Here is a 120356-nt window from a genome sequence, read left to right on the forward strand (position 1 = left end):
GCTGTGGCTGTGGCGTAGGCCAGCAGCTACAGCTCTGATTCGACCCCTGGCCTGGGGAACCTCTATATGCCTAAAAATTTAAAAATAAAATAAAAATAAAGACAAGGCAGAGATTGGAGCAGCATGGCCACAAGCCCAGGGATTCCAGGGCAGCCACAAGAAGGTGGAAGAGGTAAGAAATACATTCTCCCCAACCACCCAATTTTAGGCTTCTAGGCTCTGGCCTGTAAGTGAATACATTTTTGATGTTTGAAGCCACCAGGTTTGTGGCAATTTGTTGCAGCAGCCTCAGGAAACTAATAAAACCCATCTCAAAACGTGAAAAGAAGCAGGGGAAAATAATTTTGATAGTGTCTTTTCTTTAACCCAACATCCGTAAAGTATTGTCAACATGCTATCAATATAAAAAGAGTTAATGAGCTATTTACATTCCTTTTTTCCTACTAAGTCTTGGAAATCTGAATTGTATCTTCCGCTGATGACACATCTCAATTCAGAGCAGCCACGTCAAAAGGGCTGATTAGCCATATGTGACTAATGGCTACTGTATAGGATGGGACATATCCCCTCCTTCGTAGGGCTCTAGGCGAGCACCAGCCTGGGATTTGGGCATTTATTTGCCCATGAGTCATCTCGCGCGTGGGCATTGTGCTCCTTGGGGGCGGGAACCTTGTCCCATTCATCTGGTATCCCAGTGCCTAAACATAGGGACCATCAATAAATGTACTGAATAAATGAATACATGCATAATAGATTCTCCATGAGAAAAAAAAAATCCTGTTGGAAACTACTTTTTGTTTGTTTGATTGATTGATTTTCCCTCTTCTTTAGTGAGAGGAGTTCAGGATCCATCAAAATATAGGCTGAGGGATTTCCCGTTATGGCTCAGTGTGTAGAGGACCCGACTAGTATCTGTGAGGATGTGGGTTCAATCCCTGGCCTCGTTCAGTGGGTTAAGCATCCAGCATTGCCGAAAGCTGTGGTATAGGTCACAGATGTGGCTCAGATGTGGTGTTGCTATGACTGTGGCATAGGCCGGCAACTGCAGTTCTGATAAGACCCCTAGCCCAGGAACTTCCATATGCCTCAAGTACGGCTCTAAAAAGACAAAAAGAACAACAACAAAAAAAATACACACACACACAAACACATGTGTATATATATGTTGGAGATGATTCCAACAGTCTACAGTCTATTCGCTCCTTTAGAAGCAGAGCGAATGATCCCTAACTTGTTCTGTGAGGCCAACATTACCTGAATTACCCAAATACCAAAACCAGACAAAGACATTACAAGACTACACATCAATATCTCTCATAAGCACAGATGCAAAAATCCTCAGCCAAATACTAGCAAGTTGAGTCCAACCATGTATCAAAATTATGCACTGCAACCAAGTGTGATGTACCCCAGGTGTGCAAGGCTGGTTCAATATTCAAAAATCAATTAATGGGAAGTCCCAGTCGTGGTTCAGTGGAAATGAATCTGACTAGCATCCATGAGGGTGCAGGTTAGATCCCCAGGCTCACTTAGTGGGTTAAGGATCCAACGTTGCCATGAGCTGTGGTGTGAGTCGAAAACGAGGCTTGGATCTGGTGTTGCTGTGGGTCTGGCACAGGCCAGCATTTACAGCGCCAATTTGACCCCTAGCCTGGGAATCTTCATAGGCTGCGGGTGCAGCCCTAAAAAGGCAAAAAAGACAAAAAAAAAAAAAAAAAATCAATTAATGCAGTTCCCTTGCAGTCCAGCAGGTTAAAGATCCAGCATTGATAGGGCAGTGGCTTGAGTCGCTGCTGTGGTGTGGGTTTAATCCCTGGCCCAGGAACTTCAGCATGCCCCAGGCACAGCCAAAAAAAAAAAAAGGCAATTAATATATTCCATCCCATCAACAGGCGAAAGAGGAAAAATCGCAGGATCATACCCCTTGGGAGACTGATCATATCAGGGGGAGGTGGGGGATCGTGGGGGGAGCAGAGGGCGATGGGAGATGAGGCAGAGGTGGGTAGGGGTGGATGGGCAGGGTCCATGAGGTGGCTGAGGCTGGCTTAAGAAGTGGCCAAGTACGAACCAAAAGAATCAAACTGCCAAAAAAGAGTGTAACCTCAGGCACAGTCATGAGGCTGGGGCTCCAGGGCCTGAAGAAATACTGCAAAAACTGTCCTTCGTGTCAGACCCCAGGAAGGCAGCCAGGGCCAAGGCCAGAACCACTCCAATCCTGGCCCAACACTTCACCCCCTGGCACCTGAGAATCTCAGCAACTAGCTGCCCATGAATAAGTGTACTTTGGTTGGCAGCTGCATCCACCCCAAGGGAAGGGTGCCAGTTTCTTTTCTTTCTTTTTTTTTTTTTCTTTTTTAGGGCTGCACCTGTGGCATGTGGAAGTTCCCACAGGCTAGGGGTCGAATCTGAGCTACAGCTACCAGCCTACACAGCCACAGCAACAAGGGATCCAAGCCGTATCTGGAACCTACACCACAGCTCATGGCAATGCTGGATCCTTAACCCACTGAGCGAAGCCAGGGATCAAACCTGCATCCTCTTGGATCCTAGTCGGATACGTTAACCACTGAGCCACAAAGGGAACTCCAGTGGGGCACCATTTTCTTCATTCAAAGACCCAACTGCTCAGCAAGCCATGGGCCACCTTGGCTGCAGGAACAGCCAGAGATCACCATTAGGAGGTGACCCCATCAGGAGGGAACACCTTTCATGACTCTGCATAGCTATGCTCCCTGGCCTCCCATGACCCTCGCTCATCATGCCTCCATGAAGCCACAGAATATCAAAAAAAAATTTTTTGGCCATCCTCGTGGAGTATGGAAGTTCCTGGGCCAGGGATCAAACCTGCACCACAACAGTAGCTCACTGTGGTGACAACGCCAGATCCTTAACCCAATGCATCACAAGGAACTCCAGGACATCAACAACTTTAAGGGCAGAAGCCCTTCCACTGGAGTTCCCATTGTGGCTTTGCAGGTTAAAAACCTGACTAGTATCCACGAGGATGCGGGTTCGATCCCTGGCCTCACTCAGTGAGTTATGGATCCAGAACTGCTGAAAGTTGCCCCTTGGATCCATTGTTACTGTGTTGGTGACATAGACTGCAGCTGCAGCTCTGATTCAATGCCTGGCTGGGGAACTTCCATATGCTGCAAGTGCAGCCTTAAGCAAGAAAGAAAAAAGAGGCGTTCCCGTCGTGGTGCAGTGGTTAACGAATCCAACTAGATACCATGAGGCTGCAGGAACCATGAGGCTGCGGATTCGATCCCTGGCCTTGCTCAGGGGGTGAAGGATCTGGTGTTGCCGTGAGCTGTGGTGTAGGTCTCAGACGAGGCTCAGATCCCGCGGTGCTGTGGCTCTGGTGTAGGCCGGCGGCTACAGCTCCGGTTAGACCCCTAGCCTGGGAACCTCTATATGCCTCGGGAGCGGACCTAGAAAAGGCAAAAAGACAAAAAAAAAAAAGGAGCCCTTTCACTGGGCTTAATGCTGGCACTGGGCAGCTCATGCACACCCGAGATTAACCACTGCGGAGATCATTGTGAGTCCCTGGGCTGGAGACTTTGCCGGTCCCTTTGCTTCAGGCCACCCTGCCCAGATGGGGCCCAGCTTGACCACCAGTGCCCCTGGATGTCCCCTCAAAACGCCCTGGGACCCTTGGCACAAAACAAGGAGGGAGTTGGAGCCCGGGAGACAGAATGCCTGGGCTTCTACTGTCGCTCCCACAAGGAACATCCTCCAGATGGTGCTAAGGGATAGTGCTTGAGAGAATGAATGAAGTTGAGCAAGGCTTTGGGCCCTTCTCAAAGCCCTCCAGCCCTCAGAGCCCACGCCCGCCTTCAGTGCAAAGCTCATCCCCAGGCGAAGAATGAAAGGCAAGGTCTGGAGTTCCCGCGGCGGCTCAGTGGAAGCAAACCCAACTAATATCCCTGAGGACACGGGTTCCATCCCTGACCTCACTCAGTGGGTTAAGGATCCGGCGTTGCCATGCGCTCTGGCTCAGCTTGGATTCCGCATTGCTGTGGCTGTGGTGTAGGCCAGCAGCTGCAGCTCTGATTCGACCCCTAGCCTGGGACTTTCCATGTGCTGCAAATGCAGCCCAAAAAGAAAAAAAAAAGAAAAGACCATGTCTGTGCCCAGTCTTAGTTCCAGTGGGCCCCTACCCTGTGCCTGCTGCAGTGTGACCCAGCCCAGAGAGCAGAGGAGGGGCCTGTGGGGAGGGTCTCCTGCTCACTGGCCTCCTGCCGCCCCAAGGCCAAGGCCTGGGCCTCATTGTCTGCTAGCCCTGCCAGCCCCAGGTCCCTCCCCTGGCTGGCACACTGGTGAAGGGAATGGCCCTAACAGGGCCTTGTCCAAGCAGGAGTCCCCCCCTCCCAGGCACCATGTGCTGGGAGGGTATGGGAAGCAGGAAGCTTGGGAGACCCCCACCCCACAATCTGGCCCCAGCGCCCACCAGGCCAGGCTCCCACCCAAGCGCTTCCCTTCCCCCGCCGGTGCCGCCCCACCTGAGCTCCTCCAGACACCCGGGTGGGGCCCGCGGTCAGGCCACGTGCAGGACCGCGTGGGGCGGAGGGAGGGCGGGGCCGCCCGGCTGCTCTTAAGGCGGGGCCAGGCCTTGCAACTCACCTGGGCGCTGACGCCCTGTCCCGGAGCCTGGAGTGCACACAGCCGTGCCGCCCTGGACACCAGGTAGGTGCCTTTCTTCCTGGAGAAGAGCGGGAGGCTCAGCACCTTCCCCCAGCCTTTGTCTCAGCCCCTCCACTTCTGCTGGGGCCCGAAGGGAAGGTGGAGAGAAATGGGGAGGGGGCTGAGCCCGAGAGGAAGATGTTCCCTCGGGACCCAGGGCAGCACTTGGGGAGAATGAAAGCTGTAGCCTCAGTTACAGATGAAAGAACCGAGGTCCAGAGAGGGGCAGAGGCTTGCTGGGGGGTCCCCAAGACGCAGCACCCAGCTTCCTGCCTCGCAGCCCAGAGTGCCCCCACAATGGGGTCTGGCCCTGAGCTCCCTGCGGGGCCCTTCAGAGGCCACTGGGAATCCAGGAGATGGGGACATGGCCTTCGCTGGTCCTGTGGGTCCCTGCCTGCGGTCCCCGGGTCTGCCTCACTGGATCTGGGAGGGGAACGAGGGGGTGGAGCTATTGAGGCAAGGTGCATGGGGGAGACTCGGGCCTCCCCCTCTGCCACCCTGTCTGTCTGCTGACCTGGGCTTGTAGGAAGGAAAGACTAAGTCCAGGAGAAGCTGGTAGTGAAACGGACAAGGGGGGTTGCCAAGGAATCAGGATGCCCCTGCCTCCAGAGAGCTTGGGAACAAAGGGAGAGATGGGAGTCCAGTGGGTGGGCAGGACTCTAAATAGGTCTGAGCTGCCTGAAGCCCTCCTTACCCACAGCCCGCCAGCATCCACACAGACTGAGCCCAGCGACCCTCCCCTCACCCTTAGAGCAGAAAGGAAAGAGCTAGAAAGTGCGCTGGTGGGGACAGGAGAGGAAGGTGTCAGGAAATAAAGGAGTGAGAACAGCCTTGCCTAGGGAGAGCCAGTGGTGCTTCAGGGAGTGTTCAAAGTGGGAAGGGTTTGGAGTTCCCTGGTGGCTAAGTGGGTTAAGATCCAGCATCGTCCCTGCTGTGACTGGGGTCACTGCTACGGTGTGGGTTCAATCCCTGGCCCAGGGAACTTCCGCATGCCGTGGGTGCGGCCAAAAAAAAAAAAGTGAGAAGACAGTGGGTTAAGGATCTGGCATTGCCGTGAGCTGCAGCAGAGGTCACAATTTCGGCTCGGATCCCACGTTGCTGTGGCTGTGGCGTAGGCTGACAGCTGCAGTTCCCATTCACCCCCTAGCTGGGGAAGTTGCATGTGCTGCAGGTCGGCCTGAAAACAGCAAAAAGAAAAAAAGTGAGAAGAGTTTAAAGAAAAGCTTGAGGGGCCGCCTGCCCTTTGCTTAATCCCAAGCCTGGTCCCCTGGGTTCCAGAATCCCAGAAGCAGAGAGAGGCTTAGATCTTAAATCTACAAAGTGGTGGCAGAGATTGTGGGTCTTGGAGCCAAGACCATGTGGGTTCAAGTCCAGGTCCACTGACAGGTTCTGTGGGTTGTATGACTTTAGATCAATCCCTTAGCCTCTCCAGCCCCACAGTAAGAGTACCTTCTTCAGAGAACCATTGAGAAATTAAAATGAGCATGTTTTATGTGTCTGTTATTATCATATTCCCATTATACAGATGGGACAACTGAGGCCCAGAGAGGAAAGGACACTCGCCCAGGGTGGTACAAAAGCCGTTTCCAAATCAGTAGACAGACATCCTCGATCCTGGTCCTGAGGGAGGACCCAGGCCCCAGGGTGCTCCTCAAAATCTGTATCCCAAGGCTGCTCTGCAGCGCCCAGCCGAAAACCCTCCAGGGTGCTCCACGATCCTGCCCCGACAAACCCAGGCCACTTGGAGCGTGTGGGGAAAAAGCCAAAGCTCCGTGTCCTCAGCTGCCCCCAGGAAGGCGCTCAGCATCTATTCCCTTCCACTGCCATTTATAGACACGCTTCCAGAGGGGGGCATGTCCAGGACCTGGCCAAGCACGAGGCTGACAGCAGGGCAGGCAGGAACTTCGGAGGAGGAGAGGGTTCTGGCTTTTCTCATTAACCTATTGTGTGACCTTGGGCAAGTCACACCCCCTCTCTGGACCTCATGTGTCCTTCCGCATTTGAACTCCCTGTGGTATAAGGAGATAAGAGTCTAAAGTCCAAGCCTGGGTTCGAATCCCTGCTCTAGCACTTTTCTGGACATGCGGCCAATGCAAATTGCTTAACCTCTCTGAATCTCAGTATCTTCCTCTGTCAAATGGGCTGCTAATGGGGGTGCAGTACTTCCCAGGGTTACTAGAAGGTTAAAAGGGTTACCATAGATAAAATCAGTGCCTGGCACATGGTGAGCGCTGAATAAAGGGGAGCGCTTCGTCTCGAGTATTATGAAGGTGTTATATTCTACTTAAGCTCTTATTTCTAAGTAGTGCTTAGATGCGTCCAACTGCTTCCACAAGCAGCACCTCACTGGTGTGACATCACTCTCTCTGAAGCTACAGGGCAGGGATTCTTCGTCCCATTTCACAGATGAGAAAACTGAGGGTCAGAGTTATGTTTGAGCTGGGATTTGAATCCTAATCCCCAGACTCTGAAGTTCCTAATCATTTCATTTGCCCCAGGCTGATCTCACTGCCTTTTCCAGCACCAGGGTCTGACTCTAAAGCAGGATGTGAGAGAGGCATCTTGGAAAAAGAGAGAAGCAGAGTTGGGCAGTGCTGGGGGGTGAGGGGTAGTGAGGCTCAGGGCAGGCAGTGGCAGCGCCACCGGCGTGTCCTTACAGTTTTCTTGGCAGCCTCTGTTCCAGAACCAGCTTACTTCCTACCCAACCCCCACTCCATAAGAAACCGCTAACATGTGACATTGAGGCCAGACAACAGGAAGAACTTTCCACAGGAAGGGAAATGACGACATTGGGGTATCTCTTTCCCGGACGAGCCCCCAGGGAGTGAATATCATCTGATGACGTCACTGCTTAGCTCAAAACTGTTCTGTGGCTCCCCGTTGCCCTCAGGGTTGAGTCAGGGCCACTGAGCCCAGCCTGCAAGGCTCTGCAGGGTCTGGCTCACCGGCTTCCTGCATTCTAATCCCCTCTATCCTTCCTAGGTTCTGTTTCCCAGATGCTCAATAACGTCTCGTGTCCTCCCCTGTCCATCAGGCCTCTGAAGACACCTGCCTCCTCACCCCTACCTGCCCAGCCAGCTCTTGCTTTTCCTGCTTTTTTTCTTTTCTTTTTTTCTTTTTTTTTCCAGGGCCGCACCCATGGCATATGGAAATTCCCAGGCTAGGGGTTGAATCAGAGCTGCAGCTGCTGGCCTCTACCACAACCACAGCAACTTGGGCTCTTTAACCCACTGAGTGGGGCCAGGGATCAAACCCACGTCTTCATGGATACTAGTCGGGTTCATTACCACTGAGCCATAATGGGAACTCCCTGCTTGTTTCCCTTTACATGTCACCTCCTCCAGGAAGTCCCCCCTGACCTACCCCACCAGTGCCTACAGTACCCTCGGTCTCCCTTCCTCCCTGATGACACTGCTTACGATTGCTCACCTGCGTCCTGTCTGTTTCACCACCTGGCCCACCTGGAGTAGAAGTGAAGTGCAGGGGCCCTGCTATCAGGCATCCTGGGGTCCAGTCATTGCTCTGACATTTGTTGGCATGATGACCCTCGGGCAAATTACTTACCTCTCCATGTCTCAGTTCTCCCATTATGAAATGGAATAATAATGGTATCTGCTTCATAGGGTTGTTACAAGAATTTTATTTATTTATTGTCTTTTTTTTTTTTTTTTTTTTGTCTTTTCTAGGGCTACACCCGTGGCATATGGAGGTTCCCAGGCTGGGGTCAAATCAGAGCTACAGGTGCCAGCCTATGCCAGAGCCACAGCCATGCCAGATCCAAGCAGCATCTGCAACCTACACCACAGCTCACAACAATGCCGGATCCTTAACCCACTGAGCAAGGCCAGGGATCGAACCCGCAACCTCATGGTTCCTAGTCAGATTCATTAACCACTGAGCCACGACGGGAACTCCCTACAAGAATTTTTAAAGGTTTTAAAGAGTCTAGGTGCACAATAACTATTCAGTAAGTATTAGCTAGTATTTAATAAATAAGACTAGGACATAGTAGGTATTCAACAAACTTCTATCGAAGTTATTTTATTTAACCATCACTTACATAATAATGCTTATGAAGTGCTAGGCATGTTCTGAGCATATTGCAAATATTAATTCCTTTTATCGATAAGGAAACTGAGACACAGAGATGTTAATTAACTCACCTAATGTTGCACAGCTTGTAGTAGTGGAGCCAAGGTACAAAGTCAGGTAGTCTGGCTCCAGCAGCCATGCTTTTTTTTTTTTTTTTTTAATTTTTTTATTACAGTTGATTTACAGTGTTCTGTCAATTTTTGCTGTACAGTAAAGTGACCCAGTTATACATATATATACATTCTTTTTCTCACATTATCCTCCATCACGTTCCATCACAAGTGATTAGATAGAGTTCCCTGTGCTATACAGTAGGATCTGATTGCTTATCCAGTCCAAATGCAATAGTTTGCATCAACTGACCCCAAACTCCCTGTCCAGCCCACTCGCTCCCCCTTGGCAACCGCAAGTCTGTTCTCCATGAGTTTGTTTCTTTTCTGTGGAAAGGTTTCATTTGTGCCATAATATTAGACTCCAGATATAAATGATATATGGTATTTGTCTTTCTCTTTCTGACTTACTTCACTTAGCGTGAGTGTCTCTAGTTCCATCCATGTTGCTGCAAATAGCATTATTTTGTTCTTTTTTATGGCTGAGTAGTATTCCATTGTGTATATGTACCACATCTTCCTCATCCATTCATCTGTCGATGGACATTTAGGTCGTTTCCATGTCTTGGCTGTTGTGACTAGGGCTGCAATGAACATAGGAAGGGGTGCATGTATCTTTTTCAATGAAAGTTTTGTCCAGATAGATGCCCAGGAGTGGGATTGCTGGGTCTTATGGTAGTTCTATCTTCAGTTTTCTGACAGCCATGCTATTAAATGCCTTCGTTTGTGGGGAGAGGAGGAAGGGGCTTCATCTACAGAAGTTACTCAGTTCCTACCCCCTGGCTTCTTTCAGGTCCCCAAGAGCTCCTGGTCAGCAAGGGACACCTGACCTAAGTGAGGCTGATTGGAAGCCAGAGTAAACTGCCAGGTGCCTGGACATGTCACAGGTGATGTCCAGCCCCTTGCTTGCAGGAGGCCCTGCAGTGGGCTTGGCTCCCTGTGAGGAACCCAGGAGGGCCCTGCGCCCAACACCCAGCCCTGGCCTGCCGCCCCAGTATCCTTACTACACCACAGAAGGCTGGGGAGCCCAGGTCCTGATGGCCCCCGCACCCTGCAAGGGGCCACCCAGCAGGCTCCAGCAGGCCCCGCAGGCTGGAGCCAAAGCCAGCTGCCTGCTGCCGTCCCCCGGGGAGCAGACCTCGGGGGCCCTGGAAGAGCTTGACTCCTACATTGACTTCTCACTGGAAAGCCTCAACCAGATGATTCTGGAACTGGACCCTACCTTCCAGCTGCTCCCTCCAGGGCCTGGCAGCCCCTGGGCTGAGCCCACCCAGAGCACTACATCAAGGAGAAAGAAAGAGGAACCTGAAGCCTTGGGTAAGGAACCGGGGCGCAGCACCAGGAGGAGGGCGTGGGGACCAGACCTCACGGGGAAGGACTTTTCTGTCAAGTCAGAGAACAGGGGACAATGTTCTATTGGGAAGTGCTGTTACTTAACCTCTCTGTTTTCTCTGCTCTATAAAAGGGATAAATCTAAGTATCCCTCACTATCCAGTCCTTTCTGGGGAGTTCCCATTGTGGCTCAGCAGTAACAAACCCAACTAGTATCCATGAGGACACGGGTTTGATCCCTGGCCTGGCTCAGGTGTAGCTCACAGATGTGGCTCAGATCTGGCATTGTTGAGGCTGTGGCATAGGCTGACAGCTGCAGCTCTGATTCGATCCTTAGCCTGAGAATCTCCATGTGCCGCAGGTGCAGCCCTAAAAAGCAAAAAAAAAAAAAAAAATTCTTTCTGGTTCCTAAGTTTGGAAAGTGGTGGATACCTATTTTATGTAAATTTTCAAAGAATTTAAACAAGCTACAGAGTTCCTGTAGTGGCTCGGTGGTTAACGAATCCAACTAGGAACCATGAGGTTGCAGGTTCGATCCCTGGCCTTGCTCAGTGGGTTAAGGATCTGGCGTTGCCATGAGCAGTGGTGTAGGTTGCAGACGAGGCTCACATCCTGAGTTGCGGTGGCTGTGGCTGTGGCTGTGGCTGGCAGCTGCAGCTCCAATTCAACCTCTAGCCTGGGAATCTCTGTGTGCCACAGGTTCGGCCCTAAAAAGACAAGAGACAAAAAAAAAGAATTTAAACAAGCTAATACTGATACAAATGTGATATGACATCATGCATATAAATAAGAGCTTGATAAATGGGGAGAGAACCTCACCGTTCTCTTTAGGTCCTAACCTGGCCCCCAGAAATTTTTATAGAAATAGGATTTCCATCTTACCAATAACTATAGGTGTAAATAACTTCAAGTATAGATAATGGTAAAATACAGTAAAATAATTGGGATATGATGCATTTTTGAGTGTTTATTAATTTTGTTTTTCATATGTTATTAATGCCAATGTTTTAGTAATGGCTAAACCATTACTGAAGATTAAATTATATAAACTTACAGTGTTTATATAATTTAGCAACCAGCTGGAAAAAATCTTGAAAATTTAACCATCAGTTTTCGTGAGCTGGCACATCCAAGAGCCTCCGGAAATCTCTGCCTCTGACTTAAATTCCCCAAAGAGTTTCCAGTCATACTTCAAGGCTGAGGATAAGGAGCAGCAGCCCCATCAGGCTGGAAAACTGAGACCTTCAGGGGTTTAAACAATCAGCTCGGGTTCGGAGTTCCCATCACGGCTCAGTGGTTAACAAATCTGACTAGTTCCTTAAGGGCAAGGGTTCAATCCCTAGCCTCGATCAGTGGGTTAAGAATCCAGCATTGCCATGAGCTGTGGTGTAGGTTGCAGACACAGCTCGGATCCTGCGTTGCTGTGGCTGTGGTGCAGGCCGGCAGCTACAGCTCTGATTCAACCCCTAGCCTGGGAACCTCCGTATGCTGTGGTTGCGGCCCTAAAACGAAAACGAAAAACAAAAAACCAACCAGCGTGGGTTTGGGGATGTGGTTATGAGTAAAGATAAGATCAGGAGAATTTCCACTTTTTTTTTTTTGGCCGCATCCATGGCATGTAGAAGTTCCCAGGAAGGGATTGAACCTGCACCACACCAGCAACCCAAACTGCTGCAGTGACAACACTAGATCTTTAACCAGCCTCGCCACAAGAGAACTCCAGAATTTCTACTTATTGAGCCTTTATCATTATATCCAGGCACTGCGCAGAGCACTTAATAATTGAATCTTTAGGAGTTCCCGTTGTGGCTCAGTGGGTTAAGGATCTGGCACTGCTTCAAGCTGTGGCGAGACTGGCAGATGTGGCTTGGATCTGGTGTTGCTGTGGCTGTGGTGTAAGCCGGCAGCTGTAGCTCCAATTCAACCCCTAGCCTGGGAACCTCCATATGCCTTGGGTGCAGCCAGAAAGAAAGAAAGAAAGAAAGAAAGAAAGAAAGAAAGAAGGAAAGAAGGAAAGAAGGAAAGAAGGAAAGAAAGGAAGAAAGGAAGGAAGGAAGGAAGGAAGGAAGGAAGAAAGAAAGAAAGAAAGAAAGAAAGAAAGAAAGAAAGAAAGAAAGAAAGAAGGAAAGAAAGAAAGAAAGAAAGAATTAAAAATAGCAATAATAATAAATGAGTCTTTAATCCTCCCTGTCCATCTCCATGAGATGAATCCTTTATCCCCATTTTACAAATGAAAAGACTGAAGTTGATGGACTGGAGTTAAGGAACTAGTAGCCTAATTAGTGGAGTTAGGCAAACCTTACACAAGCTGTTGACTTCACTTCTTTGTGTCTCAGAGTCTCCATCTATAAAATAGAGATGAGTTCTTACCTGAAGGGTGTTGTAGGGATTAAAGGGAATCATATGTGGTGGGTGTCTATCACAGATCCTGGCACGCTATTTCATCATAAACAGTGGTGGCTTATTAGTCAACATTGGGGTTGCATTTAGGACCAGCCCCAGGGCAGGTTCAGACTCTGGGGCGGAGGTGAGCTCCGCACCCAGGTCCTCTGGCACCCAGGATCCTAGCCTCCAGCCTGCCTTCTGCTCCTCCCACCGAGCATGGCCTGCCAGGCTTGTTAAAAGAACCACCCCCTTCCTTCAAGAGTCTTCCTGCTTCTTAAGGCCAGCCGTGGGCATGTCTCTGCACGGAGGGCGGCTTGGACTTAATTACCCCTGGCAGGAGCAAGCCCGGGATTTAATGTTCATGCCCCGAGGCAGGGGTTCCGCATACTCAAGGCCAGCTGGGGTGAGCCGGGCCTCTGTGGAGTATACACATGTATACAATTGAGCTCTTCCTCCCAGTGGCAGATGGACAGCAGTCTGAGGCTCTCAGATGCCCTGGGCACAAGCTGTCATTGTGATGATGTGGCCATAAGACTCTGGGCAGCAGGGGGCGCTAGAGGGCGGCAGTGGTCAGAGGGTCTCGATGAAACCCCTTCTGATGGAACTGTTTAAAAATCCTCTTCTCTAAGAGTTCCCCTTGTGGCTCCGTGGGTTAAGAACCTGACTAGTATCCATGAGGATGTGGGTTCGATTCCTAGCCTCACTCAGTGGGTTAAGGATCCGGCATTGCCGTGAGCTGCAGTGTAAGGTCGCAGATGCAGCTTGGATGCTGTGTTGCTGTGGCTGTGGTGGAGGCTAGCAGCTACAGCGCCCATTGGACCCCTAGCCTGGGAACTTCCATATGCTGCAGCTGCAGCCGTAAAAAAGAAAAAGAAAAAGAAAAAAATCCTCTCCTCTAACCTCTGCCTGAATACCTGTGGTGCCTGGGAGCTCGGCACCTCCTCAGACAGCCAGCAGGTCAGCTCCCTGTTAGAAAATTCTCTGCCATCACTAAGAAGAGCAAGCCCTGCATGTCACTGTGGGCTGCACCTTGCTCCCCAACTCCCCCCCTCAGTCCACCACTCCTGGTGACAAAGCTCTCACTGGCCTGTGGCACCATGGTGAGTTTTTTTTTTGGGGGGGGGGGTGTCTTTTCTTTATGGCTGCACCTGCAGCATATGGAAGTTCCCGGGCTAGAGGTCGAATCAGAGCTGCAGCTGCTGGCCCACACCAGAGCCACAGCAATGCCAGACCCAGCCGCACCTATAACCTACACCATAGCTTGCAGCAATGTCAGATCCTTAACTCACTGAGCAAGGTCAGGGATCGAACCTGCATCCTCATGGATACTAGTCAGAGTCTTTTTTTTTTTTTTTTGTCTTTTTGTCTTTTTGCCTTTTCTAGGGCCACACCTGCAGCATGTGGAGGTTCCCAGGCTAGGGGTTGAATCAGAACTGTAGCTGCCGGCCTACACCACAGCCACAGCAACGTGGGATCTGAGCTGTGTCTGCAACCTACACCACAGCTCACGGCAACACTGGATCCTTAACCCACTGAGCAAGGCCAGGGATTGAACCTGCAACCTCATGGTTCCTAGTCGGATTCGCTAACCACTGTGCCACGATAGCAACTCCAATACTAGTCAGATTCTTAACCCACTGAGCCACAAGGGGAACTCTCTGTGGTAAGTCTTCATCCATTCAAACGCAGCCAGTGTGGTAGGACCCCACCGTTTGCCCTCTCATCTGTCCTACTTTTGGGGTGTTGTGTGGAAGACGTTCTATAATTGTGACACTAGCAGCGATGTTCACTTTTTGTCTTTGTCCTAACTTGGCAAAATCAAAAATTAACCATTGGCAATCCTGGGTTGATTCCTCCTCTAAGTAGTTATATTTCTTTTTTTTTTTTTTTTTTTTTTTTGGCTTTTTACGGCCACACGCGTGGCATATGGAGGTTCCCAGGCTAGGGGTCAAATCAGAGCTATGCCACAGCCACAGCAACGCTAGATCTGAGCCTCATCTGCAACCTACACCACAGTTCATGGCAACGTTGGATCCTTAACCCACTAAGCAAGGCCAGGGATTGAACCTGCATTCTCATGGATACAGTCAGATTCATTTCCTCCGAGCCACAACGGGAACTCCAATAGATAGATCTCTGTAACAGAGGACCCCAGCATCTACCCTGTGAAGGGAATCGCAGAAACTCTGTTGACAGGTGTGAAGACAGGCTCAGGAAGGAGGAGCAATGGCCACGGTCCCACAGCTGGTGACTGGTAGGTCAGCTCAAAGCCTGGGCCTCTGGGCTCCAAAGTCCAGATTCCTATCTTTTTCTCTTCCTTGGAACTAGTCTCCTGCCCTTTGGGGCGTCACAGAATAAATTCATTTGGAGTTGTGAGGCTCCACCTTCCCCCCGCGTTCCGGCCTCTGCCCCTGGCTCACCTTCCTTTCTTCCGATTCACCCTCGGGGCAGGGGAGGGCACGACGCCTCCCACACAGAACGTGGCTTCTAGAAACACATACCGTATCCCTTTCTTGATCCTCTCCGCCCCCCTTCCCCGTCTTTGGGACAGGCCCCCACGTTTCATTTTCCAGAATTTCTGCCAGGCAAGGCCGCTTGCCAATCCCAAGTGGAGGGTGTTTAATAACCGTCCCCCTCTCCCCCGCCTTGACCCACCCGCCTGGTACCGGCGCCCTGCAACCACCCAGCACTGCTCGGACTTGCCCCACGGGCCTGTAAACAGCAACTGCACCCGGGTGATGGGGTGGGGCCTCCGCCTCCCCGGCCGCATCCACCTCCGGCAGTGGCAGGGGGAGACAGGGGGGACCTCACAGCTCCAGGATCCCTCCCTCTCTTCCTGCCTCCACTCGCTCAGCTCCCAAGCACTGCCTTTGAAGGGTGTTCGATGACCCTGTGAGCAGGGCCCAGAGCTTCCCCAGGCTGAGAGACCCTCCGGAAGCAGCCAAGCCCCTGCGCACCGCAAGGCCTTGGAAAGCGGTCCTGAGGAGCCCCTCCTCACGGAAGAGGCCGCCCACCCCACGCCCCACCCTCCGCAAAGCGCAGGAGCAGCGGTGCCTCTCAACCTCTCTGAGCTTTAGCTTCTCATCCGTTACGCTATGCGGCCTTAGAATGTTCCTAGGAGTTCCCGTTGTGGCACAGTAAAAACAAACCTGACAAGTATCCATGAGGCTTCAGGTTCAATCCCTTGCCTCTCTCAGTGGGTTAAGGATCCAGCATTACTGTGAGCAGTGGTGTAGGTCGCAGACCTGGCTTGGATCCCGCGTTGCTGTGGCTGTGGTGTAGGCCGGCAACTGTAGCTCCAATTCGACCCCTAGCCTGGGGACTTCCACATGCTGAAGGTGTGCCCTAAAAAGCAAAAAAAAAAAAAAAAAAAAAAAAAAAAAAAAAACTTTTCCTATTTCAGTCAAGTTGTCATAAGGGTTAAACAAGCTAATACGGGCAACTTATCTGTAGCAGGGCTGGCACACAGCCCTCAGTAAATACCATCCTTTATTAAAAATTGTGCAATAGGAGTTCTCATTATGGCTCAATGGGTTAAGTACCCAGCTAGTATCCATGAGGACGCAGGTTCAATCCCTGGCCTTGCTCAGTGGGTTAAGGATCCGGTGTTGCCATGAGCTGTGGTGTAGGTTGCAGACACAGTTCAGATCTGGCATTGCTGTAGTTGTGGGGTAGGCCGACGGCTACAGCTCTAATTAGACCCCTAGCCTGGGAACTTCCATATGCTGCAGGTGTGACCCTAACAAGAAAAAAAAGAAAATTGTGCAATATGAGTCCTCTTAAGGCACAGCAGGCTAAGGATCTAGCATTGTCACTGAAGCAGCTCAGGTCACTGCTGTGGTGCGGGTTCGATCCCTGGCCCAGGAACTTCCACATGCCTCAGGCACGGCCAAAAAAATTGTGCAATAAATGTTAGCTCCACCCCACATTTCTGCATGCCTCAGTTCCCTCCTCGATAAAAGCAGTGCCTGCTGGCCTTGGGCATAAGGGCTCTTGTGAGGCTTGAGAGGATCGTGGGTTTAAACGCTATAAAGTCCTATTAAAAAAAAAAGTTGGAGTTCCCGTCACGGCTCAGTGGTTAACGAATCTGACTAGGAACCATGAGGTTGCGGGTTCAATCCCTGGCCTTGCCCAGTGGGTTAAGGATCCAGCGTTGCCGTGAGCTGTGGTGTGGGTCGCAGACGTGGCTTGGATCTGGCGTTGCTGTGGCTCTGGCGGAGGCCGGTGGCTACAGCTCCAATTAGACCCCTAGCCTGGGAACCTCCATATGCTGCAAGTGCGGCCCCTCCTCAAAAAAAAAAAAGAGTTGTGCTTCCCAGCCTTGCAGATGAATCCACCCCATTCCAGGACGTCTTCTCTCTCAGAGCCCAGACAAATTGTGTGAAACCTCCTCCCCTGGCCCTCAGCAGAGCATATTAGCCATCCAGCCAACACTGCTCCCCAAAGGTAGGCAGGCAGGAGATGCTCCTTGTAACCCACCACGGACCAGGCTCCAGGCTCCAGGCTCTAGGCTCCATTCATTGGCGTGTTTCACCCTCATCGCAATCTTGGGGAATTGGTTTTAGACCCCCACTTTGCAGGTGAGGAAACTCAGAGCGGTTTGGAAAGTTACCTGATGCTTCTTGGCGGGAAAGTGGCAAAGCCAAGACTCACACCCAGGTTTGTCGACAAAGCCAGGCCTGTTCCTCCTTCCCCGGGAACAGCATCCTCGGGTCAGGCCGCCAGGCCCCCTCATCTGATGCAATCCTCCACCCCCACCCGGCCCAAGCAGGCTCAGACAGAGGCAGGAACCCTGAGTGGGGCCAAAAGGTCCTACCCCAGAGCGGGCTGGGGCAAGCAGGGACTCCACAGTCATGCTGGGTGGGGGGCTGGGGCTGGTGCCAGAGCCCAAGGCGGTGGGAGGCTGGCAGGCAGGAGCTGAGGGTGCAGTTTCCCGCCAACTCTACCCCAGTTTCCATGCTGGGAAGCCAGAGGCAGGACTTACAGCTCCAGAAGGGAGCTCCGCGATAACCCCCATCTGTCCCCTCTTTTGCTAGAACAGCACCGAGGACACCCCCTCCCCCAAATCAGGAGGTGAGGTGCGCCTCCTCCCACTGGGAGAACCAGAGGGTGCCCATCCAGGGAGGAATGACGCCTCAGAACAAGAGTCCTAGGAGCCCCCACTGCGGGAATGGAAAGAGCAGCAGAGTGAGCCAGCAGCCCAGTAACCATCACTGTGCACCGGCTAAGAGCACAGCCCCGGGAAGGCCCTCAGGGAGTTCTCCATCCAAAGTCAACTCTAAAGCACACTCCTCAGCCTCCCAAGTGCCTCCAAGTCCCCCGGAGAATCGCGCTAAAATGCAGATTCTGATTCTCAGCAGGCCTGGGGCGGAGCCAGAGATTCTGCGCAAGAGCCCAGCTCCCGGTGACGTGGCGCTGCTGGACCGGGGACCACAGTGGTGCAGCCCAATGCACTTGGGAATCACCTGGGGAGCTAAACTAACGCCCCCAACCCTGGGCCTGCCCTGGGGGCTTCTGGTCTCATTGACACGTGTGGAGCCTGGACGTTAGGGACGTTTAAAACCTCGGATGATTCTAGCGTGCACCCAGGCTTGCGAAGCCCTGCCTCCATTGCAGGCACATAAAAAGAGCCTTCCCACGCCTGAGTAACAGAGGCATCCAAAGATACGGCTGGGCCACTGCAGTAAATGGTCGCTGCAGCCTGGAGAGTGGAGCAAACAGGAAGGAGAGGATCTCTCAGTTTTTGTTTTTGTTCGATTGGTTGGGTGGTTGTCTTTTTAGGGCCAAACTCACGGCATATGGAGGGTCCCAGGCTAGGGGTCACATCGGAGCTGCAGCTGCTAGCCTATGCCACAGCCACTGGCCTATGCCACAGCCACAGCAATGCAGGATCCAAGCTGAGTCTGCAGCCTACACCACAGCTCACAGCAACAGCGGATCCTTAACCCACTGCCAAGCGAGGCCAGAGGTCAAACTCACATCATCCTGGATACTAGTCGAGTTCACTCCCCCTGAGCCACATGGGAACTCCAGGATCTCTCAATTGTAAAGGGCTTACGCAAGGCCGGGCACAGTGGGGTGCCACCTACGCTCGTCTCAGTCCGTCCTTACTGTAACGCCAAGAGGCTGGGTAGAGTCACCCCATTCTGCAGGTCTGGAAACTGAGGCTCTAGGTGGTGAAGTCATTTGGCCGGGCTCTCTGAGAGAGAAAGTGGCAGAGCCAGATCTGAAGCCCTGGTCAGTCTGATCCCGAGGCCTGTGTTCATTCCACGGCATCTCCCCACCCAAGGGAAGATGTCCCCAGGAGGGTGACTTTGGAACTGGGCCCTGAAGGTGGAGCTGGATGCTCCTCCCGATTCCAACAAGCTTCCCCTCTCTGAGCCTGCGTTTCCTCATCTGCACTTGGAAGGGGGGACCAGGCGGCCTTGAGGACCCTGCCAGCCTTCCTGTCCTGTGAGCCCAGGCTCCCGGGTTTCACCTGGTTTTCTATTATGCTTCTCTCCCCAAAGATATAAAGTACATCGAGGTGACCTCCGCCAGATCAAGGTGCCACGATGGCCCCCAGAGCTGCTCCAGCCCGTCTGTCACCCCGCCCTTCGGCTCCCCCCGCAGTGGCGGCCTCCTCCTTTCCCGGGACATCCCCTGGGAGACTCGAAGCAGCAGCGAGAGCCTTATCTTCTCCGGGAGCCAGGGCAGGGGCCACCAGCGCCCCTCTCCCCCCGCCGGGGCGCCCTCCTCTCTTCCTCCCTCGTCTCCCAGCATCTCCATCCCTTCTATGCGGCACAAGGCCTCAGGCCCCCCTGGCTTGGGCTCCCCACTGGTGGCTTCCCCAGGCCTGGAGAAGGGGGTTGGGGGCCCGGCCCCACAGCTGGGCGGCAGAGTCTCTGTGCTGTCATCCAGCCTGGCGTCGGATGTCAGCTGCGTGTTTGGAAGGTAGGTCACTCCCGCTACAGCTTCTGACATTGCCTCTACCACACACACACACACACACACACACATCCTGAATCAAAGAAAGGCACCCTGCTGTTTCTGAGCAAAATCTGGCATGTGCCAAAAATAAAAGCAAATGTTCTCTTTTATGCCATGGCAGCCATTTGGATCTCAAGCTTTCCTCAGTCATTTAGAGTATGATTCAATATACAAAAACCTTGACCTGTACCTGCCTCTTAGGAAAAGAACCACTGCCTCCATGAGGCTCACCTACGTCCTTTCTCGCCCTCACAGCCCATCACAAGGAAGGACTGGGTTTTTTGCTTGTTTTATTTTGTTTTGCTTTGTTCTTTTGCCTGAGCCTACAGCATGCAGAATTTCCCAGGCCAGGGATGGAACCCACACCACTGCAGCCACCCAGGCTACAGCAGTGTCAATGCCAGATCCTTAGCCCACTGAGCCACACAGGAACTCCAAGGAAGGGTGTTTTTTCTTTTTTTTTTAAACCTCAAAACGCAGGGCTGTAAATAGAATCGGGGGTCTGGGATGAATTACGTAGGAAAGAGAAGCCTCCTTGGTCTTTGCTGCTGGCCAGACCTAGCAGAAGGGAGGCCATCCTGCCTGGGTATTATTTTCAATCACCCCAGTCCAGTTCTCTGCAGGCCACAGAGCTGGGCTGCACACACACTCATCCTGCCCAGGAAGAGCAAACCCCAGGACCTCTGTCCCCCACACCAACTCCAAAGCCACTGTGCCAAGGCAGCCTCTGGCAAGGAGACTCAGATTCCACAGCCATGCCTGCTGGCATGAGCCTCTGAGCTCAGGGAGAGGTCTGGCTGGATGCAGAGCTGGCCTCTTTCTCTTCCTCCAGCTGGGGTATTCCCTCTGCATCAGCCGTGGACATGGTCCAGCCCAGGTCCTGCCTGTATGCGGGACTCTTGGGAGGAATGGGGGTGGGGGGGTGGGGACTGGTGTGACAACTCAGTCGTATCTGCCTGGCTGGGACGGCAGAGGGAATAGAGTCCAGCCTCAGCCCACATGACCTGCAGGGGGGCCAGCCTATTGGCTGCTTTAATTGACCACAGACCCTACAGTGCAGGTATATCCGGTATCTCTCAGCATCTCTTGGGGCTCAGGTGGGCATGCCTTCTGCTCAGCGCTATGGGAGGATGGGGGGTGGGGTGGAACCTGCAGTTCTCGGACCAAAGCCATGGGCACCTAGATCACTAAATTCTAGAGCCTAGCTCTGGCCTCTGAGTATTCGCCCCCTCCCTCTGACACTCTGCCTGTCTGCGGCTCTCTCCCTGCAGCAGCCAGTCCCTCCTCCACTCCAGCATCTCCAGCCACCAGTCATCTTCTAGATCCTTGGAAAGCCCAGCCAGCTCTTCTTCCAGCCTCCACAGCTTTGGCCCAGTGTCCTCGCATACGAGATCCAGTGACCTCCAGGTCCCCAGCAACCCCACCCCCAGCATGGGCCAGCCCAGAGCACCCCACTCCCCATCACTGGCCAAGGAACATGCCAGCAGCTGCCCCCCCTCCATCGCCAACTCCATGGTGGACATACCCATCGTGCTGATCAACGGCCAGCCAGAACCAGGATCTCCCCCATGCCAGAGGACCCGAGGACACCAGGACTTTGTCCGACCTGGGGTTGCTTCTTCCAGCAACCCCTGTCCAGCCACCAGGAGCCACAGCCAGACCCTGCCAGATGCCCCTCTCACCACATCCCCAGAGGGTAAGTTGTAAACCAGTCAATACTTCATGTGTTGTAAGGTTTGGCTGATGGGAAACAGACAGCACCAGTGAGTTTCTGCAACAGCAAGTCAACACATTGATGAACTACCTACTGTGTGCCAAGCACTGTGCCAGGTAGTAAGGACACAGTCTAGAAAGAGAGACAAAAACCAAAGCATCACAGAGTTCCCACTGTGGTGCAGTGGGTTAAGAACCCAACGGCAGCAGCTTGGGTCCCTGTAGAGGGGCGGGTTTGATTCCCAGCCACACGCAGTGAGTTAAAGGATCGGGCATTGCCGCAGCTGTGGCTCAGGTTCAGTCCTTGGCTCGGGAACTTCCATATGCAGCAGGTGTGGCCCTTTTAAAAAAAAACCCCAAAGAGTTCCCTAATGGCCCAGTGGAAACGAATCTGACTAGTATCCATGAACATGCGGGTTCGACGATCCCTGGCCTCGCTCAGTGGGTTAGGGATCCGGTGTTTCCACAAGCTGTGGTGCAGGTCACAGACGTGGCTCGGATCCCACATTGCTGTGGCTGTGGCGTAGGCCGGCAGCTGCAGCTCAATTCAGCCCCTAGGCTGGGAACTTCCATATGCCGCAGGTGCAACCCTCAAAAAAGCAAAACAAAAACAAAAACAAAAAACCTCCAAACCTAAAGCATTGCTATAGAGTAGGATCTACAGAGATCAAGAGATGTTCTAAATCTTAGGGAGCCACTGACGAACGAGTGAGCCTTTGCATCTGGAGAATTGGGAAGGCTCCTCAGAGGAAGGGACATTCCAGCCGGGTCTGGAAAATGGATCAAACGCCCACAGCACAAGCAGGCAAGGAAGGGCATTTCCAGCAAAGGGAACAGTCCGTTCCGCAGTCATGAAGGTGCAGAGGCACATGGCATGTTCACGAAATGACTGGGAGGTTGGGTGCCGGGTAAGGTCCTTGAGAGTAGTTTGGGGCCAGATTGCGAAAGGCCTTGAACGCCAAGCTAAAGAGGGGATCCTACCCTTTAGGCGACAGGGGACCATCAGAGACTCTCAAACAGAAGAGCAGTGGGGTCAGAGGTGCACTTTCAACAGTCCTCCGGCAGCCGCATGGCAGATGAATTGCAGGGCCTGGCCTGGCAGGGAGAAGAGTTTGTATTCGGTTCTATTTGGGTTGTCATCACGAAATGGTCCAGACAAGTTGTAACGGGGACCCAAACCAGGGTGGGAGAGAGGGTGGAGGAGAGAGGCCGGAGCCAGGAGACCCTCGGGACATGGAAGCAGCAGGCTCGATGACTAACCCAAGCGGAGAAGGAGAGTCAGCGTAGCTCTGACGTTGGTGAATGACGAACACAGACAAGGGAAGGGCCGGCAACAGGAGACAAAGCATTCCAGTTCCGACAGCTCAAAACCGCAAAAGAGCAAACACCCTCCATCCCGGGAGTCTCTGACTACAGGCGTCCAGAAAGAACAAAGCCAACCAGAACCCAAAGCAGTAAACACCGAGGCTGAGCCTTAGCACCCCCAGGGGGCCTCTCTCCCAGGAGCAGAGCGCCCCCCCCCACTGAGCCCAATGCAAGCCAAAGACAATGCGGTGACAAGGACGCCTTTGAAGCTGCTCTGATCATTTCCCTGGGACAAATCGTTTGCAGATTTCAGTACATTTTTTTAGGAGTTGCTCTCAACTGGCCACAGCACACCTTTTCAAGAGGCCAGAAACTGAGAAGCACTGCCCAGCTGCCTTAGGGACCCAGGAAACGGGCCTTTGAGCATTGCCAAGAGCACCTTTACCTAGTCTGGTGATCGCCCCATCCTGGGGATGCCCCAGATGACCACTCCCCATCCCCTGGGATCTTATCAAATTCTGCAAAATAGTCTCAATACAAAATCCATGTTCATTTCTGAGGCTATTAGAGCTATAAAGACCCTCAGGGGCTTTGTCGCGGCTGTTGTTCACTCTGGGCTTTGTCCCCCTCTGGGCTTCAGGAGCCAGACAGTTGTCCCAATTCAGAATCAAGAATCCTGTCTCCTGGAGCTCCCGCTCGAGTGCAGTGGGCAGTGTCTCTGGAGCCCTGGGACGCAGGTTCGATCCCAGGAGCCAGGCACAGTGGGTTAAGGATCCGGCATTGCCACAGCTGCGGTGCTGATCACAGCTGTGACTCGGATCTGATCCCTGGCCCAGGAGCGTCATATGCTGCAGGGCGGCCAAAAAAAAAAAAAAAAAAAGGAGAAAAGAATCCCATCTCCTGGGCTCTTCTGCCCAGATCTGCTGTTTTCCTTTCTTTCTCCCTTTCCTTCATTTTCTTTTGCAAACTGAATGTACATCCCCCACAAGGAACTCCTAGGATTATTGAAGGGGGGAGGAAGAGTGAAATCAAACAAACGGTGCGTCTCAGAATCCCCCATTTATTCCTCATTCCAGTCTCTACCGTGCAATATTCACTTTGAGAAACTGTTTCTCATTAAACCAAGATTGCATCTATTTATTTGTGATCCATTACCAAGGATACAAGGGGAGACTGTAAAATCCTAGATGCACCAAGCCCCGGGCTTCTTCCCGTGGATTTTTCCCCTTTAGGCAGTTGACAATACCGTGGCGTCGGGGGAGCGGAGGGTGGGTTGAATGGGACCGCTGGCCAGGGGAGGGGGAGGGTCTCTCGGGTCCCCTCTATCCAGCCAACAGGGGTCCCCCTCCCCTGTCTGCCTCCAGGACCCACCAGGGACATGCAGCCCACCATGAAGTTTGTGATGGACACATCTAAGTACTGGTTCAAGCCAAGCATCACCAGAGAGCAAGGTAAAAGGGCAGCACTGTGTTTCAGGGAAAGAACAAGGGACCTAGGAATCGGGCCTGCGTCTGGCACCCACATCAGGCAGATGGGGCCCTGGGGCCCTGCAGGGGAGGGAACAGCAAGTGGTAGGTCCAGGGCAGGGGGGATGTCCTGGGGACCCCATGACCTGAAGGAATAATGGCTGCAGCAGGACTGGTAGAGATTAGACAAGAGAAAGGACTTCCCGGGAACGAGAGGGGATTCTGTAAAGAGTGACTCTGCTCCATGAAGACCCAGGGGGGGCTGAGGCACGGAGGGTGTCTGGATGGGGTGGTGATACTCTCTGACCCAAGGATCATTCCAGCCATTGAGCTGCTGAGGAAGGAGGAACCAGGGGCTTTCATCGTGAGGGACAGCTCTTCATACCGAGGCTCCTTCGGCCTTGCTCTCAAGGTGCACGAGGCCCCCGTGCCTGCGCAGAACCGACCAGGTAGGCGCCTGTCTCTGTCCTCGCTCAAGGCTTCTCGGAGGCAACAGGGTGGGTGGGGGGGTTCCAGTCCCGGTTCTGGCCCCAGCTTGTAGGGCGACCTTGGGCCAGTCCCATAAAGATTCCTGGGAGGAGGGTCCATCTCGGTACCCTCCCAGCTGCCCCCGCCCCGGCCTCCCCCCAGGCCCTGAGGCTCCGTGAGAAGCCCCTGAGCTGCCTCTGCCTCCCTGAGACACCAGGTTCCCTGCCCTGACTCATGGTGGGAAGAGGAGGCAGGTCTCAGCCCCCCTCTCTTCGGGGGGTGCCCACCTCTGTCCAGACTGGCTTTATCATGAAGGAAGCTAATGCAGGAAGAATATGCGTGCTAGCTTAGCCCCTGTGGTCCTGCACACACAACAACCTGGTGGAGCCTCCGCTTTGCCCCAGGCACTGGGCAGACCTCCTGGGGAAAGAGAGGGAAAGAGATCACGAGATTTCAAGATACCTGGGTCACAGCCCCTCACGGCCCCAGGACTATAGCTGTCATACAACAAAGGGAGAAGGTAGCTCTGAGAGGGAGTTAATGACGCCCCCAGAGCAAGCAGGTGATAGAACAAGAGGATACAAACCCCAAGTCCACATTCTCTACACCACACCCCTCTGTTTAAACAAGAAAGTGACCTCTGGGCGGTGTAGGTGATCGAGGAAGCCTTGCCAAGGAAGCAGGAAGCTGTGCGCTGATGGAGAAGAGGCAGGGGGCGTGGTCCCCCGTCCCAGGGCCAGCCTGGCGCCAGCAGGGACCATCTGGTGGAGAATAATAGCACCTGGGAGTGGGTGGGGAGGGGGAGAAGGAACCAGGTCAAAGAGTTATGATTTGATCCAAAGAGCGTCGGGAAGCAGCCCTGACCGCTGTTGGAACCAAGAGAAAGGTCTCCCAGAGGAAGAATAATTAGGCAGAGGTGCCTTAGAGCCAAGGTGCTGGTACCTCCTTCATAGGAGGACTTGGTGGGATTCCTCCCTGCAGTCCCACCCGGAGGCAGGGGGATGGATGAGGTGACCTCTGGATGGGCCCAGAGGAGGCTGGGCAGGAAATGAGCAGCTGACGCTGGGCCTTGAACTCCGATCCACACGCGTTCCCCATCCAGGCGAGGACGGCAGCGACCTCATCCGCCACTTCCTCATTGAGTCTTCTGCCAAAGGGGTGCATCTCAAAGGAGCAGACGAAGAGCCCTACTTCGGTGAGTCTCCTCAGCCTGGGGCAGGTCCTGGGGGTCCCCCTACGCTTCCCTCCGGGCTGAGGGATGGCCTGGGGCAGGTGTCCTAACGCAGGGCTCCGGTTTCCGTGCAGGGAGCCTCTCTGCCTTCGTGTGCCAGCACTCCATCATGGCCCTGGCCCTGCCCTGCAAACTCGTCATCCCACAGAAAGGTAGGCCGGGGCCCCAGACGTATTTGTTCTCGGCAGAAAGGGTCCCAGTGGCCACGCCTCGCCTTTCCTTGGGGATTATTTGAGGGTCAGAGTTAAAATTTCATGCTCTGGGCGTGCCTGTTCATGGCTCAGCAGAAACAAATCTGACTAGCATCCATGAGGATGCAGGTTCGATCCCTGGCCTCGCTCAGTGGGTTAAGGATCTGGTGTTGCCGTGAGCTGTGGTATACGTCACAGACGCGGCTCAGATTTGGCATTGCTGTGGCTGTGGTGTAGACCAATGGCTACAGCTCCAATTTGACCTTTAGCCTGGGAACCTCCATGTGCCGCGGGTGCAGCCTTAAAAAGCCAAAAAGACAAAAAAAAAAAAAAAAGCTCATGCTCTGGGATCCATTAACATCGCCACTTCCTAGCCGTGAGAATTGGAGCAGGTCAATTTCGCCGAGCCTCCATTTCTTTCTTTCTTTTTTTCTTTTTCCTTTTTACAGCCGCACCTGCAGCATATGGAAGTTCCCAGGTTAGGGGTCAAACTGGAGATGCAGCTGCGGCCTGTGCCACAGCCACAGCAACACTGGATCCGAGCCATGTCTGTGACCTACACCGCAGCGTGCAGCAATGCCAGATCCTTAACCCACCGAGTGAGGCCAGGGATCGAACCCGCATCCTTACAGAAACTATGGGAGGTTTCTTAACCCACTGAGCCACCATGGGAACGCCGAGCTTCCATTTCCTCATCTATAAAACAGGCACAGCCATCATCCTACCTCCATGTAGGATTGTGTGTGGATTAAATGAGAGCGCTCAGGCGAGGCTCTTGGCACAACGCCTGACGCAGAGCAGATGTGTGATAAATAGTAGCCTTTCTTGAGAGGTTGGAAGAGGCATAAAGCTGCCAGAATGGTGAGGTTTATTTTTATTTTTATTATTTTTATTTTTTGTCTTTTTTAGGGCTGCCCCTGCGGCATATGGAGGTTCCCAGGCTAAGGGTCAAATCGGAGCTGTAGCTGCCCGCCTATGCCACAGCCACAGCAATGCCAGATCCGAGCCACGTCTGCAACCTATACCACAGCTCACAGCAACACCGGATCCTTAACCCACTGAGCAGGGCCAGGGATCGAACCTGCGTCCTCATGGATACTAGTCAGGTTCGTTTCCGCTGAGCCATGACAGAAAGTCTGCGGTAAGGTTTAGTTTTTACTTCCTGGTCCAACATTTACTGGGCATCCCATCACTCCTAAACACCTCGTGCCAACCCTGTGAAGCAGGCATTGCTGTTTCACAAAAAAGAAAAGGAAGGAGTTCCCTGGTGGCTCAGCAGGTTAAGGATCTGGTGTTGTCACTGCTGTGGCTCAGGTCGCTGCTGTGGCACAAGTTCAATCCCTGCCCCAGAACTTCTGCATGCCATGGGCACAGCCTGAAAAAGAAAAAAGAAAGAAAAGGAAGATTCAGGGCGTTAAGTAACTTGCCCAAGGGCGCAGAGTCAGACCTCCAACCCAGATCAGGAAGCCCCGTCCACAGCTTAGAACCCAGCCACACCCCTAGACGGAGTGTCTCATCTCGGGGTGTGCAGGAGAGCAGCAAAGGGGGTTCTGGGACAGGAGTCAAGGCCAGGGAGCCCCCTGTTGTGGGGATGGCTAGAGCTTCCCTGCTGTCTGCACAAAAAAGGCCTGGGTTTGGAGTGGGGCCCGAGGGAAACCAGGAGGTCAGGGGCCTCTGGGCACCAGGTCACTGCCACAGACCTGGGGCTGGAGGCGGGGGAGGGGCAGGGGGATCCAAAGGCTTGCCAGCCAGGCGGGGGGCCTCAGGGGGGCCCCCAAGGCGGCTCCGTTTGCCTAATTACAGGAATCACACCTGGTTTCTTAGCCGAGTCACTTCCTGAAGGTGGAGGGGCAGAGGCGGGAGATGTTCAAAGGGCTGAATGAGACCAGTTCCTAGCAGAGGGGTCCACTGACTGCACCCCACCCCTGGGGGCCTGTTCTTTGCTTTGGCTCAGAATTGGGAGGTGGAGACGGAGCCTCAGACCCCTCTGCGGACGGCCGGGCTTCCTGCCTGAAGAAATCTGCGGGTGAGTGGCGGGGTCGGGGGGGCCCTCCAGGCTTGGCTGTGCTCCCCGCCCCCCACCGAGGGCACCTCCCAGCCCTGGGCACACACGCACGCACGCGCAGGCCCACACGTGTTTCCCGTTGCAGCTTGATTTCTTCATCTTTAACAAGGTGTCACATTCCTCCCCCTCCCTGTACACCCGGGACCAGAGGCTGCGGGCGGCGAGCCAGGGGGAAGAGGGGCGGGGAGGAGGGGCGCGCCGAGGCTCATACCCCATCCTGCACACAACGGGCACCCACAGACCGGTGTGGCCCCAGGGGGTCTCTGGGGGCCTGAGAGACCTGCCCTGGGGGTGGGATCCTCTGTGGAGGGTCAGGCCCCAGTCCTGGGGGATGCTGGCTTGCTTGACACCCAGAAGCCCCGCACAGGTCAGCACTGTCAGAGTGACAGCTCCCACTCTGTGCCCGGAGCCCTGTGGACCCCTTGCCCATTCCTGCCTCTTCTCCCTACTCTCAGCAAAGAGCCAGGGCCCCCGGGATGGAGGCAGCACCAGTCACGGGACAGAAGGAAGATTGGCGCCCCCCCCGCCCCCGCCCCGCTGGAGGGCCAGGGCCCAGAGCCGTGCAAACGTCAGAGGATCCCAAAGTCCTCTGGGGTTGGCCCCAAATTTCAGTCGCCCGCACATTCCCTGCCCACCTGCCTGATGGCTCAAAGAGCAGCCCTGCTAGATCCCCACAAAGGGAAGGCACCCCTGCCCCTGGCTCTGGGCAGAGGGGGAACCAGGGCCTGGGTGACCTCCAGAGCACCCGGTGGACTCTGGCAGGGCCCCAGCGCAGTGTCTGCAACCCCCAGGCTGCCACGCCCTGTACCTGAGCTCGGTGAGCGTGGAGACCCTGAGCGGAGCCCTGGCCGTGCAGAAGGCCATCACGACCGCCTTGGAGACAGACGTCCTCCCCACACCCACCGTGGTCCACTTCAAAGTCACCGAGCAGGGCATCACCCTGACCGACGTCCAGCGGAAGTGAGGGACTTTCCTTGCCCTGGGGCTGCAGGGCTGGGCGGGGTACGCGGGAGGGCACGGCTGGGGATCTGTGATGGCGGTGGAATTCGGGCTCCTGGACCCAGCAGGGTCAGTGATATGCTGGAGTGACTGCGGGCAATTCTCTGCCTTCTCAGGGCCTCGGTCCAAGGACCTCCTGCCCAAGTCCTCCATCAGGACTGGTGGATTTGGAATTAACCAATATTCATCAGGCCCTGATTAAATCTGCACCCGCTGATGGAACATCTTCTGTAGGCCAGGCTCCGGCTGATCATGGGATGCTCCTTCCCAGGCTCAGGGATTCAATCCAGCAGGATCCAGGTCCTGGGCTGGAGGAATAAGAGACCACCAGATGCGAGTTCCCATGGTGACTCAGTGGGTGAAGAACCCAACCAGTATCCATGAGGATGCAGCTCGATCCTTGGCCTCACTCAGTGGGTTAAGGAGCCAGCGCTGCTGTGAGCTGTGGTGTAGATGGCAGACGTGGCTCTGGTCACAGCTCGGATCCCCCGTTGCTGTGACTGTGGCATAGGGCAGCACTGCAGCTCCGATTCAGCCCCGAGCCTGGGAACTTCCATATGCCGTGCGTGGGTGCGACCATAAAAAGAAAAATTAAAGAATCTACCAGACTTAATTCCTCTCCTCAAGTAGTTAAATGACCTAGTAGGTGGTGGGGGTGGGGGGCAGGGTGGTAGAAAACCTCAATACGGGACACAAGGCAGATGCATTTGATGAAAACAGAGAGGTGCAAACCTGGGCCACAGGCAGGCTGTCAGGGGTGGAGCTGGGAGCCTTCCAGGCGGACAGAAAGCTGGAGATGATGGAGGGAGGGCAGGACTCTGGGACAGGCTTTCACCAACTCCCTTTCTCCTCCCGCCCCCACCTCCTCCCAGGCTATTTTTCCGGCGCCACTATCCCCTCGCCACCCTCCGCTTCTGTGGCATGGACCCCGAGCATCGGAAGTAAGTTCAAGGCTGAGCCAAACTAAGAAGGCCATCCAGGGCCCAGCTGCCCACTGACTCTGGGACTGGGGTCCCAGACAGAGCCTCTGAGCCTCCAAGGGTCAAGGGCAACAGAACGAGGGGAGGGGGGCCCGGGGCGGGTGGGGAAGCAGCTGGCCCTTCTCCCCGATGCTCAGCCAGAGTCCGGTGGATATAGCGGAGAATCGGTTCTCATGACTTTCGTGTTCCTTTCCCACAGGTGGCAAAAGTACTGCAAGCCCTCCTGGTAAGACTTTCTCGTCCACTCCATCAGCTGCCATGAGAGCAGGGCCCAGACCCAACATGGGGAGGGAGTTAGGGCAGGAGGGAAGCCTTCGCCCTGACCTTAGGAGCCCATGGGTTTGACCGGGGACAGTACAGGCCCCGGCCCTCCCAGAGCCTCCCGTTTCATGGGGCAGACAGGAGCCTGGACACTCTCAGTCTTACGTAGGAGGCACAGGCTTCAGTCTGCAGGGTTGCCTCGGTCCAGTAGTCAAGACACATCTTTGCCCTCAGGAAGCCTCCACTCTGATGGGGAATACATGGGTCCTATCCTCAGGGGCTCCCTTTTTTTTTTTTTTGCTTGAGTCATATGGAGGTTCCCAGGCTAAGGGTCTAATTGGAACCACAGATGCTGGCCTGCACCACAGCCGCAGCAATGCCAGATCCGAGCTGCATCTTTGACCTACACCACAGCTCATGGCAACACTGGATCCCCAACCCACTGAGTGAGGCCAGGGATCGAACCCACAACCTCATGGTTCCTAGTCAGATTCATTTCCGCTGTGCCATGACGGGAACTCCAGGAAACTTTGATCTTAACCTCAGGGATCTCCCAGTCTGATGAGGGAGGCACATTCTCCCCCAGGGGAGCTTCCGTGATGATGGAGCACTCAGCTGGGGAGGGGGCTGGGGGAATGCTGGGTTCTCCTGCAGGCTGAGTTCCCTGTTCCCAGCCTGGTACCTGCCTGGGTCCCACCCCTCACTCACTCAGGCTCTCTTCTCCCACCAGGATCTTTGGCTTTGTGGCCAAGAGCCAGACGGAGTCACAGGAGAATGTGTGCCACCTCTTTGCAGAGTATGACCCGGTCCAGCCAGCCTCGCAGGTCATCAGCCTGGTGGGTGCTCTGCTGCAGGACCCAGAAAAGATGTAGGGGAGGGAGCATCGTCTGCACCTTCCCAGACATTCCAAGGGGCTCGCTCAGCATCCCCCCACCCGCCCCCCCGAACAAGGAGCCTGTCTCCATACAAATGGACCAATGCACTGCACTGCAGGAGAACTGTACCAAGTTGAAACCCTTGAACTCACTATGACCTTTGGCAGTGACCTTCATCCAAACCCCCCTGAGCCTCAGTTAACTCACCCTTAAAGAAGGCCAACAGATAGAAACAGTTGTTCTTAGATGTCAGTGGCCAGGTTAACAAGCTCCCTAGGACTCTGAAGCACATCCACGTCTGAGGACTCCCCCACGAAAACAACCTCTGAAGACCCTGCCTCCATCCACCTGGACGCTACACACACAGCAGCCTGAGCTGGAGACCTGTGACCCTCGTTTTATGGCAGATAGCAGGTGCTGGGTTGGGAGCCACAGGCCCTGGTCCCAGGCTGGCCTGAGAGCAGGTGGTTGGCAAGGATTGAGGACCAAAGGAGGAATGGACTCACTCTCTTTCCCTCCATCTCTGTTCGTTTCCCCATTTCTCTGATGGCTTCTTGAGCTGCTATGATCAGAACAAAGCTAGATCCGCCTGCCCTGGATTCTTCAGGCTGGGAAGCTTAGCAAGTGGGAACTTGCCCCCATGGTCAGAGATGACCCAGCTGCCTTCATGAGTTTGATATCTCATCTCCTCCATTGCAAATGAATATCAGCCACATCTCTTCTTTTTTTATTATTTTTTTAGCCCCATCTCTTCTTGCAATTTCTCATAAGCGTGTGTCCCTCCAAGAAACACACACACACACACACACACACACACACACACACACACACACACACACACACACACACACACCCCCATAGTGCTGTGGTGGCAACTGGCCTCATAGCCACACGAGGGCAGCAGAGAGTCAGGAATGCAAAAACAGGCAGCCACCCCAAGAGGCTTAGAGAGGTTGGGTGGTCTCACCAGCCCCACCCCGACCCCATCAAGACCCCCAAGAAGCTGGAATTGTTTGTCTAGCATGTCTGGGGTCCTGAGGAAACCGCACTAGGAGGGTAGAAGAGGAGACTCAGAGAAAGAGCCCATTTTCGCTCCGTGAGGGACAAGTGCTTGCCCCCGCCCAGCTGGGGCCCCTGCCAGAGAATCATTATCTTTGGCCAAAGCTGGGCCTGACGGGTTATTATTTCAACCCAGAAAACCAAACCGGACTGAAGCGGCCCTGGGCTGGCGGGACTGGCTGAGACAAGCCCACCCAGCCCGCGGTCAGGCACTGCCCCACCCCAGAGACCACAGAATGTCAGAGAAGGTTCTCAAGGTCGCAGTGCCCAAATGCTCAAGGTCACAGGCTGGGGCCTGGCAAGGAGCCTCCTCCCACCCCCGCCCCACCCCACCCCACCCCAATACACCCATGGGTGCCTCGCAGCTCCTGTCATGGAAAATAAAGTATCTGGCTTTTTTTTTTTTTTTTTGTCTTTTCTAGGGCCGCTCCTGCAGCATATGGAGGTTCCCAGGCTAGGGGTCCAACAGCAACACGGAATCCGAGCCGCATCTGTGACCTACACCACAGCTCATGGCAACACCAGATCCTGAACCCACCAAGCAAGGCCAGGGACCAAACCCACAACCTCATGGTTCCTAGTCGGATTCATTAACCACTGCACCACGACGGGAACTCCTAAAGTATCTGTCTTTGTACGAAAGCTGGTCCTGCGGCATTCAGGGCTGTTCCCTCAGAGATGGACAGCTGAACAGAAAAGGGACCTGGTTTGGCAGGTGGTGGCTGTGTCTTAGAGAAGACCACATGTGCCACACCCCCGGCCATGGCAGGACAGTCGCAGAAGCCGTCGCTTAAGCCCCTCTGTGTCCCCCACATGTCTGACACATCCGTTTTCCTGCCTCACGACCCCTTTCCCACCACTCTGCCAGGAAAAACAGGAGACCCCAGATTTCTGGTGCATGCCAGGGCCTGAGGTGAGCATGTGTGACAGCCCTGCTAGCTTCCAGGGTCTCACTCGGGCTCTCTGGGGGGTGAGGAGAGGCTCCAGATGAGCCCCGAGCTGCCAGCCCGGCCTGGAGACCTGGACCACAGCCCCGTCATCATCCTGGTCCTGCAAGACGGTGGTTCGTGCTCCCGCCTCCAGTCCCAGGGCAACGCCCCCCCCAGACCCCTCTGGACCCGCTACTGCTAGAGAGTCAGGGCCAACAGACCATGAAAACCTCGTCAAGTGATGCAAGAGGGGGCTGCCGAGATGTCCTCTTTCCTACAGAGCCTCAGGAAGAAGCGAGCTGCTGCTACATCTTGGGCTGAGCTCTGTGGCCCCGTGGCCGGGGCTGCCCTGGAACCACCATTGAGTAGCCCCTGCTGCACAGCTGCACTCACTTCCAGAAGGGGCCCCTCTCAGCCCCCACCCAGCCTCCTCCCTGGCCATGGACAGAGTCCACAGGAAGTAATGACCTCTGCTTCATTTGGTTTTGGTTTTGTTTTTTTTTTTGCTTTTTAGGGCCACACCCCCGGCATATGGAGGTTCCCAGGCTAGGGGTTGAATTGGAGCTACAGCTGCTGGCCTACACAAGAGCCACAGCAATGCAGGATCCGAGCCACGTCTGAGACCTACACTATAGCTCACGGCAATGCCAGATCCTTAACCCACTGAGCGAAGCCAAATCTCGAACCTGCAACCTCATGGTTCCTAGTCGGATTCATTTCCCCTGCACCACAATGGGAATTCCCACTGCTTCTTGTGCGCAGCTCATCTTTCCTCCAGGAAGACTTAACAGAGAACTTGACTTTGCTGATGGGCAGAGCTGCCAGCCCAGCAAGGGCAGAAGGGAGGAAGGACAGCCACCAAGGCAAAGCCAGGAAGCAAGGGTCTTCACACCCAGGCAGGGGCAATTCTCTCTGCAGGGGTTTCCAGGCCTGGCAGCCCTGGGTCTTAACTCTCCCTCCCCAGGACCTCCAAGGTCATGTCTCCTGACTTTCCACTCCCCTCAGCCCTCTCCCCATCATTCTACACAGGCATACACCCCCACCATCCTCCTCGCCCCCCCCACTGACTCTCCTTCTCACCTCTCTCCTCATCATACTTCCTCCAACCACCCACTCACTCCCAAACCCATCCCCTCTCTCTCTTTACACTTTTTTTTTTTTTGGTCTTTTTTTTGCCATTTTTTGGGCCGTTCCCACGGCATATGGAGGTTCCCAGGCTAGGGGTCCAATCGGAGCTGTAGCCGCCGGCCTACGCCAGAGCCACAGCAACACAGGATCCGAGCTGTGTCTGCAACCTACACAACAGCTCATGGCAACGCCGGATCGTTAACCCACTGAGCAAGGCCAGGGATCGAACTTGCAACCTCATGGTTCCTAGTTGGATTCGTTAACCACTGAGCCATGACGGGAACTCCTCTCTTTACACTTCTCTCTCACTCCTGTCCCATTTCATTCCCTCGCCCCTCTGTCCCAGGGGGCTGGACCCACAGCAAAGCCCAGCTGGAGTTGATGGGAAGAGAGGATGGCAGCCTCCTGCACCACTAACCACTTTTCAAAATGCAGATTCTTGGAGTTCCCATTGTGGCTCAGCAGTAACAAACCCAACTAGTATCAATGAGGATGCGGGTTTGATCCTTGGCCCCACTCAGTGGGTTAAGGATCCACTGCTGCTGTGAGCTGCACTGTAGGTCACAGACAAGGCTTGAATCTGTAGGCCAGCAACTACAGCTCCTATTTGACCCCTAGCCTGGGAACTTCCATATGCCATGGATGCAGCTTTAAGCAAACAAACAAACCAACCAACCCCCCCTCCCACAGATTCCCAGAGTTCCCACTGTGGCTCAATGGGTTAAGGATCAGATTCCATCCCTGGAACTTCTGTATGCCACGGGTGGGGCCATTTAACAAACCAAAAACCCCTCAGATTCCCATGTCCCCTAACCCTGCCTCCTGGCTGGCTACAGAGCAAACGCTCCAGCAGGCTGAAGCACCCTCACCCCCACCCCATCTGGCCAGCCACCTCCCCCACACTCCTCCTGCAGATGGCCAAGGCAGCTCACCTCTGCTCTTTCACCCTCAGCTGCCACCTCCCCACCCCCACCCCATCCTTAACTCTCATGCCACCCATGGGGCTGAGAGCTTGGAACCAGACCAGGGCTGGGGGGCTAAGGTCTCCCAACCCAGAAATCAGGACCTTGATTTATGCAAAAAATGTTCTCTGGCTGCATGCTTTGTTCATGTGAGCCAGGAAAATGGATAAATATAACAGTGTTATAACAGAGGTTTGTAAGTGTCATGTACTGGCAAGAAAGATATAAACAGGGAAGATAAACTTTCCCCTTTTGGGGAGAATGAGGGCAACGTTACCAAGCGGAGTGGAATCTTCAAGGATAAACAGGAATTTAACAGCAAAGAGGGCGGAAACCCAGCTTTTACCAGGGGCTCCTGTGTGCTAAGCGCAATGTGAGGCACGTTATGTTGAATCCCACTTTACAGATTGGAAAACTGAGGCTCAGAGGGTTAACCTGCCCACATTCACCTAGCTAGTGAAGGCAGAGAAACAGGGTTCCAAACTTGCCTGGTCCCCTGGCTCAGCACCCTCAGGCAAGCAGATGGATGAATTTGAAGCCCACAGGTAGGAAAAGATACCATGTTCAGTGTGGCTAAAGCCTATGGCACCCAAGGGAGTCAAAGAGGAGGCAAAGGAAAGAGATAGCAGCCAGATCAAGAACCTTGGGTCCAAGGAATGAAAATCTGTTGAATGAATGAATGAATGAATGAATGAGTGCATGGGGCTGGCCTCAGCACCACTGTGTACAGTTGTGCAAGTGATAAGGGAACCCAAGAGAACTGCTCTGCCACACGGCTCTCAGCTTCAGGTTTCATGGTTTTGTAATGAGGGTTTTGGGGGTTTGGGGGTGGGGACTTTTTTTTTTTGCCACGACCGCAGCATGTGGAAGTTCCCCAGGTCAGGTATCGAACCCATGCCATAGCAGCAACCCAAGCCATAGCAGTGACAATGCTGGATCCTTAACGCTCTGAGCCACCAGGGAATGCTGCCTCAGGTTTTATGGTAACAGGGTTCGTTTCCAGATCGTCTCTGGCCAATCATCTTGCTTGGCCCATATCTGGTCCCGCTCGAGGTCCTTCTTGGTGGCACTTGCACCTCTCAGCCAAGATGGATTCCAGCACCAAGGATTCTGGGAGGTTGGTCGTCTCCTCCCGCCTGTTGGCCCCTCCCAAACCCTCCTGTTAGTTTTCAGGGCAGCATCATGTTCCCAATCAGGGCCTCCTGTTTTGAGACAACTCATGCCAGCAGTTATTATTATTATTTTATTTTTTTAGGGTTAGAGCCATACCTGCGGCATGTGGAAGTTCCCAGGCTAGGGGTCGAATTGGAGCTGCAGCTACTGGCCTACACCACAGCCACAGCCACAGCCACGCAGGATCCAAGCCACATCTGGGACTTACGCCACAGCTAGCAGCAACACCAGATCCTTAACCCTGTGAGTGAGGCCAGGGATCAAACCCACTTCTTCACAGACACTGTGTCGGGTTCTGAACCCACAGAGCCACAACGGGAACTCCCAAGAGCCATTATTGTTGTGCCTGGTCAAGGTGGGCAATTTCAGTCAATGGTCCCCTAACAGTTGCACGGTGCACAGGTGTACATGGCAGCCTCTTTGGGCTTCATCCTGTAGGTAATGGGGTGACATCAAGGCTTTTCAACCACGGACTAAGTGACCGGATTTTGGGGTACAGGAGAAAAGACCTGAGGCCTGGGTGGAGAGGAGTGTGATGGGAAGAGGAAACAGGGAAGATTGGGAGCTCAAGCCAGGAAAAAGATGGGGTCTGTCAGGCCGAGACAGGCTGGGACAGGAGCCTACCTGACCTGGGCCTGGGACCCGGTTTCCCCTTGAACTTGAAAGGACCACATAGGAAAAATAAGACCCGGCAGGGGGGCCGCAGGTGAGGGGAGCCTTCCCCCTTGTATTAGTCTGCCATAACAAAAAACCATAGACCAGGCAGTTCCCCCAATAGACACATCTCCCCTGACAGTTCTGGAGCCTGGAGGTGTGCCATCTGGGGACCAGCACAGGGAGGGCTCTCTCCTTGGCTTGCCGTCGGCCACCTTCCAGCTGTATGCACATATGACCTTTCCTCAGTGCATTTTCCTCTTCTGGTAAGGCCACCAATCCTATCAGATTAGGATCCCTCCTTTATGGGCTCAGTTAACCTCCTGTATTACCTCCCAAGGGACCTGTCTCCAAATACAGTCACCTTGGGGTCAGGGCTTCAACATATGAACTTGGCCAGACACAGTTCAATCCATAGCACCCCTCCATACAGGGCCCTGGCCTAGCCATGTTCCCCTCCCCCGTCGTGGTGCAGTGGTTAATGAATCCGACTAGGAACCATGAGGTTGCGGGTTCAGTCCCTGCCCTTGCTCAGTGGGTTAACGATCCGGCGTTGCCGTGAGCTGTAGTGTAGTGTAGTGTAGTGTGGTGTAGTGTAGTGTAGGTTGCAGACCCGCGTTGCTGTGGCTCTGGCGTAGGCCGGTGGCTACAGCTCCGATTTGACCCCTAGCCTGGGAACCTCCATATGCCTCAGGAGCGGCCCAAGAAATAGCAAAAAATAAATAAAAATAAAAAAGAATTAGAAGCCTAGCGGTTAGGCAGATCTGGGTGGCAGCGCCCCACCCACCCCCCACCATTGACTCCCTGCATGATTTAGGGCGAGTCGCTTCTCTGGGCCTCTGCCTCACAAACAGAGTCGTGGAAAGCCTAGAGAGACAACGGACATGAAGGTACTTTGCAGCCTATGGCGGAGCAGTGCTCATCAGGAGAAGGCTAGCACTCCTAGCCGTCTTTATTGAGCACCTAATGCAAGCCAAGTACCAGGCTGCTGGGATGGGAGCTCCACGAACAAAGAGACTCGAGGGTTCACCATCGAATCCCTAGCACCTAAAACGGTGCCTGGTGTATTTCAGGCTGCGGTAAATATTTGTAAGGAGCTTTGCGACGTGTTATCTCATTTCATCTCGACGGCAACACTGTGTAGCTACCATAATTTGCTATCATTTGATGGACGTGGAGCTGAGGATGAAGCACGGTTCCCAGGGTCCAACCATAATAAATGGCAGAGTGTGATTTGAGCCACTGAGCTCGATGATGGTCATAACGCCATGGGGAGCTTATGGAATCAGAGGTCATTACGCCCAATCCCCTGCCTCCACCTACCCCAGGATAGGGTTGTCTGCCCCTCCTGGTGCCTCTGCCAAGGCTCTTTTCTCCCACCGTCATCCCTACCCCAGGTTACTCAGGTTGCAAAAAGTCACCTGTCCCTCTTTCTGCCTGAAAGGTGGCCTATGTCCCCTGTCCCCTTTGACCCAGAATCTTCAATCAGGTTCTCCTTCCTTCTTCCCAAATAATCTTTACTTAACTGTCCTTCCTGAAGCCGGAAGAGTCTCCCCGCCCCACTGGGTGGAGGTTCAAAGAGAACTCTGCCCCGGGTTCTAATCCGTCTGCCACCAGCTCATGCATGTATGCCTTCAGACAAGCAAGACACGGGGCATCTATGTCATGGGTGAACTGGCGAAGACTTGAAGGCTGCTCCCTGCCCAGGTCTTCTTGGAAAGAACCTTTCTCAGCCGTGGGGCTAGAGCCATGCCCTCTGCCCGCCACCCAGCCCCGCACCCCTCTACGGGCCTGTTCTCCCCAAGGCCTCCTGGGTGGTCTGTCCCAGCTCCCACCCTAAAAGGTTGGATTCTGCCTCTGGGCACCCTCTGCCCCCTCCTCCCCCCCACTCTGGGCCTGCCCTCTGCTTCAGATCCTGAGGACCCCCCTTCCTCTGCCAGAGCCCAGAGTCCCCCACAAGGCACAGAGCACAACTGGAGGCCAGCCCTTCCCCAGCCCGCAGGCCCCAGGCTCCCCTCATTCCAGCCCCAGAAAGTCCCCAAGCCCCCAAGCCGGGGTTTACAAGGTCTGTTTGCATTTTAAAGGCAACGTCCCCGTTCCACCCCACCCCCCAAAAGAACACTTTCCAGAACTTTTAAGGGCCGTTTACATTTTAATATAAACCCTGTGGCCTGGGATTCCAGACTCGCCAGCCCCTGAATTCAGAACCTCTTGGGGGGAAGGTTTTTTGTTTTTACCCAGCAAGGAGCTGGGCCTGCTCAGGACTTTGGGAAGTGGGGGTGGCCAGAGACCCTGGGAGCATGGCTTCAGGCTGGCCCGGCCTGACCCCTCACAAGGCCAGCGATCAGGCCAGGGTCACTGAGCAGTCACATGTCACTTTCAATGAGAAGCCTTGAACTGAGGCTGAGAAATGAAGTTGAGAAACAACTCAGCCAAAAGCAATTGGACTTTTTTTTTTTTCTGATGTTTTTTTGGGGAAAAAACCCTCTATTGTCCGACTAACCTTCCATGATGCTGGAAAATTGAATTTATTTCCTGAGCAGTCTGGTCCAATTTCCCTTGGGTGGGGACAAGGCTGGGCTCCCCTCCCAGCCGCTTCAACTTAGAAGCTTCTGGCTCTGCTCAGAGACCAGGACCCAGAAGGGAGGTAGGGTCCCCTCCCCACCCCCACCCCACAGGCGACGCTTCAGGAACCTACCTTCCAAGCCCTGCACATTGGGAAGTTTGTTTTTTTTTTTTAAATCTCCAAATTGCCTTGCCCTCACTACCTCAGCCACCGGGTCTGGCTGGCAGCCAGCTTGGCCTGTCCCCCACCCACCACAGCTCCGTGTCCCCCAGCTCCCTGCCTGGGTCTCTAGGCTCTCGGGGTGGGAGGTGGGGGGCAAACCGACAGGACAGCTGTAAAGCATTTGTGTGGCCGCCAGGCTGGCGGGGGAGCCATCTGCAGCCGGGTAGTGGCCAGGCCTGCAATGACATGGAACCCTGGTCTTCAGCCTGGCCCCAGCCCTTCCACCCCAGCCCCAGGGGCAGGAACCTCTCTGCCTACCAAGGCTAAGAAGGCCAAGGGTGAGGAGAATGAACCTGAGGCCAGTCCAGGGCTTGGGGAACAGGCCTAGTTAGCACCTCTTTGGCATCCTGCAGCCGAGCCGAGCTGCGGGGATGGGGACGGGGATGCTGCGCCCCCTTATGAGGGGGTGTTGCACCCCGTTATGAGGAGGTGTCATAAGTTCTAGGGCTGCCCCCCCACCCCAAGCCTTAGTGGGAGACTTGTCCTCACAGGAACTCACTAGATAGGAATCACCATCCCCATTTGACAGGTGGGAAAACTGAGGACAAGTCTCCCCACCACCATCCTCTGTGGGTTATAGAAAAGTCCCCACGCCACTAGCCTGGAGAGGAGAGGGAAGAAAAGGACCCTCTCTCCCCCAGCCCCAGTGCCAAGGACCCTCTCCACCTCCCCCTCCTCTTAGTCCGGGACCCCCTCCCTTCCTCCACACACCCCCACCCCCCTCCCCGCCAAGAAGGACAGTGAGTAAGTGGGCCGCTGAGACAGGCCCCCGGCCACAGCACACCCATCTGGTTCCAATCTGGAGAGCTGGTTCCCAGATGGAAGACAGCACACGGGGGAGGAGACCGCAGGCTCACTGCTCACCCCCGGTGCCCCCCCACACAGTGTGGGCCCCCCTTCACCTCCCAGACCGGCCTCACACACAGCCCCTGGGAGACCAGGTGAGGCAGGGACCCTGGCCTGCCTTTTCCTACCCCGTCGTCTGACCACACACCCCAGACCTCTGGCCACCGTTAGAGACCAGGCCTCAGAGGAGAGAAGGGAACCTACAGGGCAGATGAGGCCCAGGAGGGAGGAGACAGGGCTGCAGACACAGGGCAGGGGAGTCCCAGGAACCACCAGGGCCCCGCTGGATCTTATAAGTGGGGACCAGAGGTCCTGAGAAGGAAGTCTAATAGAACCACTTACTGAACTTGACCCCAAGCTCTATTCGTGCATTCTGCCCGTAGGTCCTCACGGGAACTCACTCGATCGGAGTCACCATCCCCATTTGACAGGTAGGGAAACGGAGGCTCACAGGACTGAAAGGGCTTGCCTGCCCATCATCACCCAGGTGGTTAAGTTACTCAGTCAGCCTAAGCCAGAGTGTGGGCACCAGGCTGCCCGCCACGAAGTCAAGTCTGCCTCAGGAATCCCATGTCTGCCTCCCCCGCTTGTTTCTAGACTCGGACCCTGTGGGAGTTCGGTTCTGGGAAAATCTACCCTCCCCATTCAGGTCCTCGTCTGGTTTCCCAACCCTCACCCACCCAGCTCCAACCTCTGTCTTCAGGCCCAAGGTGAAGGTTTTATCAGCCTCCCTGGTCGTGACTTGGGGCCAGCGTTCTCATCCTGGGTCTGGATGATGCTGGCACCTGGGCCTCAACTTCCCCATCCATAAAACAGACCGAGTTGTCTGCAACTGGGTTAAACAGTGATCGGTGATTCCCTAACCCTCCCTTGCTGTCGTTCTGAACAAACCCAGAGACTTCCCCTTGGCTTGGGTGGTCTTTAGAAGAAGGTTATAACCCCACTTTCAGAACCTACAGCCAGCGAGGGGGCCAAGAGGATGAGGGGACCCAGCCAGCCATGGAAGCCACGAATCTCCTTCTCTCCCTGAGGGGACTTCATTGCTGCCTGCACTGAAAGCAATTTGTCATGCCCTGAATTAAGCGATTCCAACAAGGGTTTAATTTCAGTTTAATGGCTCTGTTTTTATGTGTAATTAAATACCATTGCATGGCAAAAATATGTTGTTTGCACTTTAGAGACTGTGTAAGGGGCCAAGAAGCCAATCCCACTGGGGTTCCACTCCCAGGCTCCACCAGCCCCTCCCCAAGTCTGGATGGAATTGTCTGGGTCAAGGAGGAAGGGGGTGGGGACCTGGGGAAGGGAGGAGGGGACAGTGAGGGGAGAGGTGGTCCTGGTGGCGCCTGCTCACTCATTAGAGTATGTTTCTTTCTTTCTTTTTTTCTTTTTTTTTTTTTTTTCCCGGTCTTTTTGCCTTTTCTAGGGACACTCCAGCGGCATATGGAGATTTCCAGGCTAGGGGTCTAACTGGCCTACATCAGAGCCACCGCAACAAGGGATTCGAGAAGTTCTTAACCCACTGAGCAAGGCCAGGGATCGAACCTACAACCTCATGGTTCCTAGTCAGATTCGTTAACCACTGAGCCACGACGGGGACTCCAAGAATATGTTTCTAATTACCTACAGCATCCCCCCTGCTACTCCCTGACCCCATCCCTCCCCAAGCTCTGGGGCTGCAGACATAGAGGTGACAGGTTACTCTGACACTGAGGATTTAATTAGACCCCTGGCTGGCCGGCAGTGGGGGTTGTCTGCTCCCCGAGCAGCATGCGCAGGCTTGTGCCCCAAGGTCTGCTCTGTGGTCTCCCCTCCACTCAGTTCCCGTTAACTGCCTCCTCCCCTTTGACCCCCTCGCCTGCCTCACCAGGCACCCCTTTGGTCCCCTTTTCCCGATTCCCCAATATCCCAGCTGCCAGCCTCCTCCCAGCTCCCTCCCACACCATCGTGCCTTTCTTTTTCTAGGTCGGCGGTGACGCAGGGGTCTGGCATACAAGGGGAGCATCTCTGGCTGGGCATGTTTCAGGATCACTTACTGCACAGCCATATCCCACCCCCCAGAAGTGGGGCTGAGCAGGAGCCCCAAGTCTTGGGCGCCTCATGACATTCCTGGAGTAACTCTGTAGTGGAATCTGGTCCAGAGGGCAGAGGAGTTGGGAAAGGCAGCCTTTTCCTGGAAGGAGTTGAAGGAATGGCCATGGCTGGAATCTCAGAGCCCTGCTGGGAGAAGGGGCAGGAGCTTTGACCATCTCTCCGGAGATGCCCCAACCTGAACCCAATACTGGAGTCAATCTAAGTCTCCATTTCTTTCTCTCTACTCCCATCTTTTCTTTCTTTTCTTTTTTTTTTTTTTTTTTTTTTTTTGTCTTTTGAGGGCCGCACCCGCAGCATTTGGAAGTTCCCAGGCTAGGGGTCCAATCGGAGCTGTAGCTGCCGGGCTACACCACAGCCACAGCAATGCCAGATCCAAGCCGTGTCTGTGACCTACACCACAGCTCATGGCAACGCCGGATCCTTAACCCACTGAGCAAGGCCGGGGATCGAACCCGCAACCTCATGGTTCCTCGTCAGATTCGTTTCCGCTTGTGCCATGATGGGAACTCCCCATCTTGCCTTCTTGATAATGGAAAGCCCAGCCCCTAACCCTCAGCCGACAGACATCAGGTCTTGATCTCTGCTAATGAGCTGGGAAATGGAAACCAAATGCCTGATGGACTAGGGGATCCCCCAGATCCCTGCTCCAAACCGCAGAGGCGCAAATGACATTTCTTAGGGAGGCAGGACGACAGAGCACTCAACTCAAGCACTTGAGTTTTAAGTTATCCCAGGTACGGTGGCCCCACCAGGACACAAGAGGCTGGTCCCTGCTGTCTCCTCTCTTCCACCTCTGCCAGGATGCTGATGCCCTTGTGACAACTAGAGGAACTTTTCAAGGGTATTTGTTTTGTTTGTTCGTTTTGGCTGTGCCCTCGGCAGGCGAAGTTCCTGGGCCAGGAATGGAAGTCTCGCCATAGCAGTGACAATGCCAAATCCCTAACCCACTGCATCTCTCTCAATGCCACCAGGGAACTCCCCATTTAAGGGTATTTGGAGGCCACAGTGGTTGGACTTAGGTGCAAACTAGCCCAGCAACTCCTCTGCGGAGCCTGGTTCTCCCCACTGTGACACTGCCTGGGACAGTTCACTTCCTCTGGCCTGGCGGCGGTGGAGGGTGTATCCACATGGACACAGAACTGCTTTTATTCCCTTCTTTTTTGACAGCTAGGACCTGCCTCCCAGATCATGGGGGCACGCCCGGGGTGGGGAGGGGGGTTTCCGTGGGATGTAGGAGTCCCCCTCCCAAAGTGCACCTCCTCTGCTCTCTGGTGCTAGACAGCTCCCCACAAACCCTGCAGTGGGTCTCCTCCTGTGTGGGGGTCACGCATTCACAGCCGGGAGGGAAGTAGGTGCATACTCTGTGAATGCCACTCCCCCTCTCCTCGCAGCACACGCATGCACACTTGGGCTCATTCAGCCCACACAGACATGCCACACGCATGTGCGCACACCCAGATGGAGGACACGTGCTCTGTAAAAGCCCTCACTGTCATTCACAGTTCAGGTGTCACTTTGCTACATGCATGCATGCTCACACACGCACAGATACACACACGATAAATAAACATGTATCCCAAAGCCCACACACACACACACACACACACACACACACACACGATAAACATGTATCCCAAAGGCACTTCCCAGGCCACACAGGAACAACTTTCCAAGCATTTTCAGCTTTTCTTTTTTTTGAGGCCTATGAAAGGAAAAGGACCTCTTACCATCCATTCAGAGCTTGGGAAGAGGGGCTGGAAGAAAGGGGAATTTAAAGAGATGGCTTAGGGAGTTCCTGTCGTGGCGCAGTGGTGAATGAATCCAACTAAGAACCATGAGATTTCGGATTCGATCCCTGCCCTTGCTCAGTGGGTTAAGGATCCGAGTTGCCGTGAGCTGTGGTGTAGGTCGCAGACACAGCTCAGATCCCACATTGCTGTGGCTCTGACATAGGCCAGTGGCTACAGCTCCGATTAGACCCCTAGCCTGGGAATCTCCATATGCCGTGGGAGCGGCCCAGAGAAATAGCAAAAAGACAAAAAAAAAAAAAAAAAAAAAGAAAGAAAGAGAGAGATGCTCCAGCTACATTTGGCTTAGGGACCTAAAACTTAATTGTCTGCCTACCTACAGTCCCCTCCTCCCCCAACATGCCTTGGCCTCAGCGCCAGAAGTGGGGGGCCCTAGGCAGAGCAGCCAGGGGGTCCAGGGAGCAACCTGAGGTCACTCAGTTCTTTATCTCCTGCTGCTGGCAGGGGCCTGCAGTGCCTGAGGGAGACCAGATGGCCAGGGGATGCTGCCACCAAGACAGAGCTAGAGTGACAAGAACCACAGCTTCAGACTGAGATTCTGATGGCGCAGGTGCTAGTGCATCAGGGGCCAGTGAAATTGAGGCCGGGAATCCAGGAGACAGTGGGACGGGCAGTGGGGTGGGTGGGGAGATCCCCCAGCAGACTCTAGGCTGCCCACGACCTTCCAGAAAGGGGGCCCCCATCCAAGAGATCCAATACAAACACACACACACAAACATGGCACAGGCTAGGGCACTGGGAGTTGACCAGGAATCCAGTGCTACCATGTGGGCACACATGCTGGGACTGGCACTGAGAACCCAGGGCCCCGTGAGCCCAGGACAGCAAGATCAAAGCTGCCCCCCCAACCCCCACAACCCCTCAGAATCAAATCTCAGCACAACTCCCCAGTCAGCCATCTAGGCAGTCAGAGCTGTGGAATGTGCTGGAGAGCTTACCCCCTTTCCCCACCCCCATTACATTGATAAATCAAATCCAGACACAAACCCAATCCGCCTGATACCCTAGCAAAAGCGCCCCCCCCCCCCCCCCCCGCTTCACACCCCAGCTGATTCCAGAAATAGCTCTGGCCCAGCCAGGCTGGCCCTGCTCCCTCCCTCCCTTCAGAAGCCACTATTTGCCCACCAAGAGTCTGAACACACACAGCACAGGCTCTGGGGACAGAGACATCCCTTAGGGAGAGGCTGCAGGGAAGAGGAGGCTTGGGTGGTCGACCCTTTGCTGTAAGTAAGACAGGTCTCCCCACCCTTTGTCTCTGCATTATAAATAAATCAACCAAACACCATTGTCTAGGGTTTTTTTGGTTTTGTTCTGTTTTGTTAAAAAAAAAAAAAAAAAAAAAAAAAAAAAGACATCACGGCCAACTGGTAGGTTCCTGTCTCTCTCCTTCCAGTCAAGCCAGAAAATGCCCAGGGGGGAGGGAAATATGAGGGCAGAAGGTCCAGGGAAGGAGGTGTAGGGAGAGAGGCAGAGCCTGGCTGTGACCGATAAGGGGGGAGGAAGCAGGACCCCAGGTAAGTCCGTCACCTCCCAGCATGTGGTTCCTTTTCCCCAGGCACGTGCCTTCTTTCCTCCTACCCTGACCACTCAGAGATGGGCCCCACCTCCCCAGCCCTGCCTCTGACCTCTTCCCTCCCCCTGGGAAGGTCTTGGTTGCCAGGCAACCAAGCTGCTGGTACAACACTCAACCCCTAAGGTGGGCTTGTCTCTGCAGGTGCTTCCCCTTGCAGGGACCTGGAAAAGGAGTGAAGGGGAGTCTGGCAGGCTTTCGGCTTTGAGATCAGGTCTGGGTCTCCTAACCACTGAGTCATCGGCCACCCCCCACCTTCCCTACGGCCTCCACCCTCCGACTAGACCGGAGGGGGGGACAGTGTGTCAGGGTACATGTCTGCTTTCCTCCCCTGATTATGAGACTAGGACTTTTTTCTCCTACAGACTTGTGCTCCCCTTGCAGAGGTGGCCCCACAGTTCTAAATCAGAGTGAGTCAAAAGAAGAGCCCCCAGGGCTGAAAACTAAAGCTGGCATGCAGCATGGGGACAAGAAATATTTTTTGATGGCTGAATGAATGAATGAGCCAGGATCGACTTGGAAACACATCGGGGCTCCCTCTTGCTATTCACAGACCTCTGGGGCTATCTAAGCCCAAAGAGGACACCCCTAGGCTTCGGCTCACCCCAGGGGCATACCCGCGCTCATAAACACGCATGTCCATACACACACACAAACACACACCCCGAGGGAAACTTCCAGGCCAGAGGCAGAGCCATGATGCAGACTCAAGCTCCAGGTCAACACTCCAGCCTCCAGGGAAGGGGGCAGCAGGAGGCACCGAGCCCCCCCGCCTGCTGGCAGGGCTCACTCTCGGAAGCTGTCGGCCAGCTGGTGGCAATCCAGCTCCCCCTTCGGCTCCAGGCCCCCCGGAAGCTTCACTCCCGTCTTCCGGTCCACACACCAGCACTTGCCGCGCTGACCATCCAGGGCCGGGTGGCACTACCAAGACAGAGGCGTGAGAGGTCACTTCCCAGGCAGCCAGCCCCAGTCCCAGCCCATCCCCCACATCAGACAGTTGCTCCAAGACAGCCTCTGAGGGTGGTGGCCTTCTTGAGCATGGGTCCTCTGAACTCACTGGAGTAGAGTGATGTTGGCCAAGAATGACAGAGAGCTTTAGAAGGCGAGGCCCTGAGGAAGTTCTATAGCCTCCCTGGAGGGGAGACGGGATCCATGGAATTTAAAGGTGCAGTTGGGGAGTGTCCATCGTGGCTCAGTGGTAACGAACCCCAACTAGTGTCCATGAGGACGCAGGTTCGATCCCTGCTTCACTCAGGGGGTTAAGGATCCAGCACTGCTGTGAGCTGTGGTGTAGGCCAGCAGCTACAGCTCCGATTCCACCCCTAGCCTGGGAACTTCCATATGCTGTGGATACAGCCCTAAGAAGCAAAAAATAAAAATAAAGGTGCAGTTGGATTTGAAAGGTTGGAGAAGGTTTTTAGTTTGTGTTCTGACTGTGTTTTAGTTTGTGTTCTGTTGGTGTTATGACGTGAAGAAGAGGATTAGGCGTTCCCGTCATGGCGTAGTGGAAACGAATCTGACTAGGACCCATGAGGTTGCAGGTTCGATCCCCGGCCTTGCTCAGTGGGTTAAGGATCCGGCATTGCCGTGAGCTGTGATGTAGGTCACAGACGCGGCTCAGATCTAGTGTTGCTGCGGCTGTGGTGTAGGCTGGCAGGTGCAGCTCCAATTAGACCCCTAGCCTGGGAACCTCCATATGCCACAGGAGCAGCCCTCAAAAAGACAAAAAAAAAAAAAAAAAAAGAACAGGATTATGGGAGTTCCCACTGTAGCATGAGGGGTTAGGAATCTAATTGCAATGGGTAGTGTCGCTGCAGAGATGCAGGTTCAAACCCCAGCCCAGTGCAGTGGGTTAAAGGATCTAGCATTGCCACAGCATTTTCCATATGCCTCCAATGCGGCCATTAAAAAAAAAAAAAAAAAAAAGGAAGAAGAATAGGATTATGGTTAAAAGCAGACTCCATATTGAAGTTGGGGTAGAATCAGGATAAGAGCTGCAGTCGAATTGGAAATTATGACTAACATTTGAGTGGGGTAAGGCTTTTGAGCCCAGGTCAGAAATGGAATTGGGCCAGAGTAGGGGTCAAGGTCAGAACAACTAAAGCAGGTACACTCAGTGGATTAAGGATCTGATGTGGCTGTGGGCTGTGGTGTAGGTCGCAGACACGACTCAGACCCCGTGTTGCTGTGGCTGTGGTGTAGGCCGGCAGCTGCAGCTCTGATTTGACCCCTAGCCTGGGAACCTCCATATGCCCTGGGTGCAGCCCTAAACAAGCAAAAATTTAAAAAAAAAATTTTTTTAAATAAAGCAGGAGCACTAAAGTTTGGGTTGGGATTAGACAGGGGAAAAAGGAGGATAGAGGGGAAAGTTGTACTTCGGACTCAGGATTAGAGTCGGAGTGATGCTTGTCTCAAGGGTCAGAACTGGGCTTTGGATAAAGGGTCAACTGTCAGAATTTTCAGTGGAATGGGAAAGAGGTGTTCCCACTGTGGCTCAGGGGGCTAAAAACCCAACACGGTGTCTGTGAGGATATGGGTTCGATCCCTGGCCTCGCTCAGTGGGTTAAGGATCCAGCATTGCTGTGAGCTGTGGTGTAGGTCACAGGCATGGTTCGGATCCAGAGCTGCCATGGTGAGCTTCCATGTGCCACGGCTGGGGCCGTAAAAATAAACAGGGAGAAGGAAACACACAGTGCAAGACAAAGAGTGAACCCTAACATAAACTATGAGCTTCAGTTAATAACTAATAATCCAGTTTAGTTCCTCAATTGTAGCAAGTGTACCAAACGCATGCAAGATGCTAAGAGGACAGCCGGGGGGTGGAGAGTAGATGGGAGCTCTGTACGTCCTGCTCAATCTTCCTGTAAACCTAAAACTGCTCTAAAAAAATAAAGTCTATTAATTTTTTTTTGTCTTTTCTGCCTTTTTAGGACCACACAGGCTGCATATGGAGGTACCCAGGCTAGGGGTTGAATCGGAGCTACAGCTGCCAGCCTACAGCCACAGCAACATGGGATCCAAGCCACATCTTCGACCTACACCACAGCTCACGGCAATGCCAGATCCTTAACCCACTGAGGGAGGCCAGGGATCGAACCTGCAACCTCATGGCTCCTAGTCGGATTTGTTTCCACTGCACCATGACAGGAATGCCACAGTCTATTAATTTTTTTATTTGGGAGAAAAGTTTTTAAATTGGGACAAAGATGGAGTTTCCATCACGGCTCAGCAGTTAACAAACCCGACTCGCATCCCTGAGGACTTGGTGGGTTAAGGATCCCATGTCGCCATGAGCTGTGGTGTAGGTCGAAGACGTGGCTCGGATTCCGTGTTGCTGTGGCTGTGGTGTAGGCCGGCAGCTACAGCTGGGATTCAACCCCTAGCCTGGGAACCTCCATATGCTGTGGGTGTGGTCCTTAAAAAAAAAAAAAATGGGACAAGGACAAAAATGGGTATGGGGACAAAGGCTGGAGATGGGGGTGGCGCTGGTTTGAGGGGGACCCTTCTGGCCCTCCACCACTGCACACCCCCTCATAACCCCCTCCTGCCACCCTGGGGTGTGCAGACTTGGGGGCAGCCTTTTTCCTCCTAGGACTGGCCCAGCGGCGGTCCACCAGGCAGTCTTGTCTGTAGAGTACAGAGGAGGAGAATGGGTGCCTACGCCCACCCAAGCAGGAGGAGACCCAGGCCACACCCAGCACAAGGCACCCCAGTGCCCCAACCCGATAGCCACCCTTCCAGGTGAGCTCAACCCTGACAGGCCAGAGATGGGGCTGGGGCGGGCCGACCCTGCTGAACAGCCCGGCTTCCTGGGGGCTTGTCAGAGGAAGCCGTGATCCAAGGGGCTGAGGAGGAACGGAGGTTTCTGCATTCATGGCTTCTCTCCTTCCTCTGTTCCACCCAAAGCTTTAGCGGTCACATCTGGCTTCACCCCCAGCCTGGCTGAACCCCAGATGGTACAGCTCCTCAGCTTACAGGAAGGGGCAGGCTGAGTTTTCTCTTCAATTTCTCAAGACCTGGACCAACCCCCACCCCACCCCCCCAAGATTCCCGGATGACACCTCCAACACCTGGGGACAAAGGAGAAGCCTGAACAGGAACAGGAGAAGGTGAGTGACAGAGGGCCAGCAGGCAGAGGTTGGCAGGAGGGCTAGGCCTCAGTCGCAGATGGTGACTACAGAGGCAATGAAATCGCCCTGGATGGGGAGGCAGGAAAACTGGCCTGGTTTTAACCTTTTTTTTTTTTTTTTTTTTTTTGTCTTTTTGCCGTTTCTTGGGCTGCTCCCGCAGCATATGGAGGTTCCCAGGCTAGGGGTTGAATTGGAGCTGTAGCCGCCAGCCAACACCACAGCCACAGCAATGCAGGATCCAAGCCGTGTCTGCGACCTACACCACAGCTCACGGCAATGCCGGATCCTTAACCCACTGAGCAAGGCCAGGGATCGAACCCACAACCTCACAGTTCCTAGTCGGATTCGTTAACCACTGAGCCACGACGGGAACTCCTGCCTTTAACTTTTAACTTACTCTGCCCTTGGGCCCGGATGCTACCCCTGCCTCAGTCTCCTCATCTGCCGAATGGGTGAATGGGCAAAATGCGCTGAGGTCCTGAGGCTGGGGAGGGTGGAGGGAGAGTCTAGAGGGTTAGGCTGCATCGGGGAGCCTCTCCCTTCCTGAGACTTCCATTGTGGAGGTCCGGAGCGGGAGCTGAGGCCAGGGCCGAGGCAGTGGGGCTGGGGGAGGGGGTGGAGACCCACCTGCTTGGGGTGGAAGTTGCCGTTGCGGTCGCAGTTAGGGATGGGGATGATGTAGAGGTCCTCATGGGTGCGTCTCTGCGAGGCGGCCAGCCGCTCCAGGGCCCGGTGCAGCTCACTCTGGCAGGAGCCCTGGGGCTGGAGGACAGGGAGGAAGAAACAGCTCAGCAGAAGGGAAAGAGGCAGGCGGATCGGGGCTGGGGAGTCCCACCAGGACTGAAGGCTCTGAAGCGGGGCGTGAGGCCTGGAGGCTGAGCCAGGCTCAAGAAGGTAAGAGGAGGGGCTCAGGTTCAGGGGACACCAGTGGGCAGAACAGAGGGCCATCGAAGACAGGATCTTGAGCCAAAGAGCTTCTAAAAAGGAAGGGGTGTTCCCATCGTGGTTCAGCAGGAAAGAGCCCGACTAGTATCATGAGGGCGTGGGTTCCATCCCTGGCCTCACTCAGTGGGTTAAGGATCCAGCGTTGCCGTGAGCTGTGGTGTAGGTCACAGATGCAGCTCGGATCCTGTGTTGCTGTGGCTGTGCCATAAGCCAGCAGCTATAGCTCCGATTCGACCCCTAGCCTGGGAACTTCCATATGCCATGGGTGCGGCCCTAAAAAGCAAAAAATAAAATAAAATAAATAAAAATACAAAGGAGGAGGTATGGCAGTTCCCTTTGTGGTGCAGTGGGTTAAGTATCCAGCCTTGTCACTCCAGTGGTCCAGGACTGCTACTGTGGTGCAGGTTCGATCCCTGGCCTGGGAACTTCCACAGGCCATCAGCTCAGCCAAAGAAAAAACGGGGGGGAATGAAGGGAAGGGACCCTGTGGGGAAAAGGAATCTATGAAGAAGGACAGGAAGGGGATGATCTCTAAGCAGGAGGGATGGATGAAATCATGCAGTTAACAACTTGTAAGACCCAGGCACGGATCCATCAGAACCGCCCATCAGAAGGGACATTAGCCAGACCCTGGAGCAGGATCCCCAGGCTCCCTGCTAGAGCCAGCACGAACCCTTTCATGACTGAGACGCTCTGGGGTGGGGAATCCATGGGAAGAGCCAGAGAACATCAGGAAGCTTGGGGCGACCGCTATTTACCAGCCAAGACAGAAGTGTCTCAGTATTTCACAATGACCTCAGCTGTCCCCATGTCTAGAGCTGCTGAGCCGGAAAGGAATTTCAAGGACAGGAGTGAGGACTTTCTGGGTCCCGATGATGCATACTGGGGGCATCTGACACAGAGCAGCCATCCAGAGAGAGAACACGGTCCGGATCTGGCGGTGCGGGGGGAGGGCGGGGGGGTGAGGGTGGGGGTGGGGGGCGCGTGCACCTATGCACATGCGCTTTTGGTCAGGTCCTCACCACAGGCCGGGCTTCCTCCCGAGGCGCCCCGATGACCTTCATCTTGCCCCCACTGGTGCTCCGGTCTCGGATCTTGGCCAAGTGCTTCTGCAGGCACCTGCGGTCTTGGGGGCTGCAGGGGCTGAAGCTGTTGTTGGGGTGGTCACCCTCGTCCTTGTCTGCAGTCAGAACCGAGATGGGTTGAGGTCAGTCCCGGGAGGGGATGTGCGGCACCCCAGCCCAGCCTCCCACCTGCTCCCCACTTCCGGGGGATTCTCCAGCCCTGCCCTGGGGATGAGCAGGGTGAATGGAACTGGGAAGAAATGAGAGCAGCACCCCGGCTTCCTTCCCACTCCCCTGGATCCTCTTGAATATTCCTCTTGAAGTCCTCCATCTGTCCCTCACCCCACCCCGTCCGGCCCTCAGATGAGTCACTGGCTGCAGCTGCCCAGACAGCACGAGGGTCCCTTGGGCCCTGCAGGGAGGTCTAAGGCAGGCTGGAGGGGACCCCACACCTGATCTTGTCCCCCTTCCATTGGGCTCTTCCTACCATCCCCCTCTCTGTCTGCTCTCTCTTCCTGCCTCCTTTCCTGCTCTCTTCAGTGTCTGGTTGATTCAGCCAAGGGATCCCCAGGGCTGCTGGCTCTGCTGACCCTCTTCCAAACAGCCAGAATCAAAGTTTCCATGAGTGATGAGAAATCTGGTCCAAAAGCCCGCTCCATCAGTTGCACAGGACAGACGTGGGAGTGGGTGTGTATGCCTGCATGTGAAAGTGTGTGGGTGGGTGGGCGGGTGAGAGACACAGAGACAGAGACAGACAGAGACAGAGACTGCGTGGTTCCAGGACCAAGAAAATATCCTCATGCATCTCAGCACCGCCGCCCCAACGTCTCCCATCCTTAGACCTCAGACGCCATCCAAAGGGCACATCCACTGCCCAGAGCCAGGGCCTCGGGGATCTGGAGAGGGGGTGGTGAGGCTGGACAGCCACCCTCTCCCTGGGCTCTCCAAAGACTCCAGCCAAACCCAAGAAGAACCTCCTCCACGAGTCCCAGGATTGTAACCACTGCTCCTCCATCCAGGCAGCCAAAACCAGAACTCAGGGCTGAGCTGGAGAAAGAGGTCTCGAGGTCTCCCCGCAGATCCGAGCCACCTCTGAAATACTTGGGCTTGGCAGCTCGCTGCCGGCCTGAGTGCAAAGTCCCTGCCAGCATTCCAGATGTTGGCAGAAGGACAGAAGGTTACATCTGGTTTGCGTCGGGATTTTTTTTTTTTCCTGAGGAGTTAGCAGGTTCCTCCATGCGTGGCAGCGGTCCCAGAGCTGCCTCTGGGTCAAATGGTATTTTTCGGCCGAGCCAAAGTTAGTTGGGGGATTAGTTCTCTCTTTATTCTCCTAGTGCTGGGGATGTGGCAGAGGGTGGGGGTGGGGGGGGAAATATGTGGATAAAAGGAAACCAGACAAGGAAGAATGTAGACCCCCAGAAAGTCTTTGTCAAGATTCCGCATCAAAAGTTATTTATAAAATTGAGTCACCAAGGATGGGAAGAGGTTTTGTCACGGGTGCAGGGATGGCTTAGAAAAAAGCCTCGGAGGGAAAGAATATGGAGCAGACAGAGAACGTCCCTCCGTCTGCCTATTTGACATCCCAGGAAGGACCGTCTGGAGGGGACGTCTGTCCCCAAAGATGACATCAAGTTCTCAAAGGTCAACCAAGGAGACGCCACTACAGGAAGACCTCCCAGCTGGTGTTGGTAGCAAAAGAAAAGGCAGGAAAATTTCAGAAGACTAAGATTGTGCAAAGGGGGGCCTAAGAAGGTGGACCCTGAGGAGTCCCCGCTGTGGTGCAGCGGGATCAGCCGGGTCTCTGCAGCGCCAGGATACAGGCTCCATCCCTGGCCCAGCACAGTAGGTTAAAGGCTCCAGCATTGCCACAGCTGCGGTGCAGGTTGAACCTGTGGCTCGGATCTGATCCTTGGCCCAGGAATGCCAGGTATGCCATGAGGTGCCATGGGGTGACCAAAAACGAAAGAAAAGAAGAAGGAGGAGGAGTTCCCATCGCGGCGCACGGGAAATGAATCCGACTAGGAACCATGAGGTTGCAGGTTTGATCCCTGGCCTCGCTCAGTAGGTTAAGGAAACAGCATTGCCGTGAGCTGTGGTGTAGGTCGCAGACACGACTCGAATCCGGTGTTGCTGTGGCTGTGGTGTAGGCCGGTGGCTGCAGCTCTGATTAGACCCCTAGCCTGGGAACCTCCATATGCTGTGGGTATGGCCCTAAAAAGCAAAAAAAAAAAAAAAAAAAAAAAGAAGGACCCTGAGCCCGCAGCCAGGGACCAGAGGGAAGATCTGGGAGCTATAGGCTCTTCCCTGAAGACCTTCCCAAGGAACCTCTTTGGCCAAGAAGGCCCAGGAGGGCCAGGGCCTCAGCACTGCATCCACCTTGCATGGAGCCACAAGTAGGTTGGAACTGGGGATTAGAGATAAAGGACATAGAAGACCTAAAAGAATTAGAGCCAAATCTTGGTGCCACAGAGACTGAGCTGAACTAGGAAGAGAGGGGCCACCATTCTACCTGGACAGGCTGGAAGGACCACAGGGCCTCATTTGCCCTACCTTGAGGGCACTCTTGACCTGGAAAAATTTCGTTGTCTTTCCTTTGAGTTTGCTTTCTCGTCATGGCCATAAGGGAAAGCACAGCTGTACAGAGTGACACTTATTCCTCTCGGTAAGTGGGCAGATGTCCTCAGGTTCCAGGTGAGAGACTGAGGTTTTTTGGGTTTTTTTGGGGGGCACCCCACTCGGCATATGGAGTTCCCAGGCCGGGGATCCAATCTGAGCCACAAGTGGGACCTAAGCTGCAGTTGCAGCAACCCTGGATCCTTAACCCACCGTGGGGAGGCTGGGTATTGAACCTGCATCCCAAGACACTGCTGATCCCGTTTTGCCCCAGCGGGAACTCCGGTGTGTGTGTGTGTGGCAGGGGTTCTGACGCAGGGAGCTGCTTCAGGAGGGAGGGAGCTCCCTGCCCATCAGAGTGGCAGAGACCTCAAGAACCCAGAAGGATCTGCAGCAGCAGCAGCATATCGACTCCTTTCCACTGTTGTGTTTCTATGAGTCCAAGTTCCCAAAGGACAAACCCTCGGGAATTGTGAAAGGGAATGCTTATCCCTTAACTTAGGGGGGAGCATCAAGGCAGACGACTGGGTCCAATCAGTCACCGGAACCTGGGGCCGCAGGGGGCGGAGGTCGGGCCTGGAAGCACAGCTCGCATTCCTATGTTGGCAGGGCTCCCATCCCACGGCAGGGAGGTGATCTGGGGAAAGCTAAGCAGACAGCCTGCCCCGGCCTCCCTCTCCTTGGTTCTCCCACAGCCCAGCACTTATCCCCAGCTCGCGTCAAAGCTTTGAGTAGAACACACGGCACGGGAGGTGTGTCCCTAGCTGCCAGCTCAGACACAGGCTGGGACTCCAGAATCACAAACGTACACAGACCATCACGTGTCCAGACACACACTGGGCCACGCGTGCACACCCACTGTGCACCCCGGCTGTTGACTTTCCACTTAATCTGTAACTTTTCCTTGGCCAGCCTGTTTAATAGGCCCCACCCCGGGGCTCCACCCCCAGACACTAGGTTTGAGAGGGTGAGGGTCGTGGCCTTGAGTGGCCACAAAAAATTCCCCTTTCAGTAGTCCCCAGAACTGGCTAACTCCTTCCTACATCCCTGCTCAGGCAGGAGGTCCCGCCGCCTGGCGCTGCTGCCCACCCAAGGGGTGCCTTCTGGGAAAACCACAATCCAGGTGGGCATCCCCTCTAAATGGGAGGCGGAGTCAGACCTGCAGCCCCACCCCTCACAGGTTGGACCTCCTGACCTCTGAAAGGTTGGTTTGGGAGGCGGGGCTTCCAGGATAGGCCAGGTGACCTCTGGGCCCCCCCCACCCCCGGAACAAGGCCAAGGACATCCAGCCACAGAGGAACAAGGGCGGGCACCCGGAGTAAGAAGAGGCTTCCCAGCTTTGGCACTCATGGCTGCAAAGTTCATGGTCAAAACTAGAAGATTTCGTCTTTGTTGCTGCCCTATTTCATCCCCATGATTCCTCCTCAACTCCAGCCCCTACCTCTTCTCAAGTTACCCAGGGTGAGGCTAAGGTTGGCATGTCCAGTCATCCAGACTGAATGTGGAGGGCGGCCCACCTGCCCTGCAAGAAAGGCCATTTCCTTCATCCCTTGGACTCTGGCTGGAGAACCTAAGACCATCCATGCTGGGTGCCCATGCAGGCCCTTCCTTTGAGGTCTGGTTCAAGGAGTAGCCCCCTCATGCTTGTGCCATGCTGCTGGCCTCAGGCAAAAGAAGGGGAGTTCCCACTATGGCTCGGTGGGTTACAAACCCAACTGGTATCCGTGAGAATGTGGGTTCGATCCCTGGCCTCGCTCAGTGGGTTAAGGATCCGATGTTGCTGTGAGCTGCGCTGTAGGTCGAAGATGTGCTGGGATCTGCATGGCTGTGGCTGTGGTGTAGGCTGGCAGCTCCAGCTCTGATTCGAACCCTAGCCCGGGAACTTCCATATGCCACAGGTGTGGCCTTAAAAAGAAGAAAGAAAAAAAAAAGAGACAAAGGGTCAGGGAGGGACAGCTGGCCTGTCCTTTCCATGTTTATAGCAGCCAGAGTTACCAACATCCGCCTACCCCCCTCCACTCCTCTGCATGCCCCCCGCCCCCGCTTTGCTCACTTGCTCTACTGTTCCCCCAAAGTCCCAGCATCGGCGGAGAAATTAAGCTTCCACTTAACTCCGTTGAGTTTCCTCTTCATCGTCACCTCATCATTGCTCTAATACTAAGCACTTACTCCGTGTGACGCCCCAACCCTGCGAGGTGGATCCCTCTATCACCCCCTTTTTTACAGATGAGGAAATGAAGTGGTCTGGCTGGAGGGGAGGGGAAGGGACTTATCTCTAGAACTCTCATGTCTTTAAATGGAAAGATGCCTGACATCCGAGGCACCGATAATTCTGGCTTTGCCAAAACTAAAGAAAAAATGTTAAGCAGCCTGACTCCTCCTTCCCCCCATCCCCCAAGGCACAGAATTTCTGGGAAGGCCCTGTTCCCATGACATGACTGGATTCCCAGTACCAAAGGAGGGGGGACAATATTTGCTGTGTTGACTAAAAATTAACCCCGTCTGCATGTTCCCTAACCCCGTCCCAGAGGGACCCGAGCACAGATTGCGACCGCCCCAGTCCAAACGCTGCCCTCCTCGCTGTCCACTCCCCCAGATTCCATGAGTCGAGGGTCAGGACACGGATGCCAGATCGGAGACATCTGACACACGTGTCCCACCCCATCCCCACCTCTGGTGGCCTGAGGGGTATTAATCCACAACTTTTTCTGGCTCCAAAGGCTGGGGCAGGGGGTCATGGGGGAGGGGAAAGCCTGGAGGTAGATGGGGGAGTCCTGCTCCTAGAGCAAAGAGGAGGCAGCTGGACCACAGCAGGGCCAAGGGAGGGGACCTGCCAAGTGACAGGCCTTCCCCGTCACCTGCTGAAGCTCGGCCCCAAGAAGAAAAGGTGGGAAGAAGCGCCTGACTGATCCCTTTTTGCCAAACTACGCCCCAGGAAAGAAGGCTCAAGCCTTGCTGTGTAGGAGGGAGAGTGGCCTATTGACAGTGGAAGGTTCAAGAGGACGGTGGGGAGAGAGAGACCAAGCCCTGGCCACCTGGTCTCACCAGAGCCCCTGCAGGGCTGCTCCACAACGCTAGGGGGTGACTTTGACACGGTGCAGTGTGGCCCAGGCCATGGCAGACAGCAGACAGTACTTCTGGGGTGACTGGGAGACAAGAGGGCATGGCCACAGCCCTGGGGAATCTAGTTTCTCCAAGGTCCCCCAGACCCCCCTTCCCCTCTTCTGATATCTGCCTGCACTGCGAGGGTGGGGGCCCAGGCAAAGAGAGAAGGGGCCCCATAACCCAAAGGGGACCTAAAGCCACCTGTGAGGCTAGTGTGCACGATGTCCACAGGACAATCACAAACCATCCATGCCATGCCCCCTCCCCTCAAAACTCCTAGGGGGACAGAGCTTTTTTCCACCACAGGATAGGGTGTTCCCACCCAGTCAGGGAAGAAAGGTTTCCCGAGACCCTCTGAGAGCTCTTCTGCCCCATGTTCAAGTTAGTGAGAGAGGAGGAGCCCACACCGGCCATCCTGATCAGGTGCCAGATGCCCGTTGGCTGGTGGAGGATGGAGACACAAAGGGAAAGTGGACCCGTGGCACCCGGAGCCCAAGGGCTCAGTCAGCCCTCACTTCCAGGCTGGTCTGGTATCAGAAACCCCCCTCTCCCATTGGCCCTGGCACCTCTGCCCCAGGATCAGTGACTCCCCCCACACACACTCCCGGACAACCCCCCCCCCAATGCACCAGCTTCCCAGATGTGCTGGGTGCCAGGCTGGCACTTCTCCTAGAACGTTTTCTGCTGACCCATCTCTCACTGCCCAGGGGCAGGAAGGGCAGAGAGGCCCAAGGCCCAGACCCCTGGGGTCCACCTCCTTCCTGTTTTCCCTGCATCCTGCTCTCCTCTGGCTCACAAGCTGCAGAGGATTGAGGAAGTGGAGCCGTCGGGGACCCGGGGCAGGAAGCTTGGGGCCGGAGTCCCAGCATCCGGACTGCAACAATGGGGGCTTCAAGCACCAGGAAAACAGACAGACACAGACAGAGGCACAGGGAAAGCACGACAGAGTCAGCGAGGCAACAAGAAACAGAGGCAGAGGTAGAGAAGGGCAGACAGAGAGATTCCAAAAGGAACAGAGCAAAGACAGGAACAAAGAAAGAGAAACGGGGACAGAGCCAGGAGGGGAAAACGCAACAGAAAGAGACCGATTAGGGCCCCAAACGGAAAAGGACCAAGATAGGGAACGATACTGATAACACGCAGGAGATGCTGAGGAGAGGAGAATTCGAGAACGTTACCAGTGAAACTAGAGGTTGAGAGACCAGCGGGAAAGAACAAAAGAATTCGAGAAAGAAGGAAAGAGACTGAAAAGAATTATAAGGGGAAACTGAAAGTCTGAGAAAGGGAAAAAGAGAAAAGTCTGAGTTTAGGGCAAAGGACCTTCTAAATCTCTTCCCCCCACCCCCCCGCGCCCAGCTCCCTGTCCCCTTAGGTTTCTGCAGCTCCAGGCTGGGAGCCAAGACTGGCTTCTCTTCTGCCACCTCGGTGGCACCCACCAGGAGAAAGGCACCAAGGCAGGAGGAGGTGCCCAGGTCTGGCGGAGAAACCCCTGTGTCCCACTACTCCCCAAAGAGCTAGGTGAGCTGGCCTGGGGCTTTGGGGGCAGGGCCATTCTGATGTCCCCTCGCCACCAAAGCCCCTCTAATTTGCATGTCCCCCTCCACCCCACCTCAATGTCAAAAGTCCAAGGCCTGGATTCTTAGACACCCCCCCACCCCCCGGGTTTCACCTGTGTTCAGGGTGAGTGGAGGTCCCTGGATCAGGAACAGAAAGCCCCCACTGCCACCGTCCCCATCCTCCAGGTATCTGGCTCTAGACTGCTCGCTTGCAGGCTGTGGGCTGGACCTGGTCATTTAATTCTCCACTCTTGGCACCAGCAGCCAGGACTACCATTGAGATATCCCTCTTCCCAAAGAGGCACCCTTGACATGGAGGGATGGGACAGAGTCCCCGTTAACGGTGGCAACAGGCTGCTTGGGACTTGATAGCAGTTTCCTTGGCTGACCCTGTCCCATGCCAGTTGGGCCCTGCCACGTTCCTGCCTTCTGGTCAACTCATAGGGGACTGTCAAGAGCCGTCCAGGCCAGCCCGAATGGGGAAGGGGCTTCTGAGAGGGGAGGACCCCAGGGAGGGCGTGCAAGGGCAGGGGCAGCTTACCAGAGGGCTGCAGGCTTTCCTGGATGGCCTCGATCTCTGCCAGCTCCATGCACAGGCCTTGCCCGTGCATCAGCGTGTGCAGGGGCTTCTCCACGCCCCGGGGCGGGTAGCACCGCAGGCCAGAGCCACAGCGGGGTGTATACACCCCGCAGGGCATCCCTTTGCCCAGGGCGCAAGTGGCGCAACAGCCGCAGCCCGGCTCTCGCACCAGCTCCTCGCAGCCCACGGGGGGGCGGCAGCGCGCCAGCTTCTCTTCGGAGCAGGGCGGGCAGTGGATGGCTTCGTCGCCCAGGCTCGGCCGGGGCCCGGAGGCCAACAGCAGCAGCGCGGCCACGAGGCACAGGGGCAGCATGACCGGGCGAGGACGGGACGCCGGCTGGCAGCAGGGGTCGCACGGCGACAGAGCCCGGCGCGCCTGGAGGGACCCGACCCGGAGGGCGCGGGGACACGGGGCTGGCCCGGCTGGCGGACAAGGATGGAGCCGAGGAAGTTAGCAAGCGGGCCGGAAGGGAGCGAGCCTGGCCGCGGGGGCGCTGCGCCGCATCCTCGGCCCGGCCCAGGCGGCGGGCGGTGGGGGGTGCAGGGGGCTGAGCGGCTGCCTGGGACCAGCTCCCCCGGACTTTATACCAGCCCCTGGCCACACCCCCAGCGCCTTCCCAGAGGTGGGGGAGGGGGCGGGGGGGAGAGGCGGCTGTTAGGGGGAGGGGGCGCTGTCCTAAGTCGCCGCCGCCGTTGCCGCCGCTACAACATCTGAAAGTCCTTTGCTGCCGCGGGAGGCAGCGGCTCAGTTTGGAAGGCTCGGCAGGCGCCCAGGGCGCTTCTGAGCCGGAGCCTGGGAGCGCAGCGAAGGGCGAGGGGAAACGAAGGGGCTGCTCCGTGGCCCCCGCCGGCGACCTTGCAGGCGTCTCCCCCGCCCCGCCCAGGCGGCCCGCCCTCCGCCTACGGAGAGCGCAGCCTCCTAGCCCCGACTCCAGCGGCCTGGGGGATTCGCTCTCCCCGGCCGGAGCCCCTTCCACCCCACTCCAGTGCTTCCCGTCTCAGCCACTGGAGATCAGGTCCGGTGAGGAGGGGGAAGAGGGGTCCAGAGAAGCCTGGTGGCCCTAAGAGCTTAATAGGCTCTCTGCCTTCTTGCCCCTTCCAACCTCCCCCTGCCCGCCGCCGTCTCCCCAGGACTCGCGTGAGCCCCTGGCCGCTCGGCCTTACCCAGGATGGCATCAACAGGACTCTCGCCCGGAGAGGGAAGTGCCAAGACGCTTCCTTCTTCCTGGACGTTTGCTTCTCCTGCCCAGACCCCCTCCCAGAGGAAAAGTGGCTAAGGAGATCGCCACTCTCAAGTGCAAGTTGTGCATTGCACAACTCCAGGGGGCACCACTTCTGTAGTCCTTGTAGATTTGTGTAGCCCTTGTGACAGTTTTCCAGCAGATGGCACTCAAGCGTTTGAGGAAGGGGTACTAATTCACCCTGTGTTGCCCGTGTCAAGGTTGGCTAGGCCCCCTGGGAGATGTCATTGGCGCCTGTATCCCCCACCTTTGGCCCCAGTCCTGCTGGGATTGGGAGGGGTTCTTGAGCAGCGTTTGGAGCAGGGATTCACCTCCTAGATGTCTCCCCAGGATTTAACCGCCCTCCCCCACAAAGATTTCTGCCACCCTGGAGCTGGTTTCAGGATAAGGGCGCCTGTCCAGGCATAATTGGTGACCCACTGTGGATTCTTTGGGCTTGACCTGGAAAGCAGCAGGGCAGCCACGCTAAAGTGCAGATCGGAGGCCCTCTTCCTGCCTCCTCTCCCAGGGCAGGGGTCTTTCAGTCTCCCAGGAACGGGGCCTTCTCCTACTTTCTGCCCGCTCCAGGTGAGAGGAGGAAGAGGGGCTGGAGGCTGGACCTGCGAGGAAGGAACCAAAAGTTGCGAACTGACGCCACCTACTGGCAGCCGTCAAGACTGCAGAAGAGTGGGAGGCTTGGGGCTGGGGACGAGACTCTGGGATTCTCTCCCGGCCATCTCACAGGCCAACTGAGATCTCTTCTGCCCTGTCTGCCTTGCAGAAGGGCAAAGAGAGCCAGGTTCCTCTAGTCCCTGGGGGAAGCCCAGCCTGTCCCTGCAAACTGCCTCCAGCCCTCTTCCCTTCCTTTACCTACTGGACCCAGTGCTGCCACCAACTTGTTATGTGAAGCTGGTCACCACCCCCTGGAGCTCAAATGTCCCTACCTAAAATGAAGGTGGGTCATCTCCACCTAGCCTACCTCTGGAAGCTCTTATGAGAATAAAATCAGATCGGGATCCCATGCCAGACTTGTCTCCTAGAGAGCAAACCTGGGAGGGATAAAGTGTCCGAGACACGGAGGAGAAAGGGCAGAAGAGGCTGGACTGAAGCCAAGAGGGGTGCCAGGGCATGAAACGTGAGTGCAGGTGAGTGTGGGAATCTAGAACACTTTCCAGGTGAGACAGATGCCCATATCGCTACCCCAGCAAACCCTCCCCCCATTCATCCTCCAGTTCACCCCCATCACCTTGTGGGATCATTCCTGGCAGGGAGGAAAATGGACATGAACAGGCTTTCCAAGTACCTCCCTGCCAGGCACGCAACCCACCTTTCCTGAATACCTGTTGCGTGCAGGCTTTGTGCTACCTACAGGGGATCTTGTCACAGCCAAGACCACTCTCCACCCTCAAGGAGCTCACTGCCTAGTGAAGGCACAGGCATATGAATAAATTAAGTCCGTGGAGGAGTTCCCATTGTGGTGCAGCGGAAGCAAATCCGACTAGGAACCATGAGGTTGCCGGTTCGATCCCTGGCCTCGCTCAGTGGGTTAAGGATCCGGTGTTGCCATGAGCTGTGGTGTTGGTCGCAGATGCGGCTCGAGTGTGGTGTTGCTGTGGTTGTTGTGTTGGCTGGCAGCTACAGCTCTGATTCGACCCCTAGCCTGGGAACCTCCATATGCCAAAGGTGCGCCCCTAAGAAGACAAAAAGATAAAAATAAAAGATAAAATAAGTACAGGCACCCTGAGGGGTGTTTCGGTGGGGCACAGTGGGGCACAATGGGGACCCAGAGACACAGTAGTTAGTTCTACGTCCAGGACATGGAAAGACTCATGGAGGAAGTGACCCTTGGGCCTGCAGCCTTTCACACTAGAGTGAAAAACACAGGTATTGGCATCAGGTTGATTCTATCCCAGTTTTGCCACGAGACTCACAGGGGAACTTGAAACAAATTATTGTCTGAGCTTCACTGTCCTTACCTGGAAGATGGTAAGAAAGAAAGGATGGGAAGGGGAGAGCGAGAAAGAGGGGCCCGTGCAAAGTGCCCAGCACACAGTTGGCCCCAAGGCTGGCTCCCTCCTACCCCTCCCTGCTGCAAACTAACTTCTCTGAGTGGCTGGAGACCCCCTGGTAGCAGGATCTGTGTCACCCCTAAGGGACCAGAAGCTCCCAGAGGACTGGGTTTAATGTCCCCACCCCCCACCCCCGAGCCTGCTGGTGTCTGGGAGAGGCTGATATAAAGGGCTGGGGATTTGGAGTCACTGGTCCTGGGTTGGGGTTGCAGCACAGCCATTAAAGAGCTTTGTGACTTTGAACACATAATGTCTGGAGGGCTCATTTTCTTCCTCTGTAAGACAGAGAGAAAGACATGGATGGCTTTCCCCACAGGCTGGTTGCAAGAAAAAGTGAGATTGGAGTTCCCTGGTGCTGCAGCAGATTAAGGATCTGGTGTTGTCACTGCTGGGCTTTGAGTTCTATTCCCTGGCCCCGGAACTTCAGCCAGTGCAGCCAAAAAAAAAAGAAAAAAAAATGTGAAAAAAAAAAATGGAATTCCCATCATGGTTCAGCAGTAATGAACCCAACTAGTATCCATGAGGACGCGGGTTCAATCCCTGGCCTTGCTCAGTGGGTTAAGGATCCAATGTGGCCGCAAGCTGTGGTGTAGGTCGCAGACACAGCTCGGATCCCGCATTGCTGTGGCCGTGGCATAGGCCATGTGCTGCAGGTGTGGCCCTAAAAAGACAAAAGAAAAAAATGCCAAGAGTTTGCCTACGGGTACAGAGTGCAAACTGGGTTTAAGGAATCACAGCAGAGGTCCCATGACATGGGACTCTGGCTTCCTAGCCCCTCCCTGGCTGCCCTGGACTGTCCACTGTGCCCACCCTGAATAAGGAACTCAGTTTCCCTCTGGGTTGGCTGGTGTCCAGGCCCCAGATACAACATCCTCCGTAGTCACCCAGGTGTGGGCTGTCTCCTAGCCCCCCAGGGCCCCACACTTGGAGAGACCGGATCAGAAGAGCAAGATCTCCATAAAGATTCCACAGTACAGAGGGAGGTCTGGTCCCAAGGCCAGAGCCTGGGCCCTTTCCTTGGGACATGCAGCTCCAGAAGCCAACACCCAGGCAGGCGAGAGGGTGGGGAGAGGAGAGCCCCTGCGGTGGGGCTGGCCAGGATCCAGTTTCCTATCTCCAGACCAGCCAGCTCTGCTTCTTGGCAGCGCTGCGGCCACTTCCTCTTCCTTGGCTTCAGTTTTACCATCTGTAAAATGAGGGAAGGGGAGTTCCTGTTGTGGCTCAGCAGAAATAAATCCGACTAGTATCCCCTGAGGATGCGGGTTCGATCCCTGGCCTTGCTCAGTGGGTTAAAGATCCAGCATTTCCGTGAGCTGTGGTGTAGGTTGAAGACATGGCTCGGATTCCGAGTTGTGGCTGCGGTGTAGGCTGGCAGCTACAGCTCCGACTAGACCCCTAGCCTGGGAACTTCCATATGCTGCGGGTGCAGCTCTAAAAAGCAAAAACAAAACAAGACAAAACAAAAAAAACCCCACAAATAAATAAAATACAATTAATGAAATGGGGGAGGGGAACTCATTGTCTTGTGAAGCCTCTTGTCTTTTTAGGGCCGAACCCACGGCATATGGAGGTTCCCGGGCTAGGGGTCAAATCGGAGCTGCAGCTCCTAGCCTACGCCACAGCCACAGCAACACCTAATCCAAGCCACATCTATGACCTACACCACACCTCACAGCAATACCCAATCCCTAACTCACTGAGGGAGGCCAAGGATCTAACCCAAATCTTCATGGATACTAGTTAGGTTCCTAACTTGCTATTAACCCACTGGGAAACCACAATGGGAATTCTTTTTGTTTGTTTGTTTGGCTATGCCCAAGGCATGTGGAAGTTCCCAGACCAGGGATCAAACCTGCCCCACAGCAAGACCCCAGCTGCTACTGCTACAGTGACTATGCTGTATCCTTCACCCACTGTGCCACAAGAGAACTCCCCTCCGGAGTCCTTGTGCTTGGTCCTAGGCCCAAGGCTGGCATGGCTTCCAACCCTCCAGAGTTTGCACAGCTTCCAAGATGATTGGTGCCAGCAGAAATTCCTTCTCGTTGCCCAAAGCCAGGTGAAAGATGCCAGGCTCTATAGATCTCTGTCCCCATCCAGACTGGGGGCGAGGCTCACCCCAGGGCACACAGTTAGTAGTCCACCCAAGACTCAGGCCAAATACAGTTGCTGCCTGCTGCAGACTTAGCCCCCTGTGCCACATTGCCTCTGCTGCCAGAGCATCGCCATCAAGCCCCGGGCTCAGGACTCAGGAAGTTGAGGGTGGGGAAGGAAAAGAAGGGGCTACCTGGGCGTATCTATGCAGAGGACACTTGCAAAAGTAGAGACACAGAGGCGACTCTGGACAGAGAGAGTTGGATGTCACGGTGAGAGATCATTCTCCCCGCCTCCTCGGACACCAGTGACGTCAAAGAGCAAGGTGTCTGCTTGCCAGGTGTCTCTGGGCCTAACAGGTCAGAAGCCCAGAATCAGAGCAGACCCCATGCCCTTCCCTCATGCTCCCTGAGGGGCCTCTAGGTGCTGCCTCCTACTCCCCTGGCCCCAGAGAATGGAATGCAACCTACCCCTGAGAAAGCCCCAAAGAAGAGAAAACCAGGACTCGAAAAGATACACGTACCCAAAGTTCATTACAGCACAATATACAATCGCCAAGACACGGAAGAAACCTAAATGTCTATTGACAGACGAGGGGATAAAGAAGATGTGGTACATATACACAAAGGAATATTACTCAGCCATAAAAAAGAATGGAATAATGGCATTTGCAGCAACGTGGATAGACCTAGAAATTATCATACTAAGTGAAGTTAGACAGTGAGACACAAATGTCATATGCTGTCACTTACATGTAGAATCTTAAAAAAGGATACAATGAACTTCTTTGCAGAACAGAAACTGACTCACAGACTGAAAAACTTATGGTTACCAAAGGGGACAGGTTGCTGGGGGAGGGATGGGCTGGGGGTTTGGGATGGAAATATTGTAAAATTGGGTTGCAATGATGGCTGTACAACTATAAATATAATAAAATTCATTGAGTTAACAAAAAGAAAGAAAGAAAACCCCTAAAAGACTCTACCAGGGGATTGTCGAACCCAGAGAGAATCCCCCCGAAATGTCTCTAGAGGCCCCACAGAGGAGTCCTCAGATTCGGTAAAACCCCAGAGAGAGGCACTGGGTTCCAGAGACATCTCAGCACTCATCCTTCTGTCCCAGCTGCACGACGCCCCCTCTCCCTCCCAAAATTGTTCACAAACAGCTCCAGTCGTGCCTTCTGCTTAGTCCCAGACTCTCTTCCGGCCCCATCACCCCAGGTCCAGATCCAGGGTCTCCGGTCCCTTACATCAGGCTTTGTGTCGCATCCTTCCTCCCCTCCCCACCCCTGCCCACTTCGCCCCAGCCTTCCTCTTCTCCCCACCCAGGAGAACAGCCTGGCCTGAGGGCCTTCCCAAGCCCAGTAAACCAGCCATCCCAGGACCACTGGAGAAAAGTGGGGAAGGCTCCCCCCACCCAGGAAAAGTGAGCAGGTTGCAAGAGAGGAAACGGAGAGGGAGGCACAATGGCCTCCGTTTCTCATCTGCAATGTAGGGATGATAACCACGCCAGCCTCAGAGCAGCATTATGAGAAGCTGTACACAGAATTCCCACCGTGGCTCAGCACAAACAAGTTTGACTAGCATCCATGAGGACACAGGTTCGATCCCTGGCCTCGCTCAGTGGGTTAAGGATCTGGCGTTGCCTGGAGCTGCGGTGCAGGCCGGCAGCTACAGCTCTGATTGGACCCCTAGCCTGGGAACCTCCATATGCCACGAGTGCAGCCCTAAAACGACAAAAAAAAAAAAACAAAAACAAACCATAAGAAGCTATACAGAGTACTTGCTTCCTGTTATACCTCGTTTAATAAATACATAAGGAAAAACATAATGGGTACTATTATACAGCCACCAGATTTGGCAACAATTTGATTTTTTAATTTTGTTTGTTTTGTTTTGTTTGGCCGCCTTTGTGGTATGAGGAAGTTTCCAGGTCAGGGATGGAACCCACGGGCACGGCACTGATCTGAGCTACAGCAGTAACAATGCCGGACCCTTAACTCACTAGGCCACTAGGGAACTCCCAGATTTGGTTACAAATTTAAATATTGACAGTACCAGACCATGGAGTAAGGGGATTTTCCTGCAAGGCTGGTAAGAAAAGAAAATTGTGGAGTTCTCTGGTGGCACAGCCTGGTAAACCAGACATCCCAGCCACCACCGGGTTAAGGATCTGGTATTGTCACCCTCTCTGGCCTGGGAACTTCCACTTGCTGCAGGTGTGGCAAAAAAAAAAAAAAAAAAAAACACCAAAGAAATAAAATAAATTTGTACAACCATGTGGAAGCAACCAACAATTCCACCCTGAGAAACACCCAATATGTGTGGGAGATTTCCTGTCGTGGCTCAACGGAAACAAATCTAACAAGTATCCACCAGGACACAGGTTCGATCCCTGGCCTTGCTCGGTGGGTTAAGGCTCTCTCATTGCCGTGAGCTGCAGTATAGGTCACAGACACAGCTCAGATCTGGCATTGCTGTGACTGTGCTGTAGGCCAGTGGCTACAGCTCCGATTCTACCCCTAGCCTGGGAACCTCCATACACCGCAAGTGTGGCCCTAAAAAGACCAAAAAAAAAAAAAAGTGTGTGTGTGTGTGTATTCCAAAACAAATGTATAAGAGTATTCATAGCAGCATTTATTCAGCCAAACATTGGAATCAATAGTAGAATAGACAAGTCCATAGCTGAATAAACTAGAGCTACATCCAATAACAGATGAATCGCAGATTGAACAGATCTCTACTGTATGATTCTATTTATATAAAATTCAAAAACAGGCAAAACTAATCTCTGGTTTTAGAAATCAAGATAGAGGTTACTTTTGGGGAGAAGTGTGGGAACAGTCACTGGAGGGGGCCTTCAAGGGAACAAGTAAAGCTTGTTTTTTGTTTGTTTGTGTTGTGTTTTGGGGGCCAAACCCCCGGCACATGGAGGTTTCCAGGCTAGGGGTCTAATCGGAGCTGCAGCTGTCAGCTTATGCCACAGCCACAGCCACATGCCAGATCTGAGCTGTGTCTGCGACCTACACCACAGCTCACAGGCACACCAGATCCTTAACCCACGGAGCGAGGCCAGGGATCAAACCCGAGTCCTCATGGATCCTAGTTGGGTTTGTTACTGCTGAGCCATGACTGCATCTCCTGATAATGTTCATTTTTTAGTTACATAGTCTTTTAACTATGTGAGCATTCACTGAAGGAAACATGTCTTATTTCTACACTTTTCTGTATGCACGTTACACTTTCATTTTTTTTCTTTTTAAGACCACACATGCAGCATCTGGAAGTTCTCAGCCTAGGGGTCAAACTGGAGCTGCAACTGCTGGCCTACACCACAGGCACAGCAATGCAGGATCCAAGCTGCATCTGCAACCTATGACGCAGCTTTCAGCAACAGGGGACACCGTATCCTTAACCCACTGAGCAAAGCCAAGGATCGAACTGCATCCTCATGGACACTATGTTTGGTTCTTAACCTGCTGAGCCACATGGGAACTCTTGCTTTAATTTTTTTTTAAATCTTTTTGTCTTTTAGGGCCACGCCCATGGCTTATGGAGGTTCCCAGGCTAGGAGTCCAGTCAGAGCTGTAGCCGCCGGCCTACACCACAGCCACAGTAACACAGGATCCAAGCCGCGTCTATGATCTACACCACAGCTCACAGCAACAGGAGATCCTTAACCCACTGAGCGAGGCCAGGGATCAATCCCACATCCTCATGAATGCTAGTTGGGTTCCATAACCTCTGAGCCACGAGCAGAGCTCATCGCTTATGTTTTTTTAAGAAAACTTTTTATGGAGTTCCTGTCGTGGCGCAGTGGTTAACGAATCCGACTAGGAACCATGAGGTTGCGGGTTCGGTCCCTGCCCTTGCTCAGTGGGTTAATGATCCGGCGTTGCCGTGAGCTGTGGTGTAGATTGCAGACACGGCTCGGATCCCGTGTTGCTGTGTCTCTGGCGTAGGCCGGCGGCTACAGCTCCAATTCAACCCCTAGCCTGGGAACCTCCATATGATGCAGGAGTGGCCCAAGACAAAACAACAAAAAAAAGATAAACAGAAAAAGGTTTTTCTGTTTATCTTTTTTTTTTTTTTTGTCTTTTCTAGGGTTGCACCTGAGGCATATGGAGGTTCCCAGGCTAGGGGTCGAATTGGAGCTACAGCTGCCGGTCTACACCACAGCCACAGCAATGCCAGATCCAAGCCGTGTCTGCGACGTACACCACAGCTCCCGGCAACACTGGATCCCTAACCCACTGAGCGAGGCCAGGGATCGAATCCGCAATTTCATGGTTCCTAGTCAGATTCATTAACCACTGAGCCATGACAGGAACTCTTTTTATCTTTTTAAAGCACGCTGGCTCTCAAGTCAGCCTGCCTGGTTCCTGGCGGTAGACTGAGGATAAATCAGCGCACCTCTCTGTGCCTGTGTGTCCGCATCTGTCATATTAAGTGGCTATTATATAGGGCACGTATCATAATGAAATGCATAAATCTGCATAAAATGCTTACTGCTTATTAAGTGCCCAGTGAGTATTAGTTATTAGCCGTGACCAGCCAAGTGAGTGAGATGAAGAGCCTGAAGCCAAAATTCCTGCACTGAATTCTGGATTTGCCATTTACTAGTTCTGTGACTTTAGCCAAACGACACCCTCCCTCTTATCCTTAAATGCCCTCTGTTATTAAAAAAAAAAAAAAAAAAAAAAGGAAGAATATGCCTGCCCAGCTTGACAGAGCTGTGCGAGCACCTACAGAGACTTATCGTGTAAAGTTCTCAGAACAGCGCCTGCACAGATACACATTAGCCATCACGATTATTGATCACCATCGTAACCCTAGATACACGTTTTATTTTATTTTTTTCTTTTTCAGCCACATCCAAAGCATACGGAAGTCCCTGGCCAGGAATGGAATCTGAGCCGCAGCTGTGACCTATGCTAGAGCTGCAGAAATGCTGGACCCTCACAGCATGGGGCCAGGATTCAAACCCCTGCCTCCTCAGGGACAGTGCCTGATCCTTAACTCACCACACCACAATGGGAACTCCCTAGAAACCCATTTTATAGATGGGGCTCTAGGTAGTAAAAAGACTGGCTTAGGGTCACATGCAACTGAATGTGATTTTTAAACCCATTTGAGGGGAATTTCCATTGTGGTCAGGGTGTTAAGCACCCAACATAGTGTCCGTGAGGATGTGGGTTCAATCCCTGGCTGCTTTCATGGGGTTAAGAATCTGGGATTGCAGTGAGCGGTGGTATAGGTCGCAGATGCGACTCGGATCCCCCATTGCCGTGGCTGTGGTGTAGGCCGGCAGCTGTAGCTCCAATTCAGCCCCTAGCCTGGGAACTTCCATATGCCACAAGTGTGGCCATAAAAAGAAAAATAAACAAGTAAATAAATAAACCCATTTGGGGGATGACCGAGCTCCAGCAGGTAACGCCACCACATCCCAGAGGCAGCAAAACCTTGGAGAGTTTTGCCCCAAACTGAAGAGCACCTCCTTCTCCTACCAGACTGCCCTTGTCACAGTTCCATGCGCCCAGAGATAGTTGTGACCTCTCTCCCTGCCCAGCTCCAGCACTGGCACCAATCAGATAGTTCCGGTGCTGGGGGTGCAGCCTAGAGCCCAGCTCGGCTGCCAGAAGAGAGGGTCTCAGGAAGAAGCCACAGTGTCCACCAGGATTTCCATGCCAAGGGCTTCTTCTGCCTCCATCTCTGATTGTCCTTGTCCTGAGAGGTAGGGGTGTTCTAGAGATGGCTGGCGATGGGTGGAGGGAACTTGAGGACAAAGCAAGAGGGCTGAGTGGGCCCAGACACCAGGCCTATCCTGCCCGGAGCCCCTCATCTCATAACCCCCATCCTCTTCCCTCCCGACGCCTCTATTCCTCCCATTCTCACTCCCTCCGTGCTCCGTGTCCAGAGGCTCAGTATTTGGAGCCAGTAAGATCTGTGCAGACTGTTGCTCACCCCCACCCAGGCATGATGACCTGAAGAGCAGCAGAAGCTGGGCCCAATACCAGGAGAAAACCAGACAGCCCTTCACGGAGAAGAGCTTGGCCCTCAGGTTGGGGTGCCCCAGCTCTAGGGCAACAAACCCTTGTGATCAGAGCTAAGGGTTCAAATCCCAGCTCTGCCCTGATTAACCATGAACTGTGGGTGTGTCTCGTCCCTGGTCCTCAGTTTCCTCATCTGTAAAATGGGGGTGCCCATCCTTACTTCACTCTGCAGGGCAATAAGAAGGATCAATGAGGCTATCCTAGGCATATATATCCAGACAAAATTATAATTCAAAAAAGACATGCACCCATATGTTCATAGCAGCACTATTCACAATAGCCAAGACATGGAAACAACCTAAATGCCCATTAATACAGATGAATGGATGAAGATGTGGTACATATGCACAATGGAATACTACTCGGTCATAAAAAAGAATGAAATGATGCCATTTGCAACAAGAGGGATGGAACTAGAAATTATCATACGAAGTAGAGTCAGAAAGAGAAAGACAAATGCTATATAATATCACTTATATGTGGAATCTAAAACATGGCACAAATGAACCCATCTACAAAACAGAAACAGACTCTCAGATGTAGAGAACAGACTTGGGGGGAGGGGGAAAGAGAAGGATGTAAGGGAGTTTGGGGTTAGTAGATGCAAACTGTTGAATTTAGAGTGGATAAGAAATGAGGTCCTGCTGTACAGCACAGGGAACTGTATCCAGTCTGTTGGGATAGACCATGTTGGAAGATAACATGAGAAAGGGAATGGATATATATGTATGTCTGGGCCACTTTGCTGTGCAGCAGAAATTGGCACAACATTATAAATCAACTATAAGCTAATAAAATTTTTAATAAAAAAAATTGGCGGGAGTTCCTGTAGTGGCTCAGTGATTAACAAAGCCCACTAGGAACCATGAGGTTGTGGATTCGATCCCTGGCCTTGCTCAGTGGGTTAAGGATCTGGCGTTGCCGCGAGCTGTGGTATAGGTTGCAGTCGCAGCTTGGATCTCAAGTTGCTGTGGCTCTGGTGTAGGCTGGTGGCTACAGCTCCGATTCGACCCCTAGCCTGGGAACCTCTATATGCCTCGGGAGCAGCCCAAGAAAATGGCAAAAAGACAAAAAAAAATTAAAATTAAAAAAATAAAGAAATCATTGGCCATTGGTGATTGAACTCAATCTCTAGCCTTTCTCCCTTCCCTGGAGGTCGAGGATGGGACCAAAATTTCTGACCCTCTAGTAACTTTCTGCTCCCATCAGGGCTCCGGACTTGGCCACGTTGCCTTCCGCCACCCAAAATACACACACGTCCTTCTGTGGTTCACCTCTGCTGCTCCTGCCTCTCCTCTACGTATAGGTTGGAATTGGGCTCAGTGGCTCTCCTGGCTGCCAGTGGTTTCCAGAACCCCCAGGACCTCAGGGATACCCTGGTCATGAAGACTCCTAGGACTACCCTGGACACCTGGGGGCTGGGACAAATAGAATCCCAGGAACCCTGGGGACCCCAGGCCTTCCTGAGCCACAGGGTCCTCCAAGGCTGTCAAGTCAACATTGGCTCCCACGGTGCTCAGGAAGAAGCAGAGGCCCTATGGGTGAGAGTTTCCTCCAGACCAGCCAAGCCAGCCAAGTCCACCCACCTTGGCCCCCAGGCTCCTCTATTCCCCGCCCCCCTGCCACATCCTTCAACACCCTTTTTTTTTTTTTTTTTTTTTTGGCTTTTTAGGGCCGAACCTGCAGCATACGGAAGTTCCCAGCTAGGGACTGAATCAGAGCTGCAGCTGCAGCCCTGCATCACAGCCACAGCAATGCCACATCCCAGCCGCGTCTGCAACTTACACCATTGTTCATGGCAATGCCGGATCCTTTAACCCACTGAGCAAGGCCAGGGATCACACCTGCCTCCTCATAGTTACTAGTTGGGTTTGTAACTTGCTGAGTCACAGTGGGAACTCCCAACACCCTTTTTAACTTCCTTCAGGAGACTGCTCACTTTCACGGAGCTTCTTAGCCATCCTTTTTCTAGCAGTCCTATGGCCGTACCTAGACTGTGAGTTACTAGACATGGACAACTGTGCCTTTCTCTCCTCCTCTTCCGTTTCTCCACGCTCTCCCTCCTTTTTTTAGCGCCCCATCTCCATCCTACCCCACAATAAATGCTGTTCATAGGTCAGACCCTGTGTCCCCCACATCCCTGTGTGGTCTGGCACGTAACAGATGCTGAGAAATAGCTGTGTTAGTTCCCAGACCCTCTACCCCACCCCACCCCTGATACCTCTCTCTCTTTGGGCATCTTGCCCCACGGTTGGAAAGCTCATCCCATCCTGTGTCCTACCCCCTTCCCGGTACAGGGCCAAAAAGGAGAAGGAAGTTCCATAGGGGTCCCAGGTTTGTCCCATAGGCTTAGAGGGGCCTCCTGGAGCCCCAGGTCCACCTGGAAAGGTCGTCAATGCTCAGACGGATCTCCCTAGGAGGACAGGACAGAAGCGCCCCTTCTGCATGGCTGCCATCCCCTCTTTCTCTCAGAGCTCCTCTTCCTCCCTGAAGGAAAATCCTCAAGTCTGCCTTTCAACTCCCACCATCCACCATTAAAGATGAATTGAGGAGGCGGTGTCTGTCGTAGAACTTCAACAGTCCAGGAATTCTGTGATCTTGGACGTGTCGCTTTTTATTATGTCAGCGAAGCCTGTGAAAATATCTTTCTTTTCTCTGGATAAATGATTCCAGATGCCTTCCTCACCCTCCCTTCTCGCATCTGTTTGCTCAAAGTTTAAGTCGTTTGCAACACCCGGAGGTCCCCTCCTTCCTTCCTTCCTCTGCTCTCCTTCACTCCTCGTGCTCCGGCTGGAGGGGACGGCCACCCTCCTCCTCCTGCCTCCTGTACCACCATCATCACACCCACACATGCCCTCTGCCTCCCAGTATCCCTGACGGCGAGCTGCAGGAGGGGATCTACTGAGACCCCCTGTGGCTGCCCATCTCTGCTTCCAGAGGACAGGGTGAAGCTGATTCCCTCTCTGCTAAGCACCCCCACCTCACCCCATCCCTAGAAGGGATCCGGAAAGAACACAACATCTGAGACAAGGGTAGGAGGAAAGGGGCTTTTTTTTTTTTTTAACTTTCTTATTGTTGATTTACAATGTTCTGTCAATTTCTGCTGTACAGCAAAGTGACCCGGTTTTATATTTTTTTTCTCGTATTATATTCTATCATGTTCTATCACAAGTGACTGGATATAGTTCCCTGTGCTATACAGAAGGACCTCATTGCTTATCCACTCTATTTTAGTTTTACTTTTTAGGGCTGTACCCACGGCATATGGAGGTTCCCAGGCCAGGGGTCGAATCGGAGCTGCAGCTGCCAGCCTACACACAGCCACAGCAATGCCAGATCCGAGCTGCATCTGTGACCTACACCACAATTCATGGCAACACCGGATCCATGAGCGAGGAAAGGGGTCGAACCCACCTCTTCATGGATACTGTTTGGGTTCGTTTCAATGAGCGACAAAGGGAACTTGCTTATCCATTCTAAATGTAATAGTTTGCATCTACTAACCCCAAACTCTAGTCCATCCCACTCCCTCCCCCTCCCTGTTGGAAACCACAAGTCTGTTCTCCAGGTCTGTGAGTCTGTTTCTGTTCTCCAGGTCTGTGAGTCTGTTTCTGTTCTGTAGATAAGTTCATCTGTGCCATATTTAATTTTATTTATTTATTTATTTATTTTGCTTTTTAGGGCCGCACCCATGGCACATGGAGGCTCCCAGCCTCAGGGTCGAACCAGAGCTACAGCTGCTGGCCTACACCACGCAGGATCCAAGCAGCCTCTGCAAACCACGCCACAGCTCACATCAATCCCAGATGTGCAACACACGGAGCAAGGCCAGGGATCAAACCCATCACCACAAGGTTACTACTCAGATTCATTCCAACAGGAACTCTTGTGCCATATTTCAGATTCCATATATGTGATATCACACGGTATTTGTTTTTCTCTTTCTGACTTGCTTCACTTAGTATGAGAATCTCTAATTCTATCCATGTTGCTGCAAAGGGCATTATTTTGTTCTTTTTTATGGCCGAGTAGTATTCCATTGTGTGTATGTACCACATCTTCTGAATCCATTCATCTGTCAATGGACATTTATGTTGTTTCCATGTCTTGGCTATTGTGAATAGCGCTGCAATGAACATAGGGGTGCAAGGGGGCTTGTGAATGAGATCGATGGGGCTGATAACTTTCTATCGACCTTCCAGTTAGAAGCAGAATTCATTTGCCTTAGTGGAGAATTCTTCCTCCTCCCCTTTTCCCCTCAAGGGTATGTAGCCTTACTCAGGAGAAGCTTCTCCTGGGATTCTTACATCTGACGCCTTCTGCCCTTCTTCCTGCAACTCCCTCCCTGCATCTTTGAGTCTAAGGCACAGATGCTCCAGGACAGCCCAGAGTCCCTAAGGGCGGTTCAGCCAGTATCAGCAATGAGTACTGAGCTACTCTCTGAATCCCCAGAGAATGGAGCAAATTATTGGTATGATGGGTCCTAGCTTCCAGTCGGGGGCGCAAGCAGAGACATTAGTGTTTCTTCACCTTAGTGTTTGACTTTGCTCCTGCCTTGCCTCTAGAGTCCTGCACTCCTGCACCAGCCAGTTTTGCCGCTGGGTATGCTGCCCCCAGGTGGACAATGGTAGTACTGACCCTACCATTCTGAGAGAGCCTTTCCCAGGAATAAAGGACCTTGGACAAGATGTTGAGGATTCCAAAGCCACAGGCAATCCCTCTCTGCCTTCAAAAGGGCTTGTGATCTGAAGAGGGAGGCCTGCAGGTAAACACACCACACAGTCATGTGTTATAGAGAGAAATGCACTTGAATGTCAAGAAAACAGAGTGGAGCCAGAGTGGTAAGAAAGAGCTTCAGGAGGTGACACCGGATCTGAGTCTTTTTTTTTTTTTGGTTGTGTTAGGGCTGCACCCATGGCATATGGAGGTTCCCAGGCTAGGGGTCCAATCGAAGCTGTAGCTGCCATCCTACACCAAAGCCAGATACTTGACCCACTGGGCAAGGCCAGGGATCAAACCTCATGGAGACTACGTCATCAGGTCCTTAACCCACTGAGCCAAAATGGGAACTCCTTCTTTTCTAATAAAAACAGTATTGCAATAATTATGTGTATATATATATATCTTTGCACAATTGTAAGAGTATATCTACATTCCTAGAAGTTAAAATGCTGAGTCATAAAATGTGTATACTCTTAACATTGTGATAGATACTGGCCTGCCACACTGCTGAGGGGAACCCCGGAGTGGGCTTGTTGAGGCCTAATCTCTGGTTCTGAGCTGCTCCCCACTGGAACCTCCCTTGCTCTCTTCCCAGCTCTGTCTGGCCAGCCTCAATGTCCCTTTGCCTGAGGTTAACAGTCTAAGGAGCAGACCTGCTGTGCCACCAGCAGGGAGATGCTGAACTGTATGGGGCATTCGGGGCTTCCCTGGCTGCCTCCAACCCACGGCTGGTATCCCGGTGAAAAGATCTGATCAGACTCTGCCAAACATTAACCTCAAGGTAAACCGGACCTACTGGCCCAGCCCTCCCGACCCCAGTACCCTGGCCCTGGCCCACCGTCACTGAGGAATGCCTAGCGGGCTCCAGCCTAGCCAGCTCCATTCCCCAAACCCAGAGGCACATTTTCAGCCCAGCCAGCTTCCTCAGCCCACTGAAGGAAAGAAATCCTGTCCTTTCAAGGGGGGGTTCCCAGCTGGAGGATAGAGCCCCCTCCCCCACCACTGCATGGAAAGGAAGGAAACAACAGCCAGAGGAAATAAGAGAGGAACTCATCCGCATATGTAGATATACTCCAAACATCTCCAGGGAGACTCAGTTAAAAAAGAAAAAAAAAAAAAAAACAAAGCAAAAGCCTAGCCTGGGAACTTCCATATGCCACAGGTGCCAACCTAAAAAGCAAAAAAAAAGAAACCCCCCAAACAAGGAGTTCCCGTTGTGGCACAGTGGAAACAAATCTGGCTAGTATCCATGAGGATACAGGTTTGATCCCTGGCCTTGCTAAGTGGGTCAGATGAACCAGCATTGCTCTGAGCTGTGGTGTGGCATAGGCTGGCAGCTGTAGCTCCAAACAGACCCCTAGCCTGGGAACTTCCCTATACCGCAGGTGCAGCCCTAAAAAGCCCTAAACAAACAAACAAACAAATAGATGGTTTGGCACAAATGAAACAAATCCGACTAGGAACCATGAGGTTGTGGGTTCAATCCCTGTCCTTGCTCAGTGGATTAAGGATCTGGCCTTGCCATGAGCTGTGGTGGGGGTTACAGAGGAGGCTCAGACCCTGTGTTGCTGTGGCTGTGGTGTAGGCCGGCAGCTGTAGCTCCAATTGGACCCCTGGCCCGGGAACCTCCATATGCGGCAGGTGTGGCCCTAAAAAGCAAAAAGAAAAAAGAAAAAAAAAGGAAAACCAAAAGATGGTCTGAGTGGATTCCTTGGAGATTCCCAGGAAGAAAGCAATTTTGAACTGGTGTTAGAAGCATGGACTTGGAAACCTGACAGGGAGGAAGCTCTTGAAAAGGAGTAGAGGTTACGCCTGCCAGCATGGTTTGAGCCCTATTTGCCAAGCGAGGCACTAAGCGCTTCACGTGTGTCATCTCTCCCTGTGGGCAGATGCATACATTATCCCCATTTTATTTATTTATTTTTTTTTTGTCTTTTTGTCTTTGTTGTTGTTGTTGTTGCTATTTCTTGGGCCGCTCCTGCGACATATGGAGGCTCCCAGCCTAGGGGTCGAATCGGAGCTGTAGCCACCGGCCTACACCAGAGCCACAGCAACGCGGGATCCGAGCCGCATCTGCAACCTACACCACAGCTCACGGCAACGCCGGATCGTTAACCCACTGAGCAAGGGCAGGGACCGAACCCGCAACCTCATGGTTCCTAGTCGGATTTGTTAACCACTGCGCCACGACGGGAACTCCCATTATCCCCATTTTAGATGAAGAAATGGAGGCACAGTGAAACCAAGTGACTTGCCCAAGGTCATACATCCAGCAAATCAGGAGTCTGACTCAGGTACTCAACTTCACCCCCGCAGGTTGGGGTAGAGATGGGGCGGAGGTCCAGAGTATCCAGTGTGGGCCCCTGCAGACTTGGGAGAGACTGGGGGTAGGCAGAGTTCCCATGGTGGCTCAGTGGTAACAAACCCGGCTAGTATCCATGAGGACACAGGTTCCACCCCTGGCCTCATTCAGTGGGTTCGGGATCCGGCTTTGCCATGAGGTGTGGTGAAGGTCGCAGAACTAGGGGCTTGAATCTGGCGTTGCTATGACTCTGGTGTAGGCTGGTAGCTATAGCTCTGATTTGATCCCTAGCCTGGGAACCTCCACATGCCCCAGATTCAGCCCCTAAAAAAAAAAAAAAAAAAGAGAGAAAGAAAGAAAAAAAAGAAAGAGCAGTGGGGGTGGGGAGGAAAATGAGGATGATGGCCTCCCTCTCTCAGAACTGCTCCCACTCCCTTCTGGCCCCCCCAGGACTAGAAGCAGCTGGTACCTGGAACTCCTTCTTTGGGAACAATGCCTCCCAGGCCCACCCATTCCAGACTTGCTTCTTCCCCGCCTCAATTCCTATAGGATCCTCTGTGAGAGGCTCTGGAAAAGAGGAAGGGCTAAAAGAGAAACCGCGAGTGTCCAGAAGAGAAGGTCGCCCCCACGGCCCCACCCCATCACAAGGCCATCCTATGCCAGACGACAGGAGGTAGTCTTAGGTGCTTCCCTATCTCATGTAGCCCTCTGCTTTTGGTTTTGGTTTTGTTTTTAGGGCTGCCCCACGGCATCTGGAAGTTTCCAGGCTAGGGGTCAAAACGGAGCTATAGCTGCCAGCTTACACCACAGCCCCAGCACATCTGCAACCTATACCACAGCTTGTAGCAGCACCAGATCCAAGGATCAAACCTGCATCCTCATGGATACTAGTCAGGTTCTTAACCCACTGAGCCACAAGGGGAACTCCCAAAAGTCCTTTTGCCTCCACAGTTTTGCTTCAGGTCCAAAGACCCACAAGTCAGGGTTAGGCTAAAATGCAGGGGAGTTTTAAAGCTTGGGTACCAGAAAATAGGGCTAGAGCTATGTATTAAATTCCTATCGCCTCATCCCCAGATGGGTCTTGCAGGGAACTGCTGGGATGAGCTACAAGGTGGAGACCAAGAGAGGCAGGGGCTGGATTGCCATCCTTGAGGAAGGATGCCCACCCACCCCTGCTACCTGGGGCCTCTGTGTTCCAGGAGGTGGAGGCAGCATGGCTGGTCTCTGTCAGTGCCATCCTCTGTCTTATGGACGCTTCAGAGAATGACAGGCTGGCCCTGGAGCCCAGGGCCTGGTCAGCCTTCTGGATGGGCAGAAGCTAATGGACAGGCTTCCCTCCAACAGCTCTGAGACCCTGATGTTCCTGTGCCTGGAGGCACGGAGGTTGCCTTCCTGTCATCAAGACATGTGGTGAGTAGAATGGGATCAGAAACTACCAGAGGCCAGGAGACCAGGGCACAGGGACCAGAGCAATGCCAAGCTCCAGGGACCTTAGCCTGTGGGACACGTCCATCCTTGATTTTCTGCCACAACACACCCCCTCCTCACTGGCCCTCCCTGCGGCTTTGCCAGCACTGTGGGCATTGGCTATGCTGAGATGATTTAACAACTGGTGTTCCTGATTTATTTGGGGGAGGGATTAAATCCACAAATTGTCCCGCCCACCTAAGGAAAATCCCTGCTTCCTGATTTGGATACTGCTAGCTTACTAAACACTTTATGTCTTATAATCCTCTCCCACCACTCTGAGGTAACACTGTTATTTTCATTCCCTTTTCTGAGCAGAGGAAAAGAAAGCACCTGCGAAATTGCCTCCATCAAGACAAGACTGGCAAATGGCCAAGTCAAGACTTGAAACTCAGGGAATATTGATTGGAAGGAGGTGGTTCAGATGGAATTTATAGTCATTCAAATTGCACAGTTTTTTTTCTAGCATCTGATAAGGGCAACGACTTTTTTTTTTCTGTCATTTTAACATTGTGGATTGAGGAGTCCAGAAGAAACACACTCAGGAGTTCCCTTTGTGGCTCAGCAGTTAACAAACCCAACTAGGATCCATGAGGACGAGGGTTCAATCCCTAGCCTGGCTCAGTGGGTTAAGGATCCAGCATTGCCCTGAGCTGTGGTGTAGGTCGCAGATATGGCTTGGATCCTGCGTTGCTGTGGCTATGGTGTAGGCCAGTGGCTACAACTCCGATTCGCCCCCTAGCCTGGAAAGCTCCATATGCTGCGGGTGCGGCACTAAAAAGCAAAAAAAGAAAAGAAACACACTCAAACATTTAGACGTCAGAGTAATAAACGCTTTGGTCTTTGGCATTTCGTCAAATCTGGACTGCAGGGCTCAGGGGAACACGGAGGAAAGCAAATTAACAAGTAGGAGTGCATCCTGGCGGCCACCTGAGGAAACAGCTGCAGTTCTAGAAAGGCCCCTAAACCATCCTCAGCCCCTGAGCTCTGACTATGCTATTCTCTTCGACCAGTCACAGCCCCACGCCGATCTCAAGGGGCCTTGAACGCTGCTCTCTTTTGTGTGGTCTCTCTTATGCCCTTCGATTATACGAAAACCCAAACCACAACTGTACCACATTTGTTTCCGCAAAAATAAATGGGGCGGGTGTGGGGTGGGGGAGACGGTTTGAGGCAGATGCCAGAGACGACTTGCTAAACTGAACCAAATCGCCAGGCTCAGTTTCCTCAAGAAACAGAGCTGGGACTCCCGTTTCTCTCGTTTAAAAAAAGGAAAAAGAAAAACGCCTCAGGATAGAGGGCGGTCTTTAGATTCCAGGGATCTCAAAGAAGTATAAATATCCCCTCTTTCCTCCCACCCTGGAACTCAGAAAACCCCTTTCCCCTCAAGAGCTACACACCGAGAACAAACCAGCCCTACTTATTGGCCAAATTCCCTGTCTGTCTCTCCGCTTTGACTCCAAGTGGTGCCTTTTGAAAAAGATCTTCTAGTTCCGCCTCCCTTGCCTAATTGGTTCATTCGAACCGGCCCCCGGCCATCTCAGCCGTTCATTGGTAAATATAAAAGACTAGCTCTGATTGGTTTATCGGGAAGGAAGCCGTCAGAGAGCGTCAGGGATTGGCTCTTCTGGTTTGGGCGGGCTGGCTGAAGGTTCAAACGGAGGGGCAGCTCTCTCCTAACCGACGATCGTCTGTGGAGAAGCGGCTAGCTTCCCGACCATCTCGAGGGTCCTGCCGGTTTAGTCGCTCGCAGAGTTGTCGAGCCCCTTCACGACCGTCACCATGGAGGTGTCGCCACTTCAGGTACAGCTCGTGGAAGGGGGCGCGTCGCGGATCCTCAGCGCGGCCTGGCATCAATCCTGCTGCCTGTGAGAGGGGGAGGTGCCTCGGCTGCGGTCCCGACGCCGCGGGCTCGGCGCCGGCGTTCCGCATGGGCCCGGGTCCCCTGGGCTCGGCGCGATCGCGAAGAGGCTGAGACCCCTTTGTGGTGCTAATAGTGAAGTAACATCAGCTAAACGGGTGTGGCGTTGTGTTTTCACTGTTTCTAGAGAACGCGAGTCAATTGGTCCTGGAGTCGGTGGTGGGATAATGGGCCGCGTGGGGCTTTATGCAGCGCGGACAGATGCTTTCCTCATCTACCCTCGGGCTGAAAATGGGATTGGACCTCCCTGACCTGGGGAGGCGCTGGACAAGGCACGGGGTTCCCACTCCGGAGCCCGAGTGCTCAAAATATGCCCCTCCTGTGTTCAAGACGTTAATGTGCCTAAAGGGTGGACTCCATGGTTCGGTCCCGGGTTTCGGCACCAAAAAAAAAAAAAAAAAAAAAGGTGGACTCCATAGCGTCCCAAACTGCTGCTGAAGGAGAATCTCTTACGTGCCTGGGACCCAGTAGACCCTCAGTCAATAGGTGCAGAGTAGATGAAAGAAGGGGGTGTGTTCTATGGATGGCATCTAAGATGTGAACGCATTTCCGTGTCAGATAGTTACGCTGGGCTAGAGAACATGCCCATTTAAGCTGACACCCAGGAACCTGGCTGCAGATAACTTAAACCACCACGTTTGTACACAAACGATGTCAACACCACCCACACCTCCTCAAAACGTGTGATTTGTCATGGTGTGTGTAAGCAGATCATTGTGGTAGGTGTTTTGTGAACAGTTTCTGATAAACCTGTGATTCAAAATCGCTTTTCTTCAATCTTTTTTTTTTTAATTGCCAGCCTGTAAATGAAAATATGCAAGTCAACAAAACAAAGAAAAATGAAGAGGCTAAGAAAAGATTGTCTATAGAAAGAATCTATCAAAAGAAAACACAGTTGGAACACATTTTGCTCCGCCCAGACACCTACATTGGCTCTGTGGAATCAGTGACCCAGGTAAAACCAAGCGAATTAGATGTAGTTACTAAGTAGTTGAGATATGTCCTTGTCCAGATTAACTGCCTATACTTCATATACTTTGTTACTGGAACTGTCCTAAGAGATCATACGTATTGTAGTACATAGTCCAGAAGGCTTTACAGTAATCAGGATGATAGAATAAATATATGGTAAAGATAACCATATTTCTTTGCCTTATTTTTAGCAAATGTGGGTTTATGATGAAGACATTGGCATTAACTATAGGGAAGTCACTTTTGTTCCTGGTTTGTACAAAATCTTCGATGAGATTCTAGGTGAGTAAATTCCTTCATATAAATATTTACTGGTCAGATCTTTCCTAAGAAGTGATATTCCCAGCAAACCCTCCATAGCCAGGCCTCCTATCATTTCAAACAATAGTTGGCAAAGGTGAGGCAGTCTACTAAAGTCTAGGAAGTTGACTTCTTTCCTAGAAACTGTACTATGAATGAAAATTGCTAACTTAACACCTCATTAATCTTACTCTTGCGCAATCCGAGATTTTTTTCTTTCTATATCTTAATGTTTTTAAAAATACTTTAATTTTTTTTACCAAATGTGTGTTTTATTTCTTTTTAGTCAATGCTGCAGACAACAAGCAAAGAGACCCCAAAATGTCTTGTATTAGAGTCACAATTGACCCGTAAGTCTCTTGCTTATTTTTATAGCTCATTGTTCCTGCTAGTTGTATTTACTTTGATTTGTAGTAAAGTTGGCCCTTTTTTTAGATGAAAGTCTGCCCAAGTGCAGAAAGGTAGAATGCTAAAATGAATGCCTAACATCTAGATGCAACAGTTATCAATCTTTGTCATATTCGCCGCATTTATATTTTTTCTGAACCATTTCAAAATAAATTACAGACATTATGATACGTCATCCCTAAATACTTCAGTAAGCATCTCCAATAATTGTATTCTGGAGTCCATAGCTTTCACTTTTTCTCATGATGCTATTCAAATAATAAGCCAGCAGGTGGTGATAGAGAATAATCTGATCTGACACTTCTGCTTGGAAAAATGTCCCTTTGTGGGTGGTCAAGGTGTGGTTTCATCTTTTTTATTAGGCTGATCAGTTATAACATAAATGATACTTTAGGCTCTTTTGGGGAAATATAAGTGTTAGTGGTGTACTTCAGTGCTCCTGAGGACTAGCTGAGGACATACTCTAAAAAATGTTAAGTTCTCTTGCGGTACAGCCGGTTAAGGATCCAGCATTGTCACTGCAAGGGCTTTTGGTTGCTTTGGTGTGCTGTTGATCCCTGGCCAGGGAACTTCTGTGTGCTGCAGGAGCAGCCAAAAAGAAAAAAAAACCGTCAAGCTAATTTTAATTAGTCTTTTTTGTAGTTAATACTATTTGTAATAGGAACCATAGTGTGTCAGGTTATAACTAAAATATAGTCTTGTGAGAATTAACTAAGTGATAAGTAAGTCCAAATAAATGTGTAGCATTTTATTAGCAAGCAGAGAAGTTTACAATGGATAATGCCCTTTCATATTTGTTTTGCAATGTGCTTTGTTGGGTGGGAAAGCTAAGGGAGCTGGGACAGCACAGATGATCCTCTTAAAAGTAGTATAATAATATTATTTCCAAGTTTTGTCCTTTTCTTTCCATTGGACATAAATCACTTCCCTTTGTTTACCTTAACATTTTAAAATTTCATATTTTTTCAACATTATCAGTGTCTGCTCAGGTGTTGGAAAGGGATTCGTTTTTTTTTCCCCTCATGGCTCCTGTTTCAGGAGTGTTAGGAACTAAGCATTCTGAATTTCAGAAGGTGTACATGAAAAAGAGTCACAAAGAAACTGAAACTTGTGAATTCACGTATTTTAGAAATAATATTATTTAAATATAAAAATATTAAACACTAATTTAACATCTGTTTAAAAAAAATTTTTTTCTATCTTCTTTTCTTAGGGAAAACAATTTAATTAGTATATGGAATAATGGAAAAGGAATTCCTGTTGTTGAACACAAAGTTGAGAAGATGTATGTCCCAGCTCTCATCTTTGGACAGCTCCTAACTTCTAGTAACTATGATGATGAAGAAAAGAAAGTAACAGGTTAGAGTATTGAGGAAAATAAAGAACATATTTGTTGCTGAAGAAATACATCTTTTAAATGACTCTGTGGCATAGAGGTTAAAAGTGTGGGAATAAATCTCTATAATTGAATAGCATTGCCAATGATTATGACACAAAGCTGTTTAAGAGATAATAACAATTAAATAGTACTTCATATGTATTTGCCCAGGTGGTCGAAATGGCTATGGAGCCAAACTGTGTAACATATTCAGTACCAAATTTACTGTGGAAACAGCCAGTAGAGAATATAAGAAAATGTTCAAACAGGCAAGTAAATGGGTGTCTTGTGCCTTGATTATGAATTGTACTATAGCAGTTTATAGTGGCAAAAATGGCTTAATTTAACATAATGTATGTTATTAAATCATGAGAAATTATTCATAAACATATATTTGGTTGTGTTGGGGGTTTTTTTGTTTTGTTTTGTTTTTTAGGGCTTGTAAATTTGTGTTATTTGGTATTAGTTTATGAACTTAGTTGATTTTTCTTTTTCCTTTGGCTGCCCCCTATGGCATGCGGAAATTCCTGGACTGGGGATCGAACCTGAGCCACAGCAGTAACCCAAACCACTGCAGTAACAACGCCAGATCCTTAACCCACTTCGTCACAGGAGAACTCTGATATTACCGGAATTTTTAATCCCTATTCTTTATTTCCATAGACGTGGATGGATAACATGGGGAGAGCTGGTGAGATGGAACTGAAGCCCTTTAATGGAGAAGATTATACGTGTATTACCTTCCACCCTGATTTGTCTAAGTTTAAAATGCAAAGCCTAGACAAAGATATTGTTGCACTTATGGTTAGAAGAGCATATGATATTGCTGGATCCACTAAAGATGTCAAGGTCTTTCTGAATGGAAATAAGCTTCCAGTAAGTATGAGCAATGTTTGTGATCATTGTCAAAGGTAGTGTTTTTTTGTTTGTTTGTTTCCTCCTATTTTTTTTTTTGAGACTTCCTCAGATGTGTTCCTGTAAAGAAAACAGTATACCATGTTTTTTTAGTTAGCTCAGTTTAAACTCACTGAAATCTTTCTCAAAGAATCTCCTAAGAAATCCTCTTATGTCCATTATGACCATCCTCTTAATGCCCATCCGTGAACACCCTTTCATTGATTTTGAAAAATCTTTATAGTCTGCTTTTTAATTTACTTTAAAAAATTTTTTAAACCATTATTTTTAATTCTTGTTTAGGTAAAAGGATTCCGTAGCTATGTAGATTTGTATTTGAAGGATAAGGTTGATGAAACTGGCAATCCATTGAAAATTATCCATGAACAAGTAAACCACAGATGGGAAGTGTGTTTAACAATGAGTGAAAAGGGCTTTCAGCAAATTAGCTTTGTCAACAGCATTGCTACCTCCAAGGTAATTTTATTTTTGAATTATTAATTACAGTTTATCATTATGTATAAGCATTATCATTTTTAATATAGAAAAGGAACGAGAATGGCTACTTCAGCATAAAGTTTCATTGTTATTATTTTGAGGATAATGAATTTACAATTTGGTATTTTTCCTCTTTAGGGTGGCAGACATGTTGATTATGTAGCTGATCAGATTGTGGCTAAACTTGTTGATGTTGTAAAGAAGAAAAACAAGGGCGGTGTTGCAGTAAAAGCACATCAGGTACGATGTACCAGTGTTCTTTTGCTAAAGTCAAGGAAGAAGAGAAAGACTATAAATAAAGCATGAGTAAGTTTTTAGTGATTTACTATCAACTTTTACCACAGGTTAAGAATCACATGTGGATTTTTGTGAATGCCTTAATTGAAAACCCAACCTTTGACTCCCAGACAAAGGAGAATATGACTTTACAAGTCAAGAGCTTTGGATCAACATGCCAACTGAGTGAAAAATTCATCAAAGCTGTGAGTACCAAGAGGGAAATTAAAAATAGAAGCACCTTGCTTTATTTTCCATTGCCCTTCTCATCTCTGCAGAAAAAAAAAGATTCCTCCCACGTCTTATTCTGAAAAGGAAATAAAAAAACAACTCTTCCTTGGCCCTTAATTACCATCTATATGCCATCTATATTTCCCCATTGCATATCACCAGTTTAGATCACTTCTGAACTTAGCTCATCTAATTCCTTGCCAATCGATGAATGCCGAAAGTTGCTTTCACGGGACACATCCAAAACTGAATTAGTTCTCTCCATACTCACTGAGCTCTATACAAGGAACTCTTTCACCCCTAAAAAGCAAAACTATTTCCTGTTTAGTAAAAATCCTCAACAAACCACTAGATTTCATAAATCTAAATCCAAAGTTCTTCATTTGGCTTATAAAACCCTGCCATTTCCAACCTCATCTCTGTACCATTTTCCTATGTTATCTGAGCTCCATTCTTACGGATTTTTTTTTTTTTTTTTTTTTTTTTTTGTCTTTTAGGGCCACACCCATGGCATATGGAGGTTCCCAGGCTAGAGGTCCAATTGGACCTGTAGCTGCCATCCTACACCAGGGCCACAGCAACATAGGATCTGAGCCATATCTGCGACCTATACCACAGCTCACAGCAATGCCATATCCTTAACCCACTAAGCGAGGCCAGGGATCGAACCCATAACTTCATGGTTCCTAGTCAGATTCGTTTCTGCTGCACCACAATGGGAACTCCCTGTGTTTGTTTGTTTGTTTTTTCCTACAGGCTTTAAATTACTCAGGGGAGTTCCCATTGTAGTACAGTAGAAACGAATCTGACCAGTATCCATGAGGATGAGGGTTCAATTCCTGGCCTTGCTCAGTGGGTTAAGGATCCAGCATTGCTGTGAGCTGTGGTGTAGGTCCCAGACATGGCTCAGATCCCAAGTTGCTGTGGCTTTGGCGTAGGCCTGCAGCTGCAACTCCAGTTTAACCCCTAGCCTGGGAACTTCCATATGCCAAGGGTGCTGCTAAAAAGCCAAAAAAAAAAAAAACACTCAGAAACATGGTATTCTTCCCCCTCTTCAGGCTTTTTCATATGCTAGTTTTTTTGCCTGAAATGCTTTTCACCTGGCTAACTACTTTAAGTCTTAAATGTCATTTGCCTTCTATTTCTACTCCTTCCCCTAACTAAGTTTGTCCCAGTACAACACTGGACACACCTCACTAAATATAACATGCTTTTCACTTACCCATAATACTTATCATGCTTGTAACTTTTTATTTTCTCTGTCTTCCTCCTTGTATACTAAACACCTAGAGAACAAGAACCATGTTTAATTTGTTACAAGATCTCAAACATGTAGCTCAGTATCTGGCACAATATAAGTATGTAGTCAGTAAATATTTGCTGAGTGAATAAACGCAAAGGAACCCGTTCCATCAGTGGTGATAACCTAAGACAGGACGAAGTGCCACCCTCTAGCCATTATTTTTCTACTTCTTTTCATCTTTAAAGTATTTTTATTTTTATGGGGGCTCATTTGTAGTCTCAATTTCTGATAAAACTCTTCCCTAAGATGAATTTTCTCATTTTCAGGCAATTGGCTGTGGTATTGTAGAAAGCATCCTAAACTGGGTGAAATTTAAGGCCCAAGTCCAGTTAAACAAGAAATGTTCAGCTGTAAAACATAACAGAATCAAAGGAATTCCCAAACTTGATGATGCCAATGATGCAGGTATAAATTTAATAATGTTTCTAAACTTTAAATCTCTTAGTTCAGTTATTTGTTTTACTCATTAACAGTGTACTGTGGTATCTTCCCTTGACAATTAATATCCAGAAGAATATTTGTACTTTGTTAAAAAGCAACCAATCCCCTGTTAATGAACATTTAAGTCATGTTCACTCTTTAGCTGTTATAAATAATGTTGAGATGATTATTTTGGGGGTATAAAACAAGAATGTTAGGAGTTTCCACTGTAACACAACAGGATAGGCGGCATCTCTGTAGCGCCAGGATGAGGGTTCAGCTTCCTGTGGGCACAGTGGGCTAAAGGATCCGGCATTGCTGTAGCCACAGGTTTCAACTGTGGCTCGGATCTGATCCCTGGCCTGGGAACTCCATATGCCAGTGCGGGACAGCCAAAAAAGAAAAAAATAAAACAAGAATGTTTAGAATACAGTGATCTATTACTTAATGTAGAAGAGAAAAAAAGTCATCTCGACCATCTTAGGTTCCTGGTTGTCTCTGAAAATTAAACTGAAAAAAGCAAGTGAATTTATTAAGTATAGTTTCATGTGACACCAGAACATTTATAAAGAAATGAAGACCTAAAGAAATGGTTAAACCTAAGTGTTTTATGCTAGCTTCGACAAAGAATGGAAAGTTGTGGAAATATATGATAGGACAAAGATTATAAGCGAAATAGAATAAACTTAGGGAAAATTAGCAAGGCTAAGATTCAGATTCTTGACCCTCAATCTTGGATTAGAATGTCCCTTTCTTTGTGGTATAAGGAGGTTACCTCCTACATGAGGGTGGCATGTCCTAAACCCCATCATCAACAAAAATATTAAATGTAAGACTTCCCGTTGTGGCACAGTGGGAATGAACCCAACTGGTATCCATGAGGATGTGGGTTCAATCCCTGGCCCAGCTCAGTGGGTTAAGTATCCAGCGTTGCTGTGAGCTGTGGTGTAGGATGCAGATGTGGCTTAGATCCTGTGTGGCTGAGGCATAGGCTGGCAGCTGCAGCTCTGATTCAACCCCTAGCCTGAGAACTTCCATATGCAGCCCTAAAAAACAAAAATATAACACTAATAACGTAATATAATCAAACCAGTGTTTAGCAGCAAGATAATTGTCGTGAGAGATTTATCTAAGAAACTAAGGCTTTATTAAGAATTTTAGCTAAAATATGTATCTAATTACTTAGCTCCATTTTACCCCAAGCCAATTTGTTATGAATTATAAATTATTTTCGTTTTATCACGTATCTGAGTTAGTGTATTCGAGGTTGAACTAAATGTGTTAATATCAATTTGTTTATTTTAGGGGGCCGAAATTCCACTGAGTGTACGCTTATCCTGACAGAGGGAGACTCAGCCAAAACTTTGGCAGTTTCAGGCCTTGGTGTGGTTGGGAGAGACAAATACGGAGTTTTCCCTCTTAGGGGAAAAATACTCAATGTTCGAGAAGCTTCTCATAAACAGGTAGAATATAAAAAAACTATCTTTAGAATCTCAATCTAGTTCTGTAATGCAGGACTTCATGCTCATATTTCATTCTCTCATTGAGTGTTCTGAAATATATCTTAGTTGTTATTTTAGGAAATTAGGTACATTGTAGCATATCTTAACAGATCTTTCTGACTTACTGAAGTATAGGCTAATAACAAAATATTAGAGTTCAAGAAAACCCAAGCAACATATACTATTTTATTTCTCTCTTTTTTTAGAGTTTATAAACAAAATATTACCTTTTTTTTTTTTTTTTTTTTTTTTGCTGTATATCCATTTCAGATAATGGAAAATGCTGAAATTAACAACATAATCAAGATTGTGGGTCTTCAATACAAGAAAAACTATGAAGATGAAGATTCATTGAAGACTCTACGTTATGGGAAGATAATGATTATGACAGATCAGGTCAGATTTGTTTAAGATGATTAAATTAAACCTGTCTTATTATTGCATTACTTTCCTGCCCTGAAAGAAAATAATTAACCTGAAGCTGTATTCATTACCTTTAATTCATATCTAATCAGATATATTATGTTTATATTACGTGTATATTAAATGTACAGTTTAAGTGTGTCTGAATTTGATAGCCATTTTTTTAAATACCGATAGAAAAAATTTTGACAAATTATCTGTACATCCTTCGTAATTTTATTTATTTATTTATTTTAGTTTCTAAGCAATTCTTTTGTATTTTGGCTTTCCAAATATTTCAGGACCAAGACGGTTCCCATATCAAAGGCTTGCTGATTAACTTTATCCATCATAACTGGCCCTCTCTTCTGCGACATCGTTTCCTGGAGGAATTTATCACTCCCATTGTAAAGGTATACTAACTTCTAAGATTACATAATGGATATTTTAAGGCCCTGCTCCTCAACCCTAGATACACATATAACCCCAGTGGTATATGGTGGTATGCAGGGACCCCAGCAGTATAGAAACCCACAGCAATATGTTTTGTACCTTAGGTATCTAAAAACAAGCAAGAAATGGCTTTCTATAGCCTTCCTGAATTTGAAGAATGGAAGAGTTCTACACCAAATCATAAAAAATGGAAAGTCAAATACTACAAAGGTTTGTAATGAAACTCATAGAGCGTCTCGTTTTGTTATATACCATGGCGCAAGATTATATGGAATAGCTTGCTTTTCTTGCTTTTGTAGGTTTGGGTACCAGCACATCAAAAGAAGCTAAAGAATACTTTGCAGATATGAAAAGACATCGTATCCAATTCAAATATTCCGGTCCTGAAGATGATGCTGCAATCAGCCTGGTGAGTTTGAGTTATATTTCACACATACATTCTGGTTATAGAGATCAATGCTTTAACTGGTCATTTCAAACATTTAAATTTTCACGTAATAAAATATAGAGTAGAGGAGTTCCCATCGTGGTGCAGCAGAAACGAATCCAGGTTCAATCCCTGGTCTTGCTCAGTGGGTTAAGGATCCCCACTGAGGTTGCAGGTTCAATCCCTGGCCTTGCTCAGTGGGTTAAGGATCTGGCGTTGCTGTGAGCTGTGGTGTAGGCTGCAGATGCGGCTTGGATCTGGCATTGCTATGGCTGTGGCGTAGGCTAGCAGCTGTAGCTCCGATTAGACCCCTAGCCTAGGAACCTTCATATGCTGCGAGTGCAGCCCTAAAAAGACAGAAAAGCCAAAAAAAAATATATATATATAGAGAGAGAGAGTAGAATGTTTTCAGTAATCATATTCCAGAGAAAGGAGGCATATATTTTAGAAAACTGAGATTTTGTTGTTTATTAGTTAATTTCTTATAGAAGAAATAACTTGGAACCTGTCTACCAGTGACATCTTTTTCATCTTCTAATTTGCAGGCCTTTAGCAAAAAACAGATAGATGATCGAAAGGAATGGTTAACGCATTTCATGGAAGATAGACGGCAACGAAAGTTACTTGGCCTTCCTGAGGTACAAAAAAATTTTTTAATATAGCCCACGAAATGTACTATTTATTGACCTTTTAGAATTGACAGAGCAAATTAAAATTAATAGTTATTTCACTAGAAATGTTAATAATAGATAACTGTATATCCTTATTTAGACACCTGCATAAATGTGTTAAACCTGAAAGAAACTAGAAAGTTAATGCATTTTTTTTCTAATTGTGCAGCAGTTAAATTCGCTTTGTCTTTAAAACATATAAAATACTTTTCATAAATCTTTATTTTTGAGGGATTTAAGAATTATCATGGAGAGAGTTCCCATTGTGGCTCAGTGGAAATGAATCTAACTAGCATCCATGAGGATGCAAGTTCGATCCCTGGCCTTGCTCAGTGGGTTAAGGATCCAGTGTTGCCATGGGCTGTGGTGTGAGTCACAGATGTGGCTCGGATCTGGCATTGCTGCGGCTGTGGTGTAGGCCAGCAGCTCTGATTCAACCCCTAGCCTGGGAACCTCCATATGCTGCGGCTGCAGCCCTAAAAAGACAAAAAGACCAAAAAAAGAAAATTTTTTTTTCATGGAAATAACAGTGCTAAGGAATGCCTTTGTTTTATTTTTGTCTTAATCGTTGTTATGACCAGTGATATTTTTTATTTTTAACTAGATCATGTAACACTCTTTGGTTTCTCAGGATTACTTGTATGGGCAAACTACCACATATCTGACATACAATGACTTCATAAACAAGGAACTTATCCTGTTCTCAAATTCTGATAATGAGAGATCTATCCCATCCATGGTGGATGGTGAGTTTCAATTTATTGGTCTATTTTTATTATAACATGGAAATCAATGCCCAGAAATGGTTAAATTGAGGATATTAATATTTACACTTCTTTCGTTTTGAAGGTTTGAAACCGGGACAGAGAAAAGTTTTGTTTACATGTTTCAAACGAAATGACAAGCGAGAAGTGAAGGTGGCCCAGTTAGCTGGGTCAGTAGCTGAGATGTCCTCTTATCATCATGGTGAGGTAAATACATAATCCATAATGTTTCCAGAAAGCATTATAGCAGAAATACCTGCAAAGTCAGTCTCCAAACAGTTGGTGAAAATATAAGCTGGTATATCCATAGTGGAGAGCAATTTGGTGAAAACTATCAAACTGTAAAATGTGCTTATTTTTTGACCTTACAAATCTATTTATAAAAATAATATAAGGATACTATAATCAAAAGACATGCAAGGATCTATATTCAAAAGTGTTTAATAATGTTTGCTGTAACTTTGTTATGCCACAATTTAGACATGAAAAATGTCCATCAATTGGAACATTACTATAAATTGTGACACATCTATACATGGGATCAGATTTACTTAAGTAAATCTATGTGTGCTAACACTGAAGAATGTCCACGTTCTATTGTCAGGTGAGGGAATAAAGGAGGCAGAATAATACTTGAAGGATGTGCTCCAAATTGTTAACTTTGGTTATCCCTAGGAATTGGAAAGGGCAACTTTCCAGTTTTTCATATATGTCTGAATTGATTTTGTACAAACATACATATTGGTTTTGTTTTTGTTTGTTTGTTTACTTGCTTTTCCAGGGCCGTGCCTGTGGCACACGGAAGTCTGTGGGTTAGGGGTCGACTCAGAGCTGCAGCTGCCGGCCTGCACCACAGCTCACAGTAGCGCCGGAGACTTAACCCACTGGGCAAAGCCAAAGATCAAACCCACATTCTCACGGATACTAGTGGTGTTTGTTACCACTGAACCACAATGGGAACTCCTACATATTCATTTTTTAATTTTGTGATTGAAGTTGCTTTTTTTGCATTGATGTAAAACAATTTTAAAGAATTAGGTTGCCTGTAAGTTTCTAGAACTTTAAAGGTAATGATTGCCTTGCTTGTTGCTTTCAATCAAAATATAGCAGCTAGGAGTTCCTGCTATGGCACAATGGTATTGGTGGTGTCTTGGGACACAGGTTCGGTCCCCAGCCTAGCACAGTGGGTTAAGGAATCCAGCATTGCCACAGCTGCGACTTAGGTTGCAAGTGTGGCTTGAATCTGATCCCTGGCCCAGGAACTCTATATGCCGTGGGGTAGCTAAAAAAGAAAAAAATTAAAAATATATACATGGGCTACTCAGTAAATGTTCACACAGTAAACATTTGTTGAATGCTTACCATCTACCAAGTGTACAAAGATAAATCATATGTTTGCTACCTTTAAGGAGTTAAAATCACAGTTTAACCATATGACTATCTCTTTCTCTCTCTCTCTCTCTCACACATACAAAATGGTAGAATAGAGTGATACATGCTAGAATAGAAATGAGCAAAATGTTTTAACACAAAGAAGGAAATATTTCATTCTGCTGAGGGTGAAGAGAAGAGCTATGCCTTTAAGGTTGAGTCAGATGATAAAAACCATGTAAGGCAAGAGCCCAGAGCTTGGAGACAGAAGTCTTGGGTTTAGATACTACTTCTGTTATGTTTTCATATGTAAAAAGCCAATAAAGATCTACATTTCATAAAATCTTACAGGAGTATAGTGAGGCATAGTCATAATCAGACAGTTATTATTAAAAGCCTACAGATAAGATTAATGAATCTTTTTTCCCCCCCAGATGTCACTTATGATGACCATTATCAATTTGGCTCAGAATTTTGTGGGTAGCAATAATCTGAACCTCTTACAGCCCATTGGTCAGTTTGGTACCAGGTTGCATGGTGGCAAGGATTCTGCTAGTCCTCGATACATCTTCACAATGCTCAGGTGGGTATGCTTCCAATTTTCAGTGAATTGCCATTTCCAATTTTGAAGTATTATGACATTTAGTTGACCAAAAATTTTTAAATTCAGTTAATCAGAAAATATGTCTTTGTTGCAGATGCTCGGATATTAATTTTTTTTTGTCTTTTTTTGGTCTTTTTTTTGCTATTTCTTGGGCCGCTCCCACGGCATATGGAGGTTCCCAGGCTAGGGGTCGAGTCGGAGCTGTAGCTGCTGGCCTACGCCAGAGCCACAGCAACGCGGGATCCGAGCCGCGTCTGCAACCTACACCACAGCTCACGGCAACGCCGGATCGTTAACCCACTGAGCAAGCACAGGGACCAAACCCGCAACCTCATGGTTCCTAGTTGGATTCGTTAACCACTGCGCCATGACAGGAACTCCCGGATATTAATTTTTTTAAATGAATTTATTAAAGTTTAATATGCTACTCTTTTCAATGAGCAGAAAGTCAAAATTCCATTTCAGTTTGATAGCTTGAACTTTGTGTCTCTTAGAAGTATTGTTTCCTTGGCAGATTATAAATAGCTTTTTTTGTTTGCTTTGTTTTTTGGTTTTGGTTTGTAGTTTTTTTGTTCTGTGATTTTTTGGTGGGTTTGTTGTTGTTGTTGTGGGCCATACCCGCAGCATGCAGAAGTTCCCAGGCCAGGGATCCTGTGCCGCTGCAGTGGCAGTGCCTAGTTCTTAACCTGCTGAGCCACATGGGAACTCCAAATCATAAAATTTTTTTACTCCCATTTCTTATATTTTCTTCTCTTTTTCTCCTATGAAGCTGTGGTTGTTAACCAGGGTAGACTTTGCCTTTCAGGGGACATGTAGTAATATCTGGAGACATTTTTGATTGTCATGACCAGGGGAGCCACAGAACTGGCATCTAGTGGGCAGAGGCCAGGGATATTGCTAAACGCTCTGTAATGCAGAGGACAGCACCCTTCATCTGACCCAAGATGTCAGTAGTACCAAGGTTGAGAAACCCATCTGTAGAGTTTGAGTCTGAATAAAAAACAACTTGATTCTTCTTAAACACAAGTTTGAAATTTTACTTCCTTTACAAGTCTATGGAATGTACATTATGAATGGTCAGTTTTCAGCTGTCATTCAACCTTTCAACAGCATAGGATACAGTTAATCATTCATCTTTAAAACTCTTTGTTCTTTGTCCTCCAAGACACCAGACTGTTAGTTCTCTTCCCTCTTAGTCTTCTTTGCTGGCTCCTACTCATCTCCCCATACCAGCCTGCCCCAGGGCTTTGTCATCAGATCTCTTTCCACTGACTATACTGCCCTCCTATCTGTGGATCATACCTCATACATCCAGTCCCATAGCTCCAGCCCTGGCCTCTAAATATATATGTATATATTTGTTTTTTGTTCTTTTGTTTTTTAGGGCTATACCTGCAGCAAATGGAAGTTCCCAATCTAGAGGACAAATCAGAGCTGCAGCTGCCAGCTTACGCCACAGCCACAGCAATGAGATCCAAGCCATGTCTGTGACATACACCACAGCTCACAGCAACACCGGATCCTTAACCCCCTGAGAAGGCTAAGGATTGAACCTGCATTCTCATGGATACTAGTGGGGTCTGTTGAGCCACAACGGGAACTCCAGCCTCTAAATTTTCTGTACAGCCTCCCTCCCAACATGTACTTCTTGGATGTCTAATAAGTATTTCAAACATAAGTCCAAAATCACATCCTTAATATTCCTGGCTCAGTAAATGAATGGCATGCCATCCTTCTGGGAGTTCCCATTGTGGCATAGCAGAAACAAATCTGACTAGTATCCCAGAGGATGTGGGTTCGATTCCTGGTCTCAATCAGTGGGTCAGGATCCAGTGTTTCTGTGAGCTGTAGTGTAGGTCACAGACTTGGCTCAGCTCCTGCATTGCTCTGGCTGTGGTGTAAGCCAGGGGCTGCGGCTCTGATTCAACCCCTAGCCTGGGAACTTCCATATGCCATGTGTATGGCCCTAAAAAGCAAAAAAAAAAAAAAAAAAAAGAATGTCATCCTTCTAATTCTCAGGCTAAAAACTTAGAGTTGCCTTTGACTCCTTTCCTCCACACTGTATCCAATTCATCAACAAATCTTATGGGCTCTGCATTGGAAAAATGCTAAGCCACCCCATTCACTTTATTCATATGGAGCGTCACAGTCTATCATCTTTCTTTGTTTTGGCAGCCGATTAATTTTTTTGAATAGGTTACTCTGATTCAGAGCCTTTCAACTTCTTCACTCAGAGAAAAACTAAAGCCCTATTTTAGCAAACCAGGCCCTGTGCTTCCACTCACCAAATCTTTTGATTCCTTTTCATACTGTCTTGGCTCCAAACACACCTGGCTTCTTTGCCTATAGTGAGACATGCCAAGCATACTTCTTCAGGGCCTCTGACTAATTGGGACCTCTGCTTGCAATAAATACTTTTTCTTCAGTTACCCACATGGCTCTTTCTCTGTTTCTTCTCTGCTCAAATGTTATCCTATCAGAAGGTACCTACCATTCCTTAGGACCCTCTGGAGCTGAGGTTGTGGGGGAAGCGCTGGGACAATCTTAGCTAATTTATTTTTCTATGTTAGCATTTACCCCACACCACCTGACAAAGTGTCCATTCATTGGCTATCTCTCTGTACTAGAATATCTCCTTGTACTGAGCTCCTTGAAGGCTGGGACTTTATATATTCAGTGCCTGGCATGTAGAAGGCACTCAATAAATATTAATAAATGAATACTAGTCAGCATGTTAAAGTCAAGGCAGTTTTCATGTATGCATCTGAGATAACACATGTCATGTTCTTTCCATGAAAGTTGTGTCAAAGCCAATGTTTTTTTAAAATAACATTCTTTGTTTTCTTTAGTCCTTTGGCTCGGTTGTTATTTCCACCAAAAGATGATCACACATTGAAGTTTTTATATGATGACAACCAACGTGTTGAACCTGAATGGTACATTCCTATTATACCCATGGTGCTGATAAATGGCGCTGAAGGAATTGGTACTGGGTGGTCCTGCAAAATCCCCAACTTTGATGTTCGTGAAGTTGTGAACAACATCAGACTGTTGATGGATGGAGAAGAACCTTTGCCAATGGTAGCTATTCAGTTCAGCAGATGATATATTTAAAGAGAACACCAATGTAAAATTTATTTCATGCTTTAATGTTAGATTTATTGTTTAGTGCTATTTTGATTTCTGCTTTTTAGTAGCACATTCAGAAAACATTCTTTTTTAAAATATTTAGCTTCCAAGTTACAAGAACTTCAAAGGTACTATCGAAGAGCTGGCTCCAAATCAGTATGTGATTAGTGGTGAAGTGGCTATTCTTAATTCCACAACTATTGAAATCTCCGAGCTTCCCATCAGAACATGGACCCAGGTAATTATGGGTTTATTTTTTGAGATCAGGGAAACAATTTTTGTATTAATGTTTGTTGAATGTTCAGGAGCTTGTGTTTTAGAAACTTACGAAATGCTTCTTTCTTTCTTTAGACGTATAAGGAGCAGGTTCTAGAGCCCATGTTGAATGGCACTGAGAAGACACCCCCTCTCATAACAGATTATAGGGAGTACCACACAGACACCACTGTGAAGTTTGTTGTGAAGATGACTGAAGAAAAACTGGCAGAGGCAGAGAGAGTCGGACTACACAAAGTCTTCAAGCTGCAAACCAGTCTCACATGCAACTCTATGGTGTGTCTTGTTTTATGAGAAATACATGTTTCCATTTGTATTAACAAATAATATGTATTTTTAAAGGGTATCTTAGTCTACTTTTATATTTTCAAAGAATAAAATAATTTCTCTTAAATGATTAAAGCTTAGCCAATTTACCTATTTGTTGGCACTAATCTTGTTTTTCTTTTCTAGGTGCTTTTTGATCATGTAGGCTGTTTAAAGAAATACGACACAGTGTTGGATATTCTAAGAGACTTCTTTGAACTCAGGCTTAAATATTATGGATTAAGAAAAGAATGGCTTCTGGGAATGCTTGGTGCTGAATCTGCTAAACTGAACAATCAGGCTCGCTTTATCTTAGAGAAAATAGATGGCAAAATAATCATTGGTATGTTTTTAGAACAATAACTGCCTGTACTAAAATTATAATCATGCTTAACTTCCTTTAAACATTTTTAGTAAGAGTAATGGTGGGGAGGGAGGGCAAAATCCATTTAGTTCTGCTGTCTGCATATAAGCCTTTCTTTCAAATACCTAATTAAGCATTTAGAGTTTGAAAGAGATAGCTTTTCCTAGATTGAGCATCTTTAGAAATCAAGATTTAGTTAGCCTTTAAACAGGAAGAGAATAAAGAGCTAGAAGAGGTCCCTGAAAAAGTCCCGTGTCTTAAAAGCACCTATGTCAGAGTTTAAGTAACCAGGAGGAAAATAATTTTGACTAAAGCTGGAAGGTTAAAAGAAATGGCTCAACTCTGGCCGGGGCTAAGAAAGCCAGATAACTTTGGCTTATAGTATTAAATCCCAAAGCATGACAACATGAATGAGTAGTGATCACAGGATTTTTTTTTTTTTTTTTGTCTTTTTGCCTTTTCTTGAGCCGCTCCCGCAGCATATGGAGGTTCCCAGGCTAGGGGTCTAATCAGAACTGTAGCCACCAGCCTACGCCAGAGCCACAGCAACGCAGGATCACAGCTGCGTCTGCGACCCACACCACATCTCACGACAACACCAGATCTTTAACCCACTGAGCAAGGCCAGGGATCAAACCCGAATCTTTGTGGATACTAGTTGGGTTCTTGACACAATGAGCCACAACGGGAACTCCCTGCGTGGATTTTTTTAAATACGGTAACAGTGCTGTATTAGTCCCCTGATTTCACAGATGATTTTGCTTAAGACAAAGCTAAAATGAGTAATCTTGAATATGACTCATAGAAAAATAAAAGGTAAAGATTATACTTAGTTGACTGAAATTTAGGAAATAATAGGGACTGTCCAGCCTTCTTGAGGAATAAAAACAGAGGGGCTAAAACTGTGACCTATGTCAAGTTAATTGAAAGGTGGTACTCCGAACCTCATTCTGTTATAGCTAGTGACTTTCAATATCCCCCAAAGTCTAACAAATTGACTGTAGTAGACATTGGAAGAGGGGTACTATAGAAAACAGGGAACAAATGCATTATAGAGGACCATAATCAAGAGAAATCAATGTTTGGATGGGGATGGGTGGCATTAAAAACTCACCCACTTTATAAAGACCAGGGAATATAACTGAAGTCAATAACAGTCTAAGGGTTTTGATTGTCTTCTGTTGCCATTGGATCACAGCCTCATGTATGGTTTGACTGCCCCCTTGTGGTAATTTACATTTGTCAGTGGTTTAGAGAGAAGACTTGGTTATCCACTAGAATGTACAAATTTATGCAAGAGGACAGTTTAATTTCCAGTTTTAATCTTTTGACCTAATGTTGTAAATCCTTATCCCTTTTCTAAAATATTGCTTAAAACCATTATCTCTGTTCATATTTGTTTTAAATAGAAAACAAGCCTAAGAAAGAATTAATTAAAGTTCTGATTCAGAGGGGATATGACTCGGATCCTGTGAAGGCTTGGAAAGAAGCCCAGCAAAAGGTAATGTGGTTAGCGTTTTCTGTGTTGTTAAAGTCTAATGTCTGTGTTTCACATTTTCTATTAAAGCTACATTTTAATTCCTCCTGTAGGTTCCAGATGAAGAAGAAAATGAAGAAAGTGACAATGAAAAGGAAGCTGACAAGAGTGACTCTGTAGCAGATTCTGGACCAACCTTCAACTACCTTCTTGATATGCCTCTTTGGTATCTAACCAAGGAAAAGAAAGATGAACTGTGCAAACTAAGAAATGAAAAAGTGAGTTGATGGATGGTACACATTGCTTAGTTGTATTCTAGCAGTGAAAGTAAATTGTGTGCTTTATGAAAATGCTGTTTATACACATAAATTAACTCTTTAATTTTCTAACTTATAAAGGAGCAAGAACTAGAAACATTAAAGAGAAAGAGTCCATCAGATTTGTGGAAAGAAGACTTGGCTGCTTTTATTGAAGAGCTGGAGGTGTGTAGTTTATAACACCCATGTTATGGAGTTCCCGTCGTGGCGCAGTGGTTAATGAATCCAACTAGGAACCATGAGGTTGCGGGTTCGGTCCCTGCCCTTGCTCAGTGAATTAACGGTCCGGCATTGCCGTGAGCTGTGGTGTAGGTTGCAGACGCGGCTCGGATCCCGCGTTGCTATGGCTCTGGAGTAGGCCGGCAGCTACAGCTCCGATTCAACCCCTAGCCTGGGAACCTCCATATGCCTCGGGAGCGGCCCAAGAAATAGCAACAACAACAACAACAACAAAAGACAAAAAGACAAAAAAAAAAAAAAAAAGGAGGCAAGAGGAAACATTGCAAGATAACATAAAATAATAGATTGTTAGGAACTAGTTAGAATAAAGTAAATGATGCCAGGAAACATTCTGGCTAGAAGTTTTTGGACAAAGAAGAGAAAGGGCAGGAGTTGATTTTTTGACCTATTGGGACTGAGGAGATAAAGAGAATTTAAATTCTGGATAGAAGAACACCAACCCAGTCCCTCCAAGTAAACCTAAAAAGGGCAAAGACAGTTTCCTTCAGGGTTAGCTAATTGGTAGTTTCAGAAGATCCCTTGTTACCAAAATTGCTAATATTGTTTGTTCTTCAACATCTTAACATAAGAAAAGGTATTTTAGGAGTTCCCTTGTGGCCCAGCAGGTTTAGAATCTGGTGCTGTTACTAGCAGCTCAGGTTGCTGCTGAGGCCGGGAGTTTGATTCCCTGGCCCGGGAACTTCCACATGCTATGGATAAGACCAAAAGGAAAAAGTATTTCACAAACTAAGCGAAAAGGCTTGATGTACAGATTTATATTATTGCACTTCAGTTTGGAGTCTGACTTGTAATCAGTCGATTGGCTTAGTGTGCATTAGTGGAATCACATTCTTATTTCTTATTTGAGTTTACAAATATGTATACATGTACGTATGTATTTTATCCTCAATCTAGTACCCCATTTTATCCTCAAAGGTTAAATAGTAGAATCATGTGTAGAACCCCATCTTCTATCTCCAACATTTTTCAAAGTGTGCCTTAATTATAACTTCACTATTGTTGGTGGTATACTTTATAGAACAGCTTATCACAAATGTATCTTAAAATGTAATAAATCGAAATTGGTTGAGTCATTGCCTTTTATTCTGTCTCTCTAAAGCAGCATTGATGCTGTAATGTCTTTATTAGCTTATAAATTGCTTTCTCACATCAACCTTTTGTAGGCTGTTGAAGCAAAGGAAAAACAAGATGAACAAATAGGACTTCCTGGGAAAGGGGGAAAAGCAAAGGGGAAAAAAACACAAATGGCAGAAGTTTTGCCTTCTCCATGTGGAAAAAGAGTCATCCCCCGAGTGACTGTAGAGATGAAAGCAGAGGCAGAGAAGAAAATCAAAAAGAAAATCAAGGTAATACTCTTGAACGCATTATCCATAAAATACCTTAAGCATTTAACTGAGCTAATTATAAAATTTCCAATCCCATAGTTTTGAATTTATCAAACTAATAATAACTCCTTTCTTATGAGCCTGATTTTTTTAATGTTTAAGTATCTTGAAAAAGTCATACTCTTACCTTTATTCTGAGCTCTTAACTAAAATGGAAAGGAAAAAAAAAAAATCACTCTTTGACCAGATATATATTTGACCTTACATTATTCCAAATAATAAGATGGCAGAACTTGGCCATTTTTGTCTTTTAGAGTGAAAATACTGAAGGAAGCCCTCAAGAGGATGGGATGGAAGTAGAGGGTCTAAAACAGAGACTGGAGAAGAAACAGAAAAGAGAACCAGGTATTAAAACATGTCGAGGAAAATGGTATAGAATTGAGATGAAATTCTGTTTGTTACCTAGTACATTCCACATAGATGTTCATTGAGTTCTTGCTGAGTAACGTCAGGAAGGGCTGTGTCTGAAGTGTACTTGAACCTCCCTAATGTTGTCCTTGGAATTTGATTTATTTTGGAAGAGATCATTTTGTAATGAAATACCTCATTAGAATCTAAAGAAAATGCTCAGTTTATTAGATTTCACTTTCCAGCCAAATAGGAGGTTTGAAAATATGTATATTCCTATATAAAGCTTCTTGCAGGCAGTGCCCACATCTTAGTCACGTTATATTGTCTGGAGAGTTCAATACCATGCTTTGGATATTATCTAACACTCACTCAGTAAATTAAACAGATTATGCCTTTACTGAGTATCTACTTTTTTTTTTTTTTTTTAACATCTTCGTTGAGATATTCACATACCAAATTTACCCATTTAAACTGTTCCATTGAGGGAGTTCCTGTCATTTCTCAGCTTTGGAGCTGGCTGACAAGGTGGGAAAACAGAAAAATGAGTTGGAGACCTGGGGGTTCCCGTCTTGGTTCAGTGGTAACGAATCAGACTAGAAACCATGAAGATGCATGTTCGATCCCTGGCCCCACTCAGTGGGTTAAGGATCCACCGTTGCCGTGAATTGTGTAGGTCACAGATGTGGCTCGGTTTCTGTGTTGCTGTGGCTGTGGTGTAGGCCAGCGGCTACAGCTCCAATTCAACCCCTAGCCTGGGAGCCTCCATATGCCGAGGGTGCAGCCCTAAAAGACAAAAAGAAAGAAAGAAAGAAAGGAAAGAAGGTGAAGCAATACATACTAACTCTTGTGGAGATTTAGAGCAAGGTGAGATGTCAGTGTGGATACATGTAGATTATAGAGGCTTTGTGAAAGGTGTAAAACTTAGTTAGAGTCGTAAATATTGGGTAAGATTTAGGTTTTCCAGATTAGGAGAAGGAAAATAGTCATATAATGTATAGAGGACAATGAGAAGGGCCCCCCCCCTCCTGCAAGAGAATGGGAAGGTTTATACTGGAAAGCAGTTGAACAAGATTAAGGAGGGTTACCAAGTTGTTGGAGGAGGATAATAAGATTGGATTCAACTAAGAAATATGGAATAGATACTGACTAGAATATGAAGAAAGGACTATACAGACCAACAAGGAGACAGTCCTCCTCATCTTTGGGCCTCGATAAAGGAAATAAATAGCAAAGGGTGGGTGGGAGAGACATGTGGGGAAAAGAATTAACAAGACTTAATGACTTTAAACTTCTTACTCAGCCATTAAATGCCCCCCAAGGTTTGGTCCTCGCCATTTTCCCTTTGAATTGTCTCCATTGCCTTGACTTCTACAATAACCTTCTATTGATCTTGCACCTTTTTTTTTTTTTTGTCTTTTTGCCATTTCTTGGGCCGCTCCCGCAGCATATGGAGGTTCCCAGGTTAGGGGTCCGAATCGGAGCTGTAGCCGCCGGCCTATACCAGGGCCACAGCAACTCAGGATCCGAGCCGCGTCTTCGACCTACAGCTCACGGCAACACCGGATCGTTAACCCACTGAGCAAGGGCAGGGATCCAACCCACAACCTCATGGTTCTTGGTCGGATTCGTCAGCCACTGCGCCACGACGGGAACTCCCTGATCTTGCACCTATTTTTTATTTTTCCTTTTATGTCTGCACCTGTGACATACAGGAGTTCGCAGGCTAGGGGTCAAATTGGAGCTGCAGCTACCAGCCCATGCCACAGCCACAGCAATGCCAGATCCGAGCCATATCTGCAGCCTACACTGCAGCTTGCAGAAAAGCCAGATCCTTGACCCACTGAGCGAGGCCAGAGATCAGACCAGCATCCTCATGGATACTAGTCGGGTTCTTAACCCCAACAGGAACTAAATCCTTAATAAGACCAGCCACTCTCCCCCAGACTTCTGTTTTCCAGCCATAATGGATTTCTTTCAGTTTCCTAAATGCACTATGTTTTCTCACAGGGCTTTGTACATGAACTAGAATGTTTCATCATCTGTCTCCTTTTAGCTAGTTACCTATTTAAACTTCACATCTCAGCTCAAGCATCTCTTTCTTGGAAAAGCCCTACATACCCTATGTAAACACACTATTTATTTATAGGATTAGATGACGAAGCTATAAGCTCCACAGGAAGAGGGACTACGTCCATTTCTGTTCACCATTGTTCACCATTGTATTCACCATCGTGTTCACCACTGAGTACCAGCACAGAGCTCAATAACTGTTTGGAGGATGGATGGGTGATAGATAGATGGTGTGGATAATTCCTATCTCCCTGTTCCAGGTACCAAGACAAAGAAACAAACTACTTTGCCATTTAAACCAATTAAGAAAGCAAAGAAGAGAAACCCCTGGTCTGATTCAGAATCAGATATAAGCAGTGATGAAAGTAATTTCAATGTCCCTCCACGAGAAAAAGAGCCACGGAGAGCAGCAGGTAAGGAAAACTGAAGAACAGGCTGCATATGTTGAAAGATTTGAATAGTCAATGTATTTCAGGGCAGTTAATCCCAGAAATTGCTGCAATCATATTAAATTTCTCATAGCAGCAATTATATTAAATTTTTGAGAAACTAAAACATCTTTTAGAAAAGCTTATGATCTTCACAAATTGTTATATTAGTCTATGGATTAAATACTTCTATTATCCTCTTTGATTCTTTGTATATGTATATTTTAATAGCGAAAACCAAATTCACAGTGGACTTGGATTCAGATGAAGATTTCTCAGATGCTGATGAAAAAACTCGAGATGAAGATTTTGTTCCATCAGATACTAGTCCACAAAAGGCCGAAACTTCCCCTAAGTAAGTATTCTCTCTATTACGGATTTTATCATGTTTGTTTACAGTAGCAGATGGTATGTTCTTTGTTCTTTGACACATTTAGAATTGTTATCAGGATGTTAATTTTTTTTTTCTAGACATACTAACAAAGAACCGAAGCCACAGAAAAGTACCCCATCAGGTAAGTATTTAGGCAAAAACAGACATCTGCTCGACCGGCACACTCATGTCCAACGGGCTTCCCATCCAGACTACGTTATCCACGTCCTTCCTTTGAGAATATATGTGTGTTCTTGCTAGCATTACATTGATGTTGTTAGGTTTAGATTTGTACATAAATCTCTTCTACATTTAATATACTAAAAGTGATGTGCTTGCTAGGTATTAGAGATACAAAAAAATAATTATTTGCTGACGAAGAAGCCAGAAATTAGAACGAAGTTATGAGTTTTAAATACTCCAGAAGAGACTATTTAAGACTTAGTGTTTAACTAGGAATTCAGAGCAGGGACAAAAGCAGTAAACAGATTTTCACATGTTGCTCAGATGACTCTTTTCCTTCCTATTTGAAGTCTCAGACTTTGACGCCGACGATGCCAAGGATAATGTACCGCCTTCTCCAAGCTCTCCGGTTGCTGATTTCCCAGCTGTAACTGAAACTATAAAACCTGTTTCTAAGAAGAACGTGACAGTGAAGAAGACAGCAGCAAAAAGTGAGCCTAAATCTTTGAGATGGGCTAATATTGGGATTAACTAACCGGCTACTACAAGTCAATTTCAATTTTTTATTTTGTTATTGAAACTAAGCCTTTTTCAAATGAAAACAAATCTTTAGGTCTTTAGTATCAAAATTGCTAGTCAAAAGGTTTAAAAATAGCATGTTTCTTAAAACATTAAGCATTATCTTAGCTTATTTCTATGATGATAGGCCTTACAAACAGTTGCAAATGTTTAACATGAAGCTTAGACCTACAAAAAAAATCCTATTAGGAATTCCCATTGTGGTTCACTGAGTTAAGAACCCGAACATTGTGTCTGTGAGGATGCAAATTCGATCCCCGACCTCACTCAGTGGGTTAAGGATTTGGCATTGTCATGAGTTATAGACATGGCAGAGGAGGCTCAGCTCCAGTGTCGCCCGTGACTGTGGTGTAGGCCAGCAGCTGCAGCTCCAGTGTGACCTGGGAACTTCCGTATGCCATGCGTGTGGCCCTAAAAAATCAGATTAAGAATAACTTTGGGAGTTCCCATCGTGGCGTGGCGCAGTGGTTAACGAATCCGACTAGGAACCATGAGGTTGCAGGTTCAGTCCCTGCCCTTGCTCAGTGGGTTAACGATCCGCCGTTGCCATGAGCTGTGGTGTAGGTTGCAGACGCGGCTCGGATCCCGCGTTGCTCTGGCTCTGGCGTAGGCCGGTGGCTACAGCTCCAATTAGACCCCTAGCCTGGGAACCTCCATATGCTGCAGGAGCGGCCCAAGAAATAGCAAAAAAAAAAAAAGAATAACTTTGATTCTCTAATATAGTTTCACCTCTATTAGGTTGTCTTTTCCTATGGTAAACATAAGCAGTCAGCAGGGTGCTGAACAAAGTTCAGTGCCAGCAATTCCCCACAGTTCATCTACGACTGGCCATGATCAATGTCTGTGTTGATTTGCAGGTCAGTCTTCCACCTCTACTACAGGCGCCAAAAAAAGGGCTGCACCGAAAGGAGCCAAAAAGGATCCAGACTTGGATTCTGATGTCTCTAAAAAGCCTAATCCCCCCAAACCTAAGGGTCGCCGCAAAAGGAAGCCATCCACTTCTGATGATTCCGACTCTAATTTCGAGAAAATGATTTCTAAAGCAGTCACAAGCAAGGTATTTATCCTAGTCAGTCCCTTTGCTGTAGATGTTTTGAAACACATGACCAAGCTTTGCTCCTAATAATTTGGCACATTTTTAAGAAAATAAATTTTAATCTCATAATCCATTATGCCTTTTACTCGATGTGGTGTAGCTGTAAAAAGTTAAATGTGCAGATAATTAGTCAACGAGGGAGTTGCCTTGGATCTTCTTCTAACTATTTATTAAAAGATAATAGCAAAAAGACAAAAAAAAAACTAAAATAAAATAAAAGATAATAGACAAGTCCTTGAGTTATAGTCTGTCAAAACATTTCTTGCATTGACTTTCTGCTGTCAGGTTGACACTGTGCAAATTACTTGAGCTTTTCTTTTCTAGAAACCCAAGGGGGAGAGCGATGACTTCCATCTGGACTTAGACTTGGCTGTGGCTTCTCGGGCAAAATCTGGACGGACCAAGAAGCCAATTAAGTACCTTGAAGAATCAGATGAAGATGATCTGTTTTAAGATGTGAGGTGATTCTTTTAAGTAATGGCCTCTTTGAGCCCAAGACTGGTTTTAAAGTTACCTGAACCTCTTAATCTCCTCCCCTGCGAGTTGAGTTTGGGGAAGGTAACTGAACTCAGAACCACAAAGTGAAGTGTGTAGAACCCAAGTGGCCCTTAATGTTTCTAATACTGTCTAAGTCGTGACTGTCTTGTGGGCGTTGTTTTCTTCTCTGCTTTGTGTATGTACTGAGTCTGTTTTCCTTTTAAATCTGATTTTAAGTTTTTCTGGCCTCCAGAGATCGTTCTATGGTCACTTCAGCATAATGTATTTTGACCATTCATTAAGCTAAACTTAGAGCATTTTGACCTAAAAGTTTCTACTCTGCCTACATTCAGTAAATATGAGATTAGGCATGATTAAATCTCTATTTTATCTTAGTTGTGTAGATAATTTTCCATTAGATAGACTTTATGTAGTTCCAATATCAAATATTCCTCTCAGCCTTTTATCTGCTGAATTTTTGTTTAAGCAGTGAAAATTGTTCATGTTCTTTGCATCCATCTGAATATCAACAGAAGCTGAGCAAAAACCATGACTGTGTCTACAGAACCTCAACACAGTCAACAGGATGAAGAAATTTAGACCATAACGTAGATTATCTCAATTCTTGACTTAACCCCTCTGGCTGCCTGAGTCTGAATGTCCCCAAGAACAAAATTTCTAGGCGGCGCTAGATCACAGGGAGTGGGGACAACATTCACTCCAGAGATCTTACATATTACGTTGATGCCAAACCGAGCCGTGAACTAACTGTTCTATCCATTTTGAGAAATCTCCAGATTTTCCACTTGTCAACTTTTTTAAGACCTTCCTGTATTTGTTACATGTGTGTGACCTGAGTGGTATTATCAATGTTTTTGTAAATATTTACTATGTTTTTCTATTCAGCTTAATTCCAACAATTTTGTACTTTAATAAAATGTTGTGAACATCTCAACCCATGATTCTTGCCCATCTTTTTCCCCCTGCAGTATACCCTTTCTTTATCTAAAATATATACCTCTTGGAGTTCCCGTCATGGCTCAGTGGTTAACGAATTTGACTAGGAACCATGAGGTTGCGGGTTCGATCCCTGGCCTCCCTCAGTGGGTTAAGGACTAGAAAAGACAAAAAAATAAAAATAAAATATATACCTCTTGACTATTCACTGTAAAATAGTTTGGGGGACCATTCTGATCACTTTCTAATGTGCCCGACAGCTCTTGGCCAAAGTGAAAGGTCTGAGAGATCAACACCATGACCTAATCGTGGGCCAACCAGGTTTTTCCTGGGATTTTAAACATAGGTACTAAAGTCATCTCCTTAACACTCCAAAGGCCTTGGCCCTACATCAATAAATAGTTATAAATGTAAACTTTTTTTTGGCCACACCTGCAGCATGCAGAAATTCCCAGGCCAGGAGTTCCCCATGTGGTGCAGTGGAAACAAATCTGACTAGTATCCATGAGGATGTGGGCTTGATCCCTAGCCTTGCTTCGAGGATTAAGGATTCAGTGTTTCGGTGAGCTGCGGTGTAGGTGCAGATGAGACTTGGATCCTGCCTTGCTGTGGCTGTGGCGTAGGCCAGTGGCTGAAGCTTCAATTACACCCCTAGCCTGGGAACTTCCATTTGCTCCAGGTGCGGCCCTAAAAATATTCCCAAGCCAGGGATCAAAACTGGGCCACAGCAATGATAACACTGCATCCTTAACCCCCTGTACAACCAGGGAACTCTTAAACGTCTTTTTTTTTTTTTTTTTTTTTTTTTAAATGATTTCCTATTTTAACAATATTTTGACAGCCTGGTCAACTACTTGATTATCTGTGGTGGCGCAGTGGTTAACGAATCCAGCTAGGAACCAAGAGGTTTCAGGTTTGGTCCCTGCCCTTGCTCAGTGGGTTAACGATCCCGCGTTGCTGTGAGCTGTGGTGTAGGTTGCAGACACGGCTCGGATCCTGTGTTGCTGTGGCTCTGGCGTAGGCCGGTGGCTACAGCTCCGATTTGACCCCTAGCCTAGGAATCTCCATATGTCACGGGAGTGGCCCAAGAAATAGCAAAAAGACACAAAACAAAAAAACAAAACAAAACAAAAAAAAATCATACTGGGGCAACTGGCTAATCATTTAGAAAAAAATATATTAGAAAAATCTAACTCCTCCCTCACATATTACACAAAGGTTAAGTTCAAACAGACTATTTAAACGTCAAAAACAAAACATGAAAAGTACTAGAAGATGAGTCCCCATCATGGCTCAGTGGTTAACAAACCCTACTAGTATCCATGAGGTTGCGGGTTCGATCCCTGGCCTTGCTCAGTGGGTTAAGGATCCGGCGTTGCTGTGGCTGTGGTGTAGGCTGGCATGTGTAGCTCCAATTAGACCTCTAGCCTGGGAACCTCCATATTGCCGCTGGCACGGCACTGAAAAAAAAGAGATGGGAGCCATTTCACCAGAACCTGGTCAAAAAGGTCAAGCTCTTTGTCAGAGCAATTCTCACTTTAAGAGATTTAGCTCGCAGGGAACACTATCCAATCTCTTGGGATAGACCATGATGGAGATAATAAAAAAAGGAATGGGAGCTCCCATTGTGGCTCAGCAGCAACAAACCCCAACAGCATCTATGAGGACTTGGGTTCGATCCCTGGCCCCATTTAGTAGGTTAAGGATCAAGTGCTGCTTGGATCTGTAGCTGTGGTGTAGGCCAGCAGCTGCAGCTCCTATTTGATCACTAGACTGGGAACTTCCGTAAGCCACTGGTGCAGCCCTAAAAAAGCAAAAAAAAAAATTTTTTTAATTAAAAAAAGGGAATGTGCATATATACATACATATATATATATATATATATATGACTGAGTCACTATGCTGTACAGCAGAAATTGGCACAACACTGTAAATCAACTACACTTTAATAAAAAAATTTTTTGGAGTCCCTGTCGTGGCGCAGCAGAAACGAATCCAACTAGGAACCATGAGCTTGTGGGTTTGATCCCTGGCTTTGCTCAGTGGGTTAAGGATCCAGTGTTGCCGTGAGCTTTGGTGTAGTTCGCAGACGCGGCTCAGATCAGGCGTTGCTGTGGCTGTGGTGTAGGCCAGTGGCTACAGCTCCAATTCAACCCTTAGCCTGGAAACCTCCATATGCCGCAGGCGCGGGCCTGAAAAAAAGAATTTATATTAAATGTATAAATAGGATAACAAAATGTATAAGTTGAAGGCTTAAAAGGAAAAAGTTAAATTGTTTTTGTTTTAATAATTTTTGTTGTTGTTGTTGTTGTTGTTGTTGTTGCTACTTCTTGGGCCGCTCCCGCGGCATATGGAGGTTCCCAGGCTAGGGGTTGAATCACAGCTGTAGCCACTGGCCTACGCCAGAGCCACAGCAACGAGGGATCCAAGCCGCGTCTGCAACCTACACCACAGCTCACGGCAACGCCGGATCGTTAACCCACTGAGCAAGGGCAGGGACCGAACCCGCAACCTCATGGTTCCTAGTCGGATTCGTTAACCACTGCGCCACGACGGGAACTCCTCCGAGAACTCCTGTTTTAATAAATTATTGAATATAAGTTCAAACCCAAGGATATTGATTTTGTGCACAAAAGCCACCTTCAGACATTAAACTCAGATTGTGGGAACAAGCCAAATTGCTCTATTTCGTAAAGAATGGGAAAGAGGGAGTTGTACAGGGGGTAGTATGACCACTGGGGAGTAGGGGGCACATGGGGGTGAAGGAAGAAGAGGAGGAAAGCTTGTCCAGAGCAGCGGAGGGAAAGGTGTAGTGATGACTTAGAGAGTCTCCTCCCTCCCGTCACTCCTGCAAAAGCATTTCACTGCAGACCAACATTCACTTTTCCTTTCTTTTTTCTTTTTCTTTTTATGGCCGCACCCGCGGCATATGGAGGCTCCCAGGCTAGGGGTCCAATCGGAGCTGCAGCTGCCGGCCTACACCACAGCCACAGCAACGAAGGATCCAAGCCGCATCTGTGACCTACACCACAGCCTGTGGCAACACCGGATCTCTAACCCACTGAGTGAGGAAGGGGATCAAACCCACATCCTGGGAGTTCCCGTTGTGGCTCAGTGGTTAACGAATCCGACTAAGAACCATGAGGTTGCGGCTTCGGTCCCTGCCCTTGCTCAGTGGGTTAGGGATCCGGTGTTGCCGTGAGCTGTGGTGTAGGTTGCATATTTGGCTCAGATCCCGCGTTGCTGTGGCTCTGGTGTAGGCCGGTGGCTACAGCTGTGATTCAACCCCTAGCCTGGGAACCTCCATATGCCGCGGGAGAGGCCCAAGAAATGGCAAAAAAGAAAAAAAAAAAAAAAAAAAAAACCAGTCAGGTTCTTAACCCACTGTGCCACATTGGTAACTCCCTCACTTTTTTTATTAATGATTTTTATTTTTTCTATTATAGTTGATAGAACTTTTCTTTTGAAATCAACTTTATTGAAGTATAATTTACATACCTAAAATGCACCCACTCTATACACATTGATGACTTTTGACAAATGCATACTCTGCATAACCACCGTCACAATCAAGATAGAAAACATTTCGGGGTCCTGTCTTGGTGCAGCAGAAATGATTCTGACTAGGAACCATGAGGTTGCAGGTTCGAACTCTGGCCTCGCTCAGTGGGTTGAGGATCCATGTGCTGTGGTGTGGTTCGCAGACGTGGCTTGGATCTGGCATTGCTGTGGCTGTGGCGTAGGCCAGCAGCTGCAGCTTCAGTTAGACCCCCAGCCTGGGAAACTCCACAGGCCACAGGTGTGGCCCTAAAAAGACAAAAGACAAAAAGGAAAGAAAATAGTTCTAGCACCCCAAAAAGTTCTGTATCTCTTCAAACCCTAACTCCAAACACTGGCCTGATTTCTACCATTATGGTTAGTTTTACATATTCTAGAACTTCATACATCATCAGAGTATGTTTGTGTGTCTGGCTCCTTTCACTCGGCATCGTAATGTTTTGGTTTTTTTGTTGTTGTTGTTGTTGTTGCTATTTCTTGGGCCGCTCCCGCGGCATATGGAGGTTCCCAGGCCAGGGGTTGAATCACAGCTGTAGCCACCGGCCTACGCCAGAGCCAGAGCAACGTGGGATCCGAGCCGCGTCTGCAACCTACACCACAGCTCACGGCAACGCCGGATCATTAACCCACTGAGCAAGGGCAGGGACCGAACCCGCAACCTCATGGTTCCTAGTCGGATTCGTTAACCACTGCGCCACAACGGGAACTCCCATAATGTTTTTGAAATTTAACCATAATTGTTGCATGTGTCAAATTTTTTTTTTTTTTTGCTTGTTCAGAGGTTCTCAGGCTAGCGGTCTTATCAGAGCTGTAGCTGCTGGCCTACACCACAGCCACAGCAACGCAGATCATTAACCCACTGAGCAAGGCCAGGGATCAAACCAGCAACCTCACGGTTCCTAGTCAGATTAACTTCCACTCTGTCACAAAGGGAACTCCAACTGTTCCTTTTTTTTAATTGCTTAATATGATTCCATTGTATGGATTTGTTTATCCATTCACCTGTTGATGGACATTTAGGTTGTTTCCAGTTTGGGCCTACTACAGATAAAGCTATTATGAACACAAGAGCGTAAATCCTTTTTTTGGCTGCTTCTGAGGCATGGGGAAGTTCCCAGGCCAGGGGTCGAACCCGTGCCTCAGCAGTGATCCGAGCCACAGCAGTGACAACTTAACTTAGCAGTGGATACTTAACCCACTGCCCCAAAGGAACTCCCAAGTCTTTTATAGACATATTTTTTCATTTCTTTTAGGTAAATACCTAGAAGTGGAATTTGTCAGTTATTTAGAATACTCTTACCTAAGGAACTAACAAACATTTTCAAAGCAGTTGTATCATTTTTCCCTCCTTTTTGGAGTCAGTTTCTTTTGTGTGAGACAATATCTTCACTGGCCTCAAGGGGGCCCAAATACATCCTAGTGAGTGGAAAAAGATATTTTATTTAGCTGGGGAGTTCCAGCTGTGGCTCAGCAGGAAATAAACCTGACTAGTATCCATGAGGACTCAGGTTCAATCCCAGGCCTCGCTCAGTGGGTTAAGGATCCCATGTGGCTGTGAGCTGTAGTGTAGGTCACAGACACAGCTCAAATATGGTGTGGCTGTGGCTGTGGTATAGGCTGACAGCTGCAGGTCTGATTCAACCCCTAGCCTGGGAACTTCCATATGCTGCAGGTGCGGTGCCCCCTGACCCCAGAAAAAGATATTTTAGTCAGAAAAAAGGACGCCGAGTCCACAAGTGATTTTGTCTTCTGCCACTAGTAAGTTTTTGTGAATTTCCAGGGCCTGGTGGAGGGCAATCCTTTGGATCCGAGAGGATTGCTTTCAGGGAGGCAGTCACTCTGGTTTGCCTATCAGCTGATCTTGAGTTAACCTGACCTGGCTTCTGCCCCAGGGTAGTGGAGAGAAGGTCAGAGGGCCTCTGGCAGGATCGCAGTTGCATATTCATCTCACTTATAAACAGGCCATTCAGACTTGAATGGCCTCTTGCTAACTCAAACCCATCCCCTTCCCCACTCAATCCCAAAGCAGCTTCTCTCATCTGTCCTTCACTCTGAGCTTTTAGGGAGATGGAGAGGGACTCCCATGCCCCTTGTCTCTCAGATGCCCCTGCCTGCAGGGCCCAGTCACCCTCAGACCCAGTTAATATCCTTACTGTGCAAAGCTGCTACATGTACAACTTAGAAATGGGTGAGATGGAGGAAAAGGGACCAGATGGGGACATCCAGTTGGCCGTATTGACTCCTCGGCCCAAGAGCAAGAAATTGGAAACAGGACTGGGCAGAGGCACGGGAATAAAGGCCCAGATGTGTGGTGGTTTGGAAGGACCTGGGGACAGGGGGACAAGGAAGACTGAGGTCTCCCTTTTCCTCAAGGAGAAGCTGTGCAGGAGCGGCTGATGGGGGCGCCTTGACGGGAATCGAGTCTCTGAGTCCCAGCATGAAGGGTCAATAATACGAGAAGCAGATGCACGACAGCCAGGCTTACGCTCCCCTTCCTCCTTGCAAGGACTAATGATTCCATTTCCCAGGCTCCCTTGCGAAAAATAAAGATTACGTTTCCCAGGCTTCCTTGCGGAAGGTCATCCTGGCCAATGATATGCCAGCAGCTCAGTCACGTGGCAGGTTCCCAGGTCTTTTCAGCGAGATGTCCTTGCGCTGGTTTCTTTCACCTTCATCCCTTTCTCCATCCACCGCCTGGAATGTAAATAGACTCTGTGGATCCGGGAGGAGGAGGCCAGATCCAGAGAGGGGTTTGGGAGGAGTTCCCCTGAGGACCTTGGGACACAGAGTTGCCCACTCTCCTCCTTCTCTTAGGTGCGAGAGTCACAAGCTTCTCTCTTGTTTGAACTGCTGTTGGGTATTTATGCTGTTACAGCCAAAATAATCTTTAATAATCATAGAGCCAAGGGAGGAGGTAAGGCCAGACAGGGAAGCAGGTCCCAGCTGGTGATAAAACCACAGAGCCTGAGGGGCTGCGGGGAGCCAAAGGCTGAGGATGAGAGGAAGAGACAGAGCTGGGGCGAGTGAACAGAAGGTCATCTGGTCTGGAGGATTTTCAAGCCTGGGGAAAGGGTCAGAAACGACGCAGATCGGTGGGGCGGGGCTGCAGTAGACTAGGAGGAGGAACTCGGGAGAACCAGCCCTGCCCGCCGCCCTCATCACCTCATTTGTTGGGGGCGGGGGGTGGCACACTTGCAGCATGTGGAAGTTCCCAGGCGAGGGGCCAAATTGGAGCTGCAGCTGCCCACCTACACCTCAGCCACAGCAATACAGGATCAGCTCACATCTTGGACTTATGCTGCAGCTTGTGGATCCTTAACCCACTGAGCAAGGCCAGGGATCGTGGAACCTGCATCCTCATGGATATTAGTCCAGTTCTTAACCCGCTGAGCCACAGGGAGAACGCCTCACCCCCTCACTCTCCATGCTCTGGCTGAGCTGGGGCCAGAGATTTTCCCCCTTAACCCATTTTGGAGTTTTTGTTTCTGCTCAGGACTGGACATTCCAATTGTCAATCTCAGACTGAATCGGCCACTTTAGTGATCACAAGCCCCGGAGATCAGAGCGGGCTGCTGAGGCATGGGGCCTGGCAGCGTCCTCACCACCTTGGGGCAGAGAAAGTCTGAACCCTTTGCAACCCTCCCACCCAAGTCAGGTTCACCTATTCTCCTTCCCACCATATTTGCTGATCTTCTACCATCTGTTCAAACTCTTCTAGGTGATGGGGGCAGGACAGTGAATAAAGCACCAAAAATCCTTGCCCTCGTGGTGCTTACAGGCTAATGGAAAAGATGGATGTTCCCTGGGATAGAAAAGAAAAATTCAGGGAGTTCTCATCGTGGCTCAAAGGTAACGAACTCGACTTGTATCCATGAGGACAGAGGTTCAATCCTTGGCCTTGCTCAGTGGGTTAAAACTCCAAAGTTGCTGTGGCTGTGGTTGTAGGCCTGCGGCTACAGCTCCAATTCAGCCCCTAGCCTGGGAACTTCCATATGCCGAGGGTGCGGCTCTAAGACAAAAAAAAAAAAAGAGAGAGAGAAGAGTAATTCAGGAGTGCCAGTTGTGGCTTAGCGGGTGAAGAACCCAATGTAATGTCCATAAGGATTCGGGTTCAATCCCTGGCCTGGCTCATTGGATTAAAGATCCCATGTTGCCGTGGTTTTGGAGTAGGCTGGCAGCGCCTATGCCAAAGCCACAGCAACACCAGCTCAGATTCCACCCCTAGCCTGGGAACTTCCAAATGCCGTGGGTGCAGCCATAAAAAGAAGGAGAAGAGGAAGAAGAATATACAGTGTGTTGTACAGCGGTCAGCGCAAAGGAAATAGAGCTGAGAAAAAGGATAGGAAGTAGGGGGTTAAATTCCAGTTAGGACCTCTAGGAAAGACCTCACTAAAAGACAGCATTTAGCAGAGTTCCCATCGTGGCTCAGTGGTTAACGAATCCAACTAGGAACCATGGGGTTGGGGGTTCGATCCCTGGCCTTGCTCAGCGGGTTAAGGATCCGGCATTGCCCTGAGCTGTGGTGTAGGTCTCAGAGGCAGCTCAGATCCCACATTGCTGTGGCTGTGGTGTAGGCTGGCGGCTACAGCTCTGATTCGACCCCAGCCTGGGAACCTCTATATACCACAGCAGCGGCCCTAGAAAAGGCAAAAAAAAAAAAAAAAGACAGCATTTAGCGAGTCCCCCTTGTGGCTCATCGGGTTAAGAACCTGACTAGCATCCATGAGGATGCAGGTTCAATCCCTGGCCTCACTCAGTGACTTAAAGATATGGCATTGCGGAGTTCCCATCATGGCGCAGTGGTTAACGAATCTGACTAGGAACCATGAGGTTGCGGGTTCAGTCCCTGCCCTTACTCAATGGGTTGGGGATCTGGCGTTGCCGTGACTGTGGTGTAGGTTGCAGACTCGGCTCGGATCCTGCGTTGCTGTGGCTCTGGCATAGGCCAGTGGCTACAGCTCCGATTCGACCCCTAGCCTGGGAACCTCCATATGCCGTGGGAGTGGCCCAAAGAAATAGCAAAAAGACAAAAAAAAAAAAAAAAAAAAAAGACCTGGCATTGCCATAAGCTGTGGCATAGCTCTCAGATGTGGCTTGGATCTGGCATTGCTGTGGCTGTGGCATAAGCCAGCAGGTGCAGCTCCATTTCAACCCCTAGCCTGGGAACTTCCATATGCCGCAGTTGCAGCCCTAAAAAGACAATCAATCAATCAATTAATAAAGGGCAGCTTTTATGTAAAGTTTTTTTTTTTTTTTTTGTCTTTTTGCTATTTCTTGGGCCACTCCCGCGGCATATGGAGGTTCCCAGGCTAGGGGTCTAATTGGAGCTGTAGCCACCGGCCTACACCAGAGCCACAGCAACGCGGGATCCGAGCCTCGTCTGCAACTTACACCACAGCTCACGGCAACGCCGGATCCTTAACCCACTGAGCAAGGCCAGGGACCGAACCCGAAACCTCATGGTTCCTAGTTGGATTCATTAACCACTGCGCCACGACAGGAACTCCCCTAAAGATGTTTCTAAATGTTAAAGGGACACGTGTGTTGATGATGTCACAGGTAGTGATTTACCAGGTTCAAACACGAGTGTGCGGCATGTGTGCGTCCGAACGTGATGGAGGTGGGAAGAGGCTCCACAGCTCATCGGGCCAGGGACAGAGACTGCGTGTGGACCTGGGCAGGACGGGCCTCTGAGCCCAGCCCCAGCCCTCAAGAATGGCCAAGAACGGGGCCACGCGTCGCCAGCTCTGGGCAGCATCAGCGACACCTCCCAGGCTGGATGGCGCTATCTAGGAAGGAGGTTGGGCCCCAGAGATTGTAGAGTCTCCTGTGTCTGGTCCTGCGGTATCAGGGGCTGGGGACGGCTCAGGGTGAACATGAGCTCCACACCCCGCCCCACCCTAGCCCACCACGTCTGCTGCTTTCCACTCCCCACAGGCAGACAGGTCTGGTCTGATGGGTTTTTTTCCAGGCTGGGCTGGTGGCCTGACCTGGCAGGGGCCATGAGGACAGGGCAGGGACCATTCCAGGGGAGATGAGGTGTGTCCCTGAGTCCCCATGGCTGGGGGCAGGGGGCAGGGGGCAGGGAGCAACTTTGCCAGGAGCAGGTGGAGGTTGGGGGTGGGGAGGTCGGCGGGGACCCCCACCCACATCCTGTTTTTCGAATGGGCCCCAGCACGTGCTTTCCTTTGGACTGTGTCCTGGCCGCTGTCCCCCAACCCAGGCCCAGTCCCAAGGGAACCCCAGTACTCCCAGGCATTAACCTAGGGTTTTTCCAGGCTGGGCTGGGCCCCTGAGCCAGTGTGGCTGAGGGACACATTTCCCACCCCTTCTTGAAATGGGGCCAGGGGTCCCCATCAGCACATGGAAAAACACACAGGCCTCCCATGGCTGAAGAGGAGAGATAGTGTCACCAAGGGAGTTCCCATCGTGGTTCAGCGGAAATGAGTCTGTCTAGTAGCCATGAGGACACAGGTTTGATCCCTGGCCCCACTCATTGGGTTAGGGCTCTGGCATTGCCGTGATTTGTGCTGTAGGTCAAAGATACGGCTTGGATCTGGCATGGCTGTGGCTGTGGCATAGGCCGGCAGCTACAGCTCAGATTCAACCCCTATCCCGAGAACCTCCATATGCTGCAGGTCCAGCCCTAAAAACAAAAAAAAGGAGGTTATCCATTAGGTTAAGGATCTGGCATCACTCCTGTGGCTCAGGTCGCTGCTGTGGTGCAGGTTCGATTCCTGGCCAAGGAACTTCTGAATGCCGCAGGCTCAGCCAAAAAAAGAACATGGGCTCTAAACCAGTGAGGCTGGGCATGAAGCCAGGAACTGCTCTTTCTGGCTGTGTGGCTGTACCAAGCAGCTTAGCCTTCAGCTTCCTGCCTGCCAAGGTCATCAGGGGGATTACATGAGCTAATTGGTGTGATGGGCAAGGCACAGGGCCTGGCTCGGAGCAGGTGCACAGCTGAGGGAGGGGAATGCTGTGCAGATGCCCAGAAAGGCAGAGGGGACAAGCAAACACGTCCTCCTGGGAGTGGCCCTCCCTGGCCACTCAGGTGACCATTGGTCATCTGAACTCCCCTCCCCTATGGGACAGCTTCTCCTGCCACCTAGAGCAGAAGAAGGTGACTCAGTTCAGAGTCATATGGGGGGAAAGAAGCCCTTCTCTCTATTTTTCACATTATAAAATGACATGCTCATTACAGTAAATCTGGAAATTACAGAAAAGCAGCAGAGAAGCAAAAGCTTTTCTTTAACTATGAAAGCCAGACACTCTTGATACCTTAATGTTTTTCCATATGAGATATTTTTCTGGGCTCAGGCTTTTTTTTCTTCTTCCTTTTTTTCTTTTTTTCTTTTTTCCTTTTTAAGGCTGCACCTGCGGCATATGGAGGTTCCCAGGCTAGGGGTCCAGTTGGAGCTATAGCTGCCAGTCTACACCACAGTCACAGCAATGCAGGATCTGAGCCACATCTGTGACCTACACCACAGCTCACAGCAATGTCGGATCCCCCTCCCACTGAGTGAAGCCAGGGATTGAATCTGCGTCCTCATGGATACTAGCTGGGTTCGTTTCTGCGGGGCCACAGCAGGAACTGCCATGGCTTTTTTGTTCTCTGTATTACAGTTGGGACCTTAGCATTAAGATGCAGAGCTGGGGGGAATTTCCTTGTGGCACAGTGGGTTAAGGATCTGGTGTTGTCACTGCTGCAGCTTGAGTCGCTGCGGTTGCCAGAGTTCGATCCCTGGCCCGGGAACTTCCACATGCCTCAGGCACGGCCACAAAAAAAAGACGCAGAGCAGGAAGGAAACTTGGGGGTCAGTTGACAAGCCAGGAGACTCTGGCCCAGAGGAGCTGAGTGACTCATCCAAGGTTAGTAGTGGCAGAGCTGAAACCAGAGGTACCAGGTGTCTTCTGCCTCTTAAAATATCAGTGCCCCCAATGCCAGC

The 120356-nt window shown here is 50.0% G+C and overlaps 3 protein-coding genes across 3 annotated transcripts; 2 read left to right on the forward strand and 1 right to left on the reverse strand.

Annotated features, from left to right (window-relative positions):
- TNS4 (tensin 4) lies at nucleotides 4612–32583 on the forward strand. The gene is made up of 13 exons (XM_003131470.4): nucleotides 4612–4686; nucleotides 9679–10202; nucleotides 19112–19535; nucleotides 20843–21267; nucleotides 23954–24040; nucleotides 24379–24504; nucleotides 25626–25718; nucleotides 25829–25906; nucleotides 27900–27971; nucleotides 28802–28970; nucleotides 29882–29950; nucleotides 30189–30215; nucleotides 30981–32583. The coding sequence occupies exons 2-13, from the start codon at nucleotides 9764–9766 to the stop codon at nucleotides 31120–31122; spliced, it is 2151 nt and encodes a 716-aa protein (XP_003131518.1). The 5' UTR covers nucleotides 4612–4686; nucleotides 9679–9763; the 3' UTR covers nucleotides 31123–32583.
- Nucleotides 46920–60439, reverse strand: IGFBP4 (insulin like growth factor binding protein 4). Its single transcript, NM_001123129.1, is given in 4 exon segments — nucleotides 46920–47054; nucleotides 50891–51025; nucleotides 52231–52388; nucleotides 60088–60439. Coding segments are annotated over 4 exon segments (780 nt in total).
- On the forward strand, nucleotides 81696–108848 carry TOP2A (topoisomerase (DNA) II alpha). Its single transcript, NM_213884.1, is given in 35 exon segments — nucleotides 81696–81852; nucleotides 82770–82925; nucleotides 83134–83224; nucleotides 83529–83592; nucleotides 84864–85009; nucleotides 85200–85297; nucleotides 85692–85904; nucleotides 86226–86399; nucleotides 86559–86660; nucleotides 86765–86902; nucleotides 88497–88635; nucleotides 89956–90113; nucleotides 90423–90548; nucleotides 90857–90967; nucleotides 91112–91217; nucleotides 91307–91416; nucleotides 91980–92072; nucleotides 92737–92851; nucleotides 92955–93076; nucleotides 94675–94823; nucleotides 97694–97925; nucleotides 98077–98211; nucleotides 98325–98525; nucleotides 98703–98898; nucleotides 100329–100420; nucleotides 100510–100674; nucleotides 100795–100878; nucleotides 102117–102299; nucleotides 102593–102683; nucleotides 105020–105172; nucleotides 105419–105542; nucleotides 105659–105702; nucleotides 106094–106234; nucleotides 107180–107379; nucleotides 107743–108848. Coding segments are annotated over 35 exon segments (4602 nt in total). The 5' UTR covers nucleotides 81696–81831; the 3' UTR covers nucleotides 107872–108848.

The sequence above is a fragment of the Sus scrofa genome, chromosome 12 (genome assembly GCF_000003025.6).
Source record: "Sus scrofa isolate TJ Tabasco breed Duroc chromosome 12, Sscrofa11.1, whole genome shotgun sequence".
NCBI lineage: Eukaryota > Metazoa > Chordata > Mammalia > Artiodactyla > Suidae > Sus > Sus scrofa.

Excerpts from the sequence above, each read along its gene's own strand:
- TNS4 (XM_003131470.4), top strand. The coding sequence starts at position 9,764 with ATGTCACAGGTGATGTCCAGCCCCTTGCTTGCAGGAGGCCCTGCAGTG. Across the intron at positions 29,951-30,188 it reads ATGGACCCCGAGCATCGGAA|GTGGCAAAAGTACTGCAAGC; the intron begins GTAAGTTCAAGG and ends CCTTTCCCACAG. Across the intron at positions 30,216-30,980 it reads AAGTACTGCAAGCCCTCCTG|GATCTTTGGCTTTGTGGCCA; the intron begins GTAAGACTTTCT and ends TTCTCCCACCAG.